Source organism: Lepidochelys olivacea (genome assembly GCF_965140295.1).
Source record: "Lepidochelys olivacea isolate rLepOli2 genome assembly, chromosome: 1".
In the NCBI taxonomy this organism is placed as follows: domain Eukaryota; kingdom Metazoa; phylum Chordata; order Testudines; family Cheloniidae; genus Lepidochelys; species Lepidochelys olivacea.
The window spans coordinates 168,076,719-168,219,973 of record NC_140411.1 but is presented as its reverse complement, the minus strand read 5'-3'; the positions used below and the strand labels follow the sequence as shown (position 1 = coordinate 168,219,973).

The following is a 143,255-nucleotide window of genomic DNA, read 5'->3' as shown; positions in this document are numbered from 1 at the left end:
CGTGCCGGCACACCTTCCCCGCTAATTCCCCAACGCCCGGAAGGTGTGGCTGAGGTCTGCCAGTGAGACCATAGCTTCCATCGCCCCTAGGGGCTCGGAGGACCGACCGACGCCTGTCACAGTAGCTATCCCACTGTTCAATTTGCTACCATATACTGCAAGGTGTTTTGGGAAGGTTTCGCAATGCCTCTTGAGATCAGGGTCAGCATCCCATGATGCAGATTTCTCCATCCCATCATTCAATGTGCATCCTAGTACGTTTCATGCTTCTTTTAAACATCCCCTGTAACCTGCACGCCCACCATCTCTTTCAGAAAGCATGGATCCTGGACTGCTCTCCAGTATAATGATGATCATTATGAACACAATGCACCTGATCCTGCAGTATTTCATGAGTAGTGACTCTGGTGACAATGCTTTGGTGTCTACCTTGCTGAGTGTCATAGAAAGAAGCAATTCTAGGTTGCTGTTGGCATTCATGGAGCAGCTGCACATGGTGGACCTTTGATTCTAGGCTCAAGACACAAGCACTGAGTGGTGGGATTGCATTGTTATGCAGGTGGGGGATTATGAGGAGTGGCTACAGAAATTTTGGAAGCGCAAGGCCACATTCCTGGAACTGTGTACAGAGCTCGCCCCAGCCTTCCAGCACAGAGACACTAAAATAAGAGCTGCACTCACAGTGGAGAATTGAGTGGTGTGGAAGCTGGCTATGCCAGACTGTTACCAATCAGTCGCAAATCAATTTGGAGTCGGGAAATCCACCATGGGGGTTGCTGTGATGCAAGCGTGAAGGGCTATTAATCGTCTCCTGCTACGAAGGACTGCGACTCTGGGCAATGTGTGGGAAATAGTGGGTGGCTTTGCAGCAATGGGGTTCCCTAACTGCAGTGGGGTGATAGATGGCATGCATATCCCTGTTTTGGCCCCAGACCACCTTGGCATAGAGTACATCAACAGAAAGGGCTACTTTTCTATGATATTGCAAATGCAGGTGGATCACTAGGGTCATTTCACAGACATCAACACGGCCTGATCAGGGAAGGTGCATGATGGACACACCTTCAGGAAAACAGACCTGTACAGAAAGCTGCAAGCAGGGACTTTCTTTCCAGATCAGACAATTACTATTGGGGATGTTGAAATGCCAATAGTGATCCCAGGAAACCCAGCCTACCCCTGTTCCCGTGGCTGATCAAGCCATGCACTGGCCACCTTGACAGCAGCAAGAAGAGCTTCAACAGAAGGTGCAGAATGACTGTTGAATGTGCCTTTAGTTGTTTGAAGGGTCCCAGATCTCAGTGTGGACAATATCCCCATGGTCATAGCTTCCTGCTGTGCGCTTCATATTATCTATGAAGCAAAAGGAGAGAATTTTCCCCAGGGGTGGAGGTGTCTGCTGAATTTGAGAAGCCAGATACCAGGGCTATAAGAGGTGCTCACCAGGGAACTATTCGGCTCAGGGAGCCTTTGAAGTAACATTTTACCAATGAGCCACAGTAATGTGTATGGCTGTAATGTGTTGAGCCTGGCATTGTTTTTTGGCACCTTGTAGTGATTTCTGTGTGTTTGTTACTATAACAATGCAAATCCACCTATTGCTGGATTGTCTGTGACTGATCGTGTCAGTCACCATGTTTTGGAGAACAATAACCATTTGTTCATTTTCCATAAGTATATTTTTATTCCACAGCTATGCAAACAAACCTATGTAATGCTGAGATAAACGTTATACATACATGGTAAAGTATCTTTAATGGGGAAGGAACAGGGAATTCAAAAGCACATACAACAATAAGACTCTCACAGTTGGGTGTATGTGGGGCTGTCAGTGTGCTTAATCTCCCATGGAGTGCCTTGGGTACCTCTGCAGACCCAGAAGATACATGGAATGTATGGGAGGGGAATGTAGGGAGGTTCTGGAATGCAGTTCTCTATGAGCTGTAGGGGGAGGTGAGCACAGATACATTCAGCCTAAAACTGAATCAGAGATCGCAGCATGTGACAGAGTCCCAGACTAGTGCCCCAACCACTGGACCAGCCTTCCTGCCATCCTCTCTGCAAAAAACACAAATCTTGAAGGAAACAGCAAGGACAAAACCCATGCCACTGTAGAGCAATCAGAGCTGTCCCTTGGGTATGGCGAATCGGGGCAACCGCCCCGGGCCCCGCACTTTGGGGGGCCCTGTGCTTCTATAAAATCCTGAGGAGGTGGGAGGTGGACGACGTGAGGAGGCAAACAAGGAGGCGAGCCGCTAGCGGCAGGCAGGTGTGTTGGGGGGCGATGAGGATCCTCCCTACCAGAACTTCCCCCTCCCCCCAGTGCCTCCTGCCCACGGGCGAGCCCTGCCGATCCACATCTCCTCCTCCTTCTCCCCCATCTACTGCCTGCTGCAGAGCAGATGTTTCATGGTGTCAGGAGGCACTGGGGGAAGAGGGGAGAGGTGTGAGGACGCAGCGCGCTCAGAGAAGGGGGTGGAATTGGGTGGAGTAGATGGGGACGGGAAGAGGTGGAGAAGAGGTGGGTTGGGGGCACTGTTCCCTCTAAGCTGTGCACATGTGCGCATGCACACAGATCCTAAACCCCACGCACACGGCAAAACACCACGTGCACAAAAATTTGCACAGAAGCGCAACAATTTGCACAAAAGTTTTTTGCGCACATGGCCTGTCAAAAATTTGCACAGAAGAAATTTTTTGTGCACACGGCCTGTCAAAAATCAGAGGGAACATTGGTGAGGGGTGGGAAGAAGCAGGGCGGGGGTGGAGTCTTGAGGAAAGGGGTGGAGTGGGGGCGGGGTCTGGGCAGAGCTGAGGGGAGCACGCCCCGGCAGATTAGAAACTTGGCGCCTATGTCCTGGGCCCCGCACCCCCTAGGGATGGCTCTGATGGCAGTTTCTGCTCAGGAGTGGCCCAGGACTAGATTAGGGTGATTGTCGTATTTCAGGACTATGGTGCATTGGCACAGATGGATGGGGAGGAGATTTATGCAGTCTGAGTGAAAATCATTCTTGTGTAGAGGGCCAGCACAGGCCTATGCATCACTGAACTCCCACTTGAGGCCTCTCTTGAAGATTTCAGTGGGACCTATGCTGTGCCCACGCCTCGTGCTAGCCCTCTGCACAGTGGTGGATTTCATCCCAAAGGCCTGTGGGCAGAGGGACAGTACAAGGCCTGTGTGCCACATATGTCCTCCAAATAGGCCAAAAGTGGGATTTAAATAAGCACAGGCCTGTGCTGGCTCCACTTCACAGGGGTGAATTTCACCCTCTGAGCTCAATTGCAAGCTTCTTTATGTGCCCATGCAAGAAGGTAAGGGGTGTAAGTCTCCCCCGCTCATCTGTACAGGCTACCCATATCACCTGTCTGGGGGGAAAGTAGTCACCACAAGACCACTACTCTCCATCCTCCATATTTTGGTGCGAAATGGGCAGGCACAGATGGAGAGTGGGTAGGGTCTTGTCTCCACCTATCAATTCATTAGCAAGTGCAGCTGATCTGATGTGGAGGGGCAAGGCACAGCTTATTCCGCCCCAGAGCACATTGGAAACAGGTGCTAACCCATGACTCTGAGTCATAATATAGCCTCTGGTCTGTTCCTGGCAATGCAGCTACATACTTCCTTTTATTTGGGGTTTATGGTAACTCCTCATAGCTCTAGACCTTTGTGACTTATTTTCCAGAACATTAAAATTCATTTGCCCAGTCCTTGTCCTTACAGAAATCAATGCAATCATTTGCAGTAACTTGAGGGCTTTCTGATATCTTCTCAGAATAGAAGTGTTTAACCTCTTTACTCCTTATGAAATGGATTTTCATAAACAGCCACCCTCTCCTCTCCAGTCATACTGGATGTGGGAGAAGGGAAGATGTATTTCACAGGTTAGGCCCCTCCACTTAGAACATCATTAAACAGCCAAAGATCGCATCAAGATCTCTAAATTGCAAACCCAAATAAAGAAAAAAAATGCAAGCTCCCTGTTGTTGAGTTGAACGGGCAACATCATTGCCTCTGTTTGCTTCCTCCAGCCTGCCAGCATTACTACCATCTTATCAGGGTTGTGCGTCAGCCAACTAGCTCTCGTGCAAGCCCCAATATGAACCAGACACTTGTGTCTAGAATCTGCCTAAGCCTTATGCATGTACACATTGTGTGTGGAGTAAGGAGTCTCCTCCCTCTGTACTGATCCCATGGAACTTCAGTCCCTGCACCAAGAGGGGCCAGTTCTGATTGGGGTCTCTGGCACTACTCGAATGCAAAGTAATTGATAACTATAATAGACTTTTAATGTAGCAAGACTGCCAGAGGAAAAGGTTCTCTAAGGTTTTAGCTTGAATTCGCCTGACCTATGAAACCTCACAAGGTTGGGGTTCTGGATGTCAGCAGAAGTGGAGCTCAGCTGGGGCACATTTGCTGACAGTCCCTATATTTGAATGTCTGGGGGCTTCTGACAGAGTGCTGGGAGCTAACACCTATTGAGCATCTGGGGATGTGCAGCTAATTAGCTGATCCGTCTGGGAGAGCAGATGAACCAGATAGCCATCAGCGGAGGGGCATAAAAGAGGATACAGGAAGGCTGGGGAGGACCACCTGTGCTAGTTTTGATCAGGCTGCTTGATGAGCTCAAGGAAAAGGTGACATCTGGTCCTCCCTGGCCCCATGCAAAAGGGATAGAAACACTGTAAATACTTTTCTGCACAATACTGTACTGGTGATGGGAATATAAATACATTCATGTGAAGTTGCTACCTACTGGCATGGTCAGTGATGTTTCTGGGGCATCAGAGGATGAGGACAGAGCATACCCCATTTACAGGGCTGAATGTAGTACATTATCCCCCTGTATATGGAACTCACGTCCCTGAAGGTTCACCAGAGCCTAAGGCCAACAAGTGCAGAGCAACCACAACCCTAATTCAAGTCAATGGGAGCTGCAGATACCCAGTGGCTCTGAAAATCAGGCCTGAAGTGCCTCCAGATGGGCTGGCAAAAACTGAGCCAGGACAAAGCCAATACGTTAGAAAAGTTGGCTGCTAGTCCGCTGACCTGCGGCAGAAGATTCATTTATTTTCTCAGGGTTCGTTGAGGAGGTGTGATTATAGGAATGCTGTACAGCTAAATGGTGGATGCAAGTTTTCCTTTGGGCACAGATATTTTATTTCTTGTTCAGCATCCAGGAACTGTGTGAAGGACAATCTTATAATTTAAAAGTCATTATTAACCAATGACTAGACTGAAGGTGCTCATAAGAGTAACTGAGCTGTGTGAATGAAACCTGTGCCAATGGTGCCATCTAGTGTTTGTCATATGGTAACACACTTGACCTAATTTATATAACAAAACATAGCTGTATGAACTGACCACACACTACCACTCAAACAATACCGTTTGATACAGCCTAGACAATACAACTGTATTGCCCATATAAAATCAATGGATGAAGAGCACTGCAGTTTGGGGGGCAAGATTACTGAGCATTAGATGAGGGCAGGGGTGAAAGTAACTTAAAGGACTTGTGGGTACTCTGGAGTCCTGAGGAGGGGGCAGGGCCTCAATTGGAAGAGGCGGGGCCTTTAAATCCCCAGGCCCGGAATTTAAAGGCCCGGGGCTAGGGCTGTGGTAGTAGCAGCTGGGAGCCCCGGGCCCTTTAACTCACCCCCTGAGCTCCCAGCTGCAGAGATGGCTGGGAGCCCTGGGAGTCGGGGGCAATTTAAAGGGGGACATTTAAAGGGCCCGGGGCTCTAGCTGCTGCTACCGCAGCAGAGCCCTGGGCCCTTTAAATTGTTGACGGAGCCCCTGGGGTCCAGCAGCAGGGCCCCGGGCTCCGGCTGCCGCTACCCTCCAGGGCCCTTTAAATCGCCTCTGGAGCCCTGCTGCCGGAGCCCTGGGGTAGCAGCAGCGGGGCTCCAGTGGCTATTTAAAGGGCCCGGGGGGGGTAGAGGCAACAGGAGCCCTGGACCCTTTAAATAGCCACTGGAGCCCTGCCGCCACTACCCCAGGACTCTGGCAGGCTCCGGGGGCTATTTAAAGGGCCTGGGGCTCCCACTGCCTCTACCACCCCGGGCCCTTTAAATCGTCCCCAGAGCCCTGGGGTAGCGGCAGTGGGGCTACAGCGGCGATTTAAAGGGCCCAGGGCAGTAGCGGCGGCAGGAGCTGTGGGCCTTTTAAATCGCCACCCAAGCCTCGCCACTGCTACCCCAGGACTCCGGCAGCAGGGCTCTGGCGGCAATTTAAGGGACCTGGGGCTCCAGCCACTGCTGGGAGCCCCAGGCCCTTTAAATTGCCACCTGGGGAAGCCAGTCCGCCCTGGCACGGTGCACTGGCTCTTGCCAGCAGGGGTGGCAGGTTAGTAGAAATTTTGGTGGTGCCCAGAACCTGCCCCTGCCCAAACTCTGCTCCCCCCGCCCCGAACTCCACCCCGCAGAGCAGAGCGTCCCTGTCTCTCCCCTGCAGCTCCATGCTGCCTCCCTGCATCAACTGCCACCGCAGGGTCCTAGTGTCCCCCACGCACAAGTAGCAGGGCAGGCTGCCCTTCCCCTGCCCTTCCCCTCAGACCCTTTCATTTTCCAGTGGGACCCTCCACCAGTACAGCTGCCCCCCATGCCCACAGTCACCGCTCCTGCCCCACGCTGGGCAAGGGACAGCCCCACCCCTCACCCCCAGTGAGGCTACAGTGAGGGGCAGCAGCAGGGGACAAGGTGCACATGTGATGGCAGCCCCCCACCTCTATGGCACCCACCCCGGGGAAGGCGAGGGAGATTCCTGGACCTGAGAGGGGCCCTAGGAGCATGTGCAATGACAGTGCTGGGGGTGAGTGTGCTGCCAGGAGGGAAAGTGGGGGCCCTACCCCAGAGCTCGCTGCTGCCGGTGGGGAGAGGGCTGGGGGAAGTCCTTCTCTCTGGCTCCAGTCCCGGGGCAGCCTGCCTACACCCCAAACTCATCCCCAGCCCTGTCCCACCCCAGAGCCCACACCCCCAGCCAGAGCCCTCATCCCCCCCACACCCTAATCCTCTGCCTCAGCCCTGAGCCCCCTCCCACACCCCAACCCCCTCATCCCCAGCCACACCCCAAACCCATCCCCAGTGGGGGCAGCAAGGGGGGGCCAGGGGACACTCGGGGAGGCATGGGGGGGCAGCAGGTGGGACCAGGGGGGAGACCCGGCCCCGAACATTGGTGGAGCTGGGCCCCCGGGCTCTCAATATTGCTGGAGCCAGAAGCCCATATAACTCACCTCTGCTGATTGCCCATAAGCTGTCCTGGGGTGTACGAGCTTACTTTCAGCTCTGGATGAGGCGGAAGTTGGATGCAAATGTCTGCAGTCCATGAGACCTGTTCCTGTGTCTCCCTCCTCCCTTGATTACTTGTCATGAACTAGAATAATAAAAATGTCATCAGAGATGTTAGTACTAATTATAATCTAGATATTCCTGTTATCCATATAGATTGGAATCCTTTTGGAATCTTGCTAAATTCTTTCAGTATTAGATTCTCTGTGAAATAGTTAGCATTTGGAAGGGGACTGCATCACCCAATCAGATTCTCCCTTTGCTCCTGAAGTAGCAAGGGATGGATTCAATTCAGTGAGCCTCCCCTGACAACTGACCCTATGGGACAGCAATGATATTAATGCCAATAGTGCAGTAGCCCCTTACTAGCCAAGCCACTTCAGTTAAAATTTTGCCTCATGTCCACACTTGTACTCTAGTATACCCATTATAATTGCACTGCTTTCTGGGTGTCTTTCAGTACCTGTCATGGCTACATGAAACGATGGCTTCTGGGAGATTTTGAAAGATCTTCTGGAACCCTAGGGAATTGTGAGAGAAGAGGTTGAAGTCCAATAATCCCTCAGTTTTTTTGCTAGGTACCAGTGCCCTTTTCTACTCTTGTTCCCAAAATTAAGCCCAGATAAACATTCAGCTGTCACTCTTTGTTTTGTAAGAAATGTTCCTGCTGCAGTTTTTGAAAAGAAGCTGCAAGAAGTATGAGGCAGCAGCTGGGGTCAGCAGGTGGAGGATGTTCCAGCAATACCTACAAAGAGCTAGAGAGTAAGATGATTAGTGCTTTTAATGCGTCATTATAAAACCTGTTGTGCACTTGCCACCCCTGGAAGGGACAGCTGAACTTCAGCGGCTAGATCTCATGCTGAAGTGCTGCCTTTGAGTTCAGACCACGATCACAGACTGACGAGACTGAAGAATTCTCAAGACCTAGGATGAACAGCAGGGGCTTCAGAATGAGGAAGGAGACTTTTCTGTACCTCTGTGGGAAGATGGCCTAACACTGTTGCATTAGACCACCAAGATGAGTTCTTCATTTGCTATGAACAGGCATGACAATTGCCTTGTGAAAGCTGGCTACCCCGGGTAGTTACTAATGGAAAAACAATTTGAAGTTGGCAAGTCCACAATGGATACTGTGGTCTTAGAAGGTTTGCATGGCAGGGGCATGTGATCAAGATGGGCAATGTGCCAGAGAACATTGGGCTATTTAAACAATTGGGATTCTGGAACTGTGCAGGAGCTTCTGATGGAATTTATGTGCCCATTCTGTATCTCGCAACCTCTGCAAACTCAGGAGTACATTGAAAGAATGGGTTCCTACTCAATGGAGAGGGAAGCCTGAGAGGATTATTGTAGTCAGTTCCAGAATATGTACGCAGGGAAGGCAAAGGGCATGATGCGAGAGTTTTCACAAGCCCTAGACATTTCAAGAGTGGACTGAAGGGGACTTTATTCCTACCCAACAGTATTGACACTAACTCTACTTCACTTTCCACTGGGAATTTGCACACCCACGTTTGCCATAGGTATGAAACCAAACCATTACCAGATTACATAGACCAGGAGAGACACTGACTCACTTATACACTCCGTGGGTGATAGATTGCCTGCTTTTGGCAGATTGAAGGCATAGTGCAGACGTCTACTGATCTGCAGTGGTATAATAGCAATAATGCAACAGCAGTTACAGCCAGAATAAAAGAAAAGTGTATCTAGTTGACACTGCATGTAAAATAGTAGGGTACTACCATTCTTACAAAATATGTCAAGTTGCATAAAGAGCACATCTGCTATTTTTATGACTGAACTTGCATATCCGCAGGATCTCTATTTATGGAGAAATATTTCGCTAAAATGTAAGAACATTCACTTCACTTTTTCCTTACAGTAAATGAAGTCACATGTAAGTCTTTGTATGAAATCAGGCACAAGCTTTGTTGCACTTTATAGCTCTCATTCCATTTTACATTCTGATAGCAAATATCATCCCTCCAACTGTTTTGGTTACATTTATTTAACCGTATGAGTGCCTCCAATAACCACAATAATACCTGTAAGCACAGCTGCTTGAAAATATTCAAAATTTCAACAATTTTTGTGTGTGAAAACTTCAGAAATTCTTGATAACAGAAAAAAATTTACTGATTTTTGACCAGCTCGTGGAGTGGTCAAATATATATATCCCCCTCCCTTCCCCCCCCGCCCCGCCCCGCCCCGCTCCACACACACACACACACACACACACACACACAGTGCTGTCTCCTGTACAGACAAGCTTTACTTTATTGTAGCAAGTTCCATTGTGCCAGAAGGGTGGAGTTGTCGACCTTGATAGGGAGCTTTAGATGGTGTTTTAGATATGCTGGCCCCATGCCATTTAGTGCCTTGAAGATAAGGACCTAGATCTTGAGTTTGATTCTGCGCTCTATGGGAAACCAATGTAGAGAATGGAGGATAGATTTGATGTTCGCCACAGCCTGTATTGCTGAAGATATGCACTTCAGTATTTGGTGCCAGTTGGAGTTTCTTAATCTTTGAAGGCTTCCTGTCCTGGTATAGTGCATTACTTTAGTCCAGCTAAGAGGTGACAAAGGTGTGAATACATTAGGTGAGGTCATTGTCTGCCAGGATGGGACAAAGTCTGCTAGCCAACTGGAGATGGTAGAAAGCATTACTGATGGAGGCTGCTATGTGAGATCTTAGAGTCAGTGAGGCATCGTAGAGTTTACTGCCAGAAGGGGCCATCAGATCATCTAGTCTGACCTCCTATATACTTGCACACTAAACCCAACAACTGAAATTAGACTAAAATATTACAGTCCACAGGACAGAGTCTAGACTATTATGTGCCACAGGCAAAGAATAGGAGGGACTGAGGTGCACCAGTGCTTGAGGCCACCTACAATGACAGAAGAAATGATTAAGGGAGATATACCCAGATAAAACCTGCAAGTGACCTGCACCTACATGTTGCAGAGGAAGTTAAATCCACCCACCCCCAGGTCATTGCCAAACTGACCTGGGGTAAAATTCCTTCCTGACCCCACATATGGCAATCAGTTAGACCCTGAGCATGTGAGCAAGAACCAGCCAGCCAAGTACCTGAGAGAGAGAGAGAGAGAGAGAGAGAGAGAGAGAGAACATTTGGTGACCATCCCTGATGCTTCAGAGGAAGGAGATAAAACAACCCTGAAATACACTGTAGGGGCAGGGGAGAGAATCCCTTCCTGACTTTTGCAAGTGGCTGGCTGAAACGCTGAAGCATTAAGTTTTAGGAACATAAGATATAAACCAAAAGTGAGGCCCAGGGCTGTTGAGCCCTGCACCCTACCATCACAAGCAACCTTGTCACACAATTGCACTCCTAAATTTATCCATCTCTCCTTTAAAACTAATTAAGTTTTTTTGTCCCCCAAAATTCCTATTGGGAGGCTGTTCCAGAATCTCACCCCTCTGTTGGTTAGAAACCTTTTAATTTTCAGCCTGAATTTGTTCATAGCCAGTGAATACTCATTTGTTCTTGTGCCAATATTGTCTTTTAGCTTAAATAGCTCTTTATGCACTGTGGTATTTACCACCCGTATGTATTTAGAGAGAGAACACTCCTATCCCCTCTCAGCCTTCTTTTTGCTAGATTAAACAAGCCAAGCTCATGCACTCTTCTCTCATAAGTTAGGCCCTCCATTCCCCTGATCTTCCTAGTAGCTCTTTGCGGCACCTGTTCCAGTTTAAATTCATCTTTCTTGAACATGGGTGATCAGAATTGTATGTAGTATTTCAAAGGAGCTCTCACCGGGGCCTTATGCCGTGGCATTAATATGTCAGTCTCTAATGGAAATGCCTCACCTGATGCATCCTGGGATCACATTTGCCTTTTTCATAGTCACATCGCATTAGTGGCTCATAGTCATCCTGTGATCAACCTACATATCCAGGTCTCTCTCCTCCTCTGTCACTTCCAAGCCATGAGCCCCCAGCTATAGCAGAAATTATTTTTATTAGACCCTATGTGCATGACCTTACACTTTGTACTATTGAATTTCATCCCATTTCTGTCACTCCAGTCTTCTAGTCCAAGAGTACACCTAAACTACAGACTGAATTGACCAACTGCAGGTGTTTACCTTCAACCAAAAGAGACTGCACCGTATCTTGTAAACTCCTCTGCCCACCAGCATAATCTGTCTTTCTTGGGATCAACTTCAACCAGTTGGTCCTCATCCATGAACTGATCTCATCCAAGCACTGAGCCATATTGGTAGAAGTGGTGTCGTCATACGTGGTAAAGGTTAGGTAAGAGCTGTGCATCATCTGCATATTGCCGGCACTTGAGTTTGTGTTGTCTTATTAGTTCACCTACTGGTTGCACACAGATGTTGAATAGGTCATGAGAGAAAACTGATCCTCTTGGGACCTCACATGTGAGGGGCCTAGCAATGAAGGTGTAGTTTCTCCATCACTGCCCATTGAGTGTGTCCCTCCAGGAAGGGCTCATATCATTTTAGCACACTACCCTGGATCCCTGCTATCTAGGTGAGGCAGCAATCTCTTTTGGTACACCGTGTCAAATGCTGCAGAATGATAATGGCTGCCTGCCCTCTCTTCATTGGCAACAAGAGACCTTCATTTGGGGCTTGTCTGCACTGGGATTTTCCCTAGATACTGCCATCAGTGGTGCAGCCACCAGTGTAGCTGCACCAGTGCAAACAATTTGTGTAGACAGGACAGAATTGCTAATGTCTTACTGCCTCGGCCAAGGGATGATGCAGTTGTAGCTACCCTGATAGCTGGCCTCTGATGGCTGTCATCAGGGCAAACCATGATTGTAGAGAAGGCTTTAAAGACAGAGAGCTCAGATTAGAAGAAGAGGCAGGTGGCGGAAGATGAAAGAAATAGCAGGAAAAAGAGACAATAGGTACAGCTCAGAAACCTTAGCACATTGGTTTTCAAACTGTGGGGTGTGCCCTCTTACGGGAGCGTGGAGGAACGTTCCAAGGGTGGGGTAAGCAGCAACATCCAACAAAATGTTCTTGGGCTTCAATCAAACCAACAATCCAGTTCACCCTCCTACCAAAGGGTTCGAACAGGCTGCAGTCACCAGATAGCTCCTGCCCCCAGCCCAGCTTCTTGCCCCACACAGGAGCTGCCTGTCTACTCTTCTTCCCCATCAGTCCTTTCCCTCCTTTTAAGTCAACCTCCCAGGCCTCACAACACCCAGATGTAGTGGGGTAAGACTAAATGAGCCCATGTCTGCTATTTAACACCTTCCTTTCTGGTGTGGGGCTTTTACACCCCCCTCACAGCACCTAAATAAGAGACGGATTTTCTAAAGTGCTCAGCAGCTTCATTGCCACTTACGGCCAGATTTTCCAAAGAGTTCAGGACCCAGCATACCGAGCATTTTTGAAAATCTCAGTGCTTATTTTGATGCCTAAATTCAATGAAATTATACAGTGGCAAATTCAAAACGGATAAAAGAAAATACTTTTTCACACAATGTGTAATTAGACTGTGGAACTCATTGTCTCAGGCCTGGTCTACCCCTAAAATGTAGGTCGCCCTAGCTACCTCATTTAGGGGTGTGAAAAATTCACCCCCCTGAGAGATGTAGTTACGTCGACCTAAGCCCCCATGTAGACAGCGCTAGGTTGACAAGAATTCTTCTGTCAACCTTGCTACTGCCTCTTGAGGAGGTGGATGAACTACAGCGATGGGAGAACCCCTTGTGTCGCTGTAATAAGTGTCTACAGTGGCTTTAGCTGTAGCGTTGCTGTGTAGGCATACCCTCAGGAACTCCGTGAGGACAGGTACTTAGCAGGATTGAAACAGGGACTGGACATTTATATGGATTTTAAGAATATCCAGAATTATCGTAATTAATGATAAAATTGTGGACACGGTATTAAACTTCATGTTTCAGAGCTTAAGCCAGTCGTGAACTGCTAGAGATTAGGCTGAGATCTGGTATGGTAGAGGTAGATTACTAAACAACTTCCTACAACAGGGTTCTGACACCTTCCTCTGAAGCATCTGGTACTGGCCACTGTCAGAGCCAGGACACTGGACTAGATGGACGTTGGGTCTGATCCAGCATAGCAATGCTTGTGTTCCTAAATGGGAGCTGAGCTCTTTTGAAAATCTGATTCTATGGGATTCTCCTCTCACTTACACTAGAGTACATAAGGAATACCTCCACTGAAGTCAATGGAGTGACACTAGTGTAGAACTGGAGTGAGAGGGAAATCAGATCACAGTGGTGATATTACAGCATTTGGAGTGGCTACTGTATCATTTATTTTTATAAGGATTTGCTTTTAATTCTTGTTCCTTTTCCCCAGTTTGTTCCTTTTCTTCTCCTGTGTTTCATCCCTGTTCTTTTTCTCCTGTGCTGCTCCTCTCCTTCCTGAATTCCCTCCTTACAGCTTCATCTTGAGTCTAAATTCAATGAAATCTTCTGAATCTTCTTCTTCTGAATCTTCCCCCAGCCACCATTCTCTCTCACTTCTTGAGTCTCTTTTCCTTCCATTTGCATGTCCTGTGTCTTAGTGCTGTGCTCTTGGGACACGTGCGCTGAAGCCAGCCCCTAGGCAGAGAGTTCTAGAAGCCAGCTGGGGAGGAAAGCTACAGATGGCATATGGACAGGGCCGGGGTAACCACTAGGTGAACTAGGCGGCCGCCTGGGGCGCCAAGATTTGGGGGCGCCAAAAAGGTCTCCAGCAGGATGAGCGGCGATGAGCTCACAGGTGGGAGGCGGCCGGGCGGAGGAGGGGCAGGCTTGGGGTCACACCCCCCCCCACGCTGATCACTCTCCCCCGCCTCTCCCCCTGCAGGTGCCAGCTCCGTGCCCAGCCCCGGCTGCCCCGGACCTGAGGAGGTGAGGCGGGCGGTGGGGAGGGAGCGCTGGGCACCCGGGCTGCCGGGGAGGGGGCTCCATGTGCTGCCTGGGGGGCTCTGTCCCATGATGGGGAGGCAGGGGCCTGCTGGTGCTGGGGGCTCGGCGTGGGGGGGGGACGACCCTGTGTGCCAGACTCTGGGGGGAGGGGCGGCGTGGCGTGGCTGGCCGGCCTGTGGGAGGGGAAAGCGGGGGCAGGGCTGTATGCCAAGCTCTGGAGCTGGGGGCAGGGTCCCGTGGGCCAGCCAGGCTGAGGCGTGGGCGAGCTGGGCCGGAGGGGGCTGTGTGCCACGCTCTGGAGATGGGAGCAGGACTCAGCCATGTGCCGGGCAGGGCTGAGGGGGGCGTACTGTGTGCCAGGGCAGGAGAAAGCAGAGAGGGGTCGAGGGGGGCTGCGTGTCCGGCTGGGTGCTGTGAAGGGGGGGGCTGTGTGTCTGGCTGGGGAGGCTCTCTATGTGCTACACTAGGCTTTGGGGGGTGAGGTGGGGGACCAGCAGGCCAAGCCGGCCGGGGAGGGGGCTGTGGAGCGAGGCGGAGTGCGCTGGTCCAGGTTTTGGGGGGAGGTGGGGGGGACGCTGTGTGCCTTGCCAGGCTCCGGAGGGAGGCAGGGGGTTTGTGTGCCAGGGGGACTCTGGGGAGGGCTGTGTTCTGGGGAGAGTGGCTGGGGTGGGTGGGTGAGATAAGCTTACTGCTTCGCTACAGTACAAAGTGGCATGACGCCCATTTTTCTCGTCGCGTGCAGCCGTTACCCATTCTGACAGGCTGTTTATCATGCTACGTTTACTAGTTTTCGGAGGTTATCGACTGAGGCCAACTATTTTTGTTGAGTTGTTTCAGATCTAAGACTCTGCCAATTGCTGCTGCATCATTTCGCTAATACTTTGTGTCAATTTTGTGTGAGTCCGGGGGGAGGGGAGGGGAGGGAGAAGGGGAGGGAGGGCGCAAGGTGAAAGTTTTGCCTAGGGTGCAAAATATCCTTGCACTGGCCCTGCATATGGGGGTAACATTGTGAGAAGCTGGACAGGACTTTGGCTGTGCAGAGTGGAGGGACGAACCAGTTATGCTTTCTTGGGTTATGACTCTTTATAGTGAGCTAGCAGGGAAGCCTCATGACAAGGATAATCCACACCAAGGGAGAGAGGGAGAAAAATAAAAGCAAATTACAGAGCTAAGAATGGAGACTCAATCCCTGCATCCAATCCACAGAGAGAAAACTCAGAAATATGTGTCGTTTTCAATCTGGTTTTGCTGAGTCAAGTCCAGTGTAGTATTAACTCTCACAATTTTCTTGTGAGACTCCTGATAATATATAAGGTCTTTAGGCCCCAGCTCCTGCATTCATGTGAATATGTGAGAATCCTAGCTTTCTGTTTTAAAAAGGTAAGGTTTCAGACCCACATAGTTACAGAGAAAAGCATGAAAGTGCTTTCCAGCCCCAGTTTACCCTAAAGTCTTGAAGGCAAGTAAAAAGAATTTTAAAAATACTGTTTTTTTTAAAATCTCATGAGTTTTGAAAGTTTGGGGTTGGTAATGCAGCGATTAACAATTCTCTTTGTTGTAATGATCTTCTTTGTCTGTCACTGTTCCTTGGGAGACTTCTTGCGTCTTCCAAACTGTGTCAGTGGTAGAGGTGAGTTACAGGAAGATTCACTACAGTCACAATTAGTAGTTTGTCATGGTAAATTATACAAAAAGCCAGTGTTAGATCAGGAAGAAAAAAAGGCAAAAATCACACATTTACAGTAAAAAGAATAGCATAAAGTCAAGGCTTGCCTTATTTTAATACAAATATTCTTTATTTGGGGGATTAAAAACTCTTTAAAATAATTAAATAACATGTCATTCATAATTTAAAGGCATTTAAAACTACAGTTATGATGTCTGCCAGTGCAGCTCCATAGCAGCAGTATAAAAAAAACACTCTTTGCCAAGGAAGCAGCTCTCTTCAAAGGCCTTTTAAATTATGTTAGGACCATGACTTTTCCCACAAAATCCAGAGAAATCATAGAATCCTGACCCGTTGTGAGCATGTAATCTTAATTACAGCGTTTAGTAACAAAAGTCATAATTTGGATAACTGTTTCGTGCTCACTTTTCAATCTTTAAAATCTCTTTATGTTAGACCAATATAGAGCTTACAACAAGCACTTGTCAACATATAAATAGGTTAGATTGAGGCTTTTATGCCACAGACCTGTGAGGGAGCTGTGCAGAGCTCAAGTACCCCAGGAGGCACACCAGGGACAATCTAGTGGCAAAGGCACTGGGTTGAGATCCAGAAGAATTTGGTTCTATTTCCAGCTGTTCTACTGGACCTGCTATGTGCCCATGGGCAAGTCTTTCCACTTCTCTCTGCCTGTTTCTCCTGCCACCCTTTGTGCAGATTATAAATTATCTGGGGCAGGGGACGTCTCATACTATCTCTTTTACGTGCCTAGCACAATGCAGCTCCAATCTCAGTTGGAGCAAATGAAAATAATAGTAATCAGAGGATGGAGTAGATTACTCTGCTGGTTTGTTGACTGCACACCATGGGCTAGTGTGGCCAAGACTATGGCCCCACCTCCTCCCCACCCTTCTTGCTCCCAAAGGGAAAAGCAGGAATGGCCAGTCCCTGTACTCTACTGTAAGCAGTTCAAGGGGGATGTTACTTGTTTGCCCCAGAGTCAACATGCATGTGCCACTCTTAATCTAGCTGCAAGAGTTTTGCTACTGTGGCTAAATCCTGCTCACCTGACTCCTGCAGAAAATCCCATTGACTTCACTGGAACTACTTGCAGGAGTAAAATGAGCAGGTTTTGGCCTTACATGAAGTGTTTAAACTCCAGCTCTTTTGAATGTTAACCTGTAATGAACTCGCTCATATTGTGTATGGCAGCAGCGACCCAGGAGGGTTGTTTTATAACTTACAACTGCCACTCCCATACTGCACACTAAGATCTTCATTAAAATTTACACGATTCAAGAAGCTGAGTTTGCTCAGCTTGCAGTGTACTGAGGGGCAAGGAACTGAAAGCAGACAGATTCACTCTTTGCTCAGCTCAGTCATTAAAAGGAGAAATAAAGACATACTGCAGTGAATATTGTTTTTAGTCTGGTATTTTATTTCATGTAAAGTCTTTCAGTCTGGTATTATTTTAATTAAATGGATACATTGGTTATTATCAGCACAACCTCTTAATTAGAGTGACAGGCAGTTCACTAAGGAGTCCCAATCACTGAGTTTCTACTGTAATCACACTTAATAGATGTACAGCTCTTCGCATCTTGAAAACGCTGACAATCATGAACTGAGTTAATTACCCCTCATGGTACCCCCTGTGAGGTAAGAAAGGGTTGTTACCCACATTTAAAAGATGGGGAAGGCTGGAGTAGGGAGGGCAAATGACATGTCCAAAGCAACAAAAGGACGCAGAGGCAGAGCAGCCATTACACATGATGGAGATTCAGACGGTCCCCTGTGATCGATCACAGGACCCTGTGGGGAAAGAATCTCGATCAGAGTGTGGTGATTTATGTGCAGCGCATTGTTCTCCTTACAGATTAGCAAATGAACTAAAAAGTAAATTCTTCCTTCTCTGCATAGATGGTGGTGGCTTGCAGTGCAGGAAAATTGGTATGATTCCTCTGTGCAGCTGGAACACCCGCATAAAAAAAAATAGTGGGTGCTCAGCACCCACCGACAGCCCCGCCGATCATCCCCTCCCCCTCCCACCTGCTGGCGGCCTTGGCAATCAGCTTCTCCCCCTCCCTCCAAGCACCTCCCGCCCACTGTGGATCAGCTGTTCAGCAGTGTGCAGGAGGCGCTGGGGGGAAGGGGGGCAGCAAAGGGGGGTGAGCTCAGGGCAGGGGCGGAAAGAGGCAGGGAGGGGGTGGGGCCTTGGGGAAAGGGGTGGAGTGGGGGTGGGGGCTGGGGCAGAGTGGGGGTCGAGCACCCCCAGGGAAATGAGGAAGCCGGTGCCTGTGCTGTGGAGTCCAGCTTCCTGAGGATCTCCCTGCACAGAAGACTGAGGTGGGAAGAAGTGGGACTAGCTGATCTGACCATTGCCCCCTGCAGAACAGGGACTCTAGGTCTCCAGAGCCCACTGCAGCCCTAAGGCTGGAGCAGTGGGCATAGACTGACTCCATTCCTACACTGTGGCCTGGGAGTGGGATTCCGCTTACCTTACAGAGATCTCCTGTTATTTGAACTCAGTGCTTTGAAGAAGATTGGCCCCAAAGTGTGATTGCCTAAATTCCTGCACAGTGTAATAAGCATGCCGGTGTTCATTACAGTGATCAAACATTCAAAGAGAGATGCAGGTTTAATGAAATATGATCCTATACAAAGGATTGTTATTCACTGAGATCATTGTTTTGGTTTTTTCTTACATAATGTAAAGAATGCTATGTTAATTCAGTTTTATGGACCATAATATTGATGATGGAGAGTATATATACACAAATTCAGGAAGTTTAAAATTATGGTTCCCACAGCAGCCATTACTCAGCCACATTACACTTATATATTCAGCCAAAAGAGTTGTCACAAATAGAAAATACTATACATTTGCACTAGGGGCCAGAGTTATGGTTGCTGTGGGAACTGTCACTTTGAACTTGTTAATTTCTTGTTCTTGTCAAATCTCAACCAAAATCTCAAGTTCACGTGCTGCAGGTTTTTTATTTTTGACATATCATGTATTTTCACAGAAGTTAGAGGGCTTTTTGTTTTGCGTGACGTTTTGCACTTGTCTAGAAACTTATTAGCAAGAGTTCTGTGTATTTACATCACACGTTAACAATTTAATTTGTAGAAATTAGCCTTTCAAACAGACAAGTGAGCCAACAGCTAGGGCTAACTTGAATCCCACTCCTTCAAAGACTTACATCTGTGCTTGCCTTTATGTAGTGTGAGTAGCCCCACTGATCAACACTAAAGGCTGCCCTAACTTGAACCTCTACTGCAATAGGCACAGTATAGGCCTCTGCAGGGGCACAAAGAAGTGGGAACACAGGTCTGCCCTGGCAGTGCCTCCTCATACTCCTAATCTAATCCCTCCTACCTCTGCTTCAATCTTATCCTGCCTCTAGTTCACCCTGAAATGTTTCCTTGTGGCCAGGGTTCCTACAGAGATTGCGCAGAGCCCTCTGAGTCTAGCTGTAACAAAGAGGCTGTAGGACTCTGAAACCTATAAAAGAGTAGTTATGTTAGCCAACACTTTTGTGTTTCTTGTGTAATGCATGAAAAACAAACACTGATAGAAAATACTGTAAACAGTATCACAATGACCTTGTCTCTTACATCCTGAAATACGATTAGCACCATTGATTTTTCTTATCTGTCTTCCAGAAAGGGTCTTTTGATATTTGTGATGCGGCTTAACTACCATCACCTGCAAGGCTAGTGAATGCACCCAGTTAGTTATGCTTTGCACCTAGGGAGGTGAGAAGCTAATTGGCTCCTGGCCAGAGGGGGTAGAGCTAAGCCATAATAAGTAGACTGAAGGAACTGAGGGTATGTCTACACTACGGAATAAGGTCGAATTTATAGAAGTCGTTTTTTTAGAAATCGGTTTTATATATTCGAGTGTGTCCCCCCACAGAAAATGCTCTAAGTGCATTAACTCGGCGGAGTGCTTCCACAGTACCGAGGCTAGAGTCGACTTCCGGAGCATTGCACTGTGGATAGCTATCCCACAGTTCCCGCAGTCTCCGCTGCCCATTGGAATTCTGGGTTGAGATCCCAATGCCTGATGGGGCTAAAACATTGTCGCGGGTGGTTCTGGGTACATATCGTCAGGCCCCCGTTCCCTCCCTCCCTCCGTGAAAGCAAGGGCAGACAATCGTTTCGCGCCTTTTTTCCTGAGTTACCTGTGCAGACGCCATACCACAGCAAGCATGGAGCCCGCTCAGGTAACCGTCACCCTATGTCTCCTGGGTGCTGGCAGATGCGGTACGGCTTTGCTACACAGTAGCAGCAACCCATTGCCTTCTGGCAGCAGACGGTGCAGTACGACTGGTAGCCGTCCTCGTCCTGTCCGAGGTGCTCCTGGCCACGTCGGCTGGGAGCGCCTGGGCAGACATGGGTGCAGGGACTAAATTTGGAGTGACTTGACCAGGTCATTCTCTTTAGTCCTGCAGTCAGTCCTATTGAACCATCTTATGGTGAGCAGGCAGGCGATACGGATTGCTAGCAGTCGTACTGTACCATCTTCTGCCAGGCAGGCAAGAGATGAGGATGGCTAGCAGTCCTACTGCACCATCTTCTGCCGAGCAGCCATGAGATGTGGATGGCATGCAGTCCTTCTGCACCGTCTGCTGCCAGCCAAAGATGTAAAAGATAGATGGAGTGGGTCAGAACAAGAAATAGACCAGATTTGTTTTGTACTCATTTGCCTCCTCCCCTGTCTAGGGGACTCATTCCTCTAGGTCACACTGCAGTCACTCACAGAGAAGGTGCAGCGAGGTAAAACAAACCATGTATCAATCAGAGGCCAGGCTAACCTCCTTGTTCCAATAAGAACGATAACTTAGGTGCACCATTTCTTACTGGAACCCTCCGTGAAGTCCTGCCTGAAATACTCCTTGATGTACAGGCACCCCCTTTGTTGATTTTAGCTCCCTAAAGCCAACCCTGTAAGCCGTGTCGTCAGTCGCCCCTCACTCCGTCAGAGCAACGGCAGACAATCGTTCCGCGCCTTTTTTCTGTGCGGACGCCATACCAAGGCAAGCATGGAGGCCGCTCAGCTCACTTTGGCAATTAGGAGCACATTAAACACCACACGCATTATCCAGCAGTATATGCAGCACCAGAACCTGGCAAAGCGATACCGGGTGAGGAGGCGACGTCAGCGCGGTCACGTGAGTGATCAGGACATGGACACAGATTTCTCTGAAAGCATGGGCCCTGCCAATGCATGCATCATGGTGCTAATGGGGCAGGTTCATGCTGTGGAACGCCGATTCTGGGCTTGGGAAACAAGCACAGACTGGTGGGACCGCATAGTGTTGCAGGTCTGGGACGATTCCCAGTGGCTGCGAAACTTTCGCATGCGTAAGGGCACTTTCATGGAACTTTGTGACTTGCTTTCCCCTGCCCTGAGGCGCATGAATACCAAGATGAGAGCAGCCCTCACAGTTGAGAAGCGAGTGGCGATAGCCCTGTGGAAGCTTGCAACGCCAGACAGCTACTGGTCAGTTGGGAATCAATTTGGAGTGGGCAAATCTACTGTGGGGGCTGCTATGATGCAAGTAGCCCACGCAATCAAAGATCTGCTGATATCAAGGGTAGTGACCCTGGGAAATGTGCAGGTCATAGTGGATGGCTTTGCTGCAATGGGATTCCCTAACTGTGGTGGGGCCATAGACGGAACCCATATCCCTATCTTGGCACCGGAGCACCAAGCCGCCGAGTTCATAAACGGCAAGGGGTACTTTTCGATAGTGCTGCAAGCTCTGGTGGATCACAAGGGACGTTTCACCAACATCAACGTGCGATGGCCGGGAAAGGTACATGACGCTCGCATCTTCAGGAACTCTGGTCTGTTTCAAAATCTGCAGGAAGGGACTTTATTCCCAGACCAGAAAATAACTGTTGGGGATGTTGAAATGCCTATATGTATCCTTGGGGACCCAGCCTACCCCTTAATGCCATGGCTCATGAAGCTGTACACAGGCAGCCTGGACAGTAGTCAGGAGCTGTTCGACTACAGGCTGAGCAAGTGCAGAATGGTGGTAGAATGTGCATTTGGACATTTAAAGGCGCGCTGGCGCAGTTTACGACTCGCTTAGACCTCAGCGAAACCAATATTCCCAATGTTATTACTTCTTGCTGTGTGCTCCACAATATCTGTGAGAGTAAGGGGGAGACGTTTATGGCAGGGTGGGAGGTTGAGGCAAATCGCCTGGCTGCTGGTTACGCGCAGCCAGACACCAGGGCGGTTAGAAGAGCACAGGAGGGCGCAGTACGCATCAGAGAAGCTTTGAAAACCAGTTTCATGACTGGCCAGGCTACGGTGTGAAAGTTCTGTTTGTTTCTCCTTGATGAAACCCCCCGCCCCTTGGTTCACTCTACTTCCCTGTAAGCTAACCACCCGCCCCTCCTCCCTTCAATCACCACTTGCAGAGGCAATAAAGTCATTGTTGCTTCATATTCATGCATTCTTTATTCATTCATCACACAAATAGGGGGATGACTACCAAGGTATCCCAGGAGGGGTGGTGGAGGAGGGAAGGAAAATGCCACACAGCACTTTAAGCACAGCACTTTAAAAGTTTACAGCTTTAAAATTTATTGAATGACAGCCTTCTTTTTTTTGGGCAATCCTCCGTGGTGGAGTGGCTGGTTGGCCGGAGGCCCCCCCACCGCGTTCTTGGGCGTCTGGGTGTGGAGGCTATGGAACTTGGGGAGGAGGGCGGTTGGTTACACAGGGGCTGTAGTGGCAGTCTGTGCTCCAGCTGCCTTTGCTGCAGCTCAGCCATACACTGGAGCATACTGGTTTGTTCCTCCAGCAGCCTCAGCATTGAATCCTGCCTCCTCTCATCACGCTGCCGCCACATTTGAGCTTCAGCCCTGTCTTCTGCCCGCCACTTACTCTCTTCAGCCCGCCACCTCTCCTCCCGGTCATTTTGTGCTTTCCTGCACTCTGACATTATTTGCCTCCACGCATTCGTCTGTGCTCTGTCAGTGTAGGAGGACAGCATGAGCTCGGAGAACATTTCATCGCGAGTGCGTTTTTTTTTCTTTCTAATCTTCACTAGCCTCTGGGAAGGAGAAGATCCTGTGATCATTGAAACACATGCAGCTGGTGGAGAAAAAAAAAGGGACAGCGGTATTTAAAAAGACACATTTTATAAAACAGTGGCTACAGTCTTTCAGGGTAAACCTTGCTGTTAACATTACATACATAGCACATGTGCTTTCATTACAAGGTCGCATTTTGCCTCCCCCCACCGCGTGGCTACCCCCTCAACCTTCCCCCCTCCCTGTGGCTAACAGCGGGGAACATTTCTGTTTAGCCACAGGCAAACAGCCCAGCAGGAATGGGCTCCTCTGAGTGTCCCCTGAAGAAAAGCACTCTATTTCAACCAGGTGACCATGAATTATATCTCACTCTCCTGAGGATAACACAGAGAGATAAAGAATGGATGTTGTTTGAATGCCAGCAAACATACACTGCAATGCTTTGTTCTACAATGATTCCAGAGTACGTGTTACTGGCCTGGAGTGGTAAAGTGTCCTACCATGAAGGATGCAATAAGGCTGCCCTCCCCAGAAACCTTTTGCAAAGGCTTTGGGAGTACATCTAGGAGAACCGCGAATGCCAGGGCAAAGTAATCCTTTCACATGCTTGCTTTTAAACCATGTATAGTATTTTAAAAGGTACACTCACCGGAGGTCCCTTCTCCGCCTGCTGGGTCCAGGAGGCAGCCTTGGGTGGGTTCGGGGGGTACTGGCTCCAGGTCCAGGGTGAGAAACAGTTCCTGGCTGTCAGAAAAACCGGGTTCTCCGCTTGCTTGCTGTGAGCTGTCTACAACCTCATCATCATCATCATCTTCTTCGTCCCCAAAACCTGCTTCCATATTGCCTCCATCTCCATTGAAGGAGTCAAACAACATGGCTGGGGTAGTGGTGGCTGAACCCCCTAAAATGGCATGCAGCTCATCATAAAAGCGGCATGTTTGGGGCTCTGACCCGGAGCGGCCGTTCGCCTCTCTGGTTTTCTGGTAGGCTTGCCTCAACTCCTTCAGTTTCACGCGGCACTGCTTCGGGTCCCTGTTATGGCCTCTGTCCTTCATGCCCTGGGAGATTTTGACAAAGGTTTTGGCATTTCGAAAACTGGAACGGAGTTCTGATAGCACGGATTCCTCTCCCCAAACAGCGATCAGATCCCGTACCTCCCGTTCGGTCCATGCTGGAGCTCTTTTGCGATTCTGGGACTCCATCATGGTCACCTCTGCTGATGAGCTCTGCATGGTCACCTGCAGCTTGCCACGCTGGCCAAACAGGAAATGAGATTCAAAAATTCGTGGTTCTTTTCCTGTCTACCTGGCCAGTGCATCTGAGTTGAGAGTGCTGTCCAGAGCGGTCGCAATGGAGCACTCTGGGATAGCTCCCGGAGGCCAATACCATCGAATTGTGTCCACAGTACCCCAAATTCGAGCCAGCAAGGCCGATTTAAGCGCTAATCCACTTGTCAGGGGTGGAGTAAGGAAATCGATTTTAAGAGCCCTTTAAGTCGAAATAAAGGGCTTCATCGTGTGGACGGGTGCAGGTTTACATCGATTTAATGCTGCTAAATTCGACCTAAAGCCCTAGTGTAGACCAGGGCTCAGTGGAGCGAGAGATAGCAGGTGAGATCAGTCTCTCTGGCTAAAAGAAGCCATAGTTTAGAGATGGAGACAACTGGGCAGCTTAGGCTCCTGCAAGGGAAGCCCTGAGATAGGGTCTGATTATCACTACAAAAGTTTTTTTTTCCTCCTGCTGATAATAGCTCATCTTAATTAATTAGCCTCTTACAGTTTGTATGGCAACTTCCACCTTCTCTGTATGTGTATATATATCTTATATTTGTATACATATATCTTCTTACTATATGTTCCATTCTATGCATCCAGTGAAGTGGGCTGTAGCCCACAAAAGCTTATGCTCTAATAAATTTGTTAGTCTCTAAGGTGCCACAAGTACTCCTGCTCTTTTTTCAGTAGAGAAGAGAAGACTTAAATAACCCAAGAGGGCAGAAGAACTATTCAGGTTCATTTAAACATTTGTTTGGAATTGTTTATGATGCCCCAGAAGGGATCTGAACTTAGGAGACTTGTCCAGAGGGCTAAGACACAGAAGACCTGGGGTCAGAGACAGGCAGCCGGAGGTGGTGCTGGAGCCAAAGATAGTGGCAACATCCCACACCAAAGGAAGGGGGTGAGAGAACCCTGCCACATATTGGTAGTAGAAGTGGGGTTGTGGGTATCCCACCTCAGAGGAAGATACCAACTATCTTAAAGGTGAGAAGCAGACAAGACCTTTTTTTTTCTTTCCCTCTGGGGAATATGGAGGATATAGTCTGCAGTCCTTCAGGGGCCAGCACATATGCTCTTTTGTTGCATCTATTACAAGGGCGGTAACAACAGCAAGAGGCTCAACAGGCTCAGCAAGAATGTTTCCAGCAATGCCTAGAAAAGTGGACCCCAGAGCCCCGGGTAGTTTCAGGAGAAGACAATTCTGCCAGAACGGTATCCGGTCTGGCAAAATTGGGTCCAGGTGATGAGCCAGAGGCATTCTTGCACATTTTGTGGAAGGTAGCAATGGCAGCGGGGTGGGGCAAATCCTCCAGGGAAGCTCAAGTGGACCCATTCCTCTCAGGAGAAGCTCAAGTGGCCTACTGAGCTTTGTCCGATGAGCAGGCACAGCCCTATAGAATTGAGAAAGAAGCCATTCTGGATAGGCTGGGATTGACCCTGGAAGCATACCAGCACCAGTTTAGGATGAAGCCTTTCCCTTGTGTGTGTGTGTGCCTGCGTGCACATGCCCTGGAGTGGCAGCACAGTGTTTATATCACCTGGCCATGCAGTGCTTACAGCCCCACATGAACTCATTAGACAAGGTGGCGGACCTTGTAATATTAGAACAATTCCTAAAGGTTTTGCCTGTTGGTTGTATCTGGAGATTTCAGCTGACTTCCACTGATAATACTGAACCACCCAAATGAAGTTAGTTCAAGTGGCTATTCTATTCTAAGGGACACAAGGTGACTGAGAACCCCGACCCTTGGATGGCAAGGGAGACATAGAGGGGGAGAAGTTCTTGGGCTATCTAGTACCTAAGAAACGAGAAGAGGGAGTGGTCCCTCTATCGTCACTGGATACCCGAGACAGGCACCTGGGGACTGGTCAGGAAAATGTGGTGGTGTGTTTCTGGTGTGGTCAACCGGGTTGTATAAGAAAGGATTGCCCACTCACGGAGTGTGGCTATTTGGATTGTTACTACAGCCCAGGCTGCAGCTAGGGATGCTCCCTCGGTAGGGGGTGCACTCCAGCCTACAAATAACTGCTAATGTGGCTGGACACAAAATGAGAGGACCGATTGATTCTGGGTGTGGGCACACACTAATTCAAGGGAGTAGTCTCCCAACAGTGAAAATAGATTGGCAGGTGCATATCGTGTGTGCGCACAGAGTGACATGACTACAAACAGTGGAGGTAGAGATAGAAATGCAAGGTCAGAGGAACAAGCTGAAGGTTAGTTTAGTAAAAGACCTCCCCTGGCCCATAACTATAAGCAGAGACTGGCCTAATTTCCCAGCCCTATGATGAGAGAGAGAACAAGTTAACCATAAGGTGACCCTTACTCAGACATGGGCTATTGGGCCAGGCAGCCCAGAGCAGGGCTGGGGTGAATGGACTCAGCAGACTGGGGGAAGTTAGTCAAGAGAGTCGAACAAGAGATGCCAAGTTGACTACAGGCCAGGATACACAGTTACACATGATAAACCAAGAGCTGGAGGAGGTGAAATTCTCATGACAGAAAATAACAGAGGAGGCCAAAAAAAGAGCAAGACCTGATTCAGAGAAGACTAGACTTGGTGTATGAAAATAATTGTCGGCAGCAGCTTCAGCGGGTGCTAGCTAGATTGCAAGCCAGGGAAACATGTGACAAGGGAGCTCCAGCCTCTAGAAGCTGAGAACAGGCCCCTGCAGAACAGGAAGCTGATTGGGTGAGTTCATGGAGAATGAACATCCTGAATGAGGATACAGGAGAAGCTGCCTTGATTGTGGACCCTGACCCACCACCCCAAGGGCAACTGAGGGAAGCCAGACCATGCATGGAGAGATTCAGGAACTTTGAGAAAGATTAACTGTTGCAGTCGAGGCCCTACAAATGGAAGTCCAAAATAGAGAATACTGGAAAGAATGTGATGAAGATGTGCAGGAGGACAAACATTGTTTGTTTACCTAAGACATGACTTAGAGGAAGAGCTGGAGAAACTACAGGCCTAGTACAGTGAAGGGGAAAGAATACCCTGATGCATACTACCTTGGAGGGTGTGTGTGTGTGTGTGTGAGATGGAGCTTAACCCCCATCACCTACAAGGCTAGCCAATGCATCCTATTATGTATGCTTTGCCCCTGGGGAGGTGAGCAGCTAATTTGCTCTCCAACAGAGGGGGCAGAGCTAAGCCATAATAAGTAGATTGAAGGAGCTCAGCTGAGGGAGAGATGGCAGAGGAGACAGGTCTCTCTGGCTGAGAGAAGCCCAACATTAGGATATGTAGGCAGAGACAACAAAGACAGCGAAGGCTTCTGCAAGGGAAGTCCTCAGATAGGGTCTGTCAGTAAAGAAGGAAAGACTTCAGCAGTCCAAGAGGGGAAAAGAACAACTAGTCAGTTTCATTTGGAACTTTTGTTGTGACTGGTTTATGATACCCAGGAAGGGGTCTGAATTTAGGTGACTTGGCCGGAGGGCTGAGACTCAGAAGACCTGGGGCCAGAGGCAGGCAGCGGCAGGAGGAACTGGAGCCAAAGATGGCACGGGATGTTGCCTCTGATGCAAAGGGACACTCCAAGAGTGAGTGAGCCCCACTACAATATTCAATAAGTAACTGCATATTAAAAGTAAATCCTTCTGTTATTCCTAAAGCTTAGTGAGATTATATGTCCCATCCACGCTTGCCTGTGTTTCATAATCAGACCTGTTTAGGCACTTAGCTAGATTCTGAGCTCACTTATATTGGAATAAATCCAGAACAACTCCTTTCATAACATAACTCTTTTAGCCTATGGCCATTACCAAGTGAAGGGGAATAACAGCCTAAATCTGTTAGAATAGGTTTGATACTATGCTATAATAAAGCACTTATATATCTCAGTAATGAATGTGGCATAAACACCTAGATAGATTTGACAGAATATTAGCTCATGGCAGAGGTATGGTCTAGGGCTGTAAAAATGGAGTTAATGTTAGTTTTTTGCTGGAGAGGGTTGAGATATTTTAACCTGGATGTGACTAGTGGCATTCTTGTGTGCTGTTACACTGCAGAAAGTTTTTCTGGAAGGCAGCTGCCTGCAACTATGCTTGCAAACCATGGGTGGCAGGTGAACCGCTGGCTAGGGGAGGCTAGCCCATGGCCAGCGTCACCCTCCCCTGCCCCCTTCCCCTGCTAGAGCCCCCCGTCCCTGCAGCTGCCAACCCCCATCCCCACTCCCAAGCACCGGGAGGGCCAGCGGTGCATGGCCCACCACTCGAACACAGGGCGAGCAGCCACAGCACCTCCCACCTCCCCCCCACTGAGTGCCGGGCAATTACCAGACTTATCAAGCTCTGCCCTTGTTTATCCTCCAACACACGAGACAAACTGACAACATTATCAAAGATAAGAGTCAGACACACTAGGCCATTTGCCACATACTATGAAGTAATTATTGTTTAAAATGTATTGTGATAGGGTCAGGCCAGATAGCTACAGGAGAGTAATACTATTGGGATCCAGGAAGTGGGTGGGCGAAGCCTGCCCACTGCTAAAGGATCCCCCCCAGCCTAAGAGGGGGATCCACAGGACCTGGACTCCAAATGATTACGGGGGACAACTAATGAAATAACAGGGACAGGAGTGTGGTCAAAGGGTCAAATGCAGGGAACCGGACGGTGACACTGAGCAGAGAACCCCGGATAGCGCCCACTGCTCCTCAAAGGCATCAAGGGAGCCAGTGGATGCTGCCCAGAGGAACTCTGCCTGGATACGTGAACGGACGGAGGATCGGAAACAGGCCCCACAGTCACAGGAGACTCCATCGGCCAACCTCCTCACTCTGGTTTTATAGATGGCCATTTTAGCTAGGGCCAGGAGGAGGTTGACCAGAAGATCCCGTGACTTTGTGGGGCCATGGATAGGGAGTGTATAAATAAGAGTGGGGACAGGGAAACAGCTCCTAATGGGTCTGGGCAGGAGAACACAAAGGCCGCTCCCTAGGGGTCATCAGTTGGGAAAGGGAAGGAGACAGCCCCGGTGGTGGCAAAGCATTGCAGGAGGTAAATTGGATAGGGGTAGGAGCAGGGGCAGAGGTGAGGGTCTGGGTTTTGGGAGGCAAGCAGCTGGATGGTGGCACCTCCCGATCAGACTCGAGGGTTAAGGAGTTGGGGAGGGAGCTCTCAGTGATACCAGGCGCAGGCTCTATGGTGGATTTAGTGGCCACAGCATCATGAGGTGGATTATCTTCTGTTGGGCCCCCGCCCGGGAAGGAAATCGATTACTCTGCACCAACAGGGGGTGCCCCTGGCGACTCGTGTCCCGGCCGCATGGCTCCGGCTGTCACCTGAGCAGGCTCGGTGGTCGTCAGTGGGGTGCCATCAGCGGCCGGGTCGATGGAGGAGTCCAGGGGCTCCTCAGAGGTGGGAGCAGAAGCAGCAGTTAGGGGGAGGGAGCATGGGGAAAAGAGGGGTGGAGTGAGGTCGCCCAAATCGAGGTTTGCTGGCAAAAGGTCATCCTCCCCCTGGGCGACCAGGGTCAGATCTAGGGCCTTGATCTCCTCGAACATGGAGGAGAGGACACTTTCCGTCGCCCCGAGGTTCTCCCTGCTGGCACCCGCCACGACGGTTGCCTTGGGGTTCACGGGGGCTTCGGGTAGTGTCAGGACAGAAGGGGCTCTATCGGGGGCCTCGGAGGGGAGGGTCTCCCGTGGAGGGGAGACACTACCTTCCGGTGCTACCACGTCTTTCTCGGCTGACACCGGTGGATGGGATGCACTCGTGGGCAAAGTGGAAGGTCTGGCATCGGTGCCCCCTTCCTGGTCTTCTGGGGGGCCTCTGCATCAGAAGGAAGGAGCGGAGCTCAAGCCTTCCGCTTGCCCCGCTTCCCCTGTACTCGGGCCCAGCCCTCCATGGCATCATCTGGGGGCTGGCTAGCAGGGGTCGTGTCAGGGGGTAAAGGCGATGGCTCAGGGACTTGGGGGAGGCGGTGGGGTGGCATAAGGGAGGGAGGATTCTCCCTGGGGCAGGCTCTCTCCCATGCCTGGTGGTATCTCTGCCACACCCTCCTCCATAGGCCCCGCCAGATTGTCAGCAGCGAGGGCGGGGCTCTCTCGCTTGTCTGGGCGTTGTAGGGGAGGTGCCCTTTGGGCCTGAGTGGGAGAAGTGGTGGTCTGAAAGGGGGGGTGGGTTCAGGTATCGGGCGGCCAGGGGTGTCGGCAATGATGGGGCCGATGTCCTGCCGGGTCTCAGGGATCCCAGATGCCCCTCCTTGCCGGGCTAAGGGGCAGTCCCTCCGGACATGCCCTGACGCCCGGCAGAGAGCACCGGGCTTCCCCCGTGGAGAAATACACCCGGTAATGGGCCCCCTGGTGGGGGACCCGGAAGGACCCCTCGAGCGCCTCTCCGTCACACGCTGCTGATGGCAATAGAAGCTGCACTTGCCGGCGGAAGGAAAAGATGTGACGGAGGGTGGGGTCCTTGCAGCTCAACGGGAGAGGGCTGATGACAGAAACAGGTTTCCCCAGGGTGGAAAGGGCAGGTAACAGGGCAGCATTGGGGAGAAAAGGAGGGACAAAGGTCAGGACCAGGCGGACGCCCAGGTCCTCTAGCAGCTCTAGGGGGACAAACACCCCTTCCCCCCCACCGCAAGGCCCCTCTCCACCGCCTCCTGGGCGGCAGCCTCCGATGCTAAGAAGAAGACAACCATCCCATATATTTTGGAGGCCGCCACAATGGCCAAGGGCCCCACCACCCTCGCCAACGCCTGCACGTAGGTCTCCACATGGGGTGAGGCGGGCACCAGGAGGCATCGGACACCATGCTTCCTTGTCATGGTGGGGAAGGGGCCCCGGCTGCTGTTGATGGTGGCGGAGGCGGTGGGAGGGAGAGATGACGAGGTGGCAGGTGGGGGGGCTGCTGCCGCCTAGGCATACGTCCTGGGGGGTGAGCGAGGGACACCCGCAGAGCTGGTGGAGGGGGGAGCAGGGAGGGTCGCCATTGTCGTTGGCAGGGCCACAGAAGTGGGGTGGCCCCTGCCACGGAGGGCCTGGTGGTTTTAGTGGGGCCCTTCCCCTTCTTTTTGCCCTCGCCTTGCCCGCCGGTTGGGGGGCTCCCCTAGAGTCTGGGGAGGCGGTGGGCATGGCAGTGGCGGAGGTCACCCCGGTGCCCTCCGTTGCTGATGCCCCAGCGGGGGCGGTGGCAGGTGGTTAACAGGAGTTGGGGTCAGGTAAAAAGGGACAGACTGTGGGATGGGCAGTTCAGGGGGGCGGGAGGGGGTACATGAACCACCGTACGCTTGTCCAGAGAGTCCTGTTTGGTTGGCTGGTGCTTCTGGCCCACACGGTGGAATCAGGGCGAGCAGCTGAGTCCAGAGGCAGATGTTAAACAGCCAGCAATGACGGTGGAGGAGGCAGTTGTGAAGATGGTAGTGTGGGGGTTGGGAGGACACAGATGGATCGGGGGGCAGCTCCGTGCCACACCCCCTGTGTCCCTACAAACACAGTCACGACACAGTCAAAGCCTCCCCCCGCACGAGAGCACAGTTCGAAAGTTACTCAGTCTTGGGCCCCCTCCATGGCGATTTGTAAGTTCCCTGGGCGGTGTTCCTCTGGTAGACGGCTGTTTCTCTTTCTCTCTGTTCCGGACTTTCTCCGCAGCTGCAAAATTCCAGGGATGCCGGAGCAGATGATAAAAATTCCTCTCGGCCAAATACGGGTCCACAAACAGCAAGCGGCTGGGTCTGGGTCCCTCCACTTCCCCCTCTCCGGGGAGTGGGTCAGCAGGCCCCCCCCCTCTCGGGGGAGGTGTTTCAGCTGGAGCAGCAGCAGCGTCTGAGGGCGGGCGGGGGGGGCTAACAGCCGGCCGGCACTCTAGCAACAGCAGAGAAAGAAAAAAAACAACAAAAAGAAAAGAAAAGGGGGAGAGCGTCTGGCCCGGTCCGGGGGGGAAGCCAAAAGCAGGGGCAAAAAGCAAGGAAAGCCCAGGCCAGAGGGCAGCAGCAGGAGAGCAGGCTAAGTAGGTCCCTTTTCCCTGGGTAAGGTAACAGGGATGTTTTGTTTTTTTTGAAACAGAAAAGAAGTTTATTTGTAACACTTACAAAGAATTACCAAAGGAAACAAAACAAACTATGCAACAAAACAACGCAAACAGAAGGTATAACACAGCAGCTTTCAGGAGGGAGAAGTGTTCAGGTTAGCCTGGGCCCAGAGCGGGGGGGCTTCCTCGACACTCGTGGTCTTCCACCCCCTCGAGTTACCTAGTGCCGCGCCCAGTGTCACCGATTATCCCTCTCCTGAGAGTGCCCGGCAAGATGGGCACGGCTGCGGGGTGGGCAGTTTACGGGTGGGGGGGATAGGCACCCATGTATTATAGGACCCCTCCTAGATGACAGTAATGATGGTATCCACAGCGGCAACGGCTGGGGCTGGCGTCTCTCGCTCTTCCCCTCAATCAAAGGGTCAGACGGAGGGAACCGGACGGGGTCACCGAGCAGAGAACCCCGGAAAGCGCCCACCGCTCCTTGAAGGTGTAAAGGGAGTCGGTGGACGCTGCCCAGAGGAACTCTGCCCGGATACGTGAATGTACTGAGGATCGGAAAAAGGCCCTGCAATCGCAGGACACTTCATGGGCCAACCTCCCCTCTCTGGTTTTATAAATGGCAGTTTTAGCCAAGGCTAGGAGGAGGTTAACCAGGAGGTCTCGTGATTTTGTGGGGCCACGGATGGGGAGTGTATAGATAAAAAGGTGAGGGGAGAAATGAAGCCAAAAGCGCAATAGAATATTTGTGAGGAGCCGGAAAAGGGGCTGCAATCTGGCACACTCTAAATATACGTGCGCCAGGGTTTCCCTCACATTACAAAAAGGGCAAGTATCCGGGATGGGGGTAAACCGTGTCAGAAACACGCCCGTGCTCACAGCTCCGTGAAGGAGCCACCAACTGATGTCCCCGACGGGCCTAGGGACCAAGGTGGAATACAGGCTGGCCCACCGAGGTTGCTCACCTTCCAAGGGTGGCAGGAGGTCCCGCCACTTTGTATCGGGGCGGGACACCAGGGTGTGGGTGTGAAGGGTGTGAAGCGTGAGTGTGTATAAATAATTCCGTGGTGCGATTTGAAAACTGACCGGCTGCAGTTCATGCAGCCAGCTTGCAGTGAAAGGGTGAGGGGTTTGTTGGGATCGGCACAGTATGGGCCCAATGGAAAGGTCCGGCAGGCCTGGGGTAGAGGATGGGCGGGGTAAGCCCTCGCGCAAGGCTCGGTTGACATAAGCCCGAGCAGCAGGGGTCAAGGTGGCCTTCACCTCCTGAAGTACGCGCCGGGGGATACAAGGGCTGGAGAGCCCCATGCGCCGAGCGAGCGTCAGGGGATCCAGCCAGTCTCTCCGGTCATAGTCCAGGAGGTCTCTGACCCTTGTGACTTCCGCCAGGACCAACCTCTGGCGCACCGAACGGGACTCCGCCACCTGCACACGGAGTTGGGGATTGTGTAGCAGGGGCTCCGTGAGGAGATCTGCTCCCACGGTAGCTGCCACGGACCTGGTCGTTAGAAACAGTTTCCAGGTCCGGAGGAGGTCCTGGTAGAAGACCGGCAGCCCGGAGAGGTCTCGCGGAAAACCTCTCGGACAAAGATAAAAGAGCTGCCGCTCGTATCGGAGCCCTTGGAAGCGGTGCAGGAAGGCATGTGCCAGTATGCTCCATGCCTAACTACTTGCACTATAAAAGAGCCTCTGCAGGGCCTGGAGGCGGAAAACGCGGACCTGAGTGTCCAGACACTTCAGGCCCTGCCCTCCTTCCTTCAGGGGTAAATGAAGAACTCCAACAGGGGCCCAGTGCATTCCTGACCAAAAGAACTGTAGAATCAATCTCCGGAGGTGGGTCAGGAAACCCGGGGCCAGGGCCAGGGTGTTGAGCCAGTACCAGAGCGTGGACAGGACTAGTTGGTTAAGCACCAGTGCTCCCCCTCAGAGGGAGAGACATCGGAGTAGCCTCGTCCATTTCCGGATCCGCTGTATCACCCCGCCCTCTAAATTTTGCCAGTTCTCCGGCGGGGAAGGGTGCGTGGCGGAAAGGTAAACGCTGAGATAGAGCAGTGGACCCACACTCCACTGGATGGTCTGAAGCGCGGGTGGGAGGGAGCTTACCTGCTGCCAGTCCCCCACCGCCAAGCCAGAGCTCTTGACCCAGTTGACTCGGGCGGAGGAGGCTGCCGAATAGACGGCCTGGCATGCCTCCACTCGCGCCAAGTTGCCCGGGTCCTGGACCACGAGGAGTACGTCATCGGTGTACGCCGACAGGACCAGCCACAGCTCCGGCTCCCGCAGCACCAACCCTGTCGTCCTCCTGCGGAGGAGACAGAGGAAAGGCTCAATCGCCAGAGCGTACAGCTGGCCCGAGAGGGGGCACCCCTGCCGCCCTCCTCGCCCAAAGCTGACCGGTTCAGTCAGGGTCCAGTTGAGCCTAACCAAACACTCCACAGAGGCATACAGCATCTGGAGAAAACTCACAAACTGAGGTTCGAATCCAAACGCCTGCAGAGTGCTCAGGAGGTACCCATGGTCTACTCTATCGAACGCCTTCTCCTGATCAAGAGACAGGAGGGCGAACGACAGACCATCTCTCCGCCCGAGTTCCAAAAGGTCTCGGACTAGAAATAGGTTGTCAAAAATGCTGCGACCCGGGGCAGTATAGGTCTGGTCTGGGTGGATCACGTCCGCCATCACGCACCCTAGCCGCAGCAAGATTGCTTTCACTACGATTTTGTAATCCATGCTAAGGAGTGAGACGGGACGCCAGTTTCGTAAATCGCGGAGGTCCCCCTTCTTCGGCAGCAAGGCGAGCACCGCTCGCCTGCACGACAGAGGGAGGACCCTGCTCTGCAAGGACTCAGCCCAGAGAGTGACTAGGTCTGGGCCGAGGATGTCCCAGAACGCGCGGTAAAACTCCACGATCAGCCTGTCCATGCCCGGAGATTTATTGGTGGGCATGCAACGGAGGGCTTTCGAGAACTCGGCCAGGGTGAGAGGCAGTTCTAGCCGGTCTCGGTCGCCCACGCTGACCGTGGGGAGTTCCTCCCAGAGCACCTCGCAAGCGTCAGGATCGGTCGGGTCCGGGGAGAAAAGGCTTGTGTAGAAGTCACGGGCCCTCCCACACATCTCCTCCGGATCCGTGAGGGGGGTGCTGTCTTCTGCAAGAAGGCAGGTGACGTGTTTCTTGGCCCCCCTCGTTTTCTCCAGGGCATAGAAGAAGCGGGAGCCGTGGTCCATCTCCCAAAGGAGGCGGATGCGGGACCGAACGAAGGCACCTCGGGCCCGGTGGTCCTCGAGGGCCCGGAGCTCCTCCCGCTTCTCCCGGCACGCTCCGCAGAGGGACGGGTCCTCGGGGTTGGCGGCCAGGCGCCTCTCCATCTCTAAGACCTCCCGTTCCAACTGCTCTATCGCCGCATTTCGCCGTCGGCTGGTGCCCCGAGTGTAGTCACGGCAGAAGAGCTTGGCGCGCACCTTCCCGAGATCCCACCATCGCCGCGCCGAGGGAAAGGCACGCCACTGCTCTCGCCAGGCCAGCCAAAACTTCCGGAAAGACGTCACGAAGCTCTCATCCTCCAACAGGCTGTTGTTAAAGTGCCAATAGGCCGGCCCCGGTCTCTCTGCACGGAGGGAAACCGCTATGGTGACTAAATGATGGTCGGAGAATGGGGCCGGCCGAATGGCGGAGGAGTGGGCCTGTGAAAGATGGAAACGGGATAAGTAAATACGGTCCAATCGAGACTGGTGTGACTGAAGGGCCTCCACCCGGACAAAGGTGAACGTGGAAGTGTCATCTGGGTGATGGTGACGCCAGACGTCCACTAGGGAATGATGTTCGACTATTCCTAGAAGAATGTTCACGGCGGCTGGGCTCGGCTCGGCCCCTGAGTGGTCCCGTTCCTCGAGGGTGGTGTTAAAGTCTCCTCCCAGGACCAGGCACTCGTGCGAATCTAGGGTGCCGAGAAAGTCGGACACCCGCTGATAGAATTGTGGCCGCTTTGGGCTCGTTTGAGGGGCACAGATGATAACAAGGTTGACCACGAGCCCCTCCATACGGACTCAAAGGTGCAGCAGGTGGCCCGGCACGGCCTCAGTGACCCCTAGCACCTCGGGCCGTAGGGTGGGGGAGAACAGGGTCGCCACTCCAGCTTGCCAAGTCGTGAAGTGGCTAAAGTATACCCCGTCCCCCCACTCCAGCCGCCACCTGGCCTCGACGGTCGGGTCCGTATGGGTCTCCTGCAGGAAAGCTACAGAGTACCCCCCTTCCCGAAGGTAAGAGAGCACCTGGGACCTGCGGAGAGCCATCCTACAGCCCCTGGTGTTCAAGGTTGCAATAATGAGAGGCGTCATGCAGAGGGCTGGGGGAGTGGGGGGTTCTTATAGGTGGGGGTGTTCGTGGCCCCCGGCGGGTTGCGCAGCAACCCGTGACCCATCCCGTGGATGAGTAGATCTTTTCGGAAGCCGCGGGCCCACTCGTAGGCTGCAGCACCGCGCTTTCCTTGCCCTCTGCCCTCCTGTATATGGGCCCTTGTGGCCTGGAGAATTTGATCAAAGTCCCCCCATAGCTGAAGAGCCAGCTGTACCCTATTGCGGGCGCCATGGGTGTGTTCTAGGAACTTCCGTAGTGCATGCCGCAGCTCATGGGGGGGTGGGTTTGCGATTTCTGGGGTATTCCCTAGTGGGGCTCTTAATGCAGCCTCGTGGTCCGCTAAGGTGGGTAGACAAGGTGCGGACCACCGACGGGGCGTCTGACAGGCTGGGGTTATTAAATCCATTTCATGCCTTGGGGTGGAAGGGGATGGCAGGGAAAAAATTGCAACTCCTAATGGGTCGCGACTAGAAAGTGCAAAGACTGCTCCCTGGGGGGAATCTGCAAAAGGCGGGAAAGAAATAACCCCAGAGGCGGCATTAGCATTGCAGGAGGAGGGGAATCGGGCAGGGACAGGGGTGGGGGCAGGGGCAGAGGCAAGGCTCTGGACTTTATGAGGCGAGCAGCTAAAAAAAGGTGCCCCCTGAGCAGAGTCGAGGGTTAAGGGGTAAGGGAGGGGGCTCCCAGTGACGCTAGGCGCTGGCTCCGTGGTGGTCTTGGTGGCCATGGCATCAGGTGGTGGACCACCTTTTGCGGGGCGCTCGCCTGGGAAGGCAATTAGGGGGAGAGAGCAGGGGGAAAGGGGGGCTGGGGTGAGGTTACCCAGATCGAGGCCAGCCGGCAGTAGATCATCCTCTCCCTGGGTGACCGGGGTCAAATCTAGGGCCTCAATCTCTGCATACACGGAGGAGAGGCCAACTCCTGCTACCCCGGGGGCCTCTCCTCTAGGGCCCGCCTCAACGGTCGCCTCGGGATTTGCGGGGGGTTCGGGTGGTATCCGGGCAGAAGGAACTTCCTCAGGGGTCTCGGAGGGGAGGGTCTCTCATGGAGGGGGGATTCTGCCCTCCAATGCCAGTCTGTCTTCCCCTCCCGACACCAGCGGATGGATCTCACTCGTGGCCGTAGCAGAAGGCTCGATATCAGTGCCTCCCTTCCTGGTCTTCCGGGGGGCTTCCGCATCCGATGGGTGCAGCGGAACTCGAGCCTTCCGCTTGCCTCGCTTCCCCTGGACTAGGGTCCAGCCCTCCATAGCGTCATCTGGGGGTTGGTTAGCAGGGGTCGTGTCGGGGGGCGGAGGCGATGGTTCAGAGGTTCGGGGGGGTAACGGTGAGGTAGCATGAGGGGCGGGGGGTTCTCCTTGGGGCGGGCCCTCTCCTATACCCAGTAATATCTTTGCCACACCCTCCTCCATAGGCTCTACCAGATTGGTAATAGCAAGGGTGGGACTCCCTTGCTTGCCTGGGCGTTGTAGGGAAGGTGTTTCTTGGGCCCGGACGGGAGCATCGGTGGATCGAGTAGGAGGAGGGTTGGTTTCAGGTGCCGGGCGGCCAGGGGCATCGGCAACGACGGGGCCGATGTCCTGCCGGGTCTCGGGGGTCTCGGGTGCCCCTCTCCCCTGGGCCAAAGGGCAGTCTCTGCGGACATGCCCCGCTGAGCGGCAGAGGTAGCATCGGGCCTCTCCGGTGGAGTAAAAGACCCGATAGCGGGCTCCTTGGTAGGGGACTAGGAAGGACCCCTCGAGCGCCTCTCCGTTACGCACTGCTGCCTGCGGTAGAAGCTGCACTTGCCAGCGGAACGAAAGGACGTGATGGAGGGTGGGGTCCTTGCAGCCCAGCAGGAGAGGGCTGATGACAGAGACAAGTTTCCCCAGGGTGGAGAGAGCGGGTAACAGGGCAGCATTGGGTAAAAAGGGAGGAACGGAGGTGAGGACGAGGCGAATGCCCAGGTCTTCTAGCGGCTCTAGGGGGACAAACACCCCCCCCACCGCCAGGCCCTTCTCCACCGCCTCCTGGGCGGCAGCCTCCGAAGCTAAGAAAAAAACGACCTTCCCATACATTTTGGAGGCCGCCACAATAGCCGTGGGTCCTACCACCTTCACCAACGCCTGCACGTATGTCTCCACGTGGGGCGAGGCGGGCACCAGGAGGCAACGGACACCGTGCCTCCTGGTCAAGGTGGGGAAGGGGCCCCAGCCACTGGTGATAGTAGTGGAGGCAGTGGGTGGGCAAGATGACGAGGCGGCAGGCAGGGGGGAGCCTGCCACCGCCCGGGCATATGTCCTGGGGGCCGGGGGAGGGACGTTCGCAGAGCTGGTGGAGGGAACAGCGGGGGGGGGGCGCCACGGTCGATGACAAGGCCACAGCGGTGGGGGCAGCCCCTGCCATGGAGGGCCTAGTGGTTTTAGCGGGGCCCTTTCCTTTCTTCCTGCCCTGGCCTTTTCGGCCAGCTGGGGGGGGGGCGTTCCTAGAATCTGGGGGGGCGGTGGACGTAGCAGTGGCAGTAATAAAGAAGGTGTTGGGAGGAGGCCATGGGGAAGTAGCCCAGGGAGTTGTAGCTGTCGCACAGCTGTTCCAGGAGGCACTCTAGACAGCTGCATTCCACAGGGCCCTGGGCTGGAACTCGGAGTAGAGGGCAGGCCCGGGTTCCCCCCAAATCCTCCCAACACCTGGTCAGACACAGGAGGAGTCGACCTGGACTGTGGGTTCAGAAAAACAGCCAAGCTGAGGGCGTCCGTGAAGCTCCAAGGCGAGCAAATCTGCCAATAAGCGCAAGACCCACCAAGGTAGAGGAGGAGCTTTGTCACAGTATATAGCAAAATAGGTGTGAATGACAATTTGCATACATCTAGGAAGACAAGGCCCTTGTCCTGAGGGACTTGAAATGTAAATTAGAAAAAAGATTAAGTTGTAAGAGACAGCACTGGCAAAGTGATCATCAGTAGAAGGCTAAGGGAAAGAATTTTTGATTTTTAAGGAGGGGTATAAAAGAGGCTGGGTGACACACACTCAGAAAGAAGGCAGCAATTTTATGCAGGAGTGGGCGTTAAGGGAGATGGTATTGAAACAGGCTGTAAGTCACAAGTGTGATAATGAGACATGGGAAATACTAAGGAGCATGGGTGGCAGGTATAATAGGCTAGGAGAGACTCTGCCTCCCCAGGTGCTGCTGCTGGACCCCTGGTTGCGGAGTTTTGGGGGGAATTTTTGCTTTATTATGCCCATGCAGGTTCCGGGGTGGCTGAGGAGGTGGTATGTGCTATTTAGCTTCCTGGATTCATCAGTAATCTTTCTGGACTCCAGGGAGATTACTGATGGACCTAGAAAGCTGAGTAGCAAATACCAGCTCCTCAGCGGCCCCAGAACCTGCATGGGTATATCAAAAGCTTCTTTCGGCAAGAGTTAGAGGCTTTTTCCCTGCAGCAGCTTGGGGTCTGGGAAGGAGAGGTACACATGGCTGCGGCTGACCCAGGGCAGCTCCGGGTAGGTATGGGGGGACATCGGGGCAACTCGGGGCAGGGACAATGTAGCAGGAAAGCCAGGAACACAGTTTGAGCAGCGGAATTTTTTTAACCACAGTCACTTTACTCATAAGCACTTGAAAGTTAGGCCTTGTCTACACAACCAAGTTTGGATGACAAAAACTGCCTTATGTTGACAAAAAATGTCCATTTTTGGTGACAAAATGCAACCATCCCAACAAGAGACATACATGCTTTTCCTCTAAATTTTTCTTAACAAAGTGCCAGCATAGATAAGACACCACACTTGATTTCCATCACTTTAATTGGCCTCTTGGAGGTGTCCCACAATGCCCATTGTGACCGCTCTGGTCAGCAGTTTGAACTCCAGTGCTCTGCAGCCAGGTAAACAACCATCTGCCCCTTCCCACTTGAGAAGACCCTGGAATTTTTTAAATTCCATTTCCTGTTAGCTAAGTGTGGAGGTCTCATTGCATCTTCCCAGGTGACCATGGCGGGTTATCGCACCAAACGCTCTCCCGCTTGGACCACTGCTGAGCTGTTGAATCTGATCAGTATATGGGGAGAGGAGGCTGCGCAGTCACAGCTGCGCTTGAGCCGTAGGAATTTTGAAACCTATGGGCTTGTGCGAAAAGGGCTATGATCAGGACACGCTGCAGTGCAGAGTGAAGATAAAGGAGCAGAGGCTGGCATACCATAAGGCAAGGGAGGCAAACCATTGCTCTGGTGCTTCACCTAAGATCTGCCAGTTCTATAGGGAGCTGGACGCTATCATCAGTGGCAACCCCACCTCCACCGCCCTGTAAGCTTGGAGGCCGCGGAAAGAGGACCTAACCCAGAAGATGAAGTTATTGATGAAGAGCTGGAGTTAGATGAGGATGTGCAGCTCCCGGCAGGGTGACCCAGTGAGGCAGGCAGCCAGGAACTGTTCTCCGCTCCAGAGGTGTCTAGCCAGTCTCAGCAGTTGCTCTCCGGCGAGCAGGAAGCAGGAGATGAGACTTCTGGTAAGTGGCTGTGATTTGTGTAGTGTGGGGATGGGTTCAGGGTGTAGAAATGTGGAAGGCTGGCTGTGTTTTTGTGAGAGGCACATTTCCCTGTGTAGCTAATCAGTACAGCGGAATAGAGTGTTATGCACACCGAGATCTCATGGAATCCTCCATAGAGATCTCCAGGAAAGTTTCCTGGAAATACTCAGTAATCCTCTGCTGACGGTGCCGTGGCAAGCAGCTTTGTTCCTTCCCCCATTGTAGGAAACTTTCCTGCACCATTTGGCAATGGCTTGTGCAGGGACCAAAATGGCACACAGGCAAGCAGCATAGGGAGCAGGACAGAAGCCACAAGCATGGAGTAGATGTACCCTTGTTTCCCTGCTTACCCTTAACAGTGAGATGTCTGCTAGAATTACCCCCACCTGTGGAAAAGTGTGTGAGAATTTTTTCTTAGTATGCTGCACCATGACCTTGTAAAGAGTGTGTGCTCTTTTTTCCATATGGAGCGTCCCGCTGCCCCCGCCAACACTCACCATGCTCTGGGGTTCGCAGAGATGAGTGCCTGGCAAGAGTCAGTGAGAAAGTGATTGCAATGTTGCAAAAAGTGTATTTAACTGAAATGTTTCAATGCTGTGTGTGAATTTAACAATCCTGCTTCTGTGCATTGTCCCCTGTGCTTCACCAGATGTGGCCTTCAGGAACACCCCACGCATCCCAACTGAGTGTCTCTGCCAGATAGGAAATCACCCAAGACACAGCAAAGAAGACGTGTTCCGGGAGGTCCTGCAGTGCTCCAATGCAGAGAAAAGGGAACGCACGGAGTGCTGGGAAGCCAAATGGCAGGACAGAAAAGAGAATCAGGAGTTTGTTAAGGACGCAACTGAGTGGATGATTACAGTAATGGAGGGGCAACCGCAGATGCTGAAGTCCTTGATAATGCTGCAGACTGCAGCACATTCAGAACACTTTTCTATGCCCTCTCCCACCCCACCCACCCCCAATTCTGCCTGTACATTCCTTTCCACTTTCCGGAACTTCTTGGTTTCCCCTTCACTCCACCCCCTCAGACAACTTTTACAATGATAACTGGACCTACACACAGCTGTGAAAGTCTGCCCTTCCCTGGTTCCTCCTTTCCCACCAAGCATCTTTGTGTGTGCTGTTTTTTGTACAATAAAAGCAAAGTTTTCAAAAGGTAACTCAGCTTTATTTGTTTTCTATAAACTGAGATTGCAGGCACTATCAATACAGGCACAGGCATTCTAATCATTTGCTTACTGGCATATAAGGCCCCAAATGTCACCATTGCATCCTAGGAAAACTACATGTAATGTAACATTGCAGCACCAATCACGGAGATATGCATTACTGCTTCTCATTTTCAAAGTGTTGCCTCAAAGCCTCCCTGATTCAAATTGCTCCCCTCTGGTCACTTCTGATAGCCCTGGTATCTGGCTGCTCAAAATCAGCAGCCAAGAGGTCTGCCTCAGCACTCCACCCCCAAGCAAACCTTTCACCCTTAGCTTCACAGAGATTCTGCAACGTACAGCATGAAGCTATGATCATGGGAATATTATCCTTATTAAGGTCTAACCTGCCATAAAGACATCACCAGTGAGCCTTTAATCTGCCAAAGGCACACAGTCATCTGGCACCTACTCAGGCTGTTGTTAAACCACTCCTTACTGCTGTCCAGGTGTCCCATGTAAGGTTTCATGAGCCATGGCTGCAAGGGGTACGCCAGGTCTCCCAGGATCACTATGGGCATTTCAACATTCCCCACTGTAATCTTCTGGTTTGGAAAGAAAGTCTTCGATTGTAGCTTTCTGTGCAGGGTGTGTTCCTGAAGATGCATGTGACATGCACCTTCCCGGACCACCTTGCGTTGATATCAGTGAAACACCCATGGTGACCCACAGGCTCCTGAAACAGCATGGAGAAGTACCCCTTCCTATTGATGTACTCCATTGCAAGGTGCTCAATCTGGTGCCAAAATTGGAATATGTGTGCCATCTATTGCCCCTCCACAGTTAGGGAAACCCATTTCTGCAAAACTGTCTACTATTTCACGCACATTTTCCAGAGTCATGGTCCTTCGTAGCGGGATGCGATTTATTGCCCTGCACACTTGCATTAACACAGCCCCATCGGTCGACTTCCCTACTCCAAATTGATTTGCGACTGAACAGTAGCAGTAGCGGAGTCGCCAGCTTCCACACAGCTATTGCCACACACTTCTCTACGGATAAGGCAGCTGTCATTCTGGTGTCCTTGCACTGTAGTACTGGGGTGAGCTCTACACACAGTTCCAGGAAGGTGGCTTTCTGCATCCAAAAGTTTTTTAGCCACTGCTTGTCATCCTGCACCTGCATGATGATATGATCCCACCATTCAGTGCTTGTTTCCCGAGCCCAAAAGTGATGGTCTACCCTATGCAGCTGTTCTGTGAATGCCAAAAACAACCTAAAGTTTCTCCTATCCATATCACACAGAAAGTCGGGCACCTGCAAGTCTTCTTCAGTTAGGAACTTCATGATAAATTGCACTGCCCTCCATGATGTCTTCGTGTCAGTTAACAGAGCATAGAAGAGAAGTGCAGGATACATCCCTTCTCACAAAGATGCCGGGTGCACAGCAAAGAAGGGCCATTGCAAAAATGCTGTGAAAGAAAGCTGGAAGCCCATGGAATGCTGGGACAAAAAGCAATGCATCACGGGACATTGAGCCCGGTCCCAGGATGCGTTGTGATCTGTTCTGTCTTCTCAAAACACCTAGCGACAGAAGGTGTCGAGCTGGACTGTGGGATAGGTACCCACAATGCATTGCTCACACTGTTGATGATGGTGCCCCCACTGTGGATGTGCTCTGCCAACAGAGGGAGCGAGTGTGAGCATGAGATTCCTATTTTTATTGTGTCAACTTTTGGATGTCAACATCACTTTTGTCGACAAAACTTGGTAGTGTAGACATGGCCTCACAAATCTTTGAACAACAACAATCCTGAGGCTGAGATAGACTTCCCCTGGTCTGATCTCAATCTTGCCTGCATTTCAGGCTGGGCAGAATCTGTTCGGCCCGCTCTCTCCTGCATGTTTCTCTTACATGTGGCAATGGTTGACTCCCTGCACAGAGCTGACCCAGCTCTTATGTACAGCCTCTGTCTCTGGTCCATGTGCTTCAGCAGAGCTGGGAAGCCCTCATCTCTCCTTTGTCACATTTGCCTCACTTGTGGGCCCCTGTGTAGTAATAACATTATTCCATGGGGCTGGCTGGTCCAGCAGTTAGAAAACAATCAGAGTCACTGGCCTTAGATTGTGGTATTGATGGCTAATCAATGAGTTGGCAAATGCCTTTCCTGGGCAGGACAACTATCTGGAATGCAGTACAAGGCTGCCTTCAGGCAAGCTTAAACGTGTTGAACTCATAATGCAAAATGAAAATCATAATTAGATACAGATATATCCTACTCTGTCACAGAGTCATTTAAAGGTGGCTTCAAAGAGGGGAAAAAAACCCAGGCTTCTGGGTTCATGATGTAGAAATGTTTGTAAAATGAAGCAGAAACAAGTGGTTCAGCTTGTTTTTAACAGTAGAAATTCAGGTCTTATCTGCCCTGGAAGATTTTATGGCAGCATGAAATTGTGACGTTACAAAACACAAGGGAGTGAAAGCTGAGTGCTTGAGTGAGGAAGGTATTTTTAATCAGACTCTGTGTTTTTTATTTGTTCTTGTTCACGTATATTTACCTATGTGTAAGAGGGTGTGAGATAAAGGACCTCTTTGTTAAATGAGTACCACCATGAAACATTAAAAGCCCATGGGGTGTCTGAGTTCTGCAAAGCAAGGCCATAGGCTGTAAGAGAAGCACTTGACAAGCAACTGAACAAACTCCAAAATGAGGGGATATTAGTTCCAGTACTTTCCACTGATTGGCAAGTTCCAATGGTTTGTGTTGCCAAACATAATGGTTCTTTGACTGTATGCTCATTATAAAACACTATTAATTTGGTATTAGAGTGGTAACAGTCAGTATCTATTACCTTTCTGGCAAGAAATATTTGGAAAAATGGTAGTATGAAATCCTCACCCCTTCTAGTCAGTGGCAGTTATGCCATTGAATTCTATGGGTAAAATCCTGGTCCCAGTTTGTTGTATACCTAGGTTGCATTGGTGTAAATCAGTAGGTCTCAACCAGGGGTCTGTGGCCCCCTGTGCGGCCACAAGCAGGTTTCAGGGGGGTCTGCTAAAATAAACCAGAAAGCAGGGCCAGTGTTAGACTCGCTGGGGCCCAGGGCAGAAAACCAAAGCCTGAATCCCACCACTTAGGGCTAAAGCCAAAGCCTGAGCAACTTAGCTTTGCAGGGCCACCTGTGACATTGGGCCCCACACCATTGCCCTGCTTGCTACCCCCTAATGCCAGCCCTGGCTTTTAATCTACTGGATATGGAGAAAAACATAACATTGGTGTGGCACAGGTGGACTGGGGAATTTTTATATCATGTTGGGGGGCCTCAGAAAGAGAAAGGTTGAGAATCCCTGGTGTAAATGACTACAGAAGGTGTAGGGCAATGGAGAATCAGATCATTTCAGTGCTGTTCACACCAGGCTACCATGCAGTGGCAAGTGCCCTTGCATTCTGCTTTCTGATGGTGTTCGTAAACCCCTTTCTCTACATTTCAGAATTTCTGCCTGGATGTAGCCAGACTACTTTCAATGTCTCCTGTGAGATTGAATGCACCCTTATCACCCTCAGTGCTTGCTGACATGGGACTGTAGGATTAGACCCTATCTTCCCTGTCCTCTATCATCTTCAGGCCTTACTTGCTACCCCTCATTCAGTACAATGCCTTTTTTTTTTAAACTCAAGGAAACTTAAGATGCTGGTTTGCCTCCCTCCCAAGTTGGCTGAGTCATGTCCTCTTTGTCTCATTTCTCTTTGACAATTTTAAGGCAGTAAGAGATTTTTCAAAATAGTATGAGCAAAATTTTACATCTCATGGATATTCATGGTGAAACTGATATGGAGGAGGGCTGCTTTGACTTCAGGCTGTAATGGAATGATGGGACCAAAAGGTTCTATGAGAATTGGAGATATGTGTCAACTGGGTTATTAGCAAGCAGATAAGCCTAGAAGCTGGATGAGATGTGCCTTGCTAAAACCCTGGTCTGACTAGAAGCAGGATGAGAGGTACGCAGCTAAGAACAATAATAAAATCTATCTCCAACTAGGGATAGATGGGCCTGATGAGCTGCTGTCTAACTATCATAGAATCATAGAATATCAGGGTTGGAAGGGACCCCAGAAGGTCATCTAGTCCAACCCCCTGCTCAAAGCAGGACCAATTCCCAGTTAAATCATCCCAGCCAGGGCTTTGTCAAGCCTGACCTTAAAAACCTCTAAGGAAGGAGATTCTACCACCTCCCTAGGTAATGCATTCCAGTGTTTCACCACCCTCTTAGTGAAAAAGTTTTTCCTAATATCCAATCTAAACCTCCGCCACTGCAACTTGATATTCAAACTATGAAAGTATCAATAAACAGAGTTCTTGTTTTATTCTAATATAAATGGGATAATTGCAATTTAGCCCCATCTCCACAGGCTGAGGGGGTATAAGAACATAAGTGTAGTGATGAGGTAATTTTTTATAAAAGACCCTGTATTCAAGCTTGTAACCTTTTTTATGTAACAAGCCCTGAAGATCTGATATTCTCTTTGTGGAAGCTTCAGAAAGCTCAGTTTGCTGTGTGCAACAAATTCCAGCCATTTGTAATGTAGGATCACAGCCTTACACCCAGCCAAAGGTAGGTAAGAAAGAGACCTGCCACCTCCCAAATGGAAGGAGGGCACCCAGGGACACACACTGAGGTAAAAACAACAAGGAGTCCTTGTGGCACCTTAGAGACTAACAGATTTATTTGGCATAAGCTTTCATGGGCTAGAACCCACTTCATCAGATGCATGGAGTGGAAAATACAGGAGCAGGCATAAATACATGAAAAGATGGGAGTTGCCTGGAGAATCTAGCCACTAATCTCCCTGAGCGCAGGACTGAGGCTGGATTACCTAGAGGTACATGCCCCCTTAGCCCTCAACCCTGCTTCCACATTGGTCTCTTATACTCCGTCTGTCATGCCCCCCCGGCCTCCCTGCACCCTTCAGCCTTCACCTAGAAAGGCGGCCGCAGAGTGACGGGCGGCTGCCCCTTGATTAAGAATGGGGCGGGCGACAGCGCTCCCTCTCCCGATTGGTGGGTTCGGGTAGTGGATTCTGCCGCCTGGATTGGCTGAGCCTCTCCCGAGGCGGGCAGAGCTGCGCAGGCGAGCGTTGTGATTGGCTAGGCGGCGTGGTGGGGCTGCTATAAGTGGCGCGGCAGGGGGGCGGGTGGGGACTTAGGCGCTGGCTGTGGTGCTGGTCGTCGGTCCCTGGCAGCGCGGTTGAGCAGCGGGGCCATGGCGACGGTGAAGGCCGTGTGCGTGCTGAAGGGGGAGGACCCCGTGAAGGACCCCGTGAAAGGCCCTGTGAAGGAGCCCGTGAAGGGCGTCATCTACTTCGAGCAGCAGGTCGGGCACGGGGGAGGGGGGCTGTCCGCGGCCCGGGGCGGGCTTGCGTCATCCCGGGGGGCGGGGGGAGGAGAAGGCTGCGGGGTGCCGCCGGGGTGAGCCCTGGGCAGCGCGCGGGGGCTCTGCGCGGCTCGGGGCGGGCGGGAAGTGCTGAGTCACTGCGGGCGGAGCGAGCCGCGCGGGGTTTCTCCGGGGCGGGCCGGGCCGGAATAGGCGCCGCTGCCCCGGCGGGAACGGGGCGCTGGCCCGCGGCCAGCCGCTGCCCGCTCTGATGCAACCGGCAGTGCTCGGAAGAGGAGACTGCGCGGCTACAGAGGTCAGTGCGCGGTGGCTCGGCAGGCGTTGGCGCCCCAGGGCGGCGGCATGGAAGGGCTGCTCCACAGTACGAGCTCTTCCCCTCCCCGCCTCCTTTTAATGGCGTCCAAGATTTGATTTTTGAGAGCTGTCTCTGAGCAGCTTCGCCGCCTGGGGAGTAGGGAAGGACGCCCTGGGAGTCCGGTTGCTGAAGCGCCACCTCCACCGCGGCCCCTGTTACCGCTTGAAATGGCGTTCAGGAGCCAGTCTCCCGCCACTCGGGATCAGCGGGGACAGAGCTGAAGGGCTTCTCTGCGCTAGAGAATTGAACCACTTGTGACTGCACGGGCTAAAGCGCAAGTGCTTCAGTGTGACTACGTTGGCTCTGCTAACCCGGTTCAAGTTCTGCCCGTGTTCTCCGTCGCACTTGCCTAAATCTAGGTTGCGCTCACCTTTGTGCGTTCTGGAAGACTTCGCAAAGCCACCAGTGCATAGGGGACAGTATTGGGAGGACTGACTGAATCGTATTCAGTTTGTCTACCTCCATATTTGTGGCAAAAAGCAGTTGAACGTAAGCTTCAAGTTCCTAAACCTGCTGAAAGGCTGTTTCCTGAACTAGTTATTACACCAGTTGTAGACCATTTAATGTACGTCTGCACTGCCCACGTTACAGTGTGGTTGTACTGTGATGTGGGCAGTGCAGACATGCTTTATCGCTGCGGGAAAGCTCTCCCAGGAATAATAAAAAAAAACCCACCCTGAATGAGAGGCAGTAGCTTTATCCCCGGGAGTGTGGCTCCTGGCAATAAAGCGCTGTCTATACTGGTGCTTTTCAGCACTAAAACTTGTTGCTGGGGGGTGTGTCTTTTCACGCCCCTGAATGATTAAAGTTTTAGCACTGAAAGTGGCTGTGTAGACATAGCCTTAGTCACTCTGGATGTGAAGTGTCTTTTGGGCTGAACTATGTAATAGTATGGAAAACTGGGAATAACTTTGCTTTGAGTCTTCTCTGCAGTTGGGCACTGATACCCCCACTACTGTGTCTGTGCTGGCACGATGCCGTTGGCACTGCCCTAAATGAGGGGCAGGGCAGCCATGACACCTTGCCGAGCCAGTGTTGCTCTGAGATCATCTTGCTCAGCGCAACCAGTACTTGGCAAGACTTGTGTGTGCTAGTGCTCCTTACTTGACCCCTAAGTGTTACTCAAATAGTAATGTGCATAACAATGGTTCCTGGTAAACAGAGCCACTAAAAACAGTGCATGGGAAACGTAGTTTTATAACTGACCTATTAAACTAAAGAGGTAAGGCGGGTGGGGTAATATCTTTGGCCCAACTGCTGTTGGTAAGAGAGAAGCTTTTGAGCCACACAGCTCTTCTGCAGGTGTGGGAAGGGTGACAGCAAAATGCAAGGTGGAACAGATTGATTAGCATAAATAGTGAGCACATATTGTAAGGCAGTGCTACTCAAAGTGGTGGTCTGTAGACCGGTGCCGGTCTGTGAGCCATCAGCTACTGATCTGCGTGCACATGGGGAAGGGGGGGGGGGCGAAATAGCTTAAGAAGCTCTGTTGTAAGGGACCGTTCAAGGTAGAGTAGCCTGCAATGCCTGCACAGTCATGGGAAAAAGGGGTGGGGGGAGGTGCTTATCTGGTGTCTCTGTTTAGTCCATGATTTTTAGTTTAGCAAAGTAGTGATTTTAAACTCCCAGGCTCATCTTTTTGAAAGTGTTGTGCAGGTTTAAAGCAGTTAAGCAGTATTCAGTACCATGGAAAACCTTTCTTGTACAGCATACTGCTTAAACTCTTGTCTTCAATCATAATTATCAAAAGTAGCACCTACATGGAAATTCTGCAGATAGAAATTACTAAACTGCCTACCTAAGAGGGCTGAAAACAGAGGAGATGATCCAGAGGTTAAAATATCCTTTACATAAATTTCCAGAAAAAAATTAGGCTAATTAAGATTACTTCCAGACTAAACATAAAGGAAAATCACCATATTTATACTGCAAGCTGCAGAGTTTAAAGCATGAAAACAGGGTATTTTTAAGGTGAAGTGTATACACGCCCTTGAAAAGGCACATAGCTCTTGACAAGGGTCTTAAGTTACCTTGTTGGGATCAATATTTTTCTTGAACAGCGATTGTTTTGGAATTATAATACAGAAACCAATTTTCCTACTTTACGTAAGAGGTCAGGTCAAAAGACTGCTTTATATCTTCATTTGAGGCTTGAATCAATAAGTCTTCGCTATTGCTGGATGGACTGACTATATTTCATGAAGTCAGTTGTCATAACTACTGCATCAGTTGTTCACAACTACAAAGTGCTGTACAAACTATGGGACTGCAAGGTGTAATCTCTCCATTCATTAGAAAGCCTCTGTTGCAGTTTTATCTGCTGCCTTAAAACTCTACAAGTCCTCAACTAGTTGTTATAGACTAACAGAGAAATAACTTTCTTTTTCCATTTGAAGGGTAATGGACCAGTAACGCTCTCAGGAAGTATTACAGGTTTGACTGAAGGAAAACATGGCTTCCACGTTCATGAATTTGGAGATAACACAAATGGTAGGGTTCTTGTCTGGGCTCTCTTGCTATAGCTAAACTGTATTCTGACACCTTTTAAGTTTATTTTACTGGACATGATTGTCCTTAATACCATGTCTTGTGGTCCTATAAAACTACTGTAGTGATACTCCTACTGGAATCAAACTCCTGTGTAAATTCAGTTTCTGGGTACTGAAATAAAAGGCAAGCAATATAAAATGAGGGTCTGTCCACTAGTTGCTAATAGCAGTATCTCACTTCAAGAAACTGATGGTATATAACCGCTGCATCTGAGCTACCGATATTCTAACACAGTAGCTTTAAATCTGAAAGCAGTTGGGCAATGGAATGGAACATGAGATCAGCTAGCTCAAATTTGGATAATGTTTATCTGGTCTGCGCCCACTACTGGGTGGATAGACTTTCAAAGTATCATTTTCAGCTGAAGCTAAGATTGCCCCATGTAGATATGGAAGGTTAAATCTCCAGTGAGTCAATCTGAGGAAGCTTGTCCTGACCATACTCTAACATACCATGGATAAAGAGCTCTGGAAGTTCTCAAAGAAGCATCTCTTCTGAATAAACTCTAGTGGGTGTTTAGGGCAACAGTCATTTATCCATCTTTGGGTGGAAAGTGTCACATTATTCTTACAGGAAATAGCTACTGAGTTGTATTAAACTTATATAAGGCATCTTGCTGGGGAAACAGGTACATTTATGGATCAGAAAGAATACTCAGTTATGCAGTAACTTTGTACTGAAGACTGTAACTTGTTACAGGATGTACCAGTGCAGGTGCTCACTTCAATCCTAATGGCAAAAACCATGGTGGACCACAGGATAACGAGCGGTGAGCATCAGTGTTTAACTTTTTTTGCATTCTATGGATCTCTGCTAGAGAGGCTGGTCTCAACACCAGTTGCGCCATCACCAACTGTCCCTCTGAAACTGGTGTAAAGTTCACCCTCTGCCATTGGCCTTCCTCAGTCTTCAGCCACTGCAGTCCAGTTGTAGATTGGAAACTGCAATATCCGGCTATTATGGGAGTTGGGGAATGCCCCATACTCCTAGTAAACAGGAGTTCTAGTAGAAGTGAGTGTGATTAACTTCAGCATTTAAGTGTTGACTGTAATGGCCTGCATAAACTTTTATTGCTTATGTAGTCAGTTTTGTAAGCATCTTTGGAAAAAGATTACAAAATAGGAGTCTGAAGAACTAGACTTCTGAGCCTTCCTTCAGTATCAAGTTAACAGTGGATTTTTTTCTTTCAAGGACCATTTAAAAACTTTCTAGATGTTTTGGGGGAAAACTAGCATAGCAATTTTAAAGGAAAATTGTATGCCTCTAAACTAAAACTCTAGAGGATTCAGCAAAAAGCATTGGGGGGGAGAAATGATTGACTTAAGCATTCTCTCTAAAAGCTTCTGATATTGGCTGCTGTCAGAATACCAGACTAGACTAACAACTAGTCAGTAGTGATTCATCTGTCTCCAAATTATATCTCAGTGTGGACTTCCAGATTTTCAAATTCCTGGGTAACTAGAGCAAGCACAAAGTCTTGGTGTCTTGCCTATAGTTTATTTTGCAATTCATAAAATACAGATGTCAGAAAAGAAATAGTACAGGCAATGATGCTAGTACAAGCAATATACAGCCAAACACTAACAATCTCAAATTGATTTGGACATTGGGTATAATTTAAATGAGTAATGTACATAAATTCACCAAGAGTATTTCTTCTAGAAAATCCTGGATTTTAAAGAACAAAAGCAAATCTAACCTGTCCTTTCTGCCCCGCCCCCGCCTTGATGAATGCATGTCCCAGTTGTTGAGAATCAGATAATAATGGGAAACACAAGCTGGGGAGAATGTTCCACAGTAGGGTAGAGCCCTGGAAAATGCCAAATAAGGGCACTTCTCCTAAGAATAGAATAGCGCAAATGGTCATGAATTTTTATACTCCAGATCATTGAGGTACCTACTAATTTTTTTTCCTCTCAGCTGGCAGCTTACTTTGATTCAAATAGCTGTTCACAGCAAATATTGTGGTACTGTATCAAAAGCTTTAAAAGTGTGGCTACTTATGCCCTTGTCCGTAAGCCAGTTTACAGTTCTGCCTACTTAAGATTAATAACATTTGAGTACATAGTAAATGTTACAGTATGGTAAGTGTGGGCAGATCAACTTTACCAGCTGGTGAGTTTTGATGCATTTTGAAAAGATTTTGTAGGCTGGACTGCCACCTGTCCTAGTTCAAAATAGTAGCTATACTTTGTGGTCTCCAGAGCTCTGCCTGGGACTGAAGTTAAACATGTTGGCAGATTTCCCTTATCCTTCAATATCTGATTCTTTTAAATAGTGTGAGGACTTAAGTTGGGGAGAAGGTGGGGTTAGGTGGCATGTTTTACTCATACTTCAGTTCAAAACCTGGTACAAAAGTTGTTGTCACTTGCATTAAACAAGAAAACAGGAATCTAACACCATGTTGCTCACTACATGGAGAAGCTAATACCTTTTCTACTGGCAAATGATTCAGACTTAATGTCTCAAGACTCAAATGACTTCTATTTCTGTGCATTCTAGGCATGTTGGCGATCTTGGCAATGTGATTGCTAATAAAGAAGGTGTGGCGGAAGTGTGTATTAAAGATTCTTTAATTTCTCTTACGGGATCGCAGTCCATTATTGGACGCACCATGGTGGTAAGTATCAGCTGACTAGTATCTGTATTAAAGTCTTGAGACTGAAATCTAGTACAGTGTACCTGTACTACAGAATCTACCATTCTTTGACTGAAAAATCTGAACCAAATAAACTGAATCAGTCACAGTTTGTAAATAGACCCTGTAGTATTAACTGAACTATTAATTGAAATTGGGTGTCTAAAGACAAGCTAAATGTCAACACTAGCATTTCTGGGTACCTTAAACTAATTAATTCTTCAATTCAAACAAATTTCTGGGGTTTCAGAATCTGTCTTCTCTATAGATTACTACTGCAACAATTCTGCTTTTGCCAGCAAGAATCTAAAAACAGGGACAGTGTCATGACTTCAGACTGCAGATTATTGTATTTTTGTTTAATGAAATTATCTGAAGCTTTGCAGAATTTGAGTGTGAACACACCTAACAAGCAGCTGTAGCTGTGTGTAAGTCATGTTGAAGGATGACTTTAAAACATGTGCAGTTGTTCTCTTGCATGAACTGTAGCTCCAAAACTTGAAGTATCATTTTAAATGAGTCATGGCCAACTTGATGTACGAGTTGCATAATGAAGGCTTTTATGTGTGAGGGGAGAAGATACCAGTCTCAACATGGAAGGTTAAAAGCTACTTGCACATCAAAGGACTGGAAAATCTTGATCCACCTTAAAGGAAGAGGTGGGGAGAAGCTGAACATGTTGGAGACCTTGAGCTACATACATGGAGTTCTGCTGTCACCTAAAGCATTTAATGATTGATTGGTGCGACTTGTCACGCAGTTGACTCCAACTACTTGATTTCTGCAAGTGTCTTCCTGGCTTCTGGCAGGCTAGATTCTGAAACTCAATCACTCCCTTCACTTAATTTTTGCTTCTTTCTAACTCTCTCCTGCCAAGTCTCATTCAGTGGGTGAGATACTAAAGACAGTTGGCTAGAGGAAACTGGATCTGGTGTCTTTGCTTTGCTTCCTCTAGTATTTAGGTGTGGCTTTCAGGTAACTAGTTTGACTACAGGTAATCTGATTCAGTGAAGGATTTGACAAGAGGCACTCTAGCAACAAGGGTCTATAAAGTGACTTAATAGTAAAACTGCTAACTCTGTTAGCAGCAACTTAATTAGTGCCATAACACTGACTCTGGATCTCTATTGTAGACTACTGTACTTTAATGCAATTTTCTTGTTCAGGAGGTATACTATGCAAGGTAACTGGTGTGATGCAGTAGCATCACTGGATTGTGAATGTGCTATAAAATCACTACTGCTCTTATTGGCCTGCATCAGTGTTTGACCAAGCAGAGAAATGACTTGTGCCATCCATTAGGTTTACAGCACAGGTACTAGCTATGAATGCTTTAACCTACTACTTGCTATTGAAATCTTCCTGTTGGCTTGGGTCCCCGTTACAGGGATGAATTTGAATCTTAAATAGCTTAACACTCCCATTTTGGGTAATGGTGCCAAGATTTTAAGGCTTGTATTTCTAAATTTGGATTTTAACTTGATGGGCACTTCAGCTTGCAAATAAGAACTGAACTGGAGTTTACTCTTATGGCCAATCTAAACTTAAGGCAATACTATGCTCATAATTACTCAGCATGAGTGTCAAGTTAGGTGCACTTTAATATTCAGCACAGAATTATTTGAACCTTGCTCACTCTAATCAAACTCTTATCTGGAAGTGCTTAACTTCTAAGACACTGTTTCCAGCAACATGAGTGAAGTAGATCTTTCCTCAGTATATTAAACTAGATGGCAAAAGCTTAACTGGTTTTGGTGATGTGAACTAGAATTCAGAGGGAGTACTGCCATTTAATCACTTAAGCCGCATGGCTAAAGGTTGAAATGTTAATATCTTGCCATTTAACATGGGGTTAATTCTTAATCCATTTTTTCCCCTTTAGGTCCACGAGAAAGAAGATGACTTGGGTAAAGGAGGAAACGATGAGAGTTTAAAAACTGGCAATGCTGGTAGTCGTCTGGCTTGTGGTGTTGTTGGAATAGCTAAACTCTAAATATTGACTACTTAGAAGCACTTAAAGTGCAAATGATAAGTAGGCTATATAGCAATGTACATTGTTCTGGCAAAAGCTTTCTTTAATCTTACTGCTATTTTCAGTATGTATTGGCTAGAACAGTATAAATGACTTAATTTTGTATGTGTACTGCAATTAAAATGTTGATGGAAATATGTAGTTTTCTGTTAATCTATTCTAAAGTAATCTCTGTATGATTAAAAAAACACCCTTAAAGATGGATAGGGTCAACAGCAACTTGCATGTATGCAGTGGTTTCCAGTTCCTGAAACCTTAAGTGCACCAGTTCCTTAAGGCCTAGAACATGGTTTTACTGTTAGTATTACCTTCTATAATGAAGGGACATGGTTATACACCAGGGTAACAGCTGCACTGGAAGTCATTCTTTCAACCCCTAGCACCATTGATCATGTAAATAGGGTTCCCTATGTGGATTCACTTCTCTATTCCATTCTGGAAGACCAGAACACTAAATCTCAATGAAATATCTGAACAAAACTGTCTTACTACTCCAATCTTTTAAAAAAAAAAAATTGCAGCCTCCCCTCTGAAAGGCAGTATTATTGAACCAAATGCTGGGCACACCTTTCTGACTATTCACTTGTAGCAATACTAAACTGATTAAAATTGCCATACAACATGTTCAATTCTGACAGTTTAAGGGTAAAACTTAACCCTGCCTCTGATTTAAGGGACCACACAGTTGCTCAAAACTTGAAGGAGTTGGCTTAAGTATCAAACCTGGAAAGAATATAACTTCAGTAGAAAATTTCTTTCTCCCCCAAGCTGTAGCTATGCAGCATTTTAGGGTAGGAGGGAAGTAAAGTAAAACAAACATAATGCTATCCTAGCACAGGGAGGGGCTTTATGTTGCTACTTCAGTTACAGAGGTGGTAGTGAGAACAAGGGCAATCATCTATGCTGGCAGCCTTACCTGCTTAGCAGTGTAGTATTATGCAGCACTAGTCTTATGGATCTTTATCCATAAGATAATGCATTTGCTAAAAGTGTATCATACCTCTTGAACTAATTTGGTTGACTAGCTGAAATGGCTTGGGAAGATCATTCACTTATTACCAACCCAGCTGGCTTGGCCCAGGTCATTTTGGTAAAATGGCAATGCAGCACTTAAGCATATGGATGGTGCCTATAGCACCTGAAATTCATGTAAGGTTTTTCTTCCCTAGGTAGTGATTTACTTTGCTATATACAGTATATTATAGCAACTAGGCATTTCAAGGGCCCAGTAATTCCTGGTATATACTACTCTTTAAATACAATTGTTTGTCTCAATTTAAATCTTAACATTCCTCTATTTTAAATACATGAGCTGTAGAAGTAGTTGGTGGCACTTCTAGCCCCTAGATTCCCATGTAATCAATTACAAACAGAATGGTTCTTTGAATAGCAACAAAACTGTAGAAAACATATGCTGTCATGGATTAGAGGGGGCAAATAATCATGTACAAGCTTCACACAACCCTACCATTCTGTTACTCTACATAGTGCCTTGTCTATGCCAGCAGTACTGACGAGTGGATGTTTCAGGGTTTTAGCATTACTCAACCACTGGAGGCTGAACCTTTGAACTAAGGTGTGTACCAATACTGCTATCTTCCCTAATAACCCTTTCCTTTAAAAGCAAGTTTGATTTTACTTCAGGAGGGGAGAAGATATTCTTTGTCTACATTGTAAAAATAACTGAAGTTGGCTTACTAAAAAAGCTAACTCTGTATTAGGCATTGTAGTGTTGCAGATGTGGATTGATCCATGGTAGCAGGGAAATTTGCCCAGCACATCTCACTACAGGCTATCCTACTTGTTATAGAGTAACTGCCTTGTACTGGGCCAGATATTTACTTTCAAAACAAAATTCTACACTATAATTAAATATTCAGGTGAAGTGACCAAACAGAATAGTATATATGGAAAGGGAGGACTAGTAGGCACAGGTTCCATTTACAATCAAAATACTCCTTTCCAGTTGCTTGAGTTCATGAAAAGAAAAAGTTCAGCACCTTCTCAGCAATGCCTGGTTGCACAGATTTAAGTGTAACCTTACATGCATCCTCAGGGGGAATTCAAAGGTTAGCTGAAAACTGGAAACAAATATTAATGAAAGTAGGCTAGCCCCAACTAGGCACTATGTTAGTGCCACACAAACCATATTTACCTTTAGTATGTAAAAAAGATTGCATACAGGGCATTAAAAAATGGCATTGCAAACCATTTAAGAAGTTGACTGAAAATCTGATTTCTAAATGGAGATGGTGGAAGTGTAGGTGACTCATGTAACCTATAGTACATAAATGCTTGTTTCCATGGCTTTGAGTAGATACATTTTATCAGAAGACCTCCCTCCCTTATAGAATTGAGTTGTTACTAAGACAGTTTTAAACTTGGACAAATACCTGTTATATATTAAAAAAAGGTGCAGTCCAGTGGCCCACCACAGAACAAACATTAGATACACAAATTTTAACACATGGAATTTGAGTTCACTGCAAGTATGTAAACAGTTTTTTTCTCTTTATTCTGCTATTGCAAGAACAAAAATATATGTCCTCTTCCCCTCCCAATCCTCCCCCTACTGTTACCTCCCTCCCAAAAAATCCCAGCTATGAAAAAGTATTGATGTAAGAAAGCAGCTGCCCTTCACTTAAGAAAAATCAACTTTAAAATGCAGAGCACATCTACCCCCAGGGGAAAAAAACATTTGAACATGGACAAGTCATACAATTTTTTCCACTACATTTTATACTGTAACAGGCTTCAGATGAACCTCTTTGTAACATAAGCCTCATTTTTTTGTGCACGGGGTAATCAAGGAGAAAGAGCTTCCAGATGCAGAATTCTTTGGGATTTGGTTCAGATTACTGTTGGCAGCCTCTAAACTGTTTGCAGCAGAAGGGCTATTAGAATTAGTACTTGCCCTGTTGTAGTTTATTTTACAAAAAATAATTTGTCAGATGGAGAAAGAACAGTTAAACTTCCACAAATACAGGAATGGGTAGTTTGATAGTTACACCACCACATGGGCAAAAAGTTTAAGCCTACCTCTTGCTAGAGTACAGGAGATAGGCAATTTTAATATAAACAAACAACAGTAATTGGCTAGACTTGTGTGAAGGAACAGACAGCATTTTAAAAAAATCCTTGAATATCCCCACCACCACTTCCCATCCCCACTTAAAAAAAATAGGTTAGCATTTTAAATTGGTGATTTGGTGTCTCTGATTTCTCTCCCACCCCCCTTTCCAAAAAGCATTAATGAATTACAAGTACAAAAGATGCTGAACTGGTGCTTCCCCAGCCCACCACACACAATCTTAATATAACATTACAAGCAGAGCAGACTTTCTGAAGTGGTCTGCTTTGTCAGTAAGTATTTTTAAAGGTTAATTAGGGCAACATTTATTATAGAACCAATTGGAGAAAAAATAAAACCTTGATTGCATTGCAAAACACTTAAACAATTACCTCTTCAAATAACATTTTAAAACCACTAACCTTTACCTAGTATGGTCAAGTAGATCATTAAAATGCAGCAATCTAAAAATCAAAATAACTATTACAAATAAAAATTTGCTTTTGTGAATAGCTACACAAACAGATGTATTTCTTTTTAACAATTATAAACAAAACAGTCTAATTTAGACTCCAGTACAGCATTAACAGTTCAAACTTTAAGATGTTGAACAATCCTTTTCCACTTCAGTGCAGTGTAGGAAGAATAGCACACGTTAAAGTTTGTTACGAAAATAGAGTTTATTAAAAACACATCCCTATTGTTTTGAGGAGCTTTCACCGTTACCTTTTCTTAAATTAAAAAAAAAAAAAAATAGAAAGCACTTCTACTTCTGATTGGTAAACTTTTTAAAGTCAAAACTTTAAAAAAGTTACAGCAAAAATGGGTAATATTCATATCTTCAGTATTTTGTGTTATGTTGACGCTATTTTAAATAGAAGGGAAGCAATCAAATTGCTTACAATTCCCCACAAACTACTGAGGGGCTGTGGTATAGCAGAAGCAAATATAATACAGCAGTACTGTACAACTCTAAAGCTCTACACTCCATTAAATGTCACTGTCACGTTTTTGATAAATTCCAGTCTCTAGCGAGGAGCCTCTACAACTGAGCCGGTATCCTTTTCGGCTTGCTCAACAGATGAGGTAGCCTCAGATGTTAACTCTTCATCAGGTTTTATACCTGTAGGTTCAGACTCCCCTTTATTAAGTTCTGAAACAATGTCTGCATTTTCCACTTTGCCACTATGAGATTCATGGTTTTTGTCACCATCTGCCCTGTCTGTCAGCTCAGGTTTTTCCTTTCCTCGATTTTCTTCCTTGTCTCTACGAGACTCCCTATCTCTAGAATCTCTCTCTCTGTCTCGGTGTCCACTGGACCGTCTATTTCTCTCCTCCAAGTCTCTATGTCTATCACGTTCAGGGCTTCTTCTTCCCCATTCTCTCCTTTCGCGATTACCAAGTCGCTCATGATCTCTATCATCATTGCGGTTAGCATAGCGCTCACGCTCATTTTCTACCCGGTTTCCAAAAGACCTCCTTCCAAACCTTTCCTGGTCTCTATTAGGAGTGAATGTCTGCCTATCATTCCTAAACTGCCTTCCATCTCTATTATCTTCAGGCCCACTTGGTCCTCCAACTCCTGGTATCCCACCAGGCCTGACAAAGTGGCCAGGTGGTGGAAAAGGGTTTTTCATTCCATGTGGTGGAGGCATTCCAAAGCTCCCTGGTCCTGGAGGTGGACCTCTGTGCAACATATGGGGAGGCATATGCCGAGGTGGCATCAAGGGAAACCGTTGTAGATGAGGTGGTGGCATTCCTGGAGGTCGCTGGAGTGGTATTAAACCAGGCCGTGCACCAAGGAGGCCAGTAGATGGTGCCTGTAGCCCGATCACAGGAGCAGGTGGTGTAACCCCTGGAGTACCTGCAAACCAAAAAAAAATGTTAATTGGTTATAAAAAGATCATAACCTCAGAATCTCTTATGAAAGTTACCCCCATAAAGCTTATGAAAAACAGTAGGGTTAGGAAGTCTGGACAAATCAGAACTGCTTTCATAGTATTTGCATTTTATTTACTCTTTGTAGTTTGTCTCATAAATACACATCTGCCATATACTGAACACTGTAAAAGAAAACACCATTTTTTAAACCGAGGTTGTGTAGATACATTTGCACTAAAATAGTTAATACTAAATAGTATTTTTGTTTTTCATACGGTCGTCTACCTTCAAAGCCTGGCAGCTGCTACTGACCAGGAGAGAGACTGAAGTGGGCTGTTTATCCCCACCGCCCTGCACTGCTCTGGCCACACCTCCAACTTCCTAGCAATTTATATTCCACAGATTTCACAACTGCTTCAGCACCTTCCCCACTAGCCAGCCTGCAAACTGTAGTTAAAGTAGCAGGAGAAAAGTTAACTTATTACCCAACTGAAAATAGGTAGGATTAGAATTTAGGTAGGAGGGAGAGTCTCTGAATGGGGGAGGGGCTGCAGGTACAGAATAACTTCCTGAGATGGGGGTGTGGCCAGAACCAGGCGGCTGGGGCAGGAGATGAGATTAGACACAATTCACTTTACTTTGTTCTTTAAGGTGGCAACTGCCAAGTGTTAGCCAAATTTTAACTTTTAAATTACTTTATAGCAGTCTTGGTCAACTGTTTTTCATTCTTAAATATGGGCTCTATTTGAATGCTGTGATCAGGTATAAGGGAAAAAGTATGAAAATTGAGAATACCCCACTCTGGCAGGCTCCGTCCTGAGCTTGTTTACACCAAAACGCTCTGTACCTGGGAGTCCAAAACTCAAAGAGCAGACTGCAAGAACAGTAACAGCCAAGTATTTAAAACATGTACTATGGGAGTTTATCTTGCACAGTTCCATTTGTTTACAGATGACAACATGGCCGGCCCGTTATTTAGCTTTTATAATATATCTAGAAACCCAGCTCTAGAACTCATTTCAGTCACTTCTGTTTTCTGCTCATTGAGAAGCTTGTCTGGAAATACTTCTTTCCAGCTAGAAACTGATACACATACAAAAAGAGTAGACATTTTACAAGAATGCTTTTACTTCAAGGGAAAGGAACCTCCAGGACTCAACTTTAACCAGAATATTGGCAGAATTTCATTCCGCATAATACATGTAAATTGATCTTAATTGGCCTCATTAACTATTTTGTTTTTAAACTTTTATCATGAAGATAATAGGTTTTATTCATAAAACTGCCACAGGAAAGTTAGAGGAAGTGAACATAAAGCTAACAACGCAACCTATAGATGGTTTGAGACTTCTCTTCCAGGGCAGGGAAATAATCAGAAACCTTACCCAAAAGCCAGGTATTACATTTTTAGAATACCACTACAGGCAGCCTGAGTTTTAAAGCCACGGTTGCGAGCAGAGGGGGAAAAGACACATCAAGTGACCTCTTCCCCGTTTCACATCCCTCAACTCCATTTCAGCTACAGTATCTACTCAATTCAGTGTGAATCTGACTATATTTAGTCCTGTCCCCACTCCACCGGTAAACATGACATATTTAATAATCAGTAGTGTGTAATGCTCTCCCAAGAACAATCTCATCTCACAGTACCCACAGTCTTGTTTCCAGCTGTGGTAACTAAATTTAGATTACATTCCTTAGGACTAGGGTCATCCATCTCTGACACCTAGCACTATGGCATCTTCCTTGCTTATAGCATGGATATTAAAGGCTCTAGATAGCAAGAGTCTACTTGCGGGAATGATAAAGAGGCCGGCTCTTATACTGGTCCATGATACGGTCATCCATCTTCTTGCCTTCCTCTTCAACCAGATACTTTAACTACAGTTTCAAATGTGACATACTTGCTAAAGAATCCACCAGTAAAAGCTAGCTTGATTTGTTTTGTTTTTTTTGTCTCCCAAAGAAGGGTATTTTGATAACTTCTTCACCATATCATTCTTGTAGTTGTGCCTATTATGACCTGGTTTACTGTTTCTATGAACAAACTGTAAGCTCACGAGACTCCATGTTCTCATATTCGTACAATGCTCAACACATAGTCAATGTATGCTAATATATATTTTACTCTTCTTAAATGTCAAAGAATGCCTGAGAGTCAAAGTAGGTGAGGTAATATCTTTTATTGGACCAATGTCTGTTGGTGGAAGGGACAAGCTTTTGAGTTTCACTAAACTCTTCTTCAGGACCACTTAAAATGAAGTGCGCAATTAAGGGTTAGCAGGCAGTAGTGTATGCGACAAATTATTGTAATGAGCCATAAAACCAGTGTCTCTGTGTAGTCTAAGGTTGGTTGTTTATATTGTGAGGCAAAGTTACCGCATAGAGAATAAATGTGACAAATAAAAACCCGACCTAAATCGGTGATGTAATGAATTTTAAAAGGCAGGTAGATGCCTTGGGTTTATATTTGGCATAGGATAGATGAGAGTACACTGAAACAAACTTTAGAAACATTAATATGACAAGAAAAATTTTAATTCCATTGTGAAGTATTGGTTGCTCATTTATTTCTCATCCTCTGCACACGGAAAATGCAGTGGTGTCTATCCCACCCCCAGACTTCTCACGTCATAAGAACATAAAATGGTCAGCACGTTCCTTTCTTTCCAGATTGGACCAGCTCATCATCCCAGTGTAGTTGAATAGATTTCACTGTAAGTGAAGCATCTCGGATTATTTAGCCTTGCACCATACAAGGTTAGGATATAGAATTTCTTTACTGAATTGACTCAAGCATTAGACTAATTTTACTCTAAGCCCAAAGTCTATAAATTACGTATCTAAATTTACTGACAAGTACTAAATAAAAACTAAAACACTACCCTGATTGTACATGCAACTTTTGGTATAATTTACTTTGTAATCCTTTAGGGTAGAAACAGGATTTCTATGTCAAACTGTTTATCATCAAATGTGAAATGAAGTACCAAAGCTCCCACTAGACATTTGACCTTCTAAGCAACATGAGAGTTAAAAAAAACCAAACACACACAAAACAAAACAAAAAACAAAACCCACCCACACTAAAAAGTGTCCACCAGTAATTGTGTAGAGTAGTCATGAAAATTTACTTGCCCTGGAATAAGATCTACTTGCCCATCCATGACTATGGACAATAGTGAAAAATCACTTCTTAACCTCACAAATTTATTGTAAATTTTTTGTTAATAATTGATTTAAGTTACATATAATCATTTGTAACTCTCCAGATGGGTTTACTACATGCTTCATCCTGCACCTCTTAGCTAGAACATGGCTTGTACTCATAACAGACATTAATTGCCGTTATTATATGAGGAATATGTGAGGAGTCAGGTGTCATTCATGCAACACATATGGACAAAAAAAAATATTAATCGCCTCCACAGCTTTTACCAGCAATATATACTAAGGTGACAGGAGCTTTTAAAAGTGTACAACACAAAGAGCTCAGCAACAAAATGTATTTGAAATATGTTCTGTAACCATTTTCAACAAGAAATATGGATGTTGCCTCTGTCAAGAAGTGTTACACGTAGTATCAAAAGCTGCTATTGTGATACTTGACTTCATTCATAGATGAGCTATGCCTCAAAATGCTGTAATTGCCTTGTTTTGTATAAGCAGCTTTAGTCCATGGTTTGTCAGGTATAATATATTAAAACAGTTAATATAGCAATTTTTAATATACTTGTAATGAATGATAAAGCTAGATTTCTAGGTCAATGTAATTCCACTTCTGTTCATCTCCTCCCAGCAGTTTGTATAAATCCACGTTTCTTTTTGGCAGGTTTAGCATTTGTAACTCTGAAGTAGCTGAAAAATATTACAATTTGTTTTAAAAACCAAATTCTGGACAATATTCAGTCCAAAATCCAGTGTAACTTTATCCATTTTTGTTCCAAAACACACCCTCTTCTGGAGATCTGTTAGGATGACATACAAATACTGAGATTCAAAATTCTGGGATGTTGGTAGGCCATCAGCAGGTCAAATGTTTAAGATGGAGGCTGCTGCTAAGATTTCAAAATGTTTAATTTCCAAAAACTATCAGATTTTGCACTGCAAATCTCTGATAAGATCTTAACACTGCTCCCCATAAAATTGGAAAGTTAAATACTGTCATGAAATCCTTGAAAATGATGCTGCATAGCAAAAATTTCTAAATGATGTAACTTAGTCATTTCCTCCCAAAGTCACTATTTCCTTCGTTATAACTGTACGCACAATTTCACTTCACATAGTTTCTTGTGTTTTCAAGATTGAGTCCATGTCTGAAATCAAGAAGTTTTGTTTTTCTCAGTTTTCTATCGCCTCCATTAACATAGGCCAAGATTAAAAGAAGCCTGTACGTCTAAACTTAGGCTGTAAATCCATATTTCGGCACCAAAATAGCTGGCCTGATTTTCTATAGTGCCAAGCACTCAACAGCTTCCCCAGAAGCCAATGGGAGTCGCTGAATGTTCAGCACTTTTGAAAATCATGGGACTTATTTAAGTGCCCAAATACAAATTTCAGAGCCTAATTTTAGGCATCTTTTTTTCAAATCTTGGTTATTGTATCAAGCTTTGGCTACCAATACATAAATTATGTTATTGATTTTATAAAACATTTGTTAGTAAAATCAAAGCATGTCATGTGACTGATTTAAGGCAGAGTTCAATTACAGGAATGGTGTTTGAGAACTCTCCCTCCTTTACTGGAATGGGTTACCTAGGGAGGTGGTGGAATCTCCATCTTTAGAGGTTTCTAAGGTCAGGCTTGACAAAGCCCTGGCTGGGATGATTTAGTTGGTGTTGGTCCTGCTTTGAGCAGGGAATTGGACTAGATGACCTCCTGAGGTCTCTTCCAACCCTAATATTCTATGATTCTAGTATACTTCTCATTTGGTCACTTGTATTGAGAGTTGGTATTGCTACTACATTAAGGGGAAAAATAAAATGTTTATTGTATTTTTGTAACAATGAGTTCTCACAAAAAAAGCCTAGCAGTACAGTTATGTCACCAGCACAGTGTAAATTTTAAAAATAGTCCACAGACTTCCTCTCCTCATTGCCACTTTGTAATACACATTCACTGCTGCTATTTAGCTCAAAATAGAGTGTCATCTTTTCTCAGAGTGTTTTACTTTATTTTTCCTCTATTAACATAGATTACACTAATAGGCAGACACCTCACTGAAGGTTGTCAGAAGGTGAGAGAAGAGATATGCACCACACATTTGATATTATCAGGAAGTTGATTATCGCAAACTCAATGGAAACAGGAGGCAATTTATTTTAGGCTAGAATGCAAGTGCCAGAGTTGGAATTTTGATAGGTCACCAGAACGTTTCTACCTGTACCAAGTGTGACACAATATCTTAATTAGCATAAAAACACCCAGCTCAGAGCCTTTTAACATCCATCTCAAAGGTATTTTCAATAGTGACATGCCTACTAAAGTTAGAGCATTTGTTCAATAATAAAGTACCACCTAGTGAGTCAAGGCCACCATTTCTTTCCGGAGGCAGATCAATGATCTCTGGCAGGATCTAAAAATCTGCTTTGCATATGAGAATTTATGACACCACAACCCAAGTTATGTTATGAACAATTTGGATGAGACCAAAGACATCAAAGTGAAGTTGTGTTTCTACAGTCTTGCTCAGATTGAGAATACTATCATGAAAGTAGATGTGATCAGGAGCATCCATTGAATTAAAGCTACCCTGACATGGTTGTAAAACTTTATTTCCCCAACATTAAGTGACCAGAGCTTCGGATATTCCATGCCAAAAAAGATCTTTTGAAAAGGTGGAAATATTTAGCCACTTTAGCAACTGTATTGGCTAAAGAGTCATGGGTGTTTTAAACTGGAGAATTTATATTAAATGTGGTTGGTTGTTAAAGTTATTAAAAACTGCTCTCAGATGTAGATATCACACCAAAAATGTATTTTTTCATTTTAAAGCTGAGTTATCAGCACTTGAACACAGCGGTACAATGACACAGTGCTACTAGAATTAGGGCTGTGTATCAATTTTTCTTCCAAGATTACTTTTTTTTATCTTCTACATGAAATAATCTGTGCATCTGAAGGTGAATTATTTGGTTAAGTATAATGTTACAGCCAAAGAGCTTCAGGTAGTTCAAATCATTATAGAGACTCTCAGTGCACAAAAGGGTCCTTTCAGGAATTAATGTTGTACAAAAAGTTCAGACACAATGCGACTATAAAGGTAATCAGAACCAAAACTGTGTCTGTTGAGAAGGGAACTACACTGCAGATTTTACATCCAAGGTGACTGGGATGACAGAACAAAACATAGCTATGACATCACTGTAAAACAGCATAAGGAAACTTACAGTAATTAATCCATTTAGAACTCTATATACAATAATACATGTTTTTTATAAACCAAACAAATAAATAAGCTTCATTTTAAGTTACAAAAATATTAGAAGACGACTCTGCCTTTATACAGATTACATTTAAAGTATTCCCAGGCAAGATTATTAGGGTTAGACTTTTATGACCATCTTGTCAGAACAATCCTCTTTCCTTAAATTCAGCTGGCTGAGATATGTTCTTTTATGTTGTCCTCATCATTGAAGATCATTTCTCCCTTCTTCCCCCCCATCCCAGATCACCCCTAGTTCCTCAGATGGACCTTCATGATGCTCTTGAAAGATCTGAAAATCTTTCCATCTATTTGCTCCCCCACTTCTCTCAATTCTGAAGGCCCACGAGAAGCTGGACAGGGCTTTGTGTGGAATTTGTCAATGTCTATCCAAATAGCTACACCCCATATTCAAGAATGAAAGGTTCTATTGTCAAACGTGGTTGATGCCCCTGGCCTGCTTCTCTCCATGGCAATGGATACCTAATTGAAGGTGACTATATACAGCCTGTTGTATTATCTTCTAATATCCTTCCCATTTCGATAATAATTCAGAAGAGTTATGCAAGGAACTCTACCTTACTATCCTAAGTGAAGGAGAACAATTTCTGCCTCCCACCCAGTCTTTTGCTGATCTAGTGAACAAGAGACCAGGTCTGGTTCTCTCACACAGCAGTACTGAACTCAACCCTCTAGGGGTAATGCACTTTGAATATTCCTTTTTTAAGGGTGCGAGAACTTCAGTTGTATTTACTAACTGAAAATCCACAGGGATGTTAATTTTCTGACTTTTCATTTGTAAAACGCATGCATCTCTTGGTATATATTTATTTCTACTGGTCCTATGATGTTTTTTGTCTCTCATCTGCATGTTCTTGCATAATTCTTTGGTATATATAATCTCCAACGTGAAAGGGACACCTATTAACTTGAAATAGTCATTTTTAATAGTGGCAAAGTAGGGACAGGTATAGCATCTGAAACAAGCCTGCTTGAAAATTTCTGCTTTTACGATCACTTTTCAAAAAATGCTTCTCCCCCTCCGCTCAGTAAATATCCAGAATGTTGGAATAAACTCATCTGACTGAAAGGTCAACATCACAGGCTTTCCTGTATGCAAAGTACTGTCAATGTATGAGGTTAAACTGATAAAAATGGAGAAAACCATTTTCAGTGTCAATTTCTCTAAGGTTTCAAAGTAGCAGCAGTCTTAGTCTATAGTCGCAAAAAGAAAAAGGAGTACTTGGGGCACCTTAGAGGCTAACAAATTTATTTGAGCATAAGCTTTTGTGAGCTATTGCTCATTTCACTGGATGCAATTTCTGTAAGCTCTTTCACATGTAAACACAGCAATTAAAAAGATTCAGGAATGTTTTGATTTTTTTTAAAAGCTGACAATGTCACTTGAATTTATTTTCCTTCATGAAGTTGGTTTTCACTTCACTAAATAAAGTCCCTTATGTACAAAGTCAAACAGCAAACTATATAACACTCTAATAAATTTAATAGTTTTGAGTAAGATCTAGGTTATAAGTTATGGTACCATTACCAAACAGATTTAAAAAAAAAAACAAAAAACCCCCCACACATTTTTATATTAAGTCAGTTATTTAAAAAAACCACAAAAAAAAATTTTTTTTTTTGAGACCGCAAGATGTCCACGTGCCTTGACTGAATAACCAAGTTATCACTATAGCCACCATCCTTTCTCAAGCCACACTTTCCCTACAGTTGGTTATCCCCCACTTGTCACACTGGACAAGATTTTCACAATTGAACACTGATTTTGAATGTCCACTTTGAGGCACCTTAAAGCAGCCTGATTTTCAGAGGGTGTATGCTCAGCACTTTCTGAAAATCAAGTCTCTTCAAGTTATCTCAATTTTTGAGCTTCCAAGAGGGGGCATCCAAAAAATCACAAATCGCTTTTAAATATTTTGGCCATCATGTCCACTATGAGATATTTTCAGAGTAAGGTCCATGTCCCTTCTACTTCTGTAACGTACTCAGCAAATTTCTGGAAACTATATTAAATAATGTTATCCTTTTATATCATTCATGTCAAGCTCTTCTTTGTAAACTCCCACAACCAAATTTAAAAGATGGTTTGCTGCAATATAAGTATTTTATTTTATTTTAATCAACCTGAAAATTAGAGCAGACTTTTGAGTGTTTACGTGGTAAAATGACCCATACTGGTAGAAACAAGTAAGGGGTACATGAAAGACAGTCTTAACATACCTGCAGAAAACTAAATTCCCTTTAAAATCTGCAGGTATTCACATGTAATTTAAAAAAAAAAAAAATCAAGTAAACCAACTTTGGTATATACAAATCTGATGTGTTTTCAAATCTCTTCTCCTACAATGTAAATATTTAATAAGATTTAACACTTAAGAGATCATGTACCACAGGCAGTTACTAAAGCTTTGCATACAGCAGACCTGGATCAAGACAATATATATAAAATTAGCATTTCTGTAGACAAAAATAATATACCAAGTGTTCAGATTTTTTAAAATTTATTTTCAGGAAAACAGCATTCTTTCAATGAATGTGTACAATTTCCTCCATGCACACAAAATTCAAGCTTAGAGCACAGATGTCATATGACCAAACACTAGGATGTCATAAAGGTAACTGCTAAATTAAGTCTTATTTGAATGATTGCTGGAACAGTCTAAACATTAGACTGAGTCAGTCAGTCCCAAACTTTATCCTAGATTTAGAAGTAGGTTAACAATATATGGTCTCCATTTATCAGGAAACAGAAGACAAAAACTGAAGTTTAAATGCTTGTTCTAGACCAAGCCAAATGTATAAAAAGGCCAGTGTTAGCCATACATAAACAAGACAGAATTTTCAGTATACAGTTTGCTCTGAACTGTGTTAGTTTCCCGTAAATTTTAAATAGACGGCAAGGAAAGCAGCATAAACATCCTAGTTTAAGAAACAGGGTTTTTTTTAAAAGTACACAAACTGAGCATAAATTGAAAACTATGCAAACAATATAAAATGAACTTACCAAGAAGTGGAATAGGTTGGGTGACAGGTGGAGGTATGTTAGTAGGTGCTACAGGTGGTGGAACAGTCCCAAATATTTTGGGACCATCACTACTTTCAGCATTCCCTCTTGATCCAGAAACCACAGTTGGAATGGGATTTCCAATAGATAAGTCTTTTGTAGTGTCTTCATTTATGCCAGCCACCGTAGCTGAGGAACAATTACATTAATATATGAAAAGCTAGATGTACTTTTTCCTGCATACACCTAATTCCTTCTCTCTATAGTCCAGGGGTGGGCAAACTTTTTGGCCTGAGGGCCACATCGGGGTTCCAAAACTGTATGGAGGGCCGGGTAGGAAAGGCTGTGCTGCCCCAACAGCCTGGCCCCCGTCCTCTATCCGCCCCCCTCAGAACCCCAACCCATCCAACCCCCTGCTCCTTGTCCCCTGACCACTCCCTCCTGGGATCCCCCGCCACTAACCCCCCAGGACCTCACCCCCTATCAAGCCCCTTTTGGAATGTGGCCCTGCGAACATAGGCGGAGGACTCAGGAGGAGCACGGACAGCTGCAGAGAAGCACGCTTTCCCCTTCAAAACGCCTCTTCTCTCCGACCGGCTGCGCAGCCACCCCGTGCTCCTCCTGAGTCCTCCACCCACATTCGCTGTGCTCCCGCCACCCGCACCTCCTGCCTGCTCCCCTGAGGCTGCAGGTGAGCCTCCCTCCTTGCTCTCCCCTGCCCCCGCAGTGCAGGTCCCCCCGCACCTGCACCCCATGGGGGGTGCACCAGTGCTGAGCTGCCTGAGTGCCTGGCCCTGGGGCCCCCTGTTGTTGGGGGGCCCCGTGCCAGGGCACCCTGTGGTTACTGGTAAATCTGTCCCTGAGTTGCGCCGCCCAGCCAGAGCCAGCCATGCCACTGCGCTGTCTGGCAGGAGCTCGCACCCCTGCCACCCAGAGCGCCAGCAGCATGGGGAGCTGAGGCTGCAGGGGAGAGAGGAAAATGGGGGAGAGGTCGGGGGCTAGCTTCTCTGGCCGGGAGCTCAAGGGCCGTAGTTTGCCCACCTCTGCTATAGTTCCCTTAATCAATGTATACACACATACTTACAATTTGGGATGCTTATTCCTGGAGTGTGAGGAACAGATACTGGAGGGGTTATAGGAGGGGGCGGTCCAGGAGGAAGAAAACCTATATGAACACACACAAAAATTGACAAATTTTAACACTATGTACTCTTAGATCATATTTTATTTTTGCAGTTTTATTGCAGACACTTTTAAATGGTTACATGTTTAAATCAAAGTATATTCTCTGGAAGTACTTAATATACCTGGGGGCAAATGCATTGGATTGAATCCAGGTCGCAAAAATGGAGGTGGTGGTACACCAGGGCCAAACCCAGGAGGAGGGATCCCTAAAGGAGCCGTGAAAGTAGGTGGCTGAAGTGCACCAACTACAGGAGGACCTGATGGATGTGGTGGAACCGATGGATGTGGTGGAACCTACAGAGGAAGGAGGGAAGAGTTAGCCTCAAAACCACATGCATTTGGTGAGAAATAGTCTGCTGTGCTTACTTTGTTAGACAAGACAAAGTAACAAAATTTACTTTCAAAACTAAGTGATCACAGACGGCTGTGATTTTACTCAAAACACTGGAGAACACACAAAGCACCACTACATTAAATAGCAGTTCTGCTCTGAAAAGTGACTAGATAAAAATGTCACCTTATGAATAAGGATACGATTTGGTCATGTATTCTGTCGTATCTGAGCAGCCAAAAAAGGGTACTTTTTACTCCTAATAGCACTGGAGGCCCATGATAGCTCTTGATTTAACTGAACGGTATTCCTTAGAACCTAAGAACAACCATACTGGGTCAAACCAATGGTCCATCTAAGACAGTATCCTGTCTTCCAACAGTGGCCAATGCCAGGTGCTTCAGAGAGAATGAACAAAACAGGGCAACTGCACAAGAAGGGAAGACCCAGCTCAACTCTCAGATCCTAGGCTGAGTTTGCTGAGGCAGCTGAGAAGGAAGTGAGGTTGGTTCACCCAGGCAGCCCCCTATAGCCTTGGGGTGGGGTATGAGGTTGTGCAGGGTGGATGCACGGGCTGAACTGACACAGCTAATGGAAATCTCGGATTGAAGGTGTTTGCAGTGCATGCACACCTGAAGCAGAGCACCCATAGGGACAAACTACTCAAAGAAGCAGCATTACTGCACCGTAACAATGGATATTTCTAATCTTTTAGTGAAGTACTCAAAGACTAACTCAGTGAAGTACAGAAAACTTTTCTTTTTTCAAATTCTACAAGGGCTGTATTTGTTATTTTTAAGTAAATAGCAAGGAAAGTTATAAACTAACAGCATATGGAACTAGCTAATGCAGCCTGTGATAAACTAACAGATTGAAAGGTTACAACCCATCTGGTTAAGAAAACTCATGCAGTAACTTTTATTGGACCAAAGCTTAAGGGGATAAAAACAAGGTAGCGGAAAGAATCAAGTAAAGATTTGCCAGATATACTCAAGCACATTATCCACTAACATATTCAGGAAATCTGCCACTGCTGGTCATTGCCCAATACTGCATTTTGAATTAATATTTTTCCAATTTTGTTTCCTCATCTTAGCTAAGCCAATGTCACAGGACCTATGGATTTGCACCTCATATTCATCTTCTGTGGTTTTTAAAAGTTCTTTTGTTACGATCATTGAGACTTAGTTCAGCAGCTAGGCTCAGACCAGTTGCTTTTTGCTAAGGTGTGCTCAGCTGGGAGGTGAGACAAGGCTGAAGCTGCACTGCCTTTTTTTGGTAAAAAAGATTCAAGCAGTTGGTACCAGGTAGAAGCTGGACGTGGAAAAAGAAGATTATTTTGTGCCACACATTGCCAGGGTTACCAGTTAGCAGACAGGCATACCAGAATAAAAAAGGCTAAACACTACCTGAGATACTCTGACTTCTGTTTCCCTCACCCTCCCATCTCTATGATTAATTCATGAACTGACGTGTTGAACTGTGATTTAAATATGTTTCTAGTTGCAGCTATCCAGCAGCAAATGGAAAGAAAAGAGTAACCAATCTTACCTGTGGAGGAGGTACTGTTATAGGTGCCGGTATGGGAACAGGAATTGGAACAGGCAATGCTTTAGGGATAGGTGACACTGGTTCATTATGTGTAGTTTCTGCACCTCCATTTTGAGCTACTTCATTTTCGGATTTCTTAGAAATTCCTTTCCACTCTACAGGAAATAAATGGAAACAGTTCAGTTGAAAGAGTATGAATATTTAGTCACTATCGATTGCTAAGTAAAGCCAATGTGAAGATTATGTTGCAAAGAATCAGCCAGCTGTCTCTATAAACAAATTCTATGTAAAGGTGTTTCTGAAAATACAAACTGAAAATCGCTGTAAATACAGACTGTACAACAAGCAGCCACTAAAGTGTGGCAAGTAAAATAAAAAAAATTTCTTCTAATAGACATTTAACAGCTGATGTGACTCAGACCTTTGCATTCAGAACTGCTGTTGCATTTCTGCAAAGGGGTCTGAAGCACATTTGGCAACAATAATAAAAACAATAGGATTGTGCTTGGAACAAGCTCTGTAGTCAGTAGGCGTAATTAGTTTTTCCAGGGCAAGGCGAAGGCAGCTTTTCCCTCTGATAATCACTACGTTTGGAGTGCTAATATTGTATTACTACCTTGCGGTACAACACACTCCTGAGCAAAACAAAAAGAGAAAACACTAGTCAAGCACCACTAGAGGAGCATTAGCTATAGCTCCAAACTCATTTTATAATGGAAAGAGGACATATGGGGGAGGGTGGTGGGGGTGTTCCCTATTGCCAATCAATGCTTTCTTAGAAACAAGCAGAGGAAAAAGCAAGAGGAAGGAGGCAAAAAACTACATGCAGAAACAGTCCAGATATTAAATACAAAAAAGAATAAAACAGCAAGAGAAAAGACAAGAGATTTAGAATGCCATTCTTGATGATGGAACACAAGTGTTGATTTACTATTAACAGAAATGCTGCACTGAGATGAGACTGAAATAGTGGCTGAGATGATACAAAATGCCTGAAATCACTCAGGTTACTGGAAATAAAAAAATTTGAGTAAAGCTGATGTGAAGTTTATCCCAGATTATCTCTGAATAAGCTTTCATATATTATCGCTCATTTTAATGTATTCTTGGCTTTTTTGCTTATTAAAGCATTTATTTGGGAGAAAAACGACCCAGAGCTAGCTAAAAATTGAATAGAACAATGAAGAATGTTGAAACAACACTGATTGGCCCCTGAAGTTTCTCTCGCACATCAATGGCTAAACTGTCAGAATCATCAAAAGTCTAGTGTTCCTATCACCAGTTCACAAAAACAGACACAATAACTTCCAACTCTGAAGTAAGTTTTGGTCACATGGCACTTCTTAAACCACAAGTTAGTAATAAAAGCTATCACAGCACTTGTGTTGAACCTTGACTTGGTAATTCCTATTAAGTGGTTTACCACAATATCTATCACTATTTTCCTATTATAAACTTAACAAAACTTGCATTTTCAGTACACGTGCACATATACAAAAGTCTATGGGTATAGTTCAGGTCAAGACAAATAAAATACTTCTATACAATCAATATTAACATGTTCGTAAGTAACAAAAGTGATTTCTATTGAAACAAACCATTCACAGCTCTACTTAAATCAACCCAAAATAATTCATTTGAAGATGATTTAAAAAAATCTGTGTATTTTACCTGGGCTAAGAGTTTCATTGTCCAGCATTCCTCCTTCACAAAAACTTTCAAGGTCTTCAGGCTTCACTTTGTCCCATGGTACGTAGGTAACACCTAATTCTACATCCCAATACTGCTTATAGTCTGGTTTAATTCCTTTATTTAAAGCCCACGCAATCTTAAGAAGAAGGGGGGGAAAAAAAAAAAACCACGACAGTCAGAGCCCAGCTGCATTTTAACTTTTTTGTTCAGTACTCAGAAAATATGCACTTAACATTAAACAGCATTCAGCATCACAACGTAGGTCAAGAGGCAACAGAAGGATTCTGTGTCCAACTGGAGTTGCAGGAGAAATTTAGGCCATTATAAATACTGGAATTTAACCAAATTGTCTGGGCTAATTCTCCTGTATATTTTGTAAAAGATGCTAAAAGATTTTGATATATTCTAAATGATCCCAAATGGCCAGCACTTCAATTCGGTTTCATTCAAGAAGACAGCACCTAACGCTCTAAAATGATATTGGGTCACTGATTTAATACTGATTCAGAAGAAAGAATGCCACTACTGAATCAGCTTCACTTTATTTAGTACTCTATTTTCTTTGAGGATTTCCCCACAAAGATTACAAGACAAAGGGAATTTAAGACAGGCACCCCTTTGTCAGCTTAAGAGAAACCCTTGTTAGTGACCTGGAAGAGGAGAAAGGATCCAAATTCCATCAACTTCCATGTACCAAATGCTCACCAATAACCAAACTAAGTAGGGCGTTCACCTATGTTACTGAACACCGTGCTATATATAAAATATTAAATTTAAAGATTACTGTAAGCTTTAAAACTGAATCTATTATGAAATTTTTCCAAGTAGTACCTTTATAGATTTCTGATTGACTTTGAAGTTGCCTCGGCTCAGTTTTTGTAGGGCGCGGTAAGCATCCTGTCTGTGAACCATTACAATGTAGGCACATCCTCTAGGCGGTATCATCTGTTACAACATGTATAGGAACAACATTATTTAAGCTGCTACACTTGGTAAAACAAAAGGTAACCTATGTATAATTAAACAGAAGTAGGCTGGAACAACAGTCTTGCATGTCAGGGAGTACTTTGGATGATTTAGAGGGCATAAACAGATCTAATACTTATTAATAGATATCCTTTTAAACTAGTATCAAGACAGACATTAATATTTATCCATCTAAAATTCCTGTTTAAAGAGAGTGTAGCCTGGTAAGCAAGGGGACAAGTGCTTATGCCACAATGTAGATATTTCACGTGAGGGAACATGCTGATGAAAAGTACTCCATCCTGAATATGGCTGAGAATGGCATATACATAAGTTAGCTCCAAGATCATGGCATTTTTAATGGTTGCAGGAGACGAGTTCCTCTAATACATTAGCACTTTGTTTTTGTTTTTCTAAAAACTACAAATTGCCACCAACACCTCTGCTTTCAGTTTTCTCTTCAAATGGTTGTAATCATTTAAAAAATAGTCATTTTTTAAAAGCTATTTTTGCAAAGCTTCCTCTAATTTGTTTTGAGAAGTGAGAGGTAGCAGAGAGAAGCTAAGGCCAAATTATGGATTTTTTGTTTTTTATTTTTTAAGTTTCACTGCTAGTAGGACCATAAACTAAATCAAAATAATAAAAAATTAAGAGATACTGCTGTAAGATTAAACAAAGTGGGAAGAAAAGTGTACTAGCAGAATATTACATAAACAAAGTTTCTGCAATCAAGGGGTCTCCACACAATCAAACTTAGGGCAGGAGAATGGAGGACAACAGCTGTGCAGCAAGCATCCCGCAGCTAAGCTCCTCATCCACCATCTTTCGCTTGGGTCTCCTTAGACAAAGCATGGTGCTCATGAAATTGGAGTACTCTTCCGGGTTAACCCCAAGAACAACGATGCTTTTAAAAGCAAGTCTCTTGTAGCAACCACTTCATATTTTCCACAAATTAACAGTGGCAACAGTTCAAAAATGATGATGATATAGAGAAAAAGGTAAGTGTTGATCTTGAGAATGAACACTGAAACAAAAAGTTTTAAATGAATGAGTTGTTTATATAATAAAAGGCCTCTTTATAGCAAAGGCATATCATGACCTTTGCTTGTATGTCTCTATTTATACTCACATTTATAGATTCAATCGGGCCAAACTCCTCTAAAAGACTTCCAACATCCTGCTGAGTTGTTCTTTTGTCTAGTTGTCCTACCCAGAGTGTAGTACTACATACTAGAAGAAAAATAAAGTCTGACACTTAGGACTTGACTATTAGCACTTTTAAATTGTACTTTTGCAATATAAAGGCTGTGTTAAAATGGCCATTAAAGATAAATTGAAGCTTTTTTGTTGGGTTTTTTTGTTTGTTATAATTCAAATGTTTATAATATTACAAAGTAAATATCTTTCAAAACAAAAACATCTGAAAGTTATTTCCTTTTTTCTTACCTGCCTGGAGCTGAATTCAGGGTTCTGTTTAGCCATGACTACAGCACAACCATTGTTAGAATGCATGCACAGATTTCCAAATTATAAATAAATACTTAGTTGATTTGGAATTTTAAAGAGTCATGAATTTTAAAATTTGTGATAGAAAGGGGGGAAAAATTGTTTTTACTGCTGTGTCAGTGCAGACCTGTGGATATCCCAACAAATCATGGTGAATAAACCCCAACAAGGCAAATACTGACTCCCAATGCTTCAGACTTCAATTGCAGGCCAGGGTGACAGATTCTAGATAGGTGACAATACATATATGAAAGATCTTGCTAGCAAGGTGATACCTGGCAGGCACGAGATAAGAGGCCTCCCTTCCAGCAGAAAGGACAAATCAATTAGAATGGATGACAGATCCCTCCTCTTAAGTGGTTCCCTTCTCTGGTTAGTAGATGGAAACACTTATTGATTAGAGGGTTTTGCTTTTTTTTTTTTTATAAAGTCAGGAAGGAATAGTGTCAGGGGATGTGTAGACAAGAAGTGTGTTTAAATTTATTACAATTAACTTTGTTCTTTAGGCCAAAAATGGAACAGAGGTAGTGCAAAATACAGGCTTCCATAACCACCACTCCAAAAGTAAGTATGGCAGAATTTGACTCATGGCATCTATCTTTTTCCACTCCCCTGCAAGCTGGTGTAGAATGGCTAACCCTAGACACCTTGGCTCTCCCAGCAGCAACAGACATGACAATGAAATCAGGAGTGGGGTTGGAAAAGAAGCACCTGAGGCACTTGGTAGGTCTTTTCACCTCTAATAATAAAAACATGTGAAAGTGCGCTGCCCAGATGTGTCTGGCTAGTCAAGAAGTCCCTCATTAACAGGCAAAGTAACCCTGCTTCAGCCTTTACCCACAGATATCAAAGAGGATAGGTCTTCTCCAGGTCTGACACTAAATTCAAGATCTTTTATTTTGTGTACTGACTCCAGGAACTACTTCATATCCCCAGGATAAACGTAGACAAAATCTCCATTTTTTTTTTTTAAATCTAGAACTGTAGACAACACAAGGTTCAGTATCAGCTCCCACATCCTCCATGCCAAAGTCCTTCCGATTCAGACAGATCTACAGTGCTGAAGAGTAGAGAAGAGGAACCAGGCTGCTCAACTTGGTGAGGCAGACATATTGTGAGAACTGCAGATTTCTTGGGAGAAGCCAAAGAACAAGAATGGGTGCAGACTTGGCTTTCCTCTTTACACAGCTGGAGAAATCCGAACGTACAGAGGTATCCCAATAAGCCTGCACTATCAAAGTATAACAGGACCCACAAAAGGGAGATGGCATGAATTCACTCTAACAACTTTGGAATAGGAGGAGAGACAAATCCCATTATGGTTTGAGATTATTTCTTCCCAGGGTGCATTCAGGCACACCTCAAAGCCCAACCCAGATGGCACCAAGCTTAACCCAGGCAATCCTTAGCACTGAGACTGACATGGAGGAGACTCGTCCCTTTGTCTGGCCTTTTAGATGGCCCTTGTAGGGGAAGAGGCAACAATCCTGGCACAAGAGAGTTCCCTTGATCTTTAGGAGATCCAGTGTTCATTTGACAAATTGCCCTCAGGAGATGCAACTGCAGTTTGAGGACATTCCCCTTTCCCCCCGCCCTCCCTCAGATCCAGGTCTTTGTTTTTTCCCCTCACCTCCAAGTTCCTCCTATATTCGATGGTAGAGATCAGAGGGAACTCAAGGTCATCTGACAGCCCAGGCCTAACTGCACCGACACATGACACAGTGACACATCTCCACAGTCAAAAGGGAATAGCAACCAAGTCAAATCTAGGACCACCATCAGCACTAAGAAGTCAGCCCTGGTGGTGCTGACAACATGAGAATCTCAAGCAGCATGGGATGACTTTCAAGCACTGAGAGCTCTCTGGCACCAGCACTTACTGAAAGTGCATTGTCTGAGGCTTTACATCAGTCAAAGATTTCAAGGCCAGACGAGAACCATCATGATCATCTAGTCTGACCTCCTGTATAACACAGGCCATAGAACTTCCCTAAAATAATTCCTAGAGCATCTCTTAGAAAAACATCCGATCTTGATTTTGGCATGTTTCTGTAAGAGTTATTTCATTCAAACTAAGGCAGCAACAGTTAAAGCAGCAGTCCCTCATCCCCTCTCTCCCCCTCCCACCAGTCTGTCATATTGACCACACAACATGCATTGCAAAATACTTGGGCCCTCTGAAAATGCTCAAAAGTGATTTTTCACTCATTTATAATTTGTCCACAAATCTCTCAAACCTATCAAAGGAATTGTGTCTAGTTAAGGGTTTTAGAAGCCAAGTTCCATGCTTGAAATTTCAACTGTTTTAGGTGTAACGTTTATCTGGAATTGTAGCCATTTCTTCAGTCTCACAAAACTCAAACTGTTAAAAGAAATTTCCTCACTTTTTCACAAAATTCACCTGTTTACAGAGAAAATCTTGAGTACCTGAGAAATGATGCTATAATAAGAACAATTTTGCACTAAAGCTTCCTTTCCTTTGAAAGTAAAATGAGCAAAGGCGAGCACTCACCACTAACAGTTTCTGATTTGATTTGAGGAAGGCCTTTTGACCTGCGTTCTCTCTCTTTTTCTCGTTCACGCCTCTCCTGCGACCGAGATCTAGGAGAGTGTCGGCGCCTATCCCGAGATCGGGAACGAGAGCGACGATGACGCGATCTTCGAGATCGAGATCCAGACCTCGATCGTCTCCTTTTTGGAGATCTAGTTTTAAATAAAAATATTAACATACAATGCTTTGCCTAAAACACACAGTATAAAAATCTGTTTGACTCATCGTGAGTGAAAGTTCAACACTTGCATTTTTTTAAACTTTGAAATCAAGCATTAGTGTGCGTACACACTAGACATTTATACATAACAATACATAGTGTATCCCAAATAAGTATTTGTACCAACAGTAAACTTAAGTGATTAAACATACTTTATCTATGCTACAAATTTATTGTAATTTATTATTCTTTCAACTTCTGATATCCTCTATCACTTTTATTTTTCTCTTGTATTATGGCACTAAATCCAGTATCTATTATATCACAGAACGTACTTACAGCTATTAGTGAGGAAAACTTTTCTTACAAGTTAATGACTAAAAAATTAATAGAAATGTCAGTGAAAAAGACGGTTACCTACCTTTCATAACCTGTTGTTCTTTGAGATGTGTTGCTCAGGTCCATTCCAAGTAGGTGCATGGGCGCCACGTGCACAGTCGTCGGAAGGTTCTTCCCCTAGTGGTATCTATCAGGTCAGTCCAGGAGACCCCTGGAGTTGCACTATATGGTGCTGAATATAGCGCCCTGCCAACCCGCTGCCACTTCAGTTCCTTCTTGCCAGTTGGCTCTGACATAGAGGTAGGCAGGTGGGTCTTGGAATGGACATGAGTAACACATCTCGAAGAACAACAGTTAAGAAAGGTAGGTAACTGTCTTTTCTTCTTTGAGCGCTTGCTCATGTTGATTCCAAGTAGGTGACTCCCAAGCAGATGGTAGGAGGAGGGGTCGGGGCTCACGGAATCGGTGACTGAAGCACTGCTCTGCCGAACGCTGCATCGTCCCTGGCCTGCTGAGTAATGGCATAATGCGAGGTGAATGTGTGGATCGATGACATGTTGCGGCCCTGCACATCTCCTATACGGAAAGCAGCTGAGGATGCTTGAGCCCCTGTGGAATGCGCTGTCACTGCCAGGGCTGGCACCTTAGTGAAGTCATGGCATGCCCAAATGCAGGACGTGATCCATGACGAAATTCTCTGGGACGACACCGGGAGGCCTTTCATTCTGTCCCCTACTGCGATAAAGAGTTGGTTTGATTTACTAAATGGTTTAGTCCTTTTGATGTACAAAGCCAAAGCCCACCTGACGTCTAGGCTGTTGGCATGTGGCTTAGGGTAAAACGTCCTGGCTTGTATGAAACTGATACCACCTTGTGAAGAAAGGCCGGATAAAGCTGCAACTGGAGCTCGAGGGCCGGATTAAAATGTCTGAAAGGCCGGATGTGGCCCCCAGGCCGTAGGTTGCCCACGCCTGCTCTAGTGGATGGTTTCCTGCTGCCAAGGAGGACCTCTCTAACAGGCTCTGAGCATACCAGCTCCATGGGGTTTAGCCATGAAGCTTCCATGCCGTGAGGTGGAGACACACGAGGTTGGGATGCTGGAGGTATCCGTGGACCTGGGTGATTAGGTTCAGCACGAAAGGCAAGGCGATTGGCGTGTCTACCGACAGTTTCAGGAGCGTGATATAACAGTGTTGACAGGCCTAAGCTGGACCTATCAGTATGACAGACACACTTTCCCTTCTGACCTTAAGCAGGACCTTGTGAATGAGCAGAAAGGGTGGGAACGAATAGAACAGGTGGTCCTTCCAGGGAAGGAGAAATGTGTCCATGATCCAGTCACAGCTGTGGTTTAGGAAGGAGCAAAACTGCTGACAATTTCTGCTGAGTCTTGCCGTGAACAGATCTATCTGGGGAACCCCCCACCATTGGAAGATGCTGTTCGCAACGTCCAAGCGAATGGACCACTTGTGGTTGTGGAAGAACCTGCTGTGATGGTCCGACAGCTTGTTCTGGGATCCTGGAAGGTAAGATGCCTCTAGGTTTATTGAGTGGGCTATGCAGAAGTCCCACAGCTTGAGGGCTTTCAGGTATAGGGGAAAGGAGCATGCTCCACAATGTCTGCTTATATAAAATATTGCTGTTGTATTGTCCATCATGACTGATAGGCATCTGCCTTCCAGATGGCATTGGAAGGTTTGGCAGGCTAGGCGAACCATTCTCTGCTCCCTGACATTGATGTGAAGTGAGAGCTCTGCTTGAGTCCTGAGGGCCCCTAGATGTGCTCCCCACCCCAACGCTGATGTGTCCGTGACTAGGGACATTGAGGGCTGGGGCCTGGAGAAGGGCACCCCTGTGCATACCGCTTGAGGATTGAGCCAGCATAGGAGGAACTCTATAACAGAAGAGGGAGTGAAACCAGCTTATCCAGATTGTCTCTCTTTGGTTGGTACATTAATGCCAGCCAAGCCTAGAAAGGCCTGAGCCACAATCTTGCATGCGGCCATGTGACCTAGCAGCTTCAAGTAGCTCTGTGCCATCACGGTGGGAAAAAGCCTTAAGTCCTCTATGATAGAGCAAATGGCTTGGAAGCGAGGCTCTGGTAGGAATACCTGTGCGTGAGTGGAGTCCAGGATTGCTCCTATAAACTCTCTCCTCTGAGTAGGGAATAGGGTTGACTTTGGCACGTTCAGCAATAGACCCAGTCTGTCAAAGGTTGACCGTATTAGGTTTACATGCGCCTCTACCTGCACGTTGGAGTGGCCCCTGATAAGCCAGTTGTCGAGATATGGGAACACCTGCACTTGCCGTCTCCTCAGGAAAGCAGCGACAACTGCCATGCACTTGGTAAACACGTGAGGGACCGCTGACAGGCCGAAGGGGAGGACTGTAAACTGATGAGTGCGGTTCACTACGAACCTGAGGAACCTCCCGTGGGACAGGACTATCGATATATGAAAGTATGTGTCCTTCAAGTCGAGGGAAACATACAAGTCCCCTGGGATCCAGGGAGGGAATGATGATGGCAAAGATACCATGTGAAACTTCAGTTTCATGAATCTGTGAGGTTTTGCAGCTCGAGAATGGGTCTGAGACCCCCCTTTGGCTTTCGGGATTAGGAAATATTGGGAGTAGAATCCCTTTCCCCTTAGCTCCTGAGGAACCTCCTCTACTGCTCCTGCACTTAGGAGCATTTGCACCTCCTGTATAAGAAGTTACTCATGAGCGGGGTCCTTGGACAGGGATTGGGAAGGGGGATGAAGGGAGCGAAGGAACAGAATTGGAGAGAATATCCCAATTCTACTGTGCACTGCACCCAGCAGTCTGAAGTTATCTGGGCCCACGCACAATAGAAGTGGGATAGACAGTTCAAGAAACAGGGAGAAGGATCCAGGACGTGGTCTGGTGCATCGCTCAGGTGCACCCTCAAAAGGCGTGCTTGGAACTGGAGGGCTGCCTTGTCGAACCCTGGTCTTGGCTGGGTGGGGACTGGGGAGACCTATGTCTATTGTTCCTGCCCCGCTTCCTAGAGTAGTCCTGCCTAGGCTGTGTAGGATAAAAACACCGAAGAGGTTGGGGCTTAAAGTGCTTTCTCTGTGTGGCTGGTGTATATAGCCCCAAGGATTTCAATGTTGCCCATGAATCCTTTAGGTTATGGAGTTTGGAGCCTATCTGCTCCGAAAACAATCCAGAGTCTTCAAAGGGCAGGTCCTGTATTCTTTGTTGGGCCTCTGGAGGGAGGCCCGACACCTACAGCCATGAATTCCTCCTCATGGAGATAGTGGAGAACATGGTTCGCGTCGCCAAGTCTGCCGCATCCAGGGCAGCCTTCAATGGGGTAGTTGAAGACCCTGCCACTACCTTGTCAGGGGAGGATGATGACGACACCCTGGGTGATACCGGGCCTTCCTGACCCTCAGGCTTGCGGGTTTCACCCTGTGCAGGGTCCTCGTGTTCAGTGCTGGGGTTGGCCCTAATGCAGATTCCAGTGCCGACCTCTGCGCCAAACTCCATACCCACTTTGGTGCCACACAGTGGTAAGCAGTCCCTGGCTAGTAGAGGAGCACATGCTTCCAAGGCGATGGACTGGGACCCCCTGGAGTAGGAACCCTGGGCCTGGTAATATACATACAGGGTCCAAAAGCGCCATTGCGCGGGTACCTGCCATCATGGGGGGAGCTTGCCCTGTCTCCTGCCTGTAATGGCACTGCTCTGATCAGTGCTGGCTACGTTTAGAGATGTATGACTCCACCTCAGTCTGATGACTGACTCCGAACATGGAGACCACAGTGGTGCAGGCGATAGGTGCTGCATTGTGGCTGGCTTACTTCTGGGCAGCGCCGGAAGTCTTGTATCCAATGCTCTCTCTTGGCAGGGGACTGAGGTGCTATCATGGCTATCAGGTCCTTGGCCGCCTCAGATGTGTTCAGGGTGGAAGGGAGCTCCAATTCCTCTGTGTGGTACTCCCTTAAGGGGGAGTCCATTGCCACCGGACTTGACAGAACCCCCTACAGGCCCAAAGTTGGAGGTGTGATAGGCGCCAGGTGCCCTGACATGGGACGCACGCGGTTAGCGCTCTCTCCAGTTGCGCTCACCGTGAGCGAGCGCCTTCTGTCAGTTTTCTTGTATCTCTTGTGAGGCACTGTTGAGTGAGAGCGGTGCTGGGCTGTCACAGAAGGGGCGGACTTCGGTGCCAGAGAATAATGGTGCCAAGGATCTCTAGGTGCAGAGTCCTTCCTTGGCGCCATAGCCTCTCTAATTGAGGCCGGCGCACTCCGCACCAAGGTACAGGGTGTCGGGTCTGGCTGGCCCAGTGCCAGTTGGGGACAAAGGGCTCCCATCGTGAGGAGCTGTTTAAGTCTGAAGTCCCTCTCTTTTTTAGTCCTAGGACGGAATCCCTTGCAAATCCTACACCAATTTGTCTGATGGGATTCCCCAGGCACCTCAAACAGGACTTGGGGGGATTGCCCTTTGACACAGATTTATAGCAGGTCCCACATGCCTCAATTCCTGGGAAGGGGGAAACAAATTGGGGTGAGAACCCCCCCCCTCAAACAGAAACTAAGCTAACCACTACTAAAACACTAATTCTACTCTATTTATAGATGCAACAACAGAAACCACTAGGAGAATGCAAGAGAAGACACGCAGCTCCAATGACCGTCATGGGTGGTAAAAAGGAATTGAAGTGGCAGCGGGTTGGCAAGGCCCTATATGCAGCGCCATGAAGGCGCGACTCCAAGGGGCACCAACCCAACAGGTACTGCCAGGGGAAAAACCTTCCGACAACTGTACATGCGGCGCATGCCCACCTACTTGGAATCGACATGAACAAGCACTCAAAGAAGAACAATACCATTTTACACTGTTATTTAAACTAAGCAAACCTAGGCCTGGCAGGTATTTCAAGGTAATCCTCCAAAAAAACCCAAGTAAAGTGCTGCAAAGGAGTGGCCCTGGTAATTTAGTAGGTGGATTTGCCACATACATACAGATGGCTTTTAGCCAGCGTGGAACCAGTATCCCATGACTCTGTTGTGATACGCTGTCTTTCTGATAGGCAAAACCTACAGCCCACAAAATCATTCAAGAGCCTATGGATCTTTTTGTAAAAACAGTGTTGAGAACTCTAGAATCTTGGTACAAATTAAATAATGACATTCTGTCTATTTAAGATTTCTCCAGTAACTGCAAAGGGAGAAGTTATTCTTCACTTCTACCAGAAGAGGAGAAATGTGATGTTGATGGCTCTGAGTGACTCTCATTCCAGTCAAGTAGCAGCTGCACTTCAGAGATATAAGAGTGATCCCTATGTATCTACTGCAGCTACTTATTTGGTCCCCCATTATTGTAGTATCCGAGCACTTCACAATCTTTAAATTTATTTATCAACACAACACACACTGTGAGGTAAGGAGGTCATTTTACCCATGGAGAAGTAAGGCATAAAGATACTAAGGACTCATCTACACCAGGAAATTTACTAGCATAGTTATACCATATATCCTTTGTGCATACTCTTATTCCTGAATAAGTGTGTCCACATAGGGATTTATACTGCTGTCCCTATAGTGGTAAATTATACCAGTAAATTTCCCAGTTTAGACAAGCCCTTAGTGACTTGCTCAAGGTCACCCAGGAAGAGCAGGGAAATGAACCCAGGATCACCAAGTCCCTGGCTACCACACTAACCATAGGGCTATCCTTTCTCAACACACACTTAGTAAAGCACTTTGAATCCTTTTGATGAGATATGCTAAAGTTAAATATATATATAAAGAAATAGCATACATATATTTTCAGTGCTAGAAAAAATTACATTAACTTACCTTGATGCCGATCTAGATCTTGATTTTCTGTTATCAGAAACATGTCGTTTAACTTCCTGAACACAGGGCTGTTCCACCTCCATATCCTAAAATGCCCCACAAGTTAAACTGCTGTAATTACCGCAAGTATTAATTTTATTCCAGTTTGTGACTAGACTCAGTCTACCAAACAAGTTACATGAAATTGATTCTAGATATCTAACTATGAATTTAAAACCATGATATGATTTTGTCCAAAACAGATTTTACTGTTTTATTCACCAGTGCAAAAAATTTTAATAAGCACAATACATTTGTGATAAATACTATTAATACATCAACATTTTAAAAACTCAGACAAAACTTCAATTTTTAAATTGTTGATTTTTCTCCAAGCTTAGTTAATTTCAGCATGTTATATTAGGTATAATAAATGTTTCTACAGTAAGAATGGGGTATGAATAACTAATGACAGTCAAGCTAAAAAACCCTTGTTGATTTTTTTAAAACCTATTGTTGTTACAAGTAATGTCCAAAGTCACCTGGTCTATGTCTCGCAATGTGTTCTACAACAGTAAGCCCTAATAGTAAAAGATATTTGCTCTAACTGCCAATTCAAATTCTCCACTTATAAACTTTAAGTATTTTGTTTGAGCATTTTCTTTTAATTGAGCACCAAAAGATTAAATCACTCTTGTGGGGAGGAGACTAACGAGCTCTTCTGGGCCTGTTCAGCACAAATGAGGCACACCTGCAAGGTTTGTTCTGTCTGGAAGGGTGAGCTTAAAAAAGAGAAAAAAGAGAAAACCTGCCACAGGAAAAGGCGGTGAACAGGAGGAGGACTGTTCCACCTCAGAGACTGCTGACAGCAGGAACAGGCCAGCTGAGAGGGAGACAGTGAAACTGCCCCCTTACAAAGCAGCTCACACCCCAAGAGGAGGACCTGGAGGTAGCCCCCATTGAAAGACAACAAACCTGCTGACAGACTAAGCCCAAAGGGCTGAATCCAGAAAGACTGCCTGATATCCAGGTCACTTTTGCCTTTGGTTTCACACAGATTCTCCTCTCTCATAAGGGAAAGAGGGGAGAGGACCTTTCTTTTGTCTGTTTTACTCAGAGAACTCCTCATGTGCCCCTGCCCCCCAGTCTGCCACAAGGGCACTCTGCTCTGAAATGTCTTATGGGGCCCAATGTGGGGCTCCCCATTCCTGCAGACTTTAAGCAAAGTCTATAGGAGGAAGTTATACTGGGTGGATTATGGGGGTTGCAGATGATATAATGGAATGACAGGAGAGTAGGGGGGAGTCTTATCCATATTTTAAGAACTTGAGGTTTAAATGCTTAACACGCTTTCTCCTCCCTCTCCATTCCAAAGCAGGGAGCATGACTCCATCCTGCTCTTTCCCATGCCTCCCAATCTTCCACTGTCCTCGCCATATTCCTTTTCTCAGAATTTTTCTACTATCAGGTCTCTCTGGTCAGAGATACCTACAAGGAAGGCAAGGTGTCATTTCCATGAATTGGTAGATGAAATGTTATCAACCAACCACAGACCTAGTCTCTCATTATCAAGCAACCACAGACCCAGAGTAAAAAAAAAATATAATTATGTTCATCTAGTCTGGCCAACTGAATGAAGTCACCTGCCTTTCTCAGAGCTACAGGAGTAGCAAAGGTCAAGCTTATTGATGCCTGAAACAAATAAACTGATCAGCAGAATCCTCAATTCTTGGAAGACTGAAGCATTCTGCTGTTCAGTTTTCTCTCTTCTGAGCACACAGCCTGAAACCTTAATTTTTCCAGAACATATGAAGCTGAAACTATTAAACTCAAAATGTGTTCTGCAACAGTAGGGTGGGGGGGTAGGTCTCACCCTAAATCACAGAGGAAGCAGTTGTGAGGAGCCATGTGTCTCATGACTTTCCCAATTGCCTACAATCCCAGATAACGAATGCTCCTCTTGAATTCTCATGGGAACTATTTTTCCTCCCATTTGCACTTGATCAGGTAGGCAACCCTAGTAAACCAGACAGTAGAAATTTTAGACAGAAGTTTTCCTCACTCTTGTTTCTAGATTTGTTCCACCTTCTCAGGGATTGAAACACTTCAGTGAGGAAGGTGATCTCTGAAGAGAGACCAGGCACTGATCTTATCGACAGAAGAAATGCCTGGAAAAACCTACTGTAAAGGATGGTTCACTCAGCTGTAGGTGAGCAATAAATCATCAATTCCAGATGAATGGCTTGCCAAATAGTTGCAGCAGGGTGTTTGTGTAGTCTCTGAACCAACTGTTCGATTTGTCACTGTATTTTTATTATTTACATGATTGTAGCACCGAGGAGCCCCAATCCTGGAATTGTATTAGCATTGTAAAAACAATGAACAAAAAGACAGACCCTGCTCCAAAGAGTTTACAATCTAAGTCTGCAGGAAGAATGACCCTTTCAAGGTGTGTGCAGAACCTGAATCTCAGGTGTGTTAAGTCCCACAAAAATGATGAGGAGTATTTGTTCCAGATGGTCACAAAAGTGTCTTGAAGAATCTGGATCATTCTCCAGGAGTTCTGAATCACCTTCTGTTTGCTCCAAAACCTGAGGTTGTCATCCAAGGGACTGAAATGTATATACCCTCTTATTTGAGGAAGGTAAATACAGCCACTAAAATCTTGGGAACAAACATGGAACTGACCAAAAAAGCCAAAGGTGGGGGTAAGGGGAAGAAATACTGAAAATGGTGGTGATCTCAATAATTACAGGTACTAGAAACATGATAGATTAATGGAAACAAGCAAGAATGGGATTTTTTTTTTTTTTTTTTTTAATATCTTCACAACATAAACAACCCCTTTGCTGGATGTCCTGAACGAAGAAAAAGGGTCACAATCCACAAGCATGCATCTTACTGCCAGAATTTACAGGAAACAGGACCAGGATTGGGATGGACCTCCATCACTATTTTTGGGAACCAAGGCAAATCTTAAATATCAAACTGCCTCTTCAGGGGGTGTTGCAGGTGAAATTGCATATAGGGACAGTTGGTGGTGAACCAAGTCCTAAAGAGCTGCCCATTTTCTTGGGCTGAAGGGAAGCAGATTAGGGACAAGAAATTTGGTTAGAGGGGATAAAAATGAGGTAGTCACATTGCATAATGTCCAACACACACTGGGGTCCCAAGTGGATTTAGCCCAAGCTGACAGAAGAAACCTTCGCAAGCTGGCTCTGATGGGGAGGCAAAGTCAGAATCAACACTCCGACTGCTTAGTGGCTCCTAAGAAGTAGTCTTTCTCCAGCGGAAAGAAAGGATTGTTTCTAGCATTTGCCAGTACCCCTAAAGTTCTTAACCTGAAGAAAGCAATCATTTTTGTCTTTGTGCACAGAAAGCTTGTTCACATTCAAGGCCTCAACAATTAACTTTTTGTGATTATAAAGGGAGCCTGAACCAGACAGATTCTGAAGGTAGCATATGTCCCAGAACTGCAACTGAATGTATATCCTGGCTATTGTGGTGGAACAGAATAAAGAGCATGAAGAAAATCTTGTGATATCACAGGCTGCATCACAAATTGAGAAAATTTGGTACAGACTCCAGAGCCTCTTTTTTGTAATGACATTGTTTTTTGGATCTCCATTTGGAGGATTTACTGTCTTTAATAAAAGAAAGGGAAGCCCTGGAGGTGCCTACACAGGCTATAAGTACACACAAGGCTGCTGAGAATTCAATCCATCTCCTTTCAGAGAATGTTCAAGTCTTATCCCTAGGTTCTTCAGTGAAATTGTTCCTTCAAAAGTCTTTCATAGATAAAGCCTTAGAATCCATTTTAGAGATGGCAAAATTTTGACTTCTTGTATTTAAGAACTTTATATAAAGTAAGTCAGAATTTTCTCACTCACTGATCACTTCTCTAGAAGAAGCCAGCCACTTTAAACCTGGATTTGTGCTGGAAATGGCCCACCTTGATTACCATACACATTTTAAAGAGAGTGGTCACTTTGGATGGGCTATTACCAGCAGGAGAGTGAGTCTGTGTGTGTGGGGGGGCGGAGGGTGAGAAAACCTGGATTTGTGCTGGAAATAGCCCAACTTGATGATCACTTTAGATAAGCTATTACCAGCAGGAGAGTGGGGTGGGAGGAGTTATTGTTTCATGGTCTGTGTGTATATAATGTCTTCTGCAGTTTCCACGGTATGCATCTGATGAAGTGAGCTGTAGCTCACGAAAGCTCATGCTCAAATAAATTGGTTAGTCTCTAAGGTGCCACAAGTACCCATTCATATAGTTTACCTCCAGAATTAGAGTCAGACTGATATTGCTGCAAGGACTTTGAGGAGAGAGAATATTCCTGCAGCTTGATGGGGGAGGAGGGAGAGATGAGAAGAGGTAAACAGACTGGCGGCAAGATCCAAATCCAAGGCTTTTCCCAAAGAGAAGCAGGAAAAAGGTAAGCATTGCTTCTGCTACACAGAGGCACAACACTTGTCGTGCAGTGTCTACTGAAGCACTTTGGCACCTAAACTTCTATCAAGTGAGCTGTCTCCATGAATGTCTGTGGGCATGGTTACCTTCAATAGTCTGACAGATTGCTTGCTAGTGCTTTTAAACCACTAGGAGCCTAAAATTGTATTGAATGGCAAGAGTCCTCACCTGCTGATGTGTTTTCTGTATGTGTGGTTCACTCTGTACTGGGAAAGGAGATTGGAAAGTTTGCTGCACTGCTGGTGTTGGCGGTATAACAGGCTGAGTCATGGGAGGAAACTGTGGGGTAGGTAGAAGTCCAAAACTTGGCATTTGTCCATTAGGAGGGAGTGGGACCTTTAGGGGGTGAAAAAAAGGTTCATTTTCAGTCTCAGTGATTACTACTTTAACAATAATGATAAGCTTGGCTTGATTAATGGAAAGTTGCACATATTTTGCTCAGAGCAGCATTACAAGTTTTATATGAAAAAGCACATATATACATTAACTATTTGTGTTCATACATGCATTTATATAGCTCCCTAGTTGTGTGGCCCCTTTCAAAAGTCAACTGAAAAATTTTGCATGCAATATGTCATTAGAATATGTAAAATACATTAACATGCATTCACAATGCAACTTAGTTCTAAACATTTTCTACTCTAGGGGACTGACAAGGCTCTGATGTTGCAAACACGTTTAATTTTCCATATGTATGTACTGCAATTGAAGTCAATGGAACCACACATGAAATTATGGATGTGTATAAATAGTTTACCAAAACTAATGGTGTATACAAATATTATTTTTTCATATTTAACAGATTTCCTTCCAGTTCCATGCATCAAAAATACTAAATGATTCCGTATGAAGAGCAGACATTCTAAACATGTATTAATAAAAGTAACAAATTTCAAAGGAAATAAATCTTAAGAGTAATCCAAAGCTACCTGGTGATGCATTGGATCTTGCTGCATTCCCATCAGCCGCGGTTGAAATGGGTCTATATTTGGGAGCTGTGGATACACTGGCTGTTGCATACCTTCTCCTGGAAATCCACTAAAAAACAGATAATTACTCTGCAGCAGCAAGGCAATGTTAATATGTAAACATTCTGGTTTTATATTTAAATCTCATTGCTGCTTCAAATTTAGACAAAAATTTAGCTGAATACTCATAGAAACCAATCATCCAATTATCGGTAGAGCTGGAAGTGATTTCTTTAGTTAAGGCTACCTAAAACTTTGCATTGTAAGACCACATTTTCACTGATAACTTTGCCATGACTCTGCCACAGATTTCCTGTGGGATGCAAGACAAGTCATTTAAACCAAACTTTTCAGTGTGAGTTCTCGTTTTCTGTCTGCCCAACCTGAGATAGCTGGGGCCTGATTTCCAGAAATGCTACGTACTCAACTGCAACTGGAATCAGGAAACATGGGAGCTGTATTTTAAACATTTAACATGCTATAAATACAATAAGTGCTCTGAAAAAAATCAGGCTCAATATGGCCTCAAGTGGTACAACCCAATATTAGTGGATACTTTCGATAGTTTTGGTCTTAATATTTATGTGCCTTAGTTCCTACCTGTAAAATGGGGATACTACCACCAATTTACTTCACAAGGGTGTTGTGAAGAGCAGTTCATTAATATTTGTGAAACATTCAGATGCTATGGAGACGAGCACCATAAAAGAGCTTATGAGGAAATTAACAGTTCTGCATTCAGTGCGACGTTTGGGTCGTGTGTGACAAATAAGACATGAGGCCACATATTCAATATTTTTGTTTAGCTACTTAGTAACTACCAATTCATTGAGCACCATCCAGCCTGTGCACTGAATGAGGCAGGGCCATTATAGGCAAAGTATGTAATCATGTAATTTAAGACTACCACAATGCGTATGGACAAAGGGGCCGAATTGAAGTTGCACACGAATGAAGGATGCACTTAACTCTGAGTGCTTAAGGTTGCAAACTCAATTTTCTTTTAACAATTCTGTATTCCTTCCACAGCCAGCAAAGCAGTCAAGTTAATTTTATTAAAAAAAAATGTCTTGAAATATCCAGCTTTAAAAAATACAAAACTGAAATCTTGTACCTATAACTAGATGAGCTGTTAGATAACTTACAGAACAGATTCTTCACCCAATTCTGTGACATGCCAAACTCGTACACAGTACCGTTGAAATAAAAATAATGTAGTCAAACAATCATCAATATCTAAACTTACAGACTCTTTATTTCTATATTGTCATAACCTAGAATTTTAATTGAAGCTTTCTTGTATTCATATGAATCTTATTACTTTGATTTTACCACACATCACAAAACTTACAATGGTGGTTGAGAAATGGAAGGAGACTGAGTTGAATCCTCTTTCTTTGAGTCTTCTACTGCTTCTGGCTCATCATCATAGTCAAATCGATCTAGCAGCTTCTGAAAAAAGTTACATTGAGCCAACTCCACTTTTCTTAACATTTTATAGTGAGCAGCTAAAATATTTCTATTACATTAAGGATAGAAATGTCTGACTATAAAATTTTAGCAACTCTGGGAACTAAAGGCAGAAGATATTTACTCAAGGAGCAAAGAAAAAGACAGTTACCTTTTTTCGTAACTCGTGTTTTGAGATGTGTTGCTCATGTCCGTTCCATTGTAGGTGTGTGTGCTCACCACATGCACCTGTGCAAGAAGTTTTTCCCTCAGTGGTATCCGTAGGGACCGGCTCTGGTGCCCTCTGGAGTGGTGCGCACATGCAGCAGTATAAGGGGCACTGCTGGCTCCCCCCCCCCAAACTCTCAGTTCCTTCTTGCCGGAAACTGACAATGGAGAAGGAGGGTGGGTCATGAAATGGACATGAGCAACACATCTCGAAGAACACTAGTTAAGAAAAAAAGATAACTGTCTTTTCTTCGAGTGCTTGCTCATGTCCATTTCATTGTAGGCAACTCCCAAGCAGTACCACCGGAGAAGCAACACAGCTCTGCCAAATCCAGAGTCATCTCTTACTTGCTGGGTGATGGCATAGTGAGTCATGAATGTGCGTACCGAAGACCACATCGCAGACCTGCAGATGTCCTGGATAGGGACATGCGCCAGGAAGGCTGTCGAATACACTTGAGCCCTGGTCGAATGGGCCTTCATTATAGGTGGTGGCTCGGCCTGAGCCAGCTCATAACAGGTGTGGATGCAGGTGGTGATCCCATTCGAGACCCTCTGCGAGGACACCAGGAGACCCTTCATCCTGTCCGCTGTTGTGATAAAGAGCTGGGTTGACCTATGAAAGAGCTTGGTGCGCTCCAGGAAGAACACTAGGGCGTGCCGGACATCCAAAGTGTGTAGCTGCCTCTCCTCATTGGTCAAGCGTAGCTTCGGACAGAACACCGGGAGGAAGATATCCTGGTTGACATGAAAAGGGGACACCACCTCAGGCAGGAAAGCCGGATGAGGTCACAGCTGGACCGTGTCCTTGTAGAATACCATATATGGACACTCCGAAGTGAGGGCCTTAATCTCAGATACGCACCTTGCCAAGGTAATGGCTACAAGGAAAGCAACTTTCCACGACAGATGGGAAATGGAACAAGAAGCCATAGGCTCAAAGGGCGGGCCCCGAGAAGGAAGGTCTACATCTGGGGGACCAGGACGGTGCTGAGGCCATGTGCCTACCCCGTCCCATTGTTGCTGACCTCGGAGCTCCACTGAGGATCTGCATGAGGGTGATGACCCCTTGTGCCGCAATCCCAGTAACTGGTGGTGGCATTCGGCAGATCAGTGAAAGTAACCCGGCGATCTACACCTGATGCTTAGTGAGCAATCAGTTGAGTAGCAACAGGAGTGAGTGGGCCCCTGCGCCGGGGATCGTCGGCATGCCTGTGGCGAACTGTACTGGCATTCCAGCGACCGGTAACAGCTCCCTGGACTGGTGGCTCTCACTGCTGGAGTGGTGCCGTACACTGGGAGAGCGGCTTGGGCATTCCCAGCTCTGGGGCAGTGGGAACGGGTGCCGCATCTGTGAGGGTCTGCGCTGTTCCACTGGCGATTGTCTCCTCGAGCCCGAGGAGCACTGCCTGGAGTCTGGGGATTGACGTCCAGGACTCTGATGGGTGGACCAGACGTGATGGCTCTGCACAAGTAAGCGCTGGCAGGACACTCCTTGTGGTGAGGAGCAGTGCCACACTGATGGGGACTGTTGGAAGGGTCCCAAGGCAGATTTTCCCCTGAAGTGGAACACTTCTGTGGCCGGCACCAGTAGGGACAATGTCCATTGCAGCCTGAAAGGCCTCTGGTGTGGATGGCACCACCAGGTGCCGAATGCATCTGTCGCTTCATGGGGTGGCGGGCTGGTCCTGGAGTGGGCTAGGCCGCTCAGCAGGAGTTGTGGCCCGACCTTCATCTGGAGGTGAAGAGCTGCCCCTCACGGGTCTTTGCTCCCCTCTGGCCCTCTCCTTCTCTTTATGGGACAAGAGAACATCCACTCCCAGCCTTTCTTTGCTTTCTAGCTGGTACTGGGGAGGGGGATCAATGCCGATCCGCAGTCGGGCGCTGGTGGCACACTCCGCACCAAGGCCACAGTGCTAGCAGTGGAGTCCAATCTAGACGACTCTGGTGCTGGTGTAAGTGCTGACTCCATAAGGAGCTATTAGAGGCGAATGTCCCACTCCATTTTTGGTCCAAGGTTTAAAACTTTTACAAATGCAAAACTTGTCACTAATGTGGGTTTCTCCCATGCACTTCAAACAGCTACTGTTACGGTCGCTGACTGGTATAGGTTTTCTGCAACAGTCACAGGGTTTGAAGTCACGTCAGGGACTACAAACTAACACTAAACTACAGGAAGGGAACTAAACACTAACAACTTTTCAACAACTATATACATCAAAATTCACAACAAGCAGTTAAGGGGAATAAGCTTGCTGAGGTAAGGTGATGTTCCAGCACCATCACTGGTGATAAGAAGTAACTGAGGGTGGGGGGAGCCAGCAGCACCCATTATACTGTGGCATATGCACAGCACTCCAGAGGGCGCCAGAGCATGTCCCCTATGGATACCACGGAGAGAAAAACTTCTGACACTAGTGCATGTGGTGAGCACACACACCTACAATGGAATAGACATGAGCAAGCATTCGAAGAAAAGTAAAGTTTACTTAAAGAATAGATCTAACTGTTCAAAACCAGTTTTATTCAATTTTTGAAAGCAAAAGGTCTATCCTTAATACAGGAAAACAAGAAAACCAGTGATTTGGAAGTCAAGGGACCAGAGGGAGTTGATTTTTTTGTTCTAGCGGTTGGATATTTGGGGGTGGGTGCACACCCCTTCGCACAAAACATCACTTGGAATATTTCAGAGCTCAAGGTGAAGTCCATGTGGCCCCCAACAACCAGAGCTTTTCAGAGTCCCTGGCTTTGGGGCAGGGCACAGGCACATCCCAAAACTGGGGATCTGCATTGACAACTCTCAAAGGTGAACTTAAATTCCTGTATTTCCATCTTCCTATTAGTTACTATGTTAAAATGATCATTATAAATGCAAACAACAACAAAGGACTTACCTTATCAAAAGACGTTTTTTGCTCAGGGGGTGGAAAAGCAGCTTTTTGTTCTGGTGGTTGTGTTGTCGTAGTCTTCAATTGAGCAGTAATAGCCTGAACCTGAGCCATCACAGTATTATCTATGACTGGAGACTGGGGTTTTGGAGGCTGCTGAAAAGTCTGAAGAATCTGCTGAAGCTTAACAGAATAGATATTAGATCAAAATGAGTTTTTCTATTTAAAAAAATATTTTTGAACTCTTATCAGAATACAGACAGAATGTTAAGACAGATACAGATATCAAAATGTATACTAGGCGAGGTGGTTAGTTTTAAGAGGAGGTGACATACTTGTGTGCAGGTATAGCACTCATTTGTTTACTCTTGATCGTTATATGGGTACCAGCAATGGATTTGTTGGGCGGGAAGTCACTAGGAAGCAGAAGGAGATTCATACAGGCCCTCTTGATATGTTTGGCCCTGCTCATCCTCCCCTGAGACAATCAATTATGTTCCTCCTAAAAATAGATTCTCCTTACAAGCCCCACCAGAGCTCATTGGTTTAGTTTTTGCACTCTAGCCCCAGTAAAATTAGTAAAATGGCTGCTAGTGCAGAAGGTGAACAATGCCCTACATGCAATTTATTAGTCACAGGGGTTGTCTGTTGTAGATGAAAGCAAATATACACAGCCATGACAAATATATGAGAACAGTATGAACAGAGTGAATACTGCCATAAATCCAGGTTGGAAATTTTGTTTGCTCTAATTCAGAGGAGGATTTACAAACTGAGTAATTCAGGTCAAAAGCATATTCAGTGGATTAAGGCGGTCTCTCCCCTTAAGGGAAATATGGTGTCATCAAGAAAAACTTAACCTGATTTTCCAAAGCATCTAAAGTCTAAAAACCTATCAAAATTAAAAAGAATGAATGGCAGGAGTGAATTCAGAGAGCTTGTTTTGAATATAAAATCTAATCCAACGACCTAGGTAGAGAAAGGTTTCAGAGTAGCAGCCGTATTAGTCTGTATTCGCAAAAAGAAAAGGAGTACATGTGGCACCTTAGAAACTAAAAAATTTTCCTTTTCTTTTTAGGTAGAGTAAGTTTATATGATCCACAGGCCCCCTCCTAGTACTTCAGAAGCAAATGGATGCTTGAGTGATCCTGCTCACTCTGCAAATGTTTCATGAAGGGTGCTAAGAAAAACATAGCAGAGAAAGGGTTTCTGGATAATAAGTGCAATACACTGTTCATTACATTGATAATTTAACAGTGAAGGTTATTGGAATGTGTCAGTGAATTTTCCACAAAAATATTGTCAACTGGATGTTTTACTCATAAAGACCATCAAATGTTCAAATAAGTTACCTTAACTCTTAAATTCCATATTTTTAAGGGTTTTATTTGGGGGAGGGGAGGGGTACAGTATTACAGATTTTGTATCAAGGCTGTAGAAGCAACTGCTGTAACTAAGTTAGGTGATTTGTGTGAGAATTAAAATTACAAGTGTAACTGAAATACAGTTGTTACCTGTTGTCCTTGTGTTGTCTGAAATAACTGAGCTACAGCTGCAAAGGCATCAGAACTAGGCAACTGTGATACAGTAGGTACTGAATTACCACTGAGTTGGGTGGGTTCAGATAGAACCTTTGCTGGAGGGGGTGGTGAACCTGCAAGAGAATTACAACATTGAAAACCAGTCCACTACAATATAAGATATTAACAGTCCACGTGTGTAATATAAAATATTTTACCGTCCAATGAAGAGATAAATACTCATTACTTTGTAAACTTACCTATCCCCCTCAAAAGAATCACTGATGTACATTAAATTCAGCCAATCAATGCATCTGTATTCCGATTTATACCACTGTGAACTAGCCCTGACAACATGCTCTAACATTCCTTTAGGTATCCCATTTACTATCTAGCACCTGCATGCTCTGTATTCAATGACAGAAAACTATGAATATTGGACCTCATAGGAGGGAGTGCAGTGCATGAAACTTTCACCCAATGTTCCATTGATAGTATTACAATTTTTTTAGAGGAGTTGAAGCTGAAAACTTACCTACTGAAATAGCACCAAACACTGTATATCAATACATTTGTAAAATAAGTTCAATTGCAAAGTTTAAGTTCGACTATTAATAATTCTTTCATTCAATGATTTATTTTAGGTTCCTATCCAATGGTTTATTTAAGGAGAAACAATATAGTTTTCATGATTCATCCATCTAAGACAGAGCCATGTAGAAACGATTACAGCATCTGTTATGGCTATTAGTTTCTCTTAAAAATCTCATTTAATCTATTTCTTATGAGCAACTCTTTCCTGTTATATATTTCCTATACTGCTGTAGAAGGAACTAGCAGTAGTACAAACCAAACTTCACATATAGAAGATTAAGTTCTCTAATGCAAAAACATCTTATACTACTACTTCCAGAAAGGACACATTCGCAATGTGTTTAATAAACTTATGTGATCAGTTCAACATATTTTAATATATTCATAGGAATTTAAGGAAAATCTAATAGCAAAAGCTATGTTTAGGACTTTGGTTTTTTAGTACCTATCCGTTGCACTTAATTCTTACACAAATGTTTTAGTGGTAGAAAATAAATTAACAGATACTTTTCATCCACAACTTCTACACACTGTAAACATATAAATACATTTTATTGGGAAATGCACTTTTTTTTCATTGAAATAATATAAACAACTTCAATCCTTTTATAATTAAGGGATACAGTTAAACACTAAGTATCAGAAAAAAAGTGAAAACTCTAATAGATTCCTTATTATGGTTGAATACAAAATTAAATACAGTAAAGATATTACTATACTGTTCTTAAGTGGGAAAATGACGCAAATATACCTGCTTCACAATATCTGAGAGAAAAGGTGGGTGAGGTAATAATCTTTTATTGGAAGCTTGTCTCACCAATAGAAGTTGCTCCAAGAGCTCTTCCTCGGGTCTGGAAAACTTACTCAGGCCCTGTCTACACTACAACATTGCTTCCGTCAATGTAAGTCACCACTACACTGACCTAATAATTCAAATTCCATGAGAGGCGTAGCGCTTAGGTCGATGTAGTTAGTGCAACGCAGTGTCCATGTGGACACCACATTACTGACATCGCCTGTGGGCTGTCAGCTCCATGGCGGGTAGAGGGGCTCCAGCTGTTAGTGCCCCCAAAAAGTTAAATCAATGGAAGCACTCCGGGTGAGGACATGCACCTTTGACAGAGGTAGTATACTGTGGACATGAACCACCACAGTATGTCGACCTAACTTAGGTTGTCTCAATTTGTAGTGTAGACAAGGCCTGGGTAAGTTTCCCAGACCTGCAGAAGAGCTCTGTGTAAGCTTCTCTATCTCATCAATGGAACTTGATCCAATAAAAGATATTACCACTTTGAGGGGCTAATATCCTGGGACCAACACAGCTACAACAATATTGCATATCACAATGCCTGACTTATTTCTATGAACCTGTGGATCTGTTGACACTTTAAATAACTGCAGTGTTGACTTACAGAAAAGGAAAGCAAACAACATTCTGAAAAATTTGTTTTCCCAGAAGTCAAATGGAAACATTACAAAATATTTAATCTTGAAATGTTTCCAAGAGCGTGATTCTGCTCAGAAAAGTTACATCTCAAGACTTGCTCACGGCGTGTATTCAGTTACACTGCTTACTTATGGGACAAAAGTAAGTTTACTATTTTTTACTCTTTGCTGGATAGGCTCCGCAGTGCTATGACTGAGTTGAATTCTATTCCATGTAATGCATTAACAGAATTGTTTACTGCAGGGGCAAATTATTCCCTCTCTTACACTTATGAAATCCCTCTGAAATCAGTAAGGTTGCACAGCTAAATCCGAGGGAAAGGAGTTTGGTCTGCTAGTTACCAGTGGCAGTACAGGAAAAGAAAAAAAATACAGATCACCGGTCACATCTCAGGGTGAGTTTTGCAAGGCTTTCAGTGAGTTATTAGGCATAGCAAGTGATGTGTCTCAGATCTGTTTTTCTGTATGTTTAGGAAAAGTGACAATAGGTGATGTCTTCCTAAACATTACTGAAAACACACTTCACAGAAATCTTGTGAGCTGACACCAGGCCTCACTTATACCAATTTAAGCCATGTACAATACTGCATATCATTCAACACCAACTCTGTATCAAAATACAAGAACTGGGGAGGTGGGGTGTCAGAAGTACAATCTAGTTATACAGGATGAGGATGGAGATGTGTGCTGCAGATGGTGGAAGGAGATAGTACAGAGAAGGGAAAAGATTGAGAAGGGGAACCAGAGAGTGGAGAATAGGTGGGGTGTTGAGTGACAATTATTTTCTTGCATTTTATGGCTAGCACCAATGAGTTATTCAGTCTAAATAACCTTGCCTCAAGATTTTTGTGTTGCAACAATACTAGTCACTAAAAATATGCTGTGTAGGTAATAATATTTTAATATACTTTAGGGCATGAAGTTTCTCCATTGTAAGATGTTCCACACTTTACTGAATCAGGTGCTTAAAGAAGGAACATGGGAACTACACACTGGGAAGTAATAAGTCTCACAGATACAAGAAGAAAATTAAGAAGGGAGTCATTTTTAGTGGGAACATTACTATCAACACCCAATAGGTCTATACATACACCTCTACCCCAATATAACACGACCCGATAGAACACGAATTCGGCTATAACGAGGTAAAGTAGCACTCCGGGGGGCGGGGCTGCGCGCTCCAGTGGATCAAAGCAAGTTCAATATAACATGGTAAGATTTTTTGGCTCCTGAGGAGTGTTAAATCGGGGTAGAGGTGTAATCTGTTGTATGGAAAGACCCAAAGCCATATCAGTTCAAATTTTGATATTTTTCCAAAAAACATATGTATAAATATACAAAACCAACATTTATTCAGAACGTGTTCATATTCTTCTATATAATTTTTGTGATAAAAGTGAATTTTGAAGTGCGTTAGTGAACTTGATTTACAAACATGAGGTACTTTTACCTTAGTGTACCAAATAACAACAAGTCATTGGTTCCATAACTTTTAATTTACTAGTTGTACTGACATTCATACCTTCATTATTTGTAGCATTTTCTGCCATCGGGGCTGCACTACTAGTTCCTGCTGCCATATCCAGGAGAGGCTGAATGATCTCTATTTTAAACACTCCATTTTTCTGCCAAAGGTTCAGGACACGAACTATCTTACTCTGTTCAAATAACAGAAAGTATTAATATAGAACAAAATATTCCGAACGCATAAGCTCTAAATTTAGTTCTTGCACATAAGAAGAAAGCGGTAACTGGATCAGCGGTCTTGAAGCAGCATGCTCAAATTTTAGACGCAGCCTGATTCCTTGTTACACAGGTTAGCAGGATCCACACTACTAGACCCCCCCTCTTCTTTTGATACACTGAAAGAGTTTGTGCCACTCTCTAGCAAACTCCTCTGGCAAACCAAAAGACAATTAAGAGTTGCATCCAGTCATACGGCTATTCAGGAGAGTTTGATGTGGTCTTTGGAAGAATCCCAGAAGGGGAAGGCAGAGAAGAGCCAAGAAAAGGTGAGAAAGACAACAAAAATGCAGCAGTGAAGTGGGAAAGTCTGACAAAAGGGAGTGAAAGGAAGTGAAAAGAAAATGCTAGAACAGAATTTTGAAGTCGGAGAGGGGAAAAAAATAAGACTATCTGCATTTCTTTCAGCTACCAATCCAATTAACTGCAACAAGTCCCTCACAAGAAGGATGCCTGAAAAGGAAATAGTTTTGGCATGGTCTCCAACTGGACAAAGGCATGAACACAACAAACAGAATAAGTTAAAAAAGATTTTTCATCATCAGGACCTCCGCTGAAGTATTACCTCTAATATTACCACTATCCACACAAAGACGACTATGGCATTGCAGTCAAGGCAGAGAACCACCAAATTAGCTTTCATATAAGCAGAAACACACAATTAAGAATTCAGCAATTCACAACATTTAAGAAGTTTTAGCTATACCTTGTCTTCAGACGGACAGAGATATAAATACTGGAATGTGGCAGTTATATTTTTAGAGAATCTTGGCCCAAAAACATCCTTGTCTGTTCCAAATTGGTGACGAGACTGACGAACAATAGAGTCAATAACATATAATCCAGGGACTTTATATTCTGGTTTGCACTGAAAAGAGATTGTTCCCAGTTATTGCAGGCTAGCATATACAGTACTAACAGCGTAAACCCCCTAATGCCCCAATAGGTTTCAGAATCGCTACAAGCAACCTGCACCTTGTACTTAAGGTTTTCCTGCAGGTCCCAATAGAAAACTTGAATTCTACTATTTACAGTTCTCTTTTTACCAGTACTATAGGGCTGTACAAGGAGCTATGTCTAACACTACTAAATCTAATAGCAAAATGTGTTAGTAACGTGTATCCTGATAAACAAAGTAGCTAAAATATTTATCTTTGAGATAGATTGGCATGGCAATACAATTTAAACTTGAGTAAAAGCACTCACATAAAGCAAATACTTAAAATATGATTAATCATGAACAACAGCTATCTAGACCTTCCCACTAATTGAAAGACAACCTACAGGAAAAAGAATGAACTGCAGCAAACCTATTTATACACATGATGCAACAAAAGTTTTACTATTTAAATCAATTTTATACTAATTAATTTTGGGGAGGGGGCCAACGTGGGGACCGAAATGAGTTAAGATAATAAATATATAGGAGGAAGTAGTGTATGAGATATTGATCTTAACAATGCAAAAAGTTAGTTCTGTTGTATGTAATAAAAAAGGTTGGAATAACTTGGAGAAAGAAGGACCACAAACAGTAGATACTGTGAAATGCAAATTACTTAAATGGGCAAATGTAGAAATCAAGAATGTAAAAAAAGAGATGACTTCCATGTATTACATAAGCATTGTGTCCTGTAATGTTTCTATAACTAAAATTAATTGGTGGCAGAGGTAGGGAGGAAGGAGATACTTTGGGACCTAGGGCGGAATAGAGGAAAGATGTTTGTGTCTCTTTATGTAGAAAAGATCCACTGTCTCCTTTGCTGCCTTAAAAAGCAGGATCTGGGACCTGAACACAACTCCTCTCTTACCTTCCAATACAGACCACCACCACTGGGACATCAAGCTAGCTCTCACCCACTCTTCAGTCTCCTTCCACTAATTTAGAATTAATTAGATGCTTGAAAATAAAGTGTTTATCCTTCTGATGTTGCCTTTTTTCATTTGGCATATATTGCTATTTCTTCCTGTTTGTCTAATGGATCTTAAATTAACATGCCTCTTGGTCTACTTTTGTGGATGGTGATGTATTTAACCTATTTTTCTAAGTTTCCAGGCGCCAAGGTGTGTAGGTTAAATTTTCTGGAAACAATCAATCATAACAGTAGTAGTAAAGAGACAAAATCAACTTGAAAAATTAGAAGAATTTGCGTTTCAAGCACTATATCTATCCTTAAATCCCACTGACAATTTCTGTGGTTTTATAATCACACTTTTTTTCATCTCCTGTTGCTGTGTGAAAGGCTCGCATGAACAGAGGGAAATGATTGACTATATACAAATTGCTGTCACATGCACATAGAAAAAAAAAAGCTGAAAAAAAAGCCTTAGGTAATACTTGTAGTATTACTATCACTATTTTTTATTAACTAGAGCTGTGGATGTTTAAATGCCCAGTATCCCATTAAGTAAATATTAAAAATACTATAAAAGCACTTACCTTTTTGATAAACTTCTCTACTATCTGGACTACATGCTTGTAGAGCTGGAAAAGAGATATGTGATCTATTTAATCATGATCTGATTTATAGTGATGTATGATTTCAGAGGTATTTAAATTATTTGTACATATTAACAATTAGGAAAACAAATATATTCTAGTATGTGATGCACTTCATATCTCAAACATTCCTTTAAAAGTTTGCATGAAGAAAACTGACCTTGCCATTGGAAGCATCTCACATACATTAAATGAAGGCAGTACTATTGTGACAACTACTTTTTCCTTTGTTTTTAAATTTGTTTGTTAATTTTGATGCAATGGGATGTAATTGCATGCTACAACATTTTGATTTTATCAGATACAAAATCATGACAAGACTGCAAACCATAACATCAGAAAATGTCATTTTCTTAAAAGCAAGTTTGTGTTACAGTTTTGCAGAGATATTTGCAGCATAACTCAAGATAAAGAACGTTCATTCACTTTCCTTTGAAAAAAACCTCCAAAAACAAAAAAAAAGAAATCTTTACCAAGCTATAAAATTTTAGAGATCATGTAAAAGATATGCATATTTTAGAAATCAAGTACAATCCAAAAATAATGCTACTAGTATTGTCTGAATTTGTGCTCTATTTCCGTTTTTCTTTACCTTAATAGCTTTAATGGCAGCTTTAGTAATGAGAATCATCTTTGCTCGGGAGATAGGAGGTTTCATCTCCATGAGTGAAAAGAGCTAAACAGAGAAAATAAATATTAAAAAAAATTCTGAAGGAAGCAAGCAAGTCAGTCAACATAACAGTCAATGCAGATTCTTGGCAACTGCCATGCAACCAAGCTCATGTTATAACAAGGCCTAAAATCAAGAAATTAGCCACTTCAACAATGCAATTACTGACTTGAAAGCCAATGTCTGAAGTTGTACAATCAATGTCAGGTTTTTGGGTTTTTTTAAAGCCCCATCCATGGATTTAGCTGCTGTTGTCAGAAGATTTCATGTGTCTGACTTACCAGTTATGAAACTAGGTACACATTAATTCCCAAATTCTAAACTATTTAATGGAAACAATCTGAAACCAAGGGAATAGTTTGACTTAAAGTTAATTAACCTGATCATCAGCAGTTTGAGCTTGATCTTGCAGTTTATACTTCTACATAGCTCTGCAGTCCAAAAAATGTTTTCCCATGCACACAAATTTTTAACCATTGAGACCATCACAAACCAATATCCTATCTCCTATTCATCTTGTTACATATAGGTACAGCAGCGTACATACTAAATACCTCTGTTTAACATTCTTGCACTAATAAGGGTGAGATACTACCACAAAAACTAACTGCATCAATTGCTTTGGAAATTTTCATACACTGAACTACTCTTCATCTAATATTACCCAGAGGGGAATTTATTTATAAGTTCCTCAGAAATCAGAGCCAAGATTTTCGAAAGTAACTAGTGACTTTGGATGACCAATTGAGGCATCTCGAGAGCCTTATTTACAGGATTAACTAATTTGTTCAAATATAATCTAAGCACAACATTTCTGTTTTAACTACTGTACATTAAAAGTTGTCAGTGTTATTCTATTAACACCACCATTCAAGACAAAAATAGGCCTGACTGTTAAATTTCTTTAAATACCTATTTTAAAATTAATTTTAACTGTAATGGGTTTGTAAATTCTAAGAAAATTCATTAGCACCCAAAACGTTCTGTAAATTTGGGGAAGATACATGGTATTCCCCGTGCATAATAAAGCAGGGATTCAAACTGCTAAAAGTACAAAATCAACTCAACCTTAAAATGTGGATCAACAACTGGCATCTCTATAATTTAACAGCACCTGATGTGTGAAAGGTTAAAAACTTAATGGAACCATTTTCTCCTACAGTCAAGGTATTTAACAAACATACACAGAGTCCTCTACCTCTTTAAGGTGATGAGCATTACCCTGAAAGGCAGAGTAGTATTATCTCAATTTTGTATAGAGGGAAATTTATAAACCCAGATTAAGCCTGGGTCTATACTACAAACTTACATCAGTATAACTATATTGCTCAGAGGTGTGGAAAATCCACATCCCTGAGCAACACAGTTATACAAATCTAACTCACAGCGTAGACAGTTCCTATGTTGATGGGCGAGCTACCATTGATACAGCTACTGCCTCTCGTGGAGCTGAAATACCTACGCCGATGGGAGAAGCTCTCCTGTTGGTGTAGGTAGGTAGCATCTTCAATAAGCGCTGCAGCTGTGTCACTACAGCGCTGTAAGCGTAGACAAGCCCTAAGGGACTTGAACAAGACTATAAAGCAAGTAAGAGATCCAGGAGAGGAAGTTCAAGCATCTTCTCTCCTTGTGCTGTTTCACCCCTTCTGTGTCAACTCCTCCCCACCCACCACCTAATCACAGTAGAATTCTCCAACTGCCGACACAACAGTACTTCAGAAGTCTGGGGGAGTCAATGTTATAGACTCTGAAGACAGTGAAGCCCTAGAGACAACCACTGTCCAGGGGGGTAAAAACAGGTGCAGAAGAGAGAAGAGAAACAACCAACAGTTACTTCACACCAGCACTAAACTGTGCTGCTTTTGCTATATAACTATACTGAAGTCTAGAAACACATACAACATCTATGTCACAATAAGCTATTTCACTTCAAAGAATAACTCACTAGAAGGACTATACCATCTTAAGAGATGGCAGGCCCTGATACACTTTCTATTTTCTACTTAGCACTTCTGACAGCACATGGCTGATCCAAAAGATCCTTCCCTCCCGCCTATCCTCCTCTCCCAGGCCCCACTGCAATAAATAAATAATAATAATAAAAAAAATCATGGTACTGAGTCTCAGAGTCCAGGTCAGCTGGCTCAGGCTTGTGGGGTTAAAAATAGTAGTGTAGATGTTTGGGCTTGCTGGAACCCAGGCTCTCAGATCTTCCTCCTTGTGAGGTCTCAGAGCTCAAGCTCCAGCCCAAGCCTGAACATCTACACTGCAATTTTACAGCCCCACAGCCTGAGCCAACCAGTACAGGCTGTGCCATGTGTCTTATACTGGAGCACAGACATACACTTTGAGGAAATGCCACTCTTGCTCCCCCTCCAACCTAAGAATAGGTGCACCACCACTTTTTGTCCTCCCCCTTTTAGCTCCTGCCCTGTGTCATTAAGTCCATTTCTAGATCTCCCAGTCTATTAAAATGAATGTTTGCTGCTCCTTCCCTACACTGCCCTTGCTATTTAAAAGGCATGTTTACAGTATCCCAGAGTTCAGACTAAGGGGATATGAATATCAGAGCACACCAAAGTGCTGCACTTAACTCCCCCATCTGTACGCAAACTTATACTGTCTTGAGGTTGGATGTCCAAACTCAGAGCCTGCAAGTTCACATCCGCAGCACCCCACACAGAGGAATTATAGCACAGCACTCTGGTGTGCCCTGCTAGTCACATCCCCTTAGTCTGAACTATGGGGCAATGAAGACAGGCCCTTAAGTTGCTGCTTACTATGGCAACAGTGTGAAATTGACATGATTCCTGTAATCAAAAAACCTGCAAGTCTCAAAATATCCTATACACATGGGAGAGTTCAAGGTAAAAAATACAGCTATATTTAAAAAAGAAAGAAAATAAATGAGCTATTATAGAAATGATTCTGTTCCTCAGGGCTGTGTAATACAGGAATCAGGACCTAGGAAATATCAGTTAAAAAGGCCTGATATCAGGATCATCATCTTCAATAAGAACCCATTAGACAAACACAACAAAGGAACAAGGAGAATTCTCTTTTGGACAGTTTAATCCAAAATAGAATTGTAGCCACCATATTAGCCCTTTTTTCTAGTATAATTGTTAAAGTCTGAGATCCTGGTAAGATGTTTAATAGCCCTGATTTAAGAGGCTGACAGATTTCTCCTCTCTTTCCAATTACTGAGGGAAAGAAAAAACAAAAGTAAATAGGTTTAGTTAAATAACTAACAAAATTATGGACTAAATACGTGCAGGCACAGAAAACAACCACCAAGCTTTCAGCATAGCTACCAAAACAAAAAAAACCCAACATTGTCAATAACTGAATACAGGAAGAACAAACAAGTACATGTTTGTTTCCTTAACTACTTTCTGGACTAGGAATCTATTTTCTTTCAACAGTATCTTCCTTCAGGAGCTAGAAGAAGAGCCAGCCACCACATACAGCTGTTGAATCCATTCTCTCTGTGTTATCATCAACCCTTTGAGACAGATAATTTTTAACCCAGGAGTTTGGATGACCCTTCCACACACAGCAAATTCCAGCTCCAGATTGGCTTTAACCAGTCAACATTTCAAACCAACAGATACACTCCAAGCGAGCATCCATCTCTGGCTGCCGGGAAGAATTAGTATGGCTAACTAAACATTTCATGTCACCTGCTAGTTAGCGTCACATGATGAATGTGTTCCTTCCCTTTATTATTTTGAAGCTCATTCTCTTTTTTGCGAAATTATTACACATTCCTTCTTTGAAGTCACTGTCAGGTGAACAAAGAGAATGCCAACACTAATTCTCCTGAACTTTAACATGAAAATATTGAAAGAAAGTAACCATTAGCATGGAGATTTCTAAACTGTGATCCTCACACCTGCCCTTCCTGGTATAACACTAAGAGCAGATTCTACTCCCTTGAGGCAGCTGTGGCCGGGAGGCTGACAGAAGGAAAAAAAAAAACGAGTACAAGGAGCCAGTGTTGTTACAAGGAGCCACCTCTTCCTTCCCACAGACCAAGGAGGAGTTGTTCCAGCCGAGAAAGCAACCAGCCTCCCATCATGAGTGCAAAAGAAGCCTGCATCAAGACACTGTACTCAGGAACAGCGGTTATTTCAGGAGTGTAATAAAAAAACAAGGAACTCTGGGAGTGCAGAAGGTAGCCATGGACCAAGAAGAGGCAGGAGCCAGTACCAAAGATCAGGAGACTGCTTCTAGAGATTGATGTGATACAGCTAGGAACCAGAGAAGGATCCAAGAAGCAGGCAAGCACACAGCGGGTAGGAAGTGGGAAACCAAATATGAAGCAGTATATGAGGTAGGAGTTGGTAACATGGGGCCATTATCTGAGGAGCAAGAGAAGCAGGAATTGAGGCCTAGTAAAATAATCCATGAGAAAGAAAAATGAAGAAGGGCCTTGAGAAAAGCAGGGCTGGGCAGAGGACTTGGGAATACTGCCTGTGTTGCTGCGGACAGCACGAACAGAGTGAAAGTGATGAGGACACCAAAAGCAATATTCCCAAAGGGGACTCTGAAAGTGCATACATGGGGAAAGTTGGGGTGGAAAGATATGGATCAAATTTAAATGTAAGTCTAAATTAATGAAGACAAGCTATTTAAAAAAAAAAACTGCACTTACAATTTGTAACTAGCCATTGGGATGGAATAAACTAAAATTTAGCAGTACGGGCTGCTGTTGGGGGGAGGGAGGGTGGGTGGAGAGACTGCTCAAGCTGCTGTCTGAACTTAAAGAGACAGCATACCAACACACCCACTTTGTTTTTGTCTCTTCCCCCAACACACCCACCCACCTTCAGTTGAAAAGCAGCTCACAATCTAGTAGGATGCCCATAGAAACATGACTGAAAACCCTGCATTATGTGATGCTGTACCTGCCCCATAAGGCATTGCAAACCCTTCCCAAAGCACCCTGTGGCCAGTTGCACGGTGGGATAGCTACCCACAAAGCACTGCTCTCTGTGTTGATGCAAGAGTGATGCTAGCGAACAGGGGAGTTTGAGAGAGGGTGAAGGAGATCCCCCTGCTGAACGAACAAGGTGTGAGTGCTAACCTTGGAGTGAGTGAGTTTGTTTGGCTGTGTGTGTTTTTCTTTTTCTTTCAGGTTATTTCAGTTACATGGTCAACTGGGTCAAATGGGATTGTGTGTTTGGGGACAGTTTGAGCCTTTGTTCCTTAAGCATCCTTGATCAGCCTTGTGATCATCCTCCCTCTATATGATTAACGAGGAGGTAGGTCTGACGTTGGAGGGAAGGCCTTAAAAGCCAGAGGCTAAGCGACCAAGGGGAGAGAGGGAGTCATAATATAATCATTATGGTTAGGAAGGGCCGCATTGCCAGTGCCAACACTGCTCCTGTCTCTTCCACCTGTGCCTGTATCCAGACAGAGAACCTAACCATGGATGCCTCTACCCAGATCCTGGTGTGGATTTTCAGACTGTGGCCTGCATTTCCCACTCTCAGAAAGCCAGGCTGGAGGGACCATCCAGTGTGAGAGGTGCCTGCTGGTGGAATCTCTCAGCAAGCAGGTGGAAGAGCTACAGGAGGAGGTGGGTAGGCTGAGCATCCATGAAACAAGGAATTCATTGACAGTATTCATATGGAGACTTCCAAGGCTGGAGTCGCTATCTAGCTAGTGAGGACTGCTGTCATGCCACCAGGGGAGGAGGATAAGGCTCTGGTACAGGGAGGACACTGGCTGCTGGTTACTTCTGGCAGCAGGCAGTGCTCCACTCCTACTCCCAACCCACTCACTATGGAGATGGAGAACCGTTATGCTGCCCTGGCAACGAGTGATGAGGAATCACCTCCAAAGGTTGAAGAGGAGAAGCCATGTACCCCCAAGGCTGGGAGGATCACATGGCATCCCCGGAGATTTGCTGCCTGCCAGGGGCCCGTATCAGAGAGGTTATGGAGGGATTGTCAAGGATCATCCAGCCCTCCGACTACTACCCCATGCTGCTACTCCTTGTGGGCACTAATGATACTGCGAGGTATGACCCTCAGCAGATCAGAAGTGACTACAGGGCTCTGGGAGTAAGGGTGAGGGAGCTGGGACCGCAGGTGGTGTTCTCTCCAGTCCTTCCAGTCAAGGGTAGGGGCCTCAGCAGAGACAGATGCATCCTGGAGGTGAATGCCTAGCTGCAAGGATGGTGTCACCAGGAGGGCTTCAGCTTCCTTGACCACGGGATGCTGTTCCAGGAAGAAGGACTGCTAAGCAGAGATGGGGTCCACCTATCAAAGAAGGGAAGAGCATATTTGGCTACAGACTGGCTAACATAGTGAGGAGGGCTTTAAACTAGGTTCAACAGGGGCAGGTGACCAAAGCCCACAGGTAAGTCAAAAACATGGAGACCTGAGAGAAGGGTCAGAATGGGGGGAGCATGGGCTGTTACAACATAAATAAGGGAGAGACAAGACAGAAAGGGGAGGGGGGAAATCAAATCAGTATCTTAGATGTCTGTATACTAATGTGAGAAGTATGGGGAATAAGCAGGAAGAACTTGAAATGCTAGTAAATAAACAAAACTATGACATAGCTGGCATCCCGGAGACTTGGTGGGATAGTACTCATGACTAGAATATTGGTATAGAAGGATACAGCTTACTCAGTAAGGACAGGCAGGAGAAAAAGGGAGGAGGTGTTGCCTTATGTATTAAAAAATGTATACACTTGGACTGAGGTTGAGATAGAAATAGGAGACAGACCTGTTGAAAGTCTCTGGGTAAGGATAAAAGGGGTAAAAAACAAGGGTGCTGTCATGATAGGGTCTACGACAGACCACCAAACCAGAAAGAAGAGGTGGATGATGCTTTTCTTAAACAGCTAACAAAATCATCTAAAGCACAGGACTTGGTGATGGAGGACTTCAACTACCCAGACATCTGTTGGGAAAATAACATAGCAGGCCACAGATTATCCAACAAGTTCTTGGAATGTATTGAAACAATTTTTTATTTCAGAAGGTGAAGAAAGCTACTGGGGGGAGGGTGTTCTAGATTTGATTTTGACAAATAGGGAGGAACTGGTTGAGAATTTGAAAGTGGAAGGCAACTTAGATGAGAGTGATCATGAAATGGTAGAGTTCATGATTCTAAGGAATGGTAGGAGGGAGAAGAGCACAATAAAGACAATGGATTTCAAGAACACAGACTTTCACAAACTCAGGGAGCTGGTAGATAAAATCCCATGGGAAGCAAGTCTAAGGGGAAAAACAACCGAAGACGCTGATAGTTTTTCAAAGAGACATTATTAAGGGCACAAGAGCAAACTATCCCACTGCACAGGAAAAATAGGAAGTATGGCAAGAGACCACCCTGGCTTAACTAGGAGATCTTCAATGATCTAAAACTCAAAAGAGTCCTACAAAAAGTGGAAATTTGGTCAAATTACAAAGAATGAATATAAAAAACAAACACTACAAGTATGTAGGGACAAAATCAGAAAAGCCAACACACACAAAGAGATCAAACTAGGTAGGGAATAAAAGGAAACAAGAAAATATTCTACAAATACATTAGAAGCAAGAGGAAGACCAAGGACAGAGTAGGCCCGTTACTCAATGAGGGGGGAAAGACAATAACAGAAAATGTGTAAATGGCAGAGGTCCTTAATTACTTCTTTCTTTCGGTTTTCAGCAAGAAGGTTGGTGGTGATTGGACGTCTAACATAGTAAATGCCAGTGAAAATGAGGTAGGATCAGAGTCTAAAACAGGGAAAGAACAAGTCAAAAATGAGGTAGACAAGTTAGATGTCTTCAAATCACCAGGGCCTGATGAAATGCATCCTAGAATACTCAAGGAGCTGACTGAGGAGATATCTGAGCCATTCGCAATTATCTTTGAAAAGTCATGGAAGACGTGAGACATTCCAGAAGACTGGAAAAGGGCAAATATAGTGCCCATCCATAAAAAGGGAAATAAGGACAACCCGGGGAATTACAGACCTGTCAGCTTAACTTCTGTATCTGGAAAGATAATGAAGCAAATAATTAAGCAATCAATTTGCAAACATCTAGAAGATAATAAGATAACAGTCAGCATAGATTTGTCAAGAACAAATTGTGTCAAACCAACCTGATAGCTTTCTTTGACAGCTTAACAAGCCTTGTATATGGGGGAAGCGGTAGATGTGGTATATCTTGACTTTAGTAAGGCTTTCGATACTGTCTCACATGACCTTCTCATAAACAAACTAAGGAAATACAACCTAGATGGAGCTACTATAAGGTGGGTGCATAACTGGTTGGAAAATCGTTCCCAGGGAGTAGTTATCAATGGTTCACGGTCATACTGGAAGGGCATAACAAGTGGGGTCCCGCAGGGATCAGTTCTGGGTCCAGTTCTGTTCAATATCTTCATCATCAATGATTTAGATAATGGCACAGACAGTACACTTACAAAGTTTGTAGACGATACCAAGCTGGGAGGGGTTGCAAGTGCCTTGGAGGACAGGATTAAAATTCAAAATGGTCTGGACAAATTGGAGAAATGGTCTGAAGAAAATAGCATGAAATTCAGTAAGGAAAAATGCAAAGTATTCCACTTAGGAAGGAACAATCAGTTGCACACATAAAAATGGGAAATGACTGCCTAGGAAGGAGTACTGCGGAAAGGGATCTGGGGTTCATAGTGGATCACAAGAAAAATGAGTCAACAGTGTAATGCTGTTGCAAAAAAAAGCAAACATCATTCTGGGATGTATTAGTAGGAGTATTGTAAGCAAGACACGAAAAGTAATTCTTCCATTCTACTCTGCGCTGATTAGGCATCAACTGGAGTATTGTGTCCAGTTCTGGGCGCCACATTTCAAGAAAGATGTGGACAAATTGGAGTAGGTCCAGAGAAGAGCAACAAAAATGATTAAAGGTCTAGAAAACATAACCTATGAGGAAAGACTGAAAAAACTGAGTTTGTTTAGTCTGGAGAAGAGAAGACTGAGAGGGAACATGATAACAGTTTTCAAGCACATAAAAAGGTTGTTACAAGGAGGACAGAGAAAAATTGTTCTTTTTAACCTCTGGATAGGACAAGCAACAATGGGCTTAAATTGCAGCAAGGGCGGTTTAGGTTGGACATTAGAAAAAACTTCCTGTCAGAGTGGTTAAGCACTGGAATAAATTGCCTAGGGAGAGTGTAGAATCTCCATCATTGCGGATTTTAAAGAGCGGCTTGGACAAACACCAGTAAGGGATGGTCTAGATCAGGGATCAGACAGGACAGTTCGTTTACCTGCGGACGCTACAGTGACAGCCAGTGATTCCCGCAGTCCCCACTGTCCTGGAACAGTGAACCGTGGCCAGTGGGAGCTGCAGGTAAACAAATGGTCCCGGCTTGCCAGCAGATCTCCCTGATAGCCATGTGCCAAAGGTTGCTGATCCCTGGTCTAGATAATACTTGGCCCTGCCACGAGTGCAGGGGATTGGACTAGATGACCTCTCAAGGTCCCTTCCAGTTCTATGATTCTAAGAGCTGCTAGTGTGGATGTGCTCTGCCGACATAAGGAGCACAGTGTGGACAAGCGACAGCGGTTTAATTAAAGCGACATAACTTTTGCTGACAATTCCGCAGTGTAGATAAGGCCTTAAACACCAGCAGCTGGCCTTTGTCAACAGGATATTGCCTTTGAACCCTCCACCCCCACTTTGATATTCACTACTGGCTACTAAGTTTCTGGTGATTTTTTTCAAGCCTTGTTTAGGGCCAAAAGAAAACAGTCCAACATATAGATATCTTCAGCAGACTATCAAAAAATGTTCCTAAATGAGTCTAAGTTTTCCAACAAACACGTTGAAAAAAATTTCTCCAAAAGCAGGTCTTCCATAGTCCATGTATACTGCCACTTACCCACAAATTCCAAATCACCTTCTCTAGCACAAGGAAGTTTTATTTTAAGGCAACTCATCAAGGAAATATAACGAAGCAGACTTTGAAAGCTGTCTTCCCCACACAGACGAGTACATCAACTACAACCGAATATCAAAGAGCAAGGAAGTGGGGGGCAATTCCAGAAACAATGATAAAGCTAGTCCACTTTTTTTATATTTTGACAAGGAACAACAGAGGAAGAAATACCAAATATCCTCATATGAAGTTAGGGCAAAGGATAGTGGTAAACAATGAATGTTTTTAAACTGAAGTCTGCAAAGACAAGAAAAAAATATATATTTTGGGCTGGGCATGATCTTTAAAAAATACAAGTACCACATATATCTATATCTTCTGGGAAATACCAAATGTGAGAAATATAAGTTTTGTGATACTATTGAACAGAACCCTGTTCAGGTTCAGTAGCTTCCACCCATATTAAATACCATGGCACACAAACATGAAGCTGTGAAGGTTTGCAAACTGCTTTAAGGAGCTCAAACAATTACCCACTTTTCAGAAAAAGAGATCTGTGTCTGATGTGACAAGTCTCAAACTTCTGAGTTAATAGTTCTTCACATCAACATTAGTTACTTAATTGGTCATCAGCAAATGCTGAAAACTGGGCATCTGGCATTAAGCTCTTGTCTACACTATGGGGTTAGGTAGAATTTAGCTGCATTAGGTCGATTTTAAAATGAATGCATCTACACTACCAACCCCGTTCCGTCGACCTAAAGGGCTCTTAAAATCGACTTCTGTACTCCTCCCCGGTGAGGGGAGTAGCACTAAAATCAACCTTGCTGGGTCGAATTTGGGGTACTGCAGAAGCAATTCAACAGTATTGGCCTCCCGGAGCTGTCCCAGAGTGCTCCAATGTGACCTCTCTGGACAGCACTTTGAACTCTGATGCACTAGCCAGGTGCACAGGAAATTTTGAATTTCATTTCCTGTTTGGTCAGCGTGGCGAGCTCAGCAGCAGAGGTGACCATGCAGTCCCCCCAGAATCGCAAACGAGCCCCAGCATGGACCAAAAGGGAGACACTGGATCTGATTGCTGTACGGGGAGAAGAATTTGTGCAGGCCAAACTCTAATCAAAAAGAAGAAATACAAACATATATGCCAAAATCGCACAGGGCATGGTGGACAGAGGCTACAACAGGGACACACAGCAGTGTCGCATGAAAGTTAAGGAGCTCAGACAAGCCTACCAAAAGACAAAGGAAGCAAATGGTTGCTCCGGGTCAGAGCCCCATACATGACACTTCTATGATCAGCTGCATGGCATTCTTGGGGGGGAACCCTACCACTACCCCACCACTGTCCATGGACACCTGCAAGTGGGAGTCTCACGCAACAGGGAGGAGGATTTTGTGGATGAGGATGAGCAGCAGGCAAGTGGTGAATCCGTTCTCCCCAGCAGCCAGGACCTTTTCATCACCCTGGAGCCAATACCCTCCCAAGGCGGGATCCCCAACCCTCAAGAGAAGGCAGGTCTGGTGAGTGCACATTTTTAACTACAGTACAGGGTTTAAAAACAATAGTGTTTAATGTCTGATTTGCCCTGAAGAATTGGGGTGCATTCACGGCCAGTACAGCTACTGGAAAAGTCTGCTAACGTGCCTGGGGTGGAGCGGCAATCCTCCAGGGACATCTCCATGAAGCTCTCCTGGAGGTACTCTGAAAGCCTTTGCAGAAGGTTTCTGGGGAGGGCTGTCTTATTTCATCCTGCACAGTAGGACACTTTACCAAGCCAAGCCAGTAGCAAGTAGCCTAGAATCATTGCAGCACAAAGCATGGCAGTGAATGGTCCTGGGTTTGCATTCAAGCAACATTCGGTCTATATCTTTCTCTGTTAGCCTCAGGAGAATGAGATCATTCATGGTCACTTGGTTGAAATAGGGGAATTTTTGTAAGGGAATAGTAAAACGACCCTGTTCATGCTGGGTTTTTTGCACTTGGCTAAAAGGGATCATCCTGGAGAATCAGCAGGGGGGAGGAGTGAAGGGCTCATCTCAGAGAACAGCCATGCGGCAGCTGGGGGGAGGTGTGTGCTGCATATGCACCTGAAAACCGCAGCCCCTCCTTTTAAATGTGAAGCCCAACCAGCATTGCTTGCTATAGGAAAGGATGGCGCTGCAGTCTGAAACCATTCCCACATGTTATGAAGGCATAAGAAGCCAACCACGTGTCCCAAAAGGCTTACCATAGCTGCCTGGAAACCGAATTCTGTTGCCCAGCCGTGTGTGATGTGTCACCATACAGGCAGGCGCTCAATATAAAACGCAAAATGCGACCTTGTACCTAAAGCACATGTGCTGTCTGCTATGAATTGACTGATTCACTGTGAAAGAGTCTCCCTTTTGTTCTCAGAAATGTATCATCTTAAATTTTACTCTCCCTTTTTATCTCCCCCCAGATGCAAATGTTTCTATGTTCCCCCTATCATCTCTGTCCGAGGTTATCGCACATTAGAAGGTGAAAAAAACACAGTCGCAATGACATGTTTTCTGAGCTCATGCAGATCTCCCGCACTGATAGGGCACAGCTTAATACATGGAGGCATTCAGTGGCAGACGCCAAGAAAGCATTAAGTGAGCGCAAAGAGCAGAGGCAGGAGGCGATGCTGAGGCTAATGGGGGAGCAAAGGGACATGATGAAGCGTCTGCTGGAGCTGGAGGAAAGCCAACAAGAGCACAGCCCCCGACTGCATCCATTGTATAACCGACTGCCCTCCTCCCCAAGTTCCATATACTCCTCACCCAGACACCCAAGAACACAGGGGGAAGGGGGGGAGCCGCGGGAGACTTCGGGCACCTAGCCACTCCACTCCAGAGGATGGCCCAAGCAACAGAAGGCTATCATTCAAACAATTTTTATTTGTAGTGTGGCTACAATAAGCAAGGTGGCCCTGTCCTTCCCTCCTCCTGCACCCCACTCCACCCAGGCTACCGTCAGTTCTCACTTTTTTTTTTTAAATTAATAAAGAAAGAATGCATGGTTTCAAAACAATAGTTACTTTATTTCCTTTGCCAGCTGTGATCGAAGGGGGGGAGGGTGGTTGGCTTACAGGCAATTAAAATCAACAAAGGGGCAGGTTTGTAGCAAGGAGAAACACACTCAACTGTCACACTGTAGCCTGGCCTGTCATGAAACTGGTTTTCAAAGCCTCTCTGATGTGCAGCGTGCCTGGCTGTGCTCTTCTAATTGCCCTGGTGTCTGGCTGCTCAAAATCGGCTGCCAGGTGATTTGCTTCAACCTCCCACCTTGCCATAAACATCTCCCCCTTACTCTCATAGATATTATGGAGCACATAGAAAGCAGCAATAACAATGGAAATGTTGGTTGTGCTGAGGTCTAAACTAGTCAGCAAACAGCGCCAGCGAACTTTTAAATGTCCAAAGGCACATTCTACCACCATTCTGCACTTGCTCAGCCTATAGTTGAACTGCTCCTTACTACTGTCCAGACTGCCTGTGTATGGCTTCATGAGCCATGGGAGCAAGGGGTAGGCTGGGTCCCCAAGGATAACTATTGGCATTTCAACATCCCCAATGGTAATTTTCTGGTCTGGGAAGTAAGTCCCTTCTTGCAACTGCTCGAACAGCCCAGAGTTCCTAAAGATGCGAGCGTCATGCACCTTTCCTGGCCATCCCACGTTGATGTCAGTGAAACATCCCTCGTGATCCACCAGTGCTTGCACACCACTGAGAAGTACCCCTTGCGGTTTACATACTGGTTGGCAAGGTGGTCCGGAGCCAAGATGGGGATATGCGTTCCATCTATTGCCCCACCACAGTTAGGGAACCCCATGCAGCAAAGCCATCTACTATGACCTGCACATTTCCTAGAGTCACTACCCTTGATAGCAGATCATCAGTGACTGCATTGGCTACTTGGATCACAGCAGTCCCTACAGTAGACTTGCCCACTCCAAACTGATTCCCGACTGATCGGTAGCAGTCAGGCGTTGCAAGCTTCCACAGGGCTATCGCCACTCACTTCTTGACTGTCAGGGCAGCTCTCATCTTGGTATTCCTGTGCTTGAGGGCGGGGGAAAGCAACTCACAAAGTTCAAGGAAAGTGGCCTTACACATGCGAAAGTTTCGCAGCCATTGTGACTCATCCCATACCTGCAACACTATGTGGTCCCACCTGTCTGTGCTTGTTTGCCGGGCCCAGAATCGGTGTTCCACTGTATCAACCAGCCCCACTGTCCCAATTGCCACAGCCCGTGCTTTCAGGAACGTCTGTGTCTATGTCCATGTCCTCAACATAATCGTCCTCGTGCTGGCGTCTCCTAGCCCAGTTCTGCACATACTCCAGGATAATGTGCGAGGTGTTTACAATGCTCACAACAGCAGCGGTGAGCTGAGCGGGCTCCATGCTTGCCGGAGTATGGCATCTGCACGGGTAACTCAGGAAAAAAGGCGCAAAACGATTGTCTGCCGTTGCTTTCACAGAGGGAGGGAAGGACAACTGACGACATGTATCCAAAACCACCCGTAACAATGTTTTTGCCCCATCAGGCATTGGGAGCTTAACCCAGAAAGCCAACGGGCAGTGGAGACTGCGGGAACTGTGGGATAGCTAGCCACGGTATTGAGAACCCACTCTGCCAACTTAATGCGCTTAGTGGGGACATAAACAATAGACTGTATAAAATCAATTTCTAAAAATCGACTTTTATAAAATCGACCTAATTTCGTAGTGTAGACATACCCTAAGACTAAGAAGAGTGTCTTTCTACATGCACAGCCAGGGCCTGACTTTCAGAGGAACTAAGCACACACAACTCCACTGAAGCCAAAAGGCAATATAGGTGTTGAGCACCTCTGAAAAATCTTTACCTTTAGTAATAAAAATCAACCTACTACATTACATCTTATCAGGTGCTGAGACATTAAAGAAAGTATGCATTCCTATACAGTACTATGCTGTTGCTTGCTTGACTGCTTGCATAGTCTTGTTCTAAACATATAAATAAGAAGTCTTCATAAAAATTAGCACATAAGGAATCCAAGAACAGATTTTTTTCTACAAGTGTGTTGAATACATCTGAATTACAGTTAGAAATATTTTACAATGACAAAATTATAGGTTATTCAAATACAATTTTAGGTATTTGCTCATATGCCTATGCAAAATTAACTGAGTATTTGCAGGAAGGGATGGAGGAGGAAGGAAAGAAAGAAGAAAATAACAATACACTTATGCTAACAAAGTACCAGTAATACTATTGGATTATCAGACTGAAAAGGTCTAGCTAGAGACAAACATAAAAAATGAATGGGTCCAGGGTCTACCTGCTGGACAGAAGCCTGGTCCTTACCCTACCACAAATCCCCAGAGCTACTGAGAAAAGAGAAATGTTGGAATTCCTACAAAATTTCTGCCCTTGGGCTGTGGCTCAGAGGATCCATCATTAGTATCAGCCTCTGACATGTGAGCTGTGAAGCTTAGCAACTACTAGCTGCTGCCAAGGGTAAGAGACCATCATAAACTGATTCTTTGGAAGATGAAGCCACAGTCTAATCTGTCCAAAGGTAAACCAAGGGCAGTCTAGCATACATGAGACGTAGTCCACTAAAGTATTCCTGCTGACTAGAAGGATAAACTTACAAAGTTAGGAGTTCATTTGGGGCAAACATCTTTATAAACACTTTCAAATGGAAATGAAAAAGTATGTGGGAGACTATTTAGTTTTGGTCTGAGCTACTTAGTTCAGTAGCTCAAAACCTGAAACATTATCTGCCTCCTAAGATCAATTTATTAATTTATTTCTCCCTTCGTAAGACTCCTACTCTCCTTGAAGGTTGCTTCTCTTCACTTCCCCATTTTTTACTTCTGCTAGCCTCTGACAGGATTCTCAACCTTTCTTGTTCTCTGTCTCTTGTTCAGAGGGAATGGGATCCTTCAGGATCACACTGATACTGCTCCTTCAGTTGCTCTGCAGTTGCCACTAAAGCAATGCAAAGCATCTTCCTTACCCCTGTGGATGAATTTACTGCTGAAATAATTTCAGTCCTGGTAGTACAGTAAATGAAGGACCAAGCTGAATCCAAAATTCTGATGTACTGCAACTACCATACCCTTCGAACTGTGCACATATCTTCTACTCCTCTTCCCATACACCCCTCTCCCCTCAATGTACATCGCTGCTCCTGATTATGCACTCAGAATAACCCCTAAGGCTATCTGGAGAGTAGCACTAGCATGGTCCCAGGCTATGCCTACACAGTGCCATAATACAGGACTATAGGGCCATGAACGGCAGAGTGCACCAGAGTTGCGCTCTAACTGCCCCATGTGGATGCTACTGCCGCAAACTAAAAAATATCTAGGTCACATTAATGACAGGTTTCAGAGTAGCAGCCGTGTTAGTCTGTATTCGCAAAAAGAAAAAGGAGTACTTGTGGCACCTTAGAGACTAACCAATTTATTTGAGCATAAGCTTTTGTGAGCTACAGCTCACTTCATCGGAGCTTATGCTCAAATAAATTGGGTAGTCTCTAAGGTGCCACAGTACTCCTTTTCTTTTAGGTCACATTAAGATACTCTTTGGTGTACTCTGCAATTCACACCCCTATAGTCTGCACTGAGATGCAGTGTAGACAAACCCCTAGTCTGTTTCACTCTATTGCCCCTGCAGACATGGGAAACATGCTTTCTGCAGGAGCAACAAAGGCATGAGCTTCAATTGCCTTGTGAACCAAAATGGCCAGGAGAGAGGAACAGCAATGTTAGTCTTTCCTCCTAGCATCAGATTGGCAACTGTGCCTCTCCTGCTCTTCCATACATATAAAATAACTAGGACTGCATCAGTTTCCATAAACCACTGCACTAACTGGGGAAATACTGTGCAGGATCTCTCAGAGAATTCTCTTAATATGGACTTGGGGGAACAGAACACAGGAAACCCACGTTTCTGTACCAAGTTTAAAACCTTGAACGCAGACATAAATCACTGACAAAAACTTTGTCAATGTGGAACTACCACTTTGTTATTGTGGAATGGGAATAATGGTCATGCTCTAAAAAGTTTGAAGTGCGTAACTGCTAACAGGGCCAGTGAAAGAAGTCTTGCATGTTATTTGCCCCCCAAAGTTGAGTTTTACTACACAGTGGTTACAGTAACCTTAAGGACCTGTGAGAAAATTGATGCGTGTGTGGGGGGAGATGGATAACACCCCTGCAACATATAGCCCCTCCACCATTTCCAGCTCACCCTCCGCTTGTTATCCCATCGAGCCATTAGAACTTCAGACCCCAATTTGATTCACTATCTCCACCTCACACCCGCATGAAGCACAGGAAAAGTCAAGCCAATGCAAGTACATATGTGGATTTTATAGCACTCAAACAATCATCTCGATCTTAATTGTAAAGCATCGATACGCCGCACCTCCCCAACCCTAAACCCTCACTCTTGCTGTGCCACCTACCTCCATGTCACCACTCCCAGTGTCTGACCCCTGCCACCCTCAATGCAGCTCCAAACCCCTCTTCCCTATCCCTCCCACTCCTCAGCTCCCAAACCCCACTACCATCCCAGTAAGCATGTGCATGCATAATTTATTTTCTGGTTCAATACATTTCGCCAAACACACCTGACAGACACACTTTTGCAACAGGCCTACAACCTTTTTCAGATTTTTGCTCTAGGTCAGACTTGAACTCACATAGCTGGGTGTAGGTCTGGCTCAATGGCTACTGCATATCCGCTTTAGCTACCCAGCTGTAGTGAAAACTTGCCGGCCAGGAAGCCTGAATGTTAGGCATGTGCCTAACTAGAGCGCTGAACTCTCTTGCTACTGTTTTCAATTTGCTCCCCTCAAGGAGCAGTAGATGCCCTGCAATAGCTGAAGTACATGTCCTGCAATGGAGACCATTTGGGGCACGATCAGTTCCCTGACTCTGAACAAAAATATGTTGGCATACTCCATCAACCTTAAGAAAAGCTGTTTTGGTTTTTTTTTGGGGGGGGGGAAAGGGATTGTATCTCAGTATCCCCCATGATCAAATTACCCCAAATTTGGATCACTTACTCTACTCTGTATCACCACAAAGCAAACCAAATTACAAGGCAATCCAAGTAACCATGTGGATTTTAGAGCATTTAGAAGAGTCAGGCTTTAAACAGAAAACTGTTCTAACCTTAATTATAGCAGAACTAGCATTGTGTTATAATATTGCTTTCTTCATGTAAGGAAATAATGCTAGCTGATAACAGGTGAGTGACTAGGGAAAAGATTGGGAGGAAAAGATAGAGGTATACTGACACTGCAAAATGAGATCTGTCATTAGTATAAGATTGCTATACTAGATCAAAAATTCAATCGTCTGGTCAACTGCCCATGCATCAATAATAAAGAACTGAGCTACAGTTGTAGACAAAGACAAAATGCCCACCCGAATATCCATTCTCTTCATTTTTGGGGGGTGTTACTGACTTTGGGTACACCACCGAGTCACATGTAGAAGTGAGTGATGACACCGCTTGGTTCTTAACATAATCATAAAATTATAACAATGCACAATTATCAGTCTGTTGGCTCTTATATTACTTCCATTGGCAAAGCTGAACACAGAAGCTTAGGCCAAGTCTACACTAAAAAGTCAGGTCGACCCAGCTACGTCACTCGGAGTGACATAATTAAGCCGACTTAACTCCCTGTATAGACAGTGCTAGGTCAATGGAAGAATTCTTCCATCAATCTAGTGCTGCTTCTTGGGGAGGTGGATTAACTACAGCGACAAAAGAACCTCTCCTGTTGGTGTAGCACGTGTCTACTCTGAAGTGCTACAGCAGCGCCACTGCAGCATTTCTAGTGCAGACATAGCCTTATTGTGCAGAGGCCTATAATAAGCAATACCGGTCCCTAATTTTTTACAATTCGAATGTGAAAAAAAATTAGTTAACTTAGCAAAGCTAAGCGTACACTGCCAAACCAAAATATAACCAAAGCGAACACTGGAAAAGAAACATTACATGCTTTTCTCACATGGGTGTCAAGGTCATCTTTTTGGTATACTGGTTTTCTCAAGAAACGTGTTAGTAGGATTTTGCACCTCAACATGTTACCCATTAGTTATGCTCACTATATATTTAACTACAAAACTGTATACTTTAACAAAATTCACAAATTCTAATTCATTGTTTCAGGAGTACCTGGTTCAAACTAGTTATCTGACGGGTAATACACTACATTACAGGGCTACCAAATACCACCAGTTGGCAATATGTGCTCAAAATATGAGTAAAAATATAGTAGGCATAATAATTGTTTGTTTAGCACGAACGATGCGCTTACTGCTGTAGAAAATTTAGTGTTTTCCCAAATGAGTTTACAATCCAGATACAGATACAGAGGAAAGGTCAAACTGCGAAGTTCAGAGAAGGGATTAAGAGCTGAGTTTTTTATTTAGTTTTCAAAATATATAAACTAATTTCTTGTGGGCATCTAAAGAAAGCCAGGAAACTAAATGTTGAACTGAACAGATGAGTAAATCCCATTGAGCATAAAGTTAAGCAAATGCACAAGTGACTGCAGAATTGGAACCATAGAGAATAAGCCATCTGTGAGGGAAATCATATTAAAATCTCAACTGGGTACATGTTTTAATACAATTTCATCTTCACATAAGTTATCAAATTGAAATTCTGCAGAGTTACTAGAATTTCATGTACTCTTTTTGATTCTGTATCCAGAAGTAAAATATTGACAGAGTCAGGCATCATACATTTATTATTTCTTGGGCACCCAGATGTGCTATTTAAGACATACCCATTTTGAATACATCAGAATGAGATTACTTAAAATATCAAGAGATACTGATGGTTATCTAAATTAACACATTTACCTAAATCATTTGGGTCAGCAAATAAAATTTGTATAGTTGTGAATATGAATATAGTTATTCATATGCCATATGAATGGCATTTTGTCCAATATCAGTAAAGTTAAGCCGTACAAGGAAGCAATATAATGAGATGAATGAAGTGGTAAGCACTGCTAGTATCTCCACTGATATTTGGCTAGGTAAAGGTGATTTCTGTCCTACATGCCAATAAGAATAGAAAGCACAAAATATGTGCAATCTAACCCCAATTAATATAACTTAGTAGATTTCTGTTTAAAAACACCACCACTTGCCTGAAATGTGGAAAATGGAAAGCCCTCAAACTGCCAATTGTGTCAAAATAAGAAACGTGTCAATTTAAAAGTGCTGGTTAAAACTCACACTCAAAATTCACTCCTTAGCTATGGAGTTATCTGTATCATTTCAAAATGTAAAGATCTCATGAATGGAATAGAAAAATCATACTATAGAAAGAAAAATACAAAGTCAGTTATTTCGTAGAGGATAAGTAGGTATGTAATTGTGTTCATACTGATACTCTAGTCTAGTGCAACTGACATGCAGATGCAAAGAATGAACTTTACACAGCATGACTTTGTCACAGGAGAGCAGTCTGCCATTTTTCCTGTTTCTGTTCAGCAACCATTCACAGCACACTAACCTTCAAAATGCATTAAACATTCTGGAATAAGTCTTGGAAACCTTACATTAAAGATGTGCTTACATTTAGCAGGTTACTTGCAATGAACACACACGCTACAATTAACACCTAGAATGATTTGCAAGAACATCCTGTGCACCAAAACTTTTATTTAAAGTTAGCTCCAACTACACATTCATTTTAAATTTAGGTGGGAATAAAAACTTTAGACATCAGGATCTGGCATATTTTGATGTCCAATTTGGAAGACACAATCGCTGGTATATTATTGCCCAGCTAGAGAGTTTTCAGATCAGGCAGAGTTGCAACAACCAGTAGCAGCCGAAAGAAAAGAGTGACGGAGATGGCACAAGGGCCTTCCATGCCTCATGAAAGGAGGCTGGTCCCAACCTCTCCCCACCCGCCACATGCTTCGTTTCGGGGCTTGTCACCTGACCCTTTCCCCACACGCCGCTCCGTATCCGCACACGGAGAAGTTCCTGTTCGATCGTGGGCAGCCCCTTCGTTTGCTGCTGCCCAGCCCGTGCTATCTGCCCCGCGTTCACGTGGTCGCGTCCTCCCCCAGCCCTGGCAGGGAAGGAGGCGCCCCGGCTGTGAACCACCCGGCCCCCGCGAGGCGCAGCGCAGCGCGCCCGGGGTAACGCCTGGGCGCGAGGGCCCGGCCGCGCGCCCCAGCTCCCGGGCGGCCCGCGCGCTGGGCGGGCGGCAGAGAGGGGGCGGGGATCCCCCGGCCTCACCCGAAGGAACGCGGCGCTGGCCGCTCCTGGGGCGGGGGAGCGCTGGGCCGCCCGGCCTCCGTCAGACCCACGGGGCCCGAACAGCCTCGGGAGCGAGGGGAGGCCGCAGGCCGGCCGCTACCTGGGCCTCCGCGGAGGCCTCTGCTGGGCCGGGCCTCGGCTCTCCCTCGCCCCGGGGCAGGAAGCAGCGGGGCAGGCGGCCGCGATAGCGGCTTCGTGACCCCCAGAACCGATCTCTGGCCGCCGGGCCCGGCCTCCCCCCGCCCTCCCCGGCTCCCACCTCCTGGTTGAAGGCGTTCACGGCCTCCATGTTGGCGGCGGCTGGTGCGGGTGCCCGCGGCGGGAGGCGGGAGGCTCGGTCCCGCTCAGGGGCTCCGCGCTAACATGTCCGTTCGGCGGCGGAGCTCTGCGCGCAGGCGGCGTCTCACTGGCCGGGCTCCGCACAGACCGTCTCTCCCAGCGGGATGGCGGAGGGAGCCCGCGCCGCGCACAGCACCCTGGGATCGCTTAGGCCTCCCGGCCCCGCGCCACCCACAGGAGAGAGCGCGCGCGCGGCGCGGTTGCGAGGACGCCACGTGACCGCCCCCCCCCCCCAGTTACTATCTCGAGCCCCGCCATGTCAGAAAGGGCCCCGCCCCCGGGGAGAGGGGGAAAGGGGCGGAGCGGGGCGAGATAAATCTTTCGCTTCTCTTCCCCCTCCCCCTCCCGCCCGCACACAGGGCGGGGTGTTTGCCAGGTGGAGGAAGGGGTGAGGTTCACCTAGCCCAAGGGAAGGGGAGAGAGCTCTTCCCCCCCCGCCCAGCAAAGGGAGGAGGGAGCCCCTGTGCAAGGCAGTGGCCTCCGCGCTCCCGAAGGCACAAGGCGCTCTGCCTGTGCCTGCAGCTGGCCCCGGTGTCCAGAGACCGGCAAGTGCCCCGAGGAAGGTGACTACCCAGATGAATACTGGCCAATGGGTTTAGCATTTGGGGAACCGCTGGGGCTGGGCTGGAGGCGTGCATGGCAATACCTCCAAAGACGGCAGGGGGCTGTGAGTAAGGGGAGCAAAGTGCCCAGGGTCACAGAGAGAGATTTGTACGTTTTGGGCTTCACAAATTAGGCTGGAGGCCCGTTTTGTGTGCCAAGTCATGATGAGTACATGGTCAGCAAAGGCTGTGATTCAATAGCGCTGTAAGTCTTTGAGGAATCGTTGTGACTTTCTGTTGGATGTCTTTGTAGGGTTACCAAGCAAAGTATGTGATGCCAGAGTATTGGAGAAGTCAGAGTTTATTCAGAGAGACAGTGGGATGTTCTTCCTGCCCCACAGTATTCTTTTTAATGGAGTCTCTTTTTTTCATCATGATGCTCTGGTGTTGCTAACTATCATGATTTTATTGTGAGTGCCATGATATATGGTGTTTTCTTAAAACCCCAGCACATAAGAGTCAGTGGATTACAGGAGAATCTCAGCTTTCTTTCTTGAAGCAACTTTCTAGCTCTCAGAGTTGAAGAGAAAAGCTGACTTGGAGCACTCTAAAAGCTCGGGAACCAAAAGGAAAGTAAATAGAACCCAACATTGGCTTAAAAATCATGAGTTAAAATAATTAATCTCATCATTTGGGGGTGGAGGGACTGACCTGTGATTTCTGAATGCTTGGTTGAGCAGTAGTGATTCTCTGAGACCCTTGCATACCCATTGCTCTTTTGAATTGTAAGGTCATACCCTGACTGTACAAACCTTTCCCACACCTGAAGAAGAGATCTGTGTAAGGTCAAAAGCTTGTCTCTTTCATCAACAGAAGTTGGTCCAGTAAAAGTTATTACCTCACCCACCTTCTCTGTACAGACCTTGAGGGATAGTAGTTCATCTACAGATTCAGCAAGTGTGGCATGAAAACGGAATGTATATTTGAAAGGCATAGGGCAAAGGGAAAGGTAATTAAAAATGAGAACAAACTATCAAGGGAAATGGTAGATTCCCCTTTCTTGAAGTTTTCAAATCAAAACAGGATGCTAGAAGCTTGCAATCTGTGCCAAACCCTGTAGAACCCAACTACAGGTGTTGGGGTCAGGTATGAAAATACCTTGACATTCTTTGGGTTGGGTCAGATTTGGATTGTGAAGGAGGCAGGCCACCACCAGGCTGGGGAGCATGAAGGAAGGCTAAGAACATTAGAATGGCCATACTGGGTCAGACCAATGGTCTGTCTAGCTCAGTATCCCATTTCTGATTGTGGCCGATGCCAGATGTTTCAGAGGGAATAAAGAGAAAGGTCAATTATAAATTATCTCCTAATCTCCTATCATCCAGTCCTAGCTTCTGGCGGTCAGAGATTTAGGAACTCCTGGAGCATGGGTTTGTGTCCCTGACCATGTTGGCTAATAGCCATTGATGGACCTATTGTCCAGGAACTTACATAATTCTTTTTTGAAACAGTTATACTTTTGTCCTTCACAACATCCCCTGGCAACGAGTTTCATAGGTTGACTGTGCATTGTGTGAAGAATTGTTAATATCTTTTGTTAATATAATTGGATGACCCCTAGTTCTTGTGTTATAGGAAAGGGTAAATAACATTTCCCGATTCACTGTCTTCATGTCATTTGCAATTTTATAGATTTCTATCATATCCCCTTCAGTCATGTCTTCTCTAAGCTGAACAGTCCCAGTCTTTTTAAATTTTCCTGGTATGAACGCTGTTTCATACCCCTAATCATTTTCATTGCCCTTCTCTGCAACTTTTCCAATTATATCATTTTTTAAATGAGATGACCAGAATTGTACACCGTATTCAAGGTGTGGGTGTGTCAGGGATTTACATAGTGGCATTGTGATTTTTTTGGTCTTATTATCTATACCTTTCCTAATGGTTCCTAACATTCTGTTTGCTTTTTGGACTGCCACTGCATATTGAGTGGAGGTTTTCAGAGAACTACCATTATGACCCCAAGATCTTTCTTGAGTGGTAACAGCTAATTTAGACCCCATCATTTTGCATGTATAGTTGGGATTATGTTTTCCAATATACATTACTTAGCACTTATTGACATTGAATTTTATTTGCCACTTTCTTGCCCAATCACCCAGTTTTGTAAGATCCATTTGTACCTCTTCATAGTCAGCTTTGGACTGAACTATCTTAAGTAATTTTGTACCATCTGCAAATTTTGCCAGTTCACTGTTTACCCCCCACCCCTTTTCCAGAAACTACAAGTACACTAAATCAGCTGGATCACCCTTGTCCACATGTTTGTTGTCACTCGCAAATAATTCTAATTGATTGGTGATTCATGATTTACCCATTAGCCATATTGACTCTTCCAAAACATGACCTTGTCTTTCTTGAGTTCTCCTTTAGCACCTCAATCATCCGGTGGCCACACTGACTTTGTCAGGCTTTCTGCTTTTGATGTACTTTAAAAAAAAAAATTGCTGTTAGTTTTTGTGTTCTTAGCTAATTACTCTTCAAATTCTTTCTTGGTCTGCCTTATTATACTTTTACACTTCACTTGCCAGAGTTTGGGGTCCTACCTATTACTATTACCTATCACTAGGTTTTGACTTCCAAATTTTAGAGGATGCCTTTTTGCTTCTGCTGGCCTCCATTACTCTGCTGTTTCACCCTGGTTGCATTCTTTTGGTCCTTTCATTGTCTCTTCAGATTTGGGGTATACATTTAGTCTGCACCTCTATTATGGTGTTTTTAAATAGTCCCCATGCTGCTTGCAGGCATTTAACCCTTGTGACAGCTCCTCTTAATTTCCATCAAACTAGTGCCTTCATTTTTGTGTAGTTCCCCTTTTTAAAGTTAAATGCTACTGTGATGGGGTTGTTTTTTGTTTTTTTGTTTTTGTGTTTTTTGGTATTCTTTTACCTACAAAGATGTTAAGTTTAATTACATTATGGTCATTATTACCAAATGGTTTGGCTGTGTATACATCTTGACCAGATCCTGTGTTTCACTTAGGACTAAATCAAGAATTGCTTTTCCCTTGTGGGTTCCAGGACTAACTGCTCCAAAAAGCAGTCATTTAATGTGTCTAGAAATTTTTCTTTATAGCCTCTCTAATCTCCCTGAGCATTTCACAATCAATGTCATCATCCCAGTCAGGTTGTCGATAGTATATTCCTACCACTGTACTCCTATTGTTCAAGTATGAAATTTCTCTCCATAGAGATTTCATGGTACAGTTTTATTCATTTAAGATTGTTACTTTATTTCACATATAGTACCACTCCTCCACCAGTATGACCTAAGTTGTCATTCCTATATATTTTGTATCCTGGTATTACCATGTCCAGTTGATTATCATCAGGATACAAATTTCCATGATGCTTATTATATCAAAATCCTCATTTAATGCCAGGCACTGTACTTTCCCCCTTCTTGGTATTTAGACTTGCAGCATTTGTATATAAGCACTTGTACATTTTGTCAATGTTCATTTGCCTGCCTTTATGTGTTATTTAAATGGGACTCTGTTACATTTGACTTTCTCACTAGCTCCTACCTGTACTTTACTAATTTCTCTTTACTAGGATATAGAGTTCCCCCTTTAATAAATTCATTCCCTAGGGATGTCTCCGCCTGAGCCCTGTGTTCCATCACACCTCTGGGTGTTCCCCCAGCTCTTAGTTTAAAACATCCTCTACAACCTGATAGGATATAGATATTCAGGCCTGTGTGTAAAGGCTTACGCTCTAAGAATTTAGGTGTATTCTTATCACTTAGCTAGTTATAGAGGTATAAAAGAAAAGAATCAAAATCACTGTCTGCCGGTGTAAGGTCCTTCTCTTACTGTGACAGTCTGAGGCCCTGTGCTTAGGCTAAGATCTTTAGCTAAGCAACCTAGGCAGCCATAAGCTGGGAAGTCAACAATGAAAAAAATTCCTATATGTTTCAAAGATATGAATAGACCAAAACATTATGGTCTGGTTCCTGCTTACTCTAAGGCACATTCTCAACTTTGCACATGAGAATAGTTCCACTGAAGTCTTTGGACTGCTTATGTGTATAAAGTTAAATATGCACGTTAAGGTTTGCAGGATCAGGACCAAAATGTAAAACATCAAGAATGGTAGATTATATATATGAGAAATACAGGGAAGGTGAAGTAATATCTTTTATTAGACTAACTTTCTGTTGGTCAAAGGGACAAGATTTTGAGCTTCACAGAGCTCTTCTTCAGGTCTGGAAAAAGTAACCAGAGTGTCACATACATTACACAGATATAGAATACATGATCATATGGTATAGCACAAAGGTTTTATCAGCATGAGTTTGGGATGCCTGCATTACTTATGACCCAGTCTGTGTGCAAAAAGCTCACTGTAGTTTTATTATTATTTAACATTTATATTGTGATAGCACCTAAAGGCCATAATCAGGTTGGGCCACACACTGAGTCAGGTGCTATACAAACATATAATAAATTACAGTCTGTACCTCAAAGAGCTTGAAATCCAGTATGGCTTACTGAACATTTTACATGACTTTAATGCCATATATTTTATAGTTTTAACTTTTTTCCTTTTTTGATATAGTTTTCATCTGTGCTTTGGAAGCACCCCTTTTTTTTCCTCTATTCACCCATGTACATGGGTTATTTTAACACAGTTTCAGTCTGCATGCTCATATTATTAGCAAAGGGATGACTATACTAAAGAATAGATGTATAGATACCTGGGTGTGAGTATGCTATATATAAATCACAGTTATCTGATGTAACAGAAAAATTGTTGATGCTTCATGACTTTTACTCACATTTCATCAGCAGCTGCAGGGCCAGAGTTCTTTACTCAAGCTTGTTTATTTCTGAAATAGTTCTCTGCCTTCGGCGTCTTTGCTGTTGTTTTCTACCATAATGCAACTTTCTGCCTCATTGATTTTCAATTTACATTACCTTTGGCAGATACATGATTATGTACAGTTCTTATAAATTTTTTTTTTTGCAAAGTAACATTAGTAGATCCTGATCCTGCAAGGTGCTGAGCCAACCTAAGCTTTCCTTAGTGTCTTCTAAATCATTATGACCATTGTAAGTCATTATTGACAAAATGATATGTGAAAATAACATTTTTATGATTATCACCAGTTTTTCCTTGATTCTCCATATTTGCCTTTGATTGTTACTCTGATGAATCATTAGATAAAGAGCAGTTATCACTTGAGGTATTGTCATCACTGTCATATTCTCATTTACGGGTGTAATTGATGGGGTATGGAGTTCTTGAGCAGGATTTCCTGAAATCCTGTCTTCTAAAGTAAATGTCAAAATCAGTATGCATGCAATGTTGCTTTCAAGTTCTGTTCCAAGTATTTAGTCCTACTTTAAAGCCCTGGGTTCTAATCCATAAAGCTTTGTAAGCTGGCTACCCTATAGAGGGCCTCTTTCCCTATGCACCATTACTATGACTGAGATCAGAGAAGTTGTTTTTGTGGACAGACCCTAGATCTGTGATGTTGTCACGTAAGGTTCTCCAACTGCAAAACTTACTGTCTCTAGTGGTCTCCCAAAGACTGCTTGCTTGCAAAGTGTATGGAGCAAAGTGTGTCTTTTTTGGTCAAGGATTTAGTCCCTCTGTGTTGGGTTTTACAGTTGGTTGAGACAGTGGGGACTTAGTGCTGTTTGTGTTGTCTGTTGTGAGCACTATAAATTATGTTGTGTGCCTAGATAATGCTATAATGGATATATAAAAAGTATTAAATAAGTAGCTTGATTTCTTTCTAGCTGTTGAAGAGACTTTGGGTCTCCTGAACTCAGCTAATGTGTATCTAATCATTGAGCATGTAGCTTACATATATCCAATGTTTAGTTTAACGGTTCATTTTAAACTTTGCAACCACGGTTGAGCCTCTGATCTTTCCTCACATAGATGTCACACCATCAAGATTACCAATAAATAGTATGAATTCAGTCTTAAACCACATCTACACTACAGAGTTAAGTCAACTTAAATTAAGTCAACAATCATAAACCACTGTGCATATTCACACAACACTCCTTGTGTTGGCAGAGCATGTCTACATTTGGTACTTTAGCACCAATAGAGCAGTGCATTATGGGTAGCTATCCCATTGTGCAAATCGCCACCTTCTCTCACTAGGAGTTCTGGGAATGGATTGCAGTGCATCGTGGGGACAGGATCACTGCCCCAGGAGGCAGTGTTCTCCGTCCCATAATTCCAAAGGCTTTCAACTATGTTTTGTGCCATTTTTCAACTGCCCCTGTAAACTCTGAGCCCACCATCTGTGCCTGAAAGCATGGATCCTGCATTGATCACCTGTCTTGTGATGAGTGTTATGAACACAACACGACTGATCCTGCAGCATTTCATGAGCTGCAAATCTGAAGAGGAATCCATGCTGCCTGCCCTGCTGTGTGTCATAGAAAGGAAGAATTCAAGACTGATGTTGGCATTCATGGAGCAGCTGCACGCAGTGGACCATCGCTATTGGGCTCAGGAGGCAAGCACTGAGTGGTGGAATTGGATTATGATGCAGGTATGGGATGATGAGCAGTGGCTGCAGAACTTCTTTATGCACAAAGTCACCTTCCATGAATTGTGTGCAGCACTCATCACCACCTTGAGGCACAAGGACACCAGAATCAGAGCTGTCCTAACTGTGGGAAAGCATGTGGTGATTGCTTTCTGGAAGCTGGCAGACTGCTACCAGTCAGTCACAGATGAGTTTGGAGTTGGGAAGTCCACATGGGAGTTGCGATGATGCAAGCATGCAGGGCCATTAATCACCTCCTGCTACGAAGGGCTGTGACTCTGGGCAATATGCAGGAAATGGTGGCTGTGCAGCAATGGGATTCCCTAACTGTGGTGGGGCGATAGATGGCATGCGTATCCCAATTCTGGCCCCAGACCATCTTGTGATGGAGTACGTCAACCGAAAGGGCTTTTTCTCTATGGTATTGCAGATGCTGGTGGATCAATGATGTCATTTCACTGACATCAATGCAAGGTGGTTAGGGAAGGTATATGACACCTGCATCTTCAGGAACACTCGCCTGTATAGAAAGTTTCATGCAGGGACTTTCTTTCCAGACCAGAAGATTCCAATAGGGGATGTGGAAAGGCTGCTACTGATCTTGAGACCCAGCCTACCTCTTACTCCAGCCTTACACTGGAAGCCTTGCCAGCAGCAAGGAGCACTTCAACAGGCTCAGCAGGTGTAGAATGTGCATTTTGTAGATTAAAGGGTTGCTGGTGTTGTCTAACTGGCCGAAAAGGCCTCAGTGAGGAAAATATTCCCCTGGTCGTAGCAGCCTTATGTGCTTTGCATAACATTTGTGAAGCCAAGGGGGAAATGTTTCCTTAGGGGTGGAGCATCAAGATGGATCCACCTGGTGGCTGATTTTGAAGAGCCAGAGCTGTTAGAGGGGCTCAACTGGGGGCTATTCAAATCAGGGAGGCTTTGAAGCAGCATTTTGACAATGAGTACCAGTAATGTGTCTTTCTGTAATGCATTCAGCCAGGCATTGTTTACTTGCCACCTTGAATGACCCTTGTAATGATTCCTGCCTGAGCATTAATTGTAGTTGGCAAATGTGCCAGTTGCCATTATATATGAATTTCTGCTGCAACCAAATGTGTGTAGGTCACAATAAAGAATCACTGTCTTTGCAAGACTAAATTTTTATTAAAAACCTCCAATACCCAGATTAACCTTTCTTACAAGGGACATGACAGTGAGCAGCACTCTTTGAAATGAAGAAAAGGAGTACTTGTGGCACCTTAGGAGACTAACAAATTTTATTTGAGCATAAGCTTTCATGAGCTACAGCTCACTTCATCAAAAGCTTATGCTCAAATAAATTTGTTAGTCTCTAAGGTGCCACAAGTCCTCCTTTTCTTTTTTGTGGATATAGACTAACATGGCTGCTACTCTGAAACCTCTCTGAAATGAGGATCTCACAGCTGGGTGTAAGTCTAGCTGTCATTATGCAAAATATCCCCATGTCCGGGAACGTGCAAGGAATGTGTTTGGGGAGAGCAAGGAATGCAGTTTTGTATGGGCTGCAGAGGGCGTCAAGCATGCATTTATTCCGACTACAGTGCAGTCAGAGACCCGAGCATCTCTGATTCATCCCCTCCTGCCCCCATCTCCTCTCCTAGCTATCTATTTCCATAGGCACCGGTCAGCACCCACCGGCAGCTCCCCGCAGCCCCCCCAGCTCACCTCTGCTCCATCTCTGCCTCCTCCTTTAAGTGCGCCTCCGCTCCGCTTCTCCCCCTTCCCTCCTGCTCCAATGCCACGGCAAGCCTGGGAGCAGGAGGGAAGGGGGAGAAGCGGAGCGGCAGCAATGCGCTCAGGGGACGAGACGGAGCGGAGGTGAGCTGGGGCGGGTAGCGGTTCCTGTGTCCCCCCAAGGGGTACTTCTTGAACACCCCCACCGTCTCACCTCTGTTTCGCCTCCTCCCCTGAGTGCGCCGCCGCTCTACTTCTCCCCCCTCCCTCCCAGGCTTGCTGGGGAGGAGGGGAAATGCGGCACGCCCAGGGGAGGAGGCAAGAGGACCCACTGGCGCCAGCTAAAGTCGGCGCCTATGTCCAGTTCTAGTTTTTCGTTTCTTTCCATGTTCTATGCTTGCTATCGGCCTGATCTAATGATTGCAGCAGTTCGCAAAACATGTCTTCCTTGTTCACTTCCTTATCTGATGGAGGCGTTCCACTGATGTGTAGTCCCTCAAGGGCACAGCTGCAGAAAGAAGCCAAAGAAACAATACACAGATTCAGTATTGTCTGTGTGCACTCAGTCCTGAATTATAAAAGTTACATACATCTCTTTCTCACTTTCCCTTGGCAAGCACGCACCACAGACAGAGTACTAAACATGGTGAGTTCAGCCCGTGTGTGTGTGTGCACGCTCGCAAAGTGTCAGGGTGGTTTCAGAAGTGGATCAGTAAAAGCGCCTAGGCCACTATTCTGAACACTGGCACCATTTTTCCACAGGCAGGGGCAACTGAAGCTGAAATCTCACCACTGAGAGTAACCGAAGATGCAAGGGTATCTTCCGCATGTGTGCGGCTTCAGATCAGGCCTGTGTGCTGCTTGCCTGTGTGCTGCTTTGGTTCCTGCAGAAGTAATTGCCAATTGGCACAGCAAAGATTCCTACAACGGGGAAGAGAAACAAAGCAGCTCTGCCCAGGAATCTTCGGCAGAGGATTGCAGAGTATCTGCAGGAAAGTTTCCTAGTGATCTCTAGGGAGGATTCCCAGGAGATCTTGGTGTGCATTAACAAACTTTTCCGCAGTGCCCCTACTGCGTAGCTGCACAGGGGAGTGAGAAGCAGATGCAAACAATACCTAGTGTTAATTTCAATCCCTTCTCCCATGTGCACCATGTAACAAAATAAAGGGCACCTCTGTCTCATGTATCTGTGCACTATCAAAGCAAATGAGTACTTACTGGAGCTCCCCTCTCCTGCTTCAGGCACACCAGAGCTGGACTGCTGGGACTGGCTAGACCCTTCTGGAATCAAAAAGAGGTCCTGTCTCACCACACCACTGGACGGGCCTGTCATCTGTCCCACATCCTCCTCCAAGTCGACCTCCTTGTCCACTGCTTCGTCCTTGGGGTTGACTCTAGTGGCTGCTATCTCCAATCCCCGCAAAGTATCTACGGGGCTCTTGGCGGTGGAGGTGGGGTTGCTGCCAAGGATGGCATGCAGCTCCTCATAGAAGCGGCATGTCTTTAGCACTGCACCAGAGTGATAGTTGGCTTCCCTTGCCTTCTGGTATGCCTGCGTCAGCTCCTTGATCTTAGAATGGCACTGCTGTGTGTCCCTTTTGTACCTCTTGAGCAATCTGGCCGTAGGTATCAGAGTTCTTTGCTAATCTCCCTCCTTCCTGAGAAGTTTCCTGGGATGCTGCTTTGACGCTGCAGGGTCAGGTGATCATGTCACTGGGTGCTGGACACCATCTTGGACTTCTAGTATTTTTCCGTTAAAAGGGGGTGGGGGTCAAGCTGGGAAACAAAGGATTCCCGCCATATGCAAATCCTATTTAAGTTTGGGGAATGAGTTAATCTAGGCTCTTCTCCACTGCCTTCCCACCCAAGAAGGAAGACTGCTGAAAACACCTGAAGAAACAAAGGAACTAAACTGGGGGGAGAGGCTGAGTCCAGGTGATAAAGGTCTAGCCTGTGAAAGGAATATCTGGAGATTTAAGCTGCTAGCAGTGCAGCTTACCTTCAAGAAACTCTGCAACCTGTATAAAAGACATTTAGGGTAAGAATTTGTTACTATTAACCAGTTAATTTAGTGTATTAAGCTTAGTTTGCATGCTTTGTTTTATTTGCTGAGTAATGTGCTGTCAAAGTTCCTTTCCTACTCTGAACTCTAGGGTACAGATGTGGGGACCTGCATGAAAACCTCCTAAGCTTACCTTTACCAGCTTAGGTTAAAACTTCCCCAAGGTACAAACTATTTTACTGTTTGCCCTTGGACTTTTGCTGCCACCACCAAATGTTTAACCGGTATTATTATTATTATGAAAGAGTCCATTTGGAAACGTCTTTCCCCCCCCAAATCCTCCCAAATCTTACACTGCCTTTCCTGGGGAAGGTTTGATAAAAATCCTCACCAATTTGCATAGGTGACCACAGACCCAAACCCTTGGATCTTAAGAACAATGAAAAAGCATTCAGTTTCTTAAAAGAAAAATTTTAATAGAAATAAAAAGAATCACCTCTGTAAAATCAGGATGGTAAATACCTTACAGGGTAATTAGATTCAAAACATATAGAATCCCTCTAGGCAAAACCTTAAGTTACAGAAAGACACAAAAACAGGAATATCCATTCCATTCAGCACAGCTTATTTTCTCAGCCATTTAAACAAACAGAATCTAATACATATCTAGCTAGATTACTTACTAAGTTCTAAGACTCCATTCCTGTTATGTCCCCAGCAACAGCATCACACAGACAGAGAGAGAGAGGCTTTGTTTTTTCCCTCCCCCCAGCTTTTGAAAGTATCTTGTCTCCTCACTGGTCATTTTGGTCAGGTGCCAGCAAGGTTATCCTAGTTTCTTAACCCTTTACAGGTGAAAGGGTTTTTCCTCTGGCCAGGAGGGATTTTAAAGGTGTTTACCCTTCCCTTTATATTTATGACATGTGCTTTGATCTGTTTGCTATTCCTTTTAATCAGTCAAAATCTATCCTTTGTAGTTTATAACCTTGCTTTTTGTTTATTCTAAAACCAGTTTGTGTAATTCATAACTTGGGGGAGGGGGGGAAAAACCTGTGTATATCGTCCTCCACATTGAGGGAGGGAGCGAATTTCATGAGCTTATGCTGTATAGACTTCTGTGCAGTGCAAGGCAATACAGTTTTGGCTTTACTCTCCAGAGGGGGTGTGGACTTGAATGCTGAGCAATTTCCTAGCTGAGTCTTCCCATGGAGAGCTGATTGAGGACTCTGTGATTCTACATCTGAGTGTGTCCCTACCTGTGTGTGTGTGTGTATTGGAGGATGCCGTAGAGCCTGGCTCAACAAAACAGTGTAAGGGAGCCCAGGCTGGTGGAGCAGGCAGGCTCAGTGAAACCCTAGTATATCAGGTGGCACCCCAGAATGGGTGACAACCCCTCACAGTGATTATCATGAACAATAACTAAAGAGAGTCATGTTTCAGGTCTAGATGTGAATTACACAGAATGTTCTACTTAAAAACAATAACGAACACACACCGTTTTCTGGGGCAAAACGGTTGGAGACTTTTGAAGTGATTTTGTTTGTGTGTAATTTATGTACATGGTTGGTTGGTGTACTGGAACTGTGTTAAGAACTCCCCTACTCAGCATTACCAATCCCAGGCATTCAAAATTCATGAGTCAGGTCCCTCCCCCAATCACAAGAATGGCTTAAAATAATTAAAAATAATAATTTCGGGGTTCTTTTTATTTGCCTTCTGGCTTTTGAGCCTTTAGAGATCATATATTCCAGCTTTTCCTCTTAATGAGGGAGACTAGAAATTTAAATATTTTTTTAAAAATGATAGCTGAGATTCTCACATAATCCTAAGACTCCAGATGCTGGGACTTTAAGAAAAACACCAAATATTATGAGATTTGCAATAAAATCATGAGAGTAGCAACTATGCTGGATTTGTTATGGGAACATGGCCATCCAGTATTAAAGACGAAGAGAGAATGTCCAATTAATTAACTTTTGAAATGGTTACATAAAGATTTTGCAATTCAGTAGAACAAAGCTCTTCCTGTAACCGTCACTTAGAATCATAGAATCACAGAATATCAGGGTTGGAAGGGACCTCAGGAGGTCATCTAGTCCAACCCCCTGCTCAAAGCAGGACCAATCCCCAATTAAATCATCCCAGCCAGGGCTTTGTCAAGCCTGACCTTAAAAACTTCTAAGAAAGGAGATTCTACCACCTCCCTAGGTAACGCATTCCAGTGTTTCACCACCCTCCTAGTGAAAAAGTTTTTCCTAATATCCAACCTAAACCTCCCCCACTGCAACTTGAGACCATTACTCCTTGGCCTGTCCTCTTCTACCACTGAGGATAGTCTAGAACCATCCTCTCTGGAACCACCTCTCAGGTAGTTGAAAGCAGCTATCAAATCCCCCCTCATTCTTCTCTTCTGCAGACTTGGGTGGTATCAGCAAGGTTCTATGAAAATCAAGTTGCACACAGTATGCTGTATTTAAAATGATGTCATAACTGGGGAAAAAAGGATAATTGACAATGATTCTTCTCTGTTTTGGGCATATAAAATAAGTGTTATGTTATCATATAGACTCCGATCCTGCAGTGGACTGTATGTGGGCAGACTGCTGTCCTCGGTGTAGCCCTGTCAGGTTTCACGCAGCGGTAGCAGTCTGTCCACATGGTCTATACTACAGAGTTAGGTCGATGTAAGGCAGTTTACATCATCTACACTACAATGTTGCTCTGTCTGATGTAAGTTGCCCACTACACTGACCTAATAACTCTCCCTAGCACTTAGGTCGATGCAGTTAAGTTGACAAAGTGTCTGTGCCAGTGCGTTGACTGTTCCAGCTGTCAGCTGCCAGGGGCTAGCAGTTGGAGCCCCGCCACCTGTGTCTGACAGCCGGAAGCCGTCTGGGCTGACACCTGGAGCCTGGCTGCCTGGGGCTGACACTGAGGCTTGGGGCTGTCAGCCCTGGGTGGCGGGGCTCTGGGTGTCAGAGCCCCAAGCGTTCCTGGTGAGGAAGCATACCACAGACAGAAGAGTGTAGTGTGGATGTGAAGAGCCAATTTAATTACTGCAGTGGGTAATTTAAGTCTACTTAATTTTGTAGCGTGATCTGTTGCTGCATCAGGGCGACAGCATAGCAAATGAAACGTCAGATTTTCTGAAATTCCACTTATCAGAGTAACTGCCATGAAAGGGACTTTAACATTTGCTTTGGTTTCTACAGGGAAACAACACTGGCACAATAATTCTTGTCATTACATTAGTTTAACTTTTCATAATTAAATTCTATAAACTAATGAAGAGTTGTGCTTATGTGTTTAAACTTCATTTTTCCACTTCTGTGTACTGAGGCAATTCCCCTTGGTGACCAGTAGATGGCACTTGAGTACACACTGAAAAGGAGACACGAAGGTTTAAGTAATTTATTTCAGACTGAAATTTTATATCTGTGCAAAAATAACTTTTTGAACAGGAACACAAGTATAAACTATATTATACACATGTGCATTAAATCCCAAACCGGCAAGCTAATCTGTGCAAGCCTGCCCTTTGCACCGCATGAAGTGCCATTGAAGGTTAGGGAGTCTGAAGAAGTGCAAAAGTCTACCACACTGGATCTAATTGTAGGATCGTGGCCTAAAACATGATCCGCTTGTGTGAACATAAACATGTGTACTACTTGCACTGTGAGTCTGGTAAGTATACTTATTCATTTTACAGATAGACACACTTCAGGCATACAGTGAAATACAAGATAAAATATCACTTCTGCCTGTAGTACATTGGTCAGATGGCTAAATCCCTGCTTTCAAAGTCCAGGAATGTGTTATTCCACATAGAAACTTGTATTTTCCTTTCTACAGTAAGGTTTATTCTTTTAAAATAATGAAATTATCATATAGGAGACTGTCAGTTCAAAATTTTGTCAATAAAAAATAGAATTTAAAAGCTGTTTCCAGTGCTTTCACCACCCTGGGTAAGGTTCTGGGCTGCAACTGTAAGGCCTAGTCTAAACACAGATTTTGGACTGGTACAACTAAGTCAGTTAGGGGTGTAGTTTTTCCCCACCCAAATAATTATGCTGGTACAGTCCTTACTGTGGACATAGTTATACCAGCATAGTTTATTTGTCTTGGCTTATGGAAAGAAGACAGAGGAGGCTGGTATTGCTTTAACTATACTGGGATAGTTAAAGCAGTGCTATTGTATATAGACCAGCAGTAAGAGGCCCAGTACAGAGCTCACAACCTAGGAACAGTGGGGGGCTAAGGTATGGTGGCAGTCACCTTTCCATCCTCTCAATCCTGGTCTGATCCAGGGCTCACAGCATACGTTAGGCAACCAGGGATTCCTGCCTAAATTACAATAGCCTGCCCAGACTGTGCTGTGGGCTGCAGTGCTGCCTGGAATCTCTGAAATGTTGCAGTACCATCTTGGCATGCCCCTCTCACCTCCTACACCAGGGCTAGCCCCAGGGTGGTGGCAGGACAGATTTATTACTTTCTATCACAGTGGTGTGCCAGAAGAATTCTCCCTTGGTAGGAACCAAGGTGTTTAGGGCCCCTTAGCACTGCTCTGGCCCTTTCACCTGGTTTACAGGATCCAGGATGGGGTGACCCATGCTGTTGCCCCCACACATGTTTTTTTAACACTGATTTATTTTCAAAGACTTCCTTCAGCCCAACTGCATCATTTTTTATAAGAACAGCAAAGGTGGAGCACTTTGTACTGAAGTGAAAGTGTCAAATTACTGTCAAGCCATTAAGATCCTTCAGTCCTCAAGTCTGCTATAATTAATGCAGTCCTGGAATGAGCTCAGATACTACAGTGATGAGGGTGGTATAAGAACCAGAATAGAATAGAATTATGAGTTTAGCATAGATTGCGGGACAGGAGACCTGATTTCTGTACACAGCCCTGCCACATACTCCCTGCTGCAGTGCCCCTTCCATAAAATGTGGTTAGTAGATTACCTTTTTGAGGTTATGTATTGTTAAATTCACCAATGTTCATAAAGTATTTTGAGAACCCCAGCTAGAAGGTGCTAAATGACTGCAAAGTTTTATAATCTTTCTCTGGACCTGTTAACCTAAGGATCACAATATATACCTTTCAGTGCAAAACAGCCAATAAAGTATAAAACATTAATGAACACCAATACATACTGAAAGCCCAGGTTTAGGGTATATTTTCATCTCCGAGGGTAGGATGGACAAGTGTAACTTCCAGTTCCATTAACTGGAAATAGGCATGTCAAAGTGACAATATGCTCTTGAGCTGAATTTTTTAATTAGTGACATAGCCTTCTACAAAATATATGCAGACGGTCTTCAGTTGAAGAAAAAAAAATTGTGTGCATATGAATTGAATGCTCATGCAAGATGCCAGATAGACACTGCTATAGAGTGATATCCTATATTTTTTCCACAGAAAAGCTAAAATATAGTCAGGAGAAGTGCACAGTTTCTTCCAGTGTACCACACATCTGACCTAGAAGGCCCATCAGCACAGGTGAGATGGTAGTTCAGTCTCTGAGCCTTTTGTGAGATTGCCAGTAGTGTGCCAATTATAGCAGTGGCAGTTTTTTGTTTTGAAGACAAATTTTTCAAAGCTCCTAAATCAGTTAGGTGCCGAAATCCCATTTTCAAAAGAGCCACAAATTCAGATTTTCAAAGTGACTAAAGATGCATTTAAGTGCCCAATGGAATTTTCAAAAGTGCCTTTCAATAGGAGTTACGAACCTAACCTGCTTAGTTGCTTTTGAAAATCCCACTAGCCACTGAACTGCAACTTTAGGTACCTCAATGCCTTTGAAAAATCTGGTCCTAAAGCACTCAATCCCACTGACTTTCAATGAGACATAGGCTCGTAAGTGCTTAGGTGCTTTTGAAATTTTTTCCTGAGGACACTTGGACTGAGACCACATAGACCACCAAATAGCCATCAGATAAGTAACAGTTTTTGGTAACTGTTGACCTGGGGCCTGATCTGGCATTGCTTATGCTAAACACCTCCATAACTAGAATTAAAATTCTGAATGTTCAAGAAATGCAGAACAGGGCTCCTGGATTAGATTTGAACAAAGATCTGGAAGTGAGAGGCTCAATAATCCCATTTCCTCTCACCTAAAGCATCTAGCTCCCCCTAACCTCAGCTTTGTGTCTAATGAAAATATAGTAATAATTTTGATTTTTCAGGAGTTTTACATTTTAAAATGAGTAATAATTGTATATTTTGTCTTTTTATTTTGCAGTGCTCTGTCTTTTGAGAGCTCACTATAGTAGTATAGCAATACTTTGTTTTCTGTATCCACTCTGCTGTTGCCAGGCAACTAAATACTAATACCAATTTCCATAACCCATTGTTTGGATTATATTAATATGCAGGCATTAGTGTGGTCATGTAACCAATCACAAACAAGGATCTCCTGAATGGCTGCCTCATTTCCTAATGCTGCTTGAAGCTGCTGCTGAGTGAGCTACTGCAAATTATCTAGTATTAAATGAGATGTAGAAATGTTAGCACCAAGAAAAATATGACTTTACATACCCTGAGATCATCTTGATTTACTGAAGACAGAAGAGCATTCAAGGGTAGAGAAGGGAATGTGGTTAGAGGTTTAGTGTGACAGATACGTTATTATGAGCAATAATTTTAAATATAGGATGCCATGTTAAAAATGATCTTTGTGATAACGTGTGCCCTAGTAATTTTACAATCCCACTGCTAAATCTAAAAGTGTTTGGCCACCTGTACGGAAACTATTTCTGGGAAAGATTCCAAAGCTGTGGTGACCATCTTCTTTCTGATAGTATTGAGGT

The 143,255-nt window shown here is 45.1% G+C and overlaps 2 protein-coding genes across 3 annotated transcripts; one reads left to right on the top strand and one right to left on the bottom strand.

Moving 5' to 3' along the window:
- The first annotated feature begins 47,353 nt into the window (after window positions 1-47,353).
- On the top strand, window positions 47,354-55,269 carry SOD1 (superoxide dismutase 1). The gene is made up of 5 exons (XM_084623944.1): window positions 47,354-47,538; window positions 50,311-50,404; window positions 51,164-51,233; window positions 52,967-53,084; window positions 54,985-55,269. The coding sequence occupies exons 1-5, from the start codon at window positions 47,428-47,430 to the stop codon at window positions 55,093-55,095; spliced, it is 504 nt and encodes a 167-aa protein (XP_084480070.1). The 5' UTR covers window positions 47,354-47,427; the 3' UTR covers window positions 55,096-55,269.
- A 2,303-nt stretch (window positions 55,270-57,572) lies between these two features.
- On the bottom strand, window positions 57,573-125,777 carry SCAF4 (SR-related CTD associated factor 4). 2 transcript variants are annotated; one of them, XM_084623926.1, is made up of 20 exons: window positions 125,545-125,777; window positions 104,022-104,105; window positions 103,370-103,414; window positions 101,639-101,800; window positions 100,712-100,847; window positions 97,144-97,283; window positions 95,636-95,812; window positions 92,416-92,516; window positions 91,026-91,134; window positions 90,265-90,432; window positions 85,644-85,729; window positions 79,278-79,468; window positions 76,389-76,489; window positions 75,125-75,238; window positions 74,273-74,429; window positions 72,602-72,756; window positions 70,842-71,013; window positions 70,619-70,699; window positions 69,535-69,723; window positions 57,573-60,068 (listed from the first exon to the last, which is right to left on the bottom strand). In XM_084623926.1, exons 1-20 carry the CDS (start codon window positions 125,572-125,574, stop codon window positions 59,233-59,235), a joined length of 3,234 nt encoding a protein of 1,077 aa, XP_084480052.1. In that variant the 5' UTR covers window positions 125,575-125,777; the 3' UTR covers window positions 57,573-59,232. The 2 variants fall into 2 exon arrangements, with proteins under 2 accessions (XP_084480052.1, XP_084480053.1); XM_084623927.1 differs by having other exon boundaries at window positions 92,416-92,513.
- Between the last annotated feature and the right edge of the window lie 17,478 nt (window positions 125,778-143,255).

What these genes read in the sequence shown, in the direction of transcription:
- SCAF4 (XM_084623926.1), bottom strand. Translation starts at nt 125,574, where the DNA reads ATGGAGGCCGTGAACGCCTTCAACCAGGAG. An exon ending in TAGAGAAGTTTATCAAAAAG is followed by an intron (nt 101,801 to 103,369) that starts GTAAGTGCTTTT and finishes ATCTCTTTTCAG; the next exon opens with TGCAAACCAGAATATAAAGT. An exon ending in AAGATCCAATGCATCACCAG is followed by an intron (nt 90,433 to 91,025) that starts GTAGCTTTGGAT and finishes CACCCCCTAAAG; the next exon opens with GTCCCACTCCCTCCTAATGG.
- SOD1 (XM_084623944.1), top strand. Translation starts at nt 47,428, where the DNA reads ATGGCGACGGTGAAGGCCGTGTGCGTGCTGAAGGGGGAGGACCCCGTG. An exon ending in ATTTGGAGATAACACAAATG is followed by an intron (nt 50,405 to 51,163) that starts GTAGGGTTCTTG and finishes AACTTGTTACAG; the next exon opens with GATGTACCAGTGCAGGTGCT. An exon ending in GGACCACAGGATAACGAGCG is followed by an intron (nt 51,234 to 52,966) that starts GTGAGCATCAGT and finishes TGTGCATTCTAG; the next exon opens with GCATGTTGGCGATCTTGGCA.